This window comes from Podarcis erhardii (assembly GCF_964252035.2).
Source record: "Podarcis erhardii genome assembly, chromosome: 4".
NCBI lineage: Eukaryota > Metazoa > Chordata > Lepidosauria > Squamata > Lacertidae > Podarcis > Podarcis erhardii.
The window spans coordinates 49,413,546-49,557,724 of NC_138508.1; the positions used below are offsets into that span (position 1 = coordinate 49,413,546).

The following is a 144,179-nucleotide window of genomic DNA, read 5'->3' on the forward strand; positions in this document are numbered from 1 at the left end:
TCACATGTATTGCTCTCAAGCCAGGTGTCACCCATCTTGTATTTGTGCCTCTCATTTTTTTTTGCCCAAGTGCAATACTTTACATTTCTCCCTGTTAAAATTCATCTTGTTTGTTTTGGCCCAGTTCTCTAATCTGTCAAGGTCGTTTTGAAGTGTGATCCTGTCCTCTGGGGTGTTAGCCACCCCTCCCAGTTTGGTGTCATCTGCAAATTTGATCAGGATGCCCTTGAGTCCATCATCCAAGTCGTTGATAAAGATGTTGAATAAGACCGGGCCCAAGACAGAACCCTGTGGCACCCCACTAGTCACTCTTCTCCAGGATGAAGAGGAACCATTGATGAGCACCCTTTGGGTTCGGTCAGTCAGCCAGTTACAAATCCACTGAGTGGTAGCATAGTCAAGACCGCATTTTACCAGCTTCTTTACAAGAATATCATGGGGCACCTTGTCAAATGCCTTGCTGAAATCAAGGTAGGCTACATCCACTGCATTCCCTTCATCTACCAGGCTTGTAATTCTGTCAAAAAACGAGATCAGGTTAGTCTGACATGACTTATTTTTCAGAAATCCATGCTGACTATTGGTGATCACAGCATTCCTTTCTAGGTGCTCACAGACTGTTTGCTTAATGATCTGCTCCAGAATCTTCCCTGGTATTGATGTCAGACTGACTGGGCGGTAATTATTTGGGTCCTCTCTTTTCCCCTTTTTGAAAATAGGGACAACATTTGCCCTCCTCCAGTCTGCCGGGACTTCGCCTGTTCTCTAGGAATTCTCAAAGATGACTGCCAGTGGTTCTGAGATCACATCTGCCAGTTCTTTTAATACTCTTGGATGCAGTTCATCTGGCCCTGGAGACTTGAATACATCTAAACTAGCCAAGTATTCTTGTACTATCTCCTTAGTTATTCTGGGCTGTGTTTCCTCTGCTGAATCATTTGCTCCAAATTCTTCAGGTTGGGCATTGTTTTCTTTATCGGAGAAGACTGAGGCAAAGAAGGCATTGAGGAGTTCAGCCCTTTCTGTGTCCCCTGTTTGCATTTCACCATCTTCTCCTCTGAGTGACCCCACTGTTTCTTTGTTCTTCCTTTTGCTATGAACATACCCATAAAAGCCTTTTTTGTTGCTTTTAACCTCTCTAGCAAGCTTGAGTTCATTCTGTGCTTTAGCTTTTCTGACTTTGTGTCTACACGTGCTGGCTATTTGTTTGAATTCCTCTTTGGTGGTTTCCCCCCTTTTCCATTTTTTGTACACATCCTTTTTTAATCTTAACTCAGTTAAAAGTTCTTTAGATAGCCACCCTGGCTTCTTTAGGTACCTTCCATGTTTCCGTCTCATTGGTATTGCCTGAAGTTGTGCTTTTACTATCTCCCTCTTAACAAACTCCCAGCCATCATGAACTCCCTTTCCTTTTAGTATTACTGTCCATGGGATCTCACCCAGCACTTCCCTAAGTTTTATGACGTCGGCTTTCTTAAAGTCAAGAAATTGAGTCCTAGTATGCTTGGCTGCTCCTTTCCGCTGTATAGTAAACTTCAGAAGAGCATGATCACTCGCGCCTAATGATCCTTCCACTTCTACCCCACTAACCAGGTCATCAACATTAGTTAGGACCAGATCTAAAATGGCTGTTCCTTGCTCAGCCTTGCTCCCTTGCCTCAGAAAATTTGGGTGGAAGTTGCTGCCTTGTATGACATTAGGGAACAGCAAGGATGAGGTCTGGAAATGCCACAAGTTCCATATGGGCACCATGCAATTTTTGTTCCTGTGCTAGATCTGAGTGGAATTTTATGTTAAGAATCTTCTGTAAGCTGCTTTGAAAGTCTCTAGAGGCTGTAAAACAGGCTATACATATTTTAAATCAATAAATATTCATTCATTTCCATCCAGCTTATTCAGAACCAAGAATTTTCTGAGTTAAACAATTAGTCAAATGTTAAAATCTAGCTATTCGTTTTTAGTATAGAATATCTTGTACTGTGGACACAGGCCCATGTTTAGGAAACTATACCAAATCACAAGAGATTAGAAAGCATGTAAGTTATATTTGGGCATGTCACTCATTTGTAAAGACTACCAATGATTGGGGCTGAATGTGCTAAGGTTCTGCATACTATGCCTGTGCTCTGCATGACTTGAAGAGCCAAATCTGAAGCTCAACCACTTGTGAAGTATCCCTATGTGATATAGAATCCCATTTTTTCAGGCAGTTCCTCACTTCAGACTTCACTCAGCCACTTGTGGAGAGCACCAAGTACAGCAACATAGCAGGGTGCAGAACTTAGAGCACTTGTCCCCACTTGGTCTGTTTGTGTGTAAACAGCCTTTACCCACAAGTAACATACCCAAATAGGGCTATATCTGGGGCTTAATATGAGGGCTGTGTTGAGGTGAGGCCTGTGTGCCCCATTTTATGCATGGACCTCCTTCACATGAGTAATATGTGAAGGGAGCTTTCCATTTTTATAAGTGTTACACCAACAAATAGTCTCAAAATCTTATTGCTGACAATGAGTGATCCCTAGAAATAGCCCCACGCTTACAATATTTGACACCCTGATTTGCCCAGCATATACTGGCATTCAGGGAACAAGAGCACGTTGTAAGGAAACCCTTCTAGTTGCTTCCCATCAGTTAGGGTCCCAAATAGCTCAGTTGGTTAGAGCATGGTGTTGATAATGCAAAGGTTGCAAGTTCGATCCCCCTAAGGGCCAGCTGCATATTCTTGCATTTCAGGGAATTGGATTAGATGATCCTCGGGGTGCCTTCCAACTCTATGATTCTATGAAATGTCTGCTTACCAACTGAAGATGTTAGATCCAAAAAATGCTTTTGCTGGCACAGGCAGAACACGGGTAGGTTCACCAGTTTAATGCAGGACCCCTGTGGATCTGACATCCACTCTTTTCATATGGATCATATCTTAGCCGAGAGACCTAGCCAGCCACTGCCTGACACTTCTAGCATCCCAGTTAAATGAAGGGGTGGTGGAAGTCGTTCAGTAATTATAGTAATGCAGGAATGACCAAGTTGTGACTCATAAGAAGTATTTCTCTCAAAATGGAATCAGCACCCTATTAATCAAGAATGCATTTGGGTGTATTTAAATGTTGCAAAAAACCCATTAATTAGAACGTTACTGCAAATATGTAGAGGAATTAATTGGTCTTTTCTCCTCAAATATACGGACAATGTTTCTCATTCGCGTTTCAAGGAAATGAAATCATTAGTCTCCTATGCACAGAATTATATATGTGGTTTACTTATTACAATGGTTCCCAAACATTTCCAGCCGGCAGCAGGCCTTGAAATATGGCATGGAAGATTCCTGAGCCACTTGGCTCCTAAGCAATTCGTCTTGATGTCTGCTCAGATCTCTGCAAATTCCAAGTGGGAGTTTATGGCTGGAGTAGGGAATACATATATAATACGTTTATAAGGCAAACTATGCAGCAATCTTCCTTCTCATCCCCCTTTGTGACACCTCAGAGGCTACAACAAATTGCTGATTGATTATGGCAGAGGAAGGAAATATTTGTTTTGAGGGAAGAGAGCACGGCCTGTGGGGACATCTGTCTACCCTATTCTCAATAAGTTTAACACACATTAGGGTTGTCTTTAAGGGACTTGTCATGACACACAATATCTGAACTTCTTTCAGTCTCTGATCTGTCACATTTTCATCTTGCTCTTTCTCCATTTATTTTATCTCATTACAGCCTTTTGAGGTTGCTTAAGATACATTCCTTAAGCCACTAGGAAGACCTATATATGAGCATAGAATTAAAGCCAGATTTTCCTAGCTGACAGGCCCCACCACACCTTTTTGTGGGTGTATTCTGCACTATGTCATTGACACAAGAACACTACATGGCTACTGGGCTGTTAACACCCTATTCCACTCTATTAATTGTTTTGTGATGTTTCTCCAGTGTGGCGAAGAGCCAGTGTGGTGTAGTGGTTAAGGGCGGTAGTCACGTAATCTGGGGAACCGGGTTCGCGTCTCTACTCCTCCACATGCAGCTGCTGGGTGACCTTGGGCCACTCACACTTCTTTGAAGTCTCTCAGCCCCACTCACCTCACAGAGTGTTGTGGGGGAGGAAGGGAAAGGAGAATGTTAGCCACTTTGAGACTCCTTAAAGGGAGTGAAAGGCGGGATATCAAATCCAAACTCCTCCTCCTCCTCCTCCTCTTCTTCTTCTTCTTCTTCTTCCTGCATTATTGTCATCTGGAGGGGCACTCCAGGAAAGATTCGAGATTTCAACAGGAAGCTAAAGGACATGCACCAATCGGAAATGAAGCAGTATGACCACCCAAAACTATTGTAGGTGCAAACATTATTTATAACTGGATTACATATAATTGCCCCAATATCATTGTGAGAACAAATCATTACAAATGCATTTTGTGGCTACCCAAGCTAAGCTCTCCATCTTCTATACTTATCAAGTAATTTCATGAACTGACACAGACAGACAGACAGATAGACATACTATTTTTAGGTCAAATATTTCTTTTCAAGCCGGCAGCGAGATTTAGCCAAAATGTAAATGCTTACTGGTCACACATTAAAGTGTGTTCAGAGGAATGGGCATTAAATCTCTTTCATTTGAGCCACAGCTATTCCTTTGTTGGTAATATTTAGTTATTGAGAAACATGATTCAGTTTAATATTAGAAATCAGCTTCTCTCCTGCCTCTAATTATTTACATGAGATTGATATTTTGTTTCTCTAAACTGAAGTTATAAAAATGCAATCTCAATACAAGTTGGAGCTAGAGTTGGATTAAAGTCATGACTATAAATCCTAATACCTATGTTTAAGCAGACTTCAACTCTCAGGATGAACTCACGTCATGCAATTGTCAAAAGAAAATGCTGAACAAACACCTGTGTCTAACATTGTTATATTTATTGCCTGAAAACAGATGGTCGATATTAGCCTGCACATTAACTAATAGCACCAATGATGCCCCTGCCCATACAATATCATAGTTAATAGTAATCATAATGTCTTGCTACCACAATAATTGGCTTCCTCAGAAATCGATGGACTCCATTTCTGACGCAGACAGAACAGTTGAAAAAAACATTTTGCATTTAGAAAGGGTTGTTTATTCAGGTAACATGGAATTTAGAAAAAAATAAGATGAGATGGATTTATTGGGCCGTGTGTGTGTGTGTGTGTGTGTATGTATGTGTATGTGTGTTTGTGTAAATTGCTACAACATTGATGCATGAAAGCCAGTAGCAGTGCAGAAGAGTCTGCTAGGTTGGAAGTCCTGAAATACACTGAAATCCAGGCATACTTGGTTGCCCCATCTATTAAAAAATCATTGTTTTAATAATATACTGTTTGTTTTAGACTGTACAACCACTTAGAGATTCTTGAAATATTTTAATATTTTTGAAATATTAAGTGGTATATAAGTGCTGTGCAACAAAAAATAAACTAGAATTGATACTTCTTGGGATCTAAGGTCTGAATTGACACAATTTGTTCTCATTCAGGTTTTGCCTACTTTCCCTCTTTCCTTTTGGACTCATGGCAGCTGAAGAAAACACAGAGATACTTAAGTCTCAAGAAAGGGCTTTCTGTCTCTCAACTCTGCCTGTTCATCTAAACAAAAATTCCTAACTTCTCATATACATTAAGAAGGTATGAAATGATGATAACTAACCAGGAATGAAATCTTGGGGTTGGGTGATTAGCCCAATGAAAATGTTCACCTAGTGAGTGACATCTGTGAAAATGGTGAATTATGTGTTCCATAAAACTACCAATATCATTATACCATTAAAGAAATCTATTGTGTGACCACACCTGGAAAATTGTGTACAGTTCTGGAAGAGCTGGAATGGTGCAGAAAAGGTACTGAAACAACTCCCTAGTGAAGATACCTTACAACATTTTGGACTTCTTAGATTAGAAAAAAACAACAGGGAACACGATGGAGGTGTGTATGCATGATATAGAGAAAATTGATAAGAGATATGTCCCCCACACACCCTCACAACACTAGAAGCTGGTCCTGGGGTCATCCAGTGAAGATGAATATTGGAAGATTTTTAATGAAAAAAGGAAGTACTTTTTCAGGCAGCACAAACTGGACTTCTATACCACAAGATTTAGTGATAGCTACCAACTTGAGCAGCTTAGAAGATTCATGGATGGTTAATCCCCTTGCTTAATAGCCATGAAAGCTGTGTACTGGAAGTGTTATGCCTCTGAACACTAGCTGCTGGGGAACATAAGAAAGAAGAGTGTTATTGCCCTCATTTCCTACTGGTGAACTTCTCATTAGCATTTGGTTCCTCACTGTGAGAACAAGATTTTGGACTAAGTAGGTCTCTAGTCTGATCAAGCAGGGCTCTTTTGATGTTATAACAAATTTGATGCAAGCTAACTTATCCATACAAATTTAGAAATAATACACATAATTTAAATGGGGAATGCTGAGTGATTGCTTGGTGTGTTGTTTAGGTGCTAACTGTTGATGGGCAATTTCCAGGCCTATGTTCTCCCTTCTTATGGATCTTTATCTGGAAACTGGGCTTGGACCACACACCCCTTCAAACTGGGGACTATCCTTTACAGATGGCCACCCTCTAATCTTCTTGAAAAGGAAGTAGGACTCACAACATGTGGTGGGGAGGAGAGATTTAACATAAGCGAGTGGGCATCATCATCAAGCTAAATGATTTTTTTAAAAAATTAGACCTTAAAATGTTTAACCTATCTGATATAGGAGCATGATTTTTAAAGGATGCTTGAAAAGATCATTACATTCAAATTAAACCATGCAGTCTTCTGCAAACCTTAATGGACAGGCTTCAAAACAGATGATGGATCTGAAAGACATGAAAGACTTCCATCACTATCTCAGCAGCTCTTTGCAGATGATGATAATAATTTGCTAACTGACCACATTTTAAAGTTCCGATCATCTTCTCTTATCCATGTTTCCACACTATTTATTGAGATCTTAATTAATTAAATGCTTTAAGTGCTGAAGTAAATCGACATTGATTTTTAAACTGGAATAGTAATTCCAAAAATAGGGGAAAGGGGATATTTATGAAAAGCCATAGCTTGATTCATTTATAGGTACTTTCTGGCACCAGCTCGTATGCAAGTTGTTAACCAGCAGTGCTTTGATTATTGATAGTATTGGAAAAAGAAAGCTTGCAGCTTTTTAAAGAATATGTAAATGAGTTTCTCTGGCATAAATACTAGCAGATTTTTTTTTTTAAAAAGTCATAGGGCTTGTCTATATATACATTTTAGCCAAGATGATCACTCAGCATTTTACCACCAGCTGGTAATTATCCAAATGCAGCAGTCCCCCTCCCCACTTACTTGTATTTCTGAGGCCCAGTCCTGGTGGACTTTTTTCTTTCACCAAAAGATAGGTGCAGAAAAATATACGTAGACAAAATATGTACAAATTTTAAATGAAACATTTATTCAACAGAGCTTCCCTCCTGTCCTTAATATCCCCTCCCCATATTCTCTGGCTTGCACAGAGGTGCACTGTTGCACAGTGGTGGAAGCTGCTTGTCTGTGGTGCAGATTTCAGCCAGACAACAGCAACAGGCCAGCCAGATGCCTGCCTGCCCCCTAGAAGTCATCTTAAAGTGAGAAGTTATTGTCAAATGGGGTGGCAGCTGTCTAGCTAGGAGCTATTCTTCCTGTTGACCCAGCTCTCCACCTAACCCCGATATGGTAATAATTGTTGGGTATTTGCAGTATGTTAGCGCTGCAGAGAGCTTGCTGGGGAGACCATGCATTAAAAAGAAAGGGACTCAAAAGTAACTTAAACAAGGTTTTAATTACAAAAAAACAAAAACTCCTTATACACTAAATACATTAACAACAAACCAGACCCAACCACCAACCCAACCCCCAGGGAAAAGGGAGAGCTAGGTGCTGCTCCTTATATACTACATGCAAATGCTGACACACCTTTAATCAATGCAACTCAGCAGCACCTGCTATGTTTCACAGCTGTAAAGCTGGGTCTCGTTATCTTGCTCTGGCCCTTGCTCTGGCCCCTTAAAGACATACACATTAGGTGGAACAATGATGAACCTTTACATTTAAAGAAACCATTCAACATTTCCCCTGCGGTTCATCATTGTGGAACAAAAACATAAAGCATACTTTGTACATGTTTTTCATGTGTAACCTTTGGAAGTGCTTTTGTAAAAATGTCCGCAATTTGATTATCACCTGGGACATATTCAAATACAATCATTTCGTCAGCAATTAATTTCTTTACAAACTCCAAACGTAATCTTAAGACTCTGGTGCGCTGCGTATTGGTTTCTGAACATAGGATAGCAAGTCCACTCTGGGAATCAAGGTAAACTTTTACTGGTAGTGTTACTTGCATCTGTAGGTCTGCGAATACTTGCAGATACCATTCTACATCACGAGTGGCCTGAACGCATGCACATAATTCACTCTCTGTTGTGGAGAGACAAATAATGGTTTGTGTCTGGGACTTCCATTCAAATGGACAACCGTTATAACAAAACACCATACCAGACACACCCCTGCAATTATTTTGTTCCACTGCATGAGATGCATCGCAGAAAATTTCAAAACCTTTGTCAATACTTGATGTAAACTGCAACCTATAATGTTTGGTATGTTTAAGGTACATTACCACTCTCTTAAGAGCAGAGAAACATTGTGTCGTGGGCTTTTCCACAAATTTTGCCAGAAAGTGAAAAGCATAAGTTATATCTGGTCTTGAGATTCTTTGAATGAAATTTAGCTTGCCTATAGCAGAACGATACAAAGTTTTGTTAGGAAATGGCTTATCTTCACCTGTAAAGGTGAAACCACACACCATAGGCGTTTCCTTCCCATTTGCATTTTCTAAACGTAGCATTTCAACAAGGTCATCAATTTTTGCAGTTTGATGAACCAGAAAAGATCCATTTTTGCCTTTCTCAATTTGCATGGATAAGTAATTTTTAGCTATGCCTAATTCCACCACATCAAATTTCTTCTGTAACTGTGAAACTACCTCTTCATATTCCTGTTTAGTTTTTGTAGAAATTAACACATCATCTACATACACACATATTTTTGTCACAGAGTTTGCCCTTTCCTTTATAAATACACAATTGTCTGCCTTTCCTTGTGAAAAACCAATAGCCAGCAATTCTTTTGCTAAAGTTTGGTGCCAATTCCTTCCACTTTGGTGCAGACCATAAAGGGATTTATTTAATTTGCATACCAAACCTTCAGCAGCATCTATGCCTTCAGGAACACGCATAAAAATTTGTTCTTTTAAATCGGCAAACAAATATGCAGTTTTTATATCTAGGTGATAAACAGAATGTCCACGTTGTGATGCATCTTTTAACAAAAGTTTAACTGTTTCATATTTTACACTTGGTGAATAACACAAATCATAATCTTCGCCTGGAATTTGTTGAAAACCCCTAGCAACTAATCTTGCTTTGTACCTTACAACTTCATTTTTGTCATTCATTTTAACTCTATAAACCCATTTTGAATCAATAAGTCTCATATCTGGGGTTTGTGGTACAAGAGACCAAGTGTTATGCTCTTTTAAAGAAGCTATCTCAGAGTTCATAGCTTTATACCAATTTGCAGCTTGGTGCTTAGGTAAATTCTGAACGTCACTGTAGCTTTTTGGCTCAAAAACCACCTTATTGGCATACACAGTATTAAAATGTTCATCTGCAAATCGTTGTGGCTTCTGCCTCTTTCTATCTGAACGTCTTAGTCCAGAAGGGGAGTCAGACTCCTCAGACTTAATGGGACTAAGTGAACTACCAGTTTCAGGTTGTAAATCATCATTGTCGGACTGAAGAGGTCCCTGTAGGCTAAGCTCACGATCAGAAAACTCAAGAGAATCTAACCTCCCCTCGGGTGCCTGTGACTTTAAATCATCAAACAAATTATCAGATTCAACAGGCTTTTTGTCTTTTTCCATTAATTCAGAAGCACCATTTCCTGCTGCTGCTGCTGCTTCCTCTTCTTCCTCAGTACTATCTATACCATCAGTATCTTGGAAAACAGCAACTCCATTCCAATTTACAGTTTGTATCATGCTTCTGGTAATATGAAATTTGCCAGTTGCTGGTATGTAAATTCTGTACGCCCCCTGCTGGTAGCCCATTAATTTTCCCTGAACACTACGCTGACCCAATTTTTGCTTAGCGGGATAATGCATAATTACATCTGAACCCCAAATGCGTAGGTATTTCAGATTAGGGCGTTTTTTAAACAGCTTCTCATAGGGGGTGACATCTAAACCAGAATGATAACTGCGATTTCTAACATAACAAAATGCATTAAGCGCTTCAGCCCAAAAGTCTTTGGGCAGATTAGCATCGTGCAGATACGTTTTAACCCCTGCCTGCAGGTCACGCTGCACAACTTCAACAAGCCCATTTTGCCAGGGACTTCGGGGGCAAGATAACTCATGAGTAGTCCCCTGCGCTTCCAGGAATTTCTCAAAATCCTCAGAAACAAATTCCCCGCCCCGGTCAGAGAACAGGTTCTTAATTGGTTTGTTAAAGTGCGTTTTTACCCAGTTGCAAAAAACTTTGTACTTCTCAAATGCTTGGGACTTGTCAGCTATTGCATAAGTCCAACAATATCTACTATACTGGTCTATGAGGGTAAGCCAGTACTTAGAACCTCCTAATGATGGTGGGAGTGGCCCAACTAAATCACAATGTACACGCTCAAATGGCTCAGTTACTTTCCTATCTGAGCACCTACCCTTGCGTGCAACCTTAATCTTATTCTTGCAACAGGATAAACATTGCATAAAGAATTTACATGGCTTTAAGTTGAGGCCATTAACAATATTCTTCGTCCTAATTACATCAGCAAAATTCAAGTGTCCCAGAATTCTGTGCGCCTCGTGGAGACACCCGGAATGAGGCCTTGCATTCCTCAACCCCTGGCTTGACTGTGCTGCTCTGCAATTTATAGGCAATTGGGAGTAGGTGCGAAAATACAGTCTATATAAACCATCAGAGTCCCGGGCATACAATAGACGTTTGTTCCCTTCAAAAAACTCACACATTGAATTTAAGAAACGCACACTTATGCCTTGACGAGCAAAACACCTTACTGATAATAAGTTGTCCACTGATGGGCAGTAACTGCAGTTCGCTATTGTAATGTTTAAAGAGTCAAGTTTAACAGTACCTCTGCCAAGTGACTGCAAGACTTGTGAATTGGCTAAATGTACATTACCAATTTCCTCTTCGAAAGAAATAAACAAGCTTCGATTGTTGCAAACGTGGTGAGAAGCTCCTGAGTCCACAATAAAAGAATTCCACTTGGCACCTTTAATTCTTTTATGATCTGCAGTCCGGGCATGAAAAGCTCGCGGCTCGTTTCTGTCTTTACGGTGCGATGTTGGCTGCTGAGATGACACCCGTGACTGACGAGCAGAAACAGGCTTGGGAGTACTTTGCTTTCTTTTGGCTCTGCAGTCCTTTGCAAAATGTCCTTGCTTATTGCAGAACCAACAACGCTTTGCAGCTTTAAATGCAGTCGCATCACCACAAGTTGGCATATGGCGTTCCTCATTACTTCTGGAAATAGGAGTGCTTATGGCACAAGCCTCCCTTCTATCCAACTCGCCCATTAATCTTGCCGTTACCCCTTCCACAGTTAATTGTGCTGGTGGGACGGCAGATATCTGGCTAGCTACACCATCAAAGTCCTCGTTAAGGGAACAAAGAATGATAAAAACATACTGAATATCAGGTATGTCCATGTCCCTTCGAATTAATTCGCCGCGTATTGCCTCCAGACGTCTCAAGTGTGCTGCCAAATCACCACCAGGCTGCAACTTCGTCTGGTACAGCTGCTTGAAAAACGTCAATGCAGACCCTGACTCTTTTCTAACATGCACTGCTGCAAGACTGTCCCACATTTCTTTGGCAGTTTTCTTATTCCTTATATAGACTACTTGCTGGTCGCTGACTGCCAAATTAATTATCGCCCTGGCTTTTGCATCTCCTTTGGACCAAGCATTAGTTACAGGGTCAGGAGGGTCTTCAGTTACATAGGTCCATACTTCCCTAGAGGTCAAAAGCGCCTCCACCCGAAAGGACCATAAACTATAGTTCTCATCTGTTAGCTGTGGGAAGACCAGAGACTTCTCAGCTTCAGGAACCCGGTCAACCATTCTGGAAATCTTCCAGACCCACAAAAACTACACTAACAGGAGAAGGAGTTTTCAAACCTTTCTCAGAGTCCAAAAATATGCAGTCATCCACTCAGCAGCTGGGCCCATAACCAAAGATGTTGGGTATTTGCAGTATGTTAGCGCTGCAGAGAGCTTGCTGGGGAGACCATGCATTAAAAAGAAAGGGACTCAAAAGTAACTTAAACAAGGTTTTAATTACAAAAAAACAAAAACTCCTTATACACTAAATACATTAACAACAAACCAGACCCAACCACCAACCCAACCCCCAGGGAAAAGGGAGAGCTAGGTGCTGCTCCTTATATACTACATGCAAATGCTGACACACCTTTAATCAATGCAACTCAGCAGCACCTGCTATGTTTCACAGCTGTAAAGCTGGGTCTCGTTATCTTGCTCTGGCCCTTGCTCTGGCCCCTTAAAGACATACACATTAGGTGGAACAATGATGAACCTTTACATTTAAAGAAACCATTCAACAATAATGAGGAACAGCTTCCCCAAATAAGCACTCCTTCCCTGATTCAGGTATTCAAAATCTGATGGGACAAACTGTTCTGTTGAGCTTTGCAATCTTTGGCCATGATGCCTCTCCATAACGAAATGTTCTGTGAACCACCCTGAGACCTCTGGATATAGGGAGGTACAGTGGTACCTTGGGTTAAGAACTTAATTCGTTCCGGAGGTCCGTTCTTAACCTGAAACTGTTCTTAACCTGAGGTACCACTTTAGCCTCCCACTGCCGCCGTGCGATTTCTGTTCTCATCCTGAGGTAAAGTTCTTCACCCGAGGTACTATTTCTGGGTTAGCGGAGTCTGTAACCTGAAGTGTCTGTAACCTGAGGTGTCTGTAACCCAAAGTACCACTGTATATAAATTCAATAAATAATAATAATGATAACTTACTACAGAAGATGCTAAGGGATGGTAGGGTGAAAATGAGGAATGCCTATTTAATTAATTAAATATTTTGATTGACTAAGACTGCATCTCAACTAATCAGGCAGCAACTTCTTTTTAAAATGATAATAGACAAGTAGTTATAAAAACTGCAGGTAGCGAATACCATTTTAATCAATGCATTTCCACTTTTCTCTCACAATGGAAGAGATGCCTTTTCTAAAATGATGCCTGGTGTGACTCATATGGGTCTCACTTAAAAATAAACATGTATCTGTAATCAGAACTAATGTTTTTGCACACATGATTGATAGATTAAACAGTTCCATTGCAATCCCATGCACATTAAGAAGCAAGCCCCAATGTGTTCAGGTTTACTCCTAGGTAAGTTTGCATAGGATTGCAACTTTCATCAGCTAAAACATATATGAATGATCAACTGATATGTCATTAATCGGGTGACAGCACTAGAATAAAGCCATTTAGTCACATGAGCAGTGGGAAAAGGTGACCATTTTTTGTAAATAGAAAATACATAAATTGTCATCTTTTCGTGGCAGAGAAGGAGTGATTTTGCATTGAGTTTGTGCATCACACATCACACTGTTTATATGAACAGACCTCTCTTGTGAACGCAGCCCCACAGCCATCATCATCCTTGGCATTTGAGCAGAACCAAACTCTCAGTAACCCTGTCTTGAAGGATGGAAAGAAATACTGACGTGTGCACTTTCTTCGTGCAATCAAGTACTGACCCTTGTGGAGAACAAGCTTCTGGGAGGCAAGATAAATCTGAAAACATCTGTATATAGTATTCATCCCATTTTCTCCAGGTATATCAAAAGGTCTCCCATGGTGTATGCAAACATCCCATGTGCTGAGAAACACTTTCCAATTCCACATGTCCCATTGCAAATATTATGCACTGCAAGAGTAGCATCCTCTTTGCTACCATTTAGGCAACTGCAAATGGAATGTGCAATTTACTTCGCCAAAGCCTGGCATAAATCACCAAATGGAAAAGACAGAAAATTATATTTATTGAAATCAGGATTAAGCTGCACAAGTGCCAGATTTCTGGAAGCCTACAGAAACTGGCCAGCAGCCATAGACATTGAATTTCTGCTGAATACAGTTTTATGTGACCACTGCTGTAGAAGTAAGCTTGCCCACAGTTACTGTATATCATCCATAAGACTGTCAGATCTGTTTCTTTGCACACTCTTCACAAAAGCATCCATTTCTCCCATCTTATACTTCTTTCTTTTAAAATAGCTGATGTCAGATTAAGCCATCAAATCTGGTTCATTTTTCCCCCTAAGAGGGCAACAAAGATCACTTCTTTGCTTGTCAGCAACGAGACTCCATAGCAAAGTTTGAGGCACCTGTAGATCAATGAATGTAGCACATCTAAATATGAATGACTTGTTATCATAGCAAGAGAAGTACATCTTTCCTTTCTTTTATTACAGTTGTACACTTCATCCATTTTTGGAGTAATCTGCTGAGAAAAAAATTTCCATAAAGAGAAGCAGTCTTGATAAGCATGTCTGATGCTCATAATTACAGTGATTTTTCAGGATCATTCATGTCTTCTCTCACTTGCACTCATGTTTATTTTGCCATATTCTCTTTCAGCTGTAGTGGCAGATAGTAAAGCTCCTTAGCTGAAGGTAATCTTATAATCAAAGTATGTGTTGTATGACAGTAGAAATAATGCACAGTTGCTACTTGAATGTTCTCTTTCCTTCCACTAGAATAAAAAGCCAAAGCTGCAGAAATAGGCCAGGGGTGTGGATTGAAGATTAGGCTTTGTATCTCTCTGATATAGTCTCTGAGATTCCTGCATCCCAGGGGTTTGGACTAGATGACCCTTGGGGTCCTTTCTAACACTACAACAGCTGCCCTAAAGAATTTACACCTAACATGTTTAGGCTCCAACAACTCATTCAACAAACTTTTTTTAAAAGCACCTCTTATGGTCTTTTCCTTTCTAATTTTTTTAAAGCCATCACTGCACATCAGGGAATGACTTGTACATCTGCTAAAATGTACAGACTAGCCCTCAAATATTTGTATAATAAAGCCCATGAGCAAACACATAAGGAAGGCAGAGTGATGCATGAGAAGTGGATGAATGACTGAGAACAGCCCTCCCACCAGGCAATCCACAATGATTTGTCCTTGTTGTGTTTGGAGTCAGAACATCATGATGTGAGTATATTTGCTATTGCAGCAACATATGGAACCGCCCAATCAATACAATCGACTCTTCATAAGCTATTTGTTAGATTTAAAATTTCCTTTGGGGATTTGATTTCCCTTCACTACAAAATTTGGGGCTCCATGAATATGCTTCTGTCAGACAAAAGGTAAGTGATCTTGACATAAATTAACTGCTGCCTGTCACTGCAATCCTATGGATCAGCTTAACAACACAGTGCTACAAATAGTGAAATGCGAACCATTCCTATGTTTCGCCAGGCCAGCATCAGCATCTGGTATCCTCAAGCGGAGGTTGAGGCTTCTACACTCTCATGCCCCATTATTGATGGGTGCCCTGGGCTTCCCATTTCCAGTGCTCTGATGAGTGCTGGGATGCCTCAGAGTCACAATGTAAACATCCCACAATGCCCTGGATTGCCCCCATTGCTCCACCCATTTCAAGGGAAACCTGCCAAGGCTCATGGAGGGCACTGAAATAAAAGAGGCCTACCAGAGGACATGGCTCAGAGAGTTTTCTTCAAACTTCAGATCAACTTGCTGCCAAAGAATCAGGGTACTGTTGACTGGCAAACAGGGATGGGCGAGGAATTCATGGGGTCTGAATTCACCGGGGAACTCTCCTTCCACACTAGTGTGCTGATTTGGATGTTCACCTGAGGAATCTGTACCACAATAAATAGTTTGAGGTGGTCTAAGGCTGCCTTTCAAACCTTTCCATCTTTTTTCCAATCAGGGATGCGGATGGCACTGTGGTGTAAACCACTGAGCCTTGGGCTTGCTGATCGGAAGGTCAGCGGTTCGAATCCCCATGATGGGGTAAGCTCCCGTTGTTCGGTTCCAGCTCCTGCCCACTTAGCCGTCAAAGTGCAAGTAGATAAATAGGTACCACCCTGGCGGGAAGGTAAACGGCATTTCCGTGCGCTGCTCTGGTTTTGTCAGAAGCGGCTTAGTCATGCTGGCCACATGACCTGGAAAAACTGTCCATGGACAAACATCGGCTCCCTCGGCCAGTAAAGCAAGATGAGCACCACAACCCCAGAGTCATTTGCGACTGGACTTAACTGTCAGGGGTCCTTTACCTTAATAACTGCATGGAGCAGTGAGCATTGGGATCTTGGGTGGCAGCTGCCTTTCCCTCTGTGTGATGCTACAATTCATCATATCTTCCCATCATGGACCAGGGACATGTTGAGGCCCCATTTTCAGGATATGGCAAGAGCAGTGCTTGCTAGTTCCTCCAAGTAGCTGTTAACTGCTTTAAAAAGATGAGAAAGAAGATGTAGAAAATAGACCACTATGTAAAAGTGAGTGGTTCATTTTGTTTTGGGAGTGAGAGGGGCAAAATATGGTGTTGTTTTTGTTTTTTAAAAATCCAACAACTGTAGAAATACAGTACACCGCTTGATCGTAAAAAACCTCAAAGTGGTTTACAAAATCAAGAAAAATTCACAACCATACTTTAAAACATACTAAAACATATTAAAATTACCTCAACTTTCTAAGCATCAGGGTAGGCTTGTCTAAAGAAGAATGTTTTTAGCAGGCACTGAAAAGATTAGTGCAGTGGAACTTCTTTGTGGCTACACCAAAGCCATGTTCACGTCCAGACAATGATGTGCAGGGATCAACTGTAATGGTCAAAGAGTCATGGTTCAGTCCTCAAATGACGAACTTCAGAACAGCCACACTCCAGCTAGAGCAAAGCAAAGCACAGCACTTTAGCTGCTATCGTTTTCCTACACCAAAGAGACTGAATTAAACATGCAGCTTGCCAAACGTGTGACAGCTCTGAACACATCTTGGCAATCTTCCTAAAACATCACTTGCACGTTTCTTCTTTTTATGCTCTGATTTATTTATTTATTTTAAATAAAATCTAGGCGTTAACTGCATAGCTGTAGAGACCGAAAATAAAGAACAAAAGGCAATGAATTGAAGCATTTTCACCAAAGGGATTTACCATAAAATGGATCTGATAATTGCTAAGGAATATATAAGGAACGTGGGAATCATATTAAATAAGCAATAAAGAGTCCCCATATGGTCTTAATCTCCTGTCCCAGTAACCTACTGCAGAACTGAGAACTCAAATATCTTGTCTTTGGTGTGGATCCAACTAAGGCCTCAGCTACACCATACATTTAAAGCTGAGTCATAGCTTCTCTCAAAGAAGAGTGCTGAGAGATGTTAGGTGACCCCATTCCCCTCACAAACTACAATTCTCAGAGCAGTTTAACATTCAATCCCTTCTCTCAGGAAACAAAATTTCTGTCTCTGATTCCCACTTTGAGCCTCTTATCTGAGAAAAGTCTGATTAGTTCTTCCAGAAAGCAGCCTAGTAACATGATACATCATAGGTAGCAAGTTTAGCAGACAGAGAGCAAAAAACTCAGAATGACCCATGCAGATAAAAATTAGGTACCAGTGAAGCTCTCCAAGTTTGGGCTCAGAAATTAACTTGGGAGGCTTATTCCAAACTCCTATTCCAGCTCTGATTAAAATTGCAGAAGCCCTGGGAATACTATATCATATAGCATGTTCTTAGCCAGTATGTTAGGGTGATAGAAAGTAGAATGTCTCTTCTCTATGTGTGCATTCACTGTTACACCTGCTACTATTGATTCAAGGTAAGGAAATATAGGTTTGGAGTGTTTTGGAGGAGTAAGGAATAATGAGGGTTGTGGAGAGAGGCAGCGTTTGTCCAAGACCCTGAGACTGGAGTAGAAAAGTTATCTGAGAACTTCGTCTCCGCCTGCCCCTCTCTCTAATCTTCGATAATTGCTGAGTTAACCTGAAGCAAGTTTGAACTGCTTGTCTGATTCTAGCAAAGAAATGCTCTTGAGAAACCTATATTTATTTCAGTGGACCTTGTGTGGGAGATGGCCAAGTGGCCTGACCCTGAGTGAAACCCTTTGACAATCTGTCAGTTTGTTAAATTATTCCTAGACTATGAAAAATAGATTATAGTGATTTCACCACTACATACCAGCTTTATGGCTCATAAGTGCTTGATACAATGTCAGCTGCTTCTGACTTACTCTAGAGGCTTTCAGTTCCTTAGTGACATGGTAGGAACATATAATTGGTGGCTGCTTAAATGTTGAAGAATGTCAATGAAATGGAAACTGCTTTACCATATTGATTTGCTTAACAAGAGGGTGGCACAACATTAATAGTACCCCATTACATGTGACAAGATGTTCAGAGACCAGATGTTATTGTAAGGCTCTGTCACTTCGGCTGTAATAAGATAGGGGCTTTGAGCATTCTAGCTGTAGAAACTGACATGGTAACTATTATATTATCCTTCATGGAGAAGACCTCGTCACCATTTCCCTTCTTGAATATGTCTGGCAGGGCAGATGGATTATAAAGTGGCTGGCTAGGAAGGAATAGGACTTTCAGACAATTGGTTTTCAATTGGACAAAGCCTGGACCCAAGAGTGGGCAAAGCCTGCCAAATTACAGGCAGCTAAGCCCATGGGCTGCCATGCTAGCTAGGCATCTTGAAAAATTGCCTGGGTGGTGTTCAACTAAGTTTTACTCAGAGTAGGCTCATTGAAATTAATGGATGTGATTAAGTCAGGTCCATTCTTACCAGTGTGTCTACTCTGAGTAAAACCTGAATTTGAACCATCCATATTGTCAAATCCACAATATTTTACAGAGGGTGCATTTGGTTTGGAAAGCTTTTTAATTCTAGTGGCTTGAAACTGAACAATTCTTCAGAGAAAATGTCAAGAAAATAAAGATTTTTTAAAAGCCTATTACTTAAAGTCCATAAAAGTGTAGAATAGAACGGAAGCTTTCAGAACCATTGAGAGTGGACAGCATGTCTCCTTACATTGCTGATTTAGAAAATAGTGCAAGAGTTATTGGTATTTTACAATCCGTTAACCACTTTATTGTAGTAATAGCAGGGGTTGTACAATCCTCTGTGTCTTATAGCAGTAATTAACTGAAGCCTATTTTAAAGCCCCTGTTACTAACTGCTCGTACAGGCAGCTCTAAGTGTGATTTTCTATATGAATGCGTGATTCTTTATATTTCACTGGAGCTATTAATAAGATTTGGACAAGAGGTACTCTAGAAAATCATTTGAGGCATGCATATTCAAACATTTTTACTCACAGTTAATGCCAACATGTGTGTAGCAAGCAGGGCCATGCTGAATGTCTGTTCTTCAATGTATAATACAAACATCAGAAAATGACTCTGGGTGTCTACTTGATCTGGAACCCTAATCAATTGCTCATGGTTCAAATACGTCCATGGAAGGGCCTGTTCAGTAAGTCTCCACTTCCCATTCATATTGGTTTTAGCCATGTGTAGACCATGTGTCCAGGGCTTCCACTTGAGGTATAACCCTCAGTCATGCAAACTGGGTGGAACAGCAAAAAGGGACCAGGCATGATCAATGCAGACAAAGTAAATCATGCTAAGGGGAAACAAGCTAAAAGCCCCAAGAGCTGATCAGATCTGAATTTGCTTTGACTGCTGAGGAAAGAGATATCTGAGTCATGATAGTTCACTGAAAGTGTACAGTGTTCAGTGGTAGTGAAAAAATGTAAATGTGGAGTAAAACCTATGTGCATATGAAAGTAATTGCAGCAACACTCAGTGGGACTTACACCCAATTAAGTGTAGACATGACCACCACCTTAATGGAATTATTAGAGAAGAGACTGAAATTAATACAAGGATTATTTAGATTAATTAAAAGATGTAGCCAAAAGGTGGTATACTGTGTGCAGTTCTAAGGGCCCCATTTCAAAAGGGACATTATAAAGACTTTATATGATCAAGTAGTTCCTTCCTTTTGCTTGTAGAGGCAAAGTATTTACTGCAAAAGAGCAACCTGCCATGATCTCTTCCATTAGACTAGTCAGTGTGCAAGGCAATATGGAACTTCAGTATGTCAGATTTAGGAGCAGCAAATACATGAGCTGTCACATCAGGAATCCAAGGAAATGCAGCCAGAAACAAATATGACCAAAGTTGGATTCAACATGTCCTTAAGATATTAAATATATCGAATTTTAGATGTCTGCTCATTAAAAAGATTTCATCAAAAACTTTCAAATACAAATTTGTCTCATCTCCCACATTTCAGGGGATCTAGATGGATGCCTACAACTAACCAAAGTTGAACGCTAAGTTGAAAGCTATGGGTATAAAAATAGACATTTTGTCAAGGCCACTGAACAACAGTCCCATAGATCCTTCTTTAGTGTGTATGAAGGCAGTGCTGTAAAGGGCACCTTAGTTCTTTAGTTCAGCAGCTTAAATCCTAATATTCTCTCCCCTTTTCTTTCCCACATTGCTTAGGGAGCTCCCCTGACCCTGTGGAGAGGTGGGTGGCTCGGGTGCAGACTGAGGTTTGGGTGGCTTGGGCTTATAATAATAATAATTCCCCAGCTCAGGCTGGCAGTGGCTCGAGGTGCCTCCTTTTTTTGCTCTTCAAGATATGGCAACCCTAATATATGTAAGATTTTCTGTTTTTTCTCATAATTCACAGATTTTAATAAAAAATTTAAGAATGAACAATGAGTGGGAGCTATTATCACAATCTGCTCCTCACTCTGACTGCTGAGTTCACACCAATAATGGCACAGGAAAATGGCACCTGTTTTAAATAACATTTATTCGGGTTAGTTACAAATGTTAGTATCTGTTTCAACAGCCACAATATCTTACTGAAAAGAGCAAAGCAAAAATCACACATGTTCCAGGCTGTCTTAAGAATCACTTAAGGCTGAGTGCTGCTTGAGGATTGAAGAATGCTGAATTTGAAAGAGGGTAATGGATGAGTGCTTTATCTAAACACCTGAGGGGAGAAAAAAAAGGTGTGTACGCTACCTAAAATGCCCTTTCAGGTGCAGTGGATAGTTTCCTTCACTTCAGCTTCTCAGTTGAAGTGTTCAGTGCAGTGCAGTGCAGTCTCAGGTTCAGTGTAAGACTATGTGTATTGTTAGAGTTAAGAATTCATCTTCTAGATAAAACAACTTTCAGAAGAGAAGAGTGGAGATTAGGGAAGTTAATTCCATAGTCAATATAGTATGTTCCGTGCAGTATATATCCCTACTGGACAGATGTCTATAACCCAATTGGAGAGTTGTCCATAAAGCAGGAACTGAGCCTTTAGGGCTGTGACACCTTCCCCACTGGAATTCCTTCCCCTTGACTATTAGACAGGCACCATCTCTGTTGTCTTTTCAGCACCTACTGAATATCTTCCTCTTCCAGAAAGCAGAGGTCTTTCCCTCTCTGCAACTGTGTTGGAATGGTTGTCTGTTAACAGGTGCGCCAACTCTAGGGAGCCGAGGCACCTTCAGCCCCCTCAATATTTTTTTAAGGGGGCCTGCCCCCCTCAGTGTTGATGGGGCCCAGTTTGACATCACAGAAGGCTGCACTGGCCTGCTCAGCATCGGGAGAGGTGTGTGACTTCCCATGTGCAATGCACACTGGGGGCCCCCAATCTTGGGGGCAACCTGGCCCCTCTGCCTGTTAAGGTGGCTGTATTGTTTTAGCACTTGTTTACTGCCCTGGGCTTCTTTGGGAAGACGTAAGAGATATAAATTTAATAAATAATAAAACAAGCAATAATTGCTGTTTTTGCTTTACTTAAGAGTATTCTTATATGTTTCCATAAGCATACCGAGATCCAATTCTCACATCCAGAAGACTCCACAGAAGACTTTTGTAGTTGACTCGTACTTTCAAACAGTGCCTTTAAACCCCAATTCTGCAATTCCCTCAGAGGCAAGAGAAAAATAGGAAATGGGTGAACGCAAGCAGAAAGAACAAACTTAAGATGTGTAGACAGAAGATTTGCTGAATCCAAAAGCTCCCCCTCATATAACATGGCTGTTATCTCTACAATTTATCCTCTGAACCTTCAATGCTGTTCTTCATTGTTGGAATCATGGCACTATTCAGCTTAATAATTGAGGGGCTAGGAGGGCTGCAATGTAGGACACATCCCTCAGTTACTGGGACAGGAGTCAGAGGGACAGGCTGTGTAGTTAGCACTGAGTCCGGGGCCTCCACAGTTTTTGCTTCAACATCATGGCCAGTATCCTCATTGCCCAGTGAACAACTGTCCTTTGTTTGCAGTGGCTTAGACTTTTCAAATCTCAGGGCAGGGCCAGAATAATCGTATTCTATTGTATCATCCAGGTTATCCTCCCCAAGACGATAATGTCTCTCTTTCTTTGTAGAAATCTGAAAACAAGTAAGAAGTTAGGTAAGTTCCATTTACCCCAGTTCCAAGAGCTAGAGAGCATAGATACCAGCACATACTCCATGAGAAGTGGAGACCTACATAGTCATTCCTCTCCTCCCAAGCACCAGGCGAGACATTTTAGGACCCAAAATAAAAAGGAGCTGTTGCCCATCCCCTCCAGGTCAAAGTGCATAGTACCCAAAGGTGGGAAAGTTTGGTATCCAAAGTGGAAAATCCAGAAGAATACCTCCCTGGGAGTAAAAACACCATAATGAACTAAACAACTAAACAAAAAACACCATAATGACTAAACAATGTCATGGTGCCAAAAATCAGCTGCTCTTTCATGACACCGAATATCAGTTCTCAGAAGTGGTAAGGTCAGCCCTGCAGGGCAGTAGATGGCATAACATGGGAATAGAAGAACTTCACAATAAGCCTCGACTACAAATAGCTGTATTTGCACATTATCCTGGCTTTCATTGAAGAAGTAGATTAATTTTAATAAATCTAAAATAAAATAGGATGGGAGTCCAGTTGATCTCCACAGGAAGGGCATTTAAGAGAAGTCTCTGTCTCTTGTACCTGCACATCTGATCTCATGTCAAGACAGCACAAAGAGCAGGGCATCATACACTGATCTCAATGTTTGGGAAGGTTTGAATGGGAGAAGGTGGTCCTTGAGGTAACATGCTGCATGAGCACTCATGGCTTTAAATGAAAAGGATACTGCTTTAAACTGATTTGAGAAATTAGCCAGCAAAAGCAGAAGAAAAGTGCTCCTGGTCACAGCTGCTGCCAGGCCCAGGTGCCTCTTCAAAATGCATACCTGCTTCTTCAGGGGAACATAACCCTATCCAAAACACGTTGTAAGTCTTCTCCCACATCACAAGAACCCTGCAATGCCTCTAATTTGTCCTTATTAACTTTTAACACCAACCATCAAATTATCACTCAAAACAGAAGCAACCTGGTGGAGTGGCCCTGCTTCCCTTCTCTCCCTCTGCTTCAGTTCCATGGAATGGCTACTACTGTGCAACAGATGAGGGAAAGAGGAGCTGGTATCATATTATATGTTTTCTGGAAAATGTATGCCATTTTTTGTCTTATCCTACGGATGGTAAAAAAAGATGACCTAGAGCACAATTTTATCCCAAGTGAATGATTACACTTCCTTTTACAACTGCTAATGTTGGATAATTTTTTTCCTGGATAGGATCCTGCATATGGCAGGCAGAAGTTAAAGCTTTTGCTACTGCTGCAAATTTTAATAGCTGAATGTCTGTTTTTGCCTTATGAGGATATACTAATAGCAGATCCTCTATCCCAGTCCACTAGCCAGATACCCCTTCTATCCTAGTCCTTAAAGAGACCCTTAATCCTTGGTTCAAAAGGGAGGAAGGAAGGGGAGAAAGGATCCTTACTTCTTCATCTGATGAAATATAGTCTGAATCCTCCATTTCTGTCCAAGTGGAAGCAAATTCTGAGAAAGAAGAATGAGGATAATTAGGAGGATTAGAACCAGGGCTTGGTTTCAGCTGGAACTCACCAGAACTCAGTTTCTGCACCTCTCAGGTGAGTACCATTGCCATTATAAGAGAACAAGGGAGGCATTCATGGTTTCTAGAAAAATAGCCCTGCCTAGAACAGAAATATTAAAACTCAAACTCTCAAAGCATAACTTTCAAATTCAGTACTCAACTATTTAATATAAAAGTCCTAATAGGATCTAAGGCTCCATAAGAAAGCTTTGTTATAACACAATGGAGGGTGGGGCAGGAGAAAAAAAGCAGGACTGAAATAACAAGGATAACAGGTAGCATAAAAAGCCATCACAGAAATGTGAGTAACAGTGCCTGCAGAACACCCCACTTTTAACCTAGGCCATTGCTTTTTAGTGTAAGTAGAATAATAATTTCACCCATACAAACAACTAAGTATAAATGCCACAGGGGGGCTAATACCTTTACTGAGAGTTGCTGTCCCTTCCTATTGGCTTGTAGCTGTTCCACAAGGTTAATTATTTCAGTTGTGTGAAGTAATAACTGATCGTTTCCTTTCACAAGAGGAACCTACTGCCCACAGATCTTACAAATACTTATACACTGAAGCACCATTTAAGTTAAATGCTTCCACCTGATATGTGCTCCCAGCTCTAATGACTTTCACATTCCAAACATCCCACAGAGTTCTCTGTACCAAGGAATCAGGCATGTTCAAACTAGCACGTACACCTCAAGACATCAAGGCAGGAAGAGGTTGCAGCCACCAACCCTAGCCTACCACACCTCCTAGCAGTCACACATGTGTGAAAAAGCCAAACATGGGTGGACTGATGGACAAGGGTGAGTCTCCATATTGGAGAGGATCCTGCAGCTATTCAGATTTCCCCCTCCCTTATGTAAAGGTACACACATAGGTCCCTACTCATGCGTGCTGGCTATACAGCCAGAGTGTTTCACATCTGGTGGACATGTCAGCAACAAGGGGCAGGGCTCACATGATATTTTAATGCATTATGGGGTTCATCTTAATCCTCCTCCTCAGACAACTAGCTTCCATGGAGAGATATTCACTGAATACATTTGAGACACTTATGAGCAGTTTGCCTGCAAAAAAAAAAAAAAAGGATATGGTCAACAACTATAACACACCTGTGTGCTGTCAGGCTTAGAATCTTTTGAGTATTTAGCTCATCCCAAGTTTTCAGCCTTTTCTTTGCCTGCATAAAGTAAAATGGAATGTCACGGATTCCTTTCACCTCCATATTGACTGCAAACCACATGATGTGCAATGAGAAGGAGATGTTGTGAGGTTACGGGATTATTTCCATTCTGTTCCAGAGATTCTTATCCAGCCTTGACTTTCAATACTATTAAAAGGAAACATCAGATAAGGTTAAGATTCATAGGACGCAAGCTAGAGCTGAAATTAAATAATCTTAAAATTTCCAGTTTGACAACTTTACACAAATCAATTTTTTTATCTCAAAATATTACCATTTTTTTTTATCTCTTTAAGGTTGCAGTCCTGTAGACATAACTTACACTCAATGAGACTTATTTCTGATTTGACATGTATTTGATTGTTCTGTAAAGGAATGTTTCCCAAATAGCTAAATTGGCTCTAATGTTGCAATCCCAACTCTAAGTACTTGGAAGTACTCTCTATTGAATTCAATAGAATTTACGTCTGAGTAGACAAGGCTAAGTTTGTGCTGTAAGGCTGCAGTCATAACCCTGCTTGCCTGAGAGTAAGGCCCACTGAATTGAATAGGGCTTACCTCTGAGTAGACATGGCTAGGACTGTGTTGCAAAATTAGCACTAAAGACCACATTCACAAAAGGCTATTGCATGTCAGGTGTCAGATACTAAATAAACCTCAAGTGAGCTATTTAAAATGTTAACTACAAAGTATTGATGATTATTGGGTATAAAACATTGACATGAAATATAAAATATCCTTAGATGTCACAACAGCCAGAAATAGAATTTGAATGAACAGAACTTATCAGACACCAGCATGTATAGAGTTAATGCCTCGCCATCTACAAATGTGTGAAGTGATGTGCAATAAATACAAGCAAGCAATGGGGACTTTTCAAAATGTTGTATGCCCTGTGGATAGATGAAGGAGGCTGTTCAGTGACTTTGAGAATCCATCTGTTTGGCTATTAACTATTAAACTGTTAAGGATTAAAATCTCTGTGCTGGATCTTGAAAACTACAATTTGCATTTGATATTAAAGCTAGGTCTAGACATAGATATAGATATGCTATTATATAGATTATTTAAGAATCAAATTCCATAACTCATGAGATCTATTATAAATTAGAGCATTCCCAATAGAAGTGCAGTATTTTAAAGTGTTAGCAAAGATGCCAGGTATTTGTGAGTACTGTTTTCATATATGGTGCATAACGTATTAATGCAGAAGGGAGGACAGCCATTTTAAGATTGAAAATGGACATTCTGTTCAATGTGCCACTTCATTTAATTCACAAGCAAGGCGAATGGGGATACAGATTTTGTTGTTGTGTGTCAAAAGGCACTGGAATTGGCTCAGCCACATAATTTAGCTTGTGTGAAATTTTTTGAATAATGTTATAATGCTGAAACAGGTTAAAATTACCTCAACATGCTAAGGATCTGAGTAGGCTTGTCTAAAGAGGAATGTTTTTAGCAGGCACTGAAAAGACTAAATGGAAGGCACTTGCTTGCTGTCAAGAGGCAGGGAGTTCCGAAGTTTAGGCACTGCCACACTAAATGTGGAGCAGGTATTATGAGGCACCTGCAGTAGTGCCAGTTCCTTCATGGTAGAGGCCGGTTGCCTTTCTCTCCTGCTTGTGGGCTTCTGTAGGGGATTTTGGACCAGAGATGGATCCAGCAGTACTCTTACCTTCTGCAGGCAGCATAAAGATGGTTTGTGGTTACATTCCTAAGGAAGGTTCACTAGAGCAGGCATAGGCAAACCCGGCTCTCCAGATGTTTTGGGACTACAACTCCCACCATCCCTGACCACTGGTCCTGTTAGCTAGGGATGATGGGATTTGTAGTCCCAAAACATCTGGAGGGCCGAGTTTGCCTATGCCTGCACTAGAGAGTCAATAATGCCCACTGAACACCATAACAATTACTTGTAGGTAAGCAGGCATAAGATACAGGCTGTTTACACTGCTCTTCCCAGTTGCCATCAGGAAAAGGTCTTTTCTGGGGCCTGCACTGGGGAAAATAAAGTCTAAACCAGTGCATTGTTTCTTGATTGTTAATCATGCAATGAGTGCCAACCAGGGACCTTTAGTAGCTTCTTTTTAATTACTTGGTTGGCTTCTTGGTTTATCTTGAAAGCACCATCCTGTGCATCAGTGAGAACTTCAGATATGGCAATGAGCTTAATAAAGATTTTGGTCCCCAAACTATTAGATTAGTCCTGTTGGTTCTCTGTGGCTGTTCATAAAAAAGGCAGCTGTTTCATTATCTCAATCTACCCATGGAACCATAAAGAGCAAGCTAGCATTTAATCCATTTTTTTAAAGTCTTGTAGTAGGAGGCTATGTTAATATGCATTTGAGATGGAAAAGCATCTGAAGTTTAAATGAGTCAGAACTGCAGATTTCCCAGGATTGTGGGAAATTGGGGTGGGGGGGCAGTCATTATCCACAGTCCCATTAACAAATGAGGTTTTTTTCTATGTATTTCTTCTACAGCTGAGGGAGCACCATGATAACACTGAGCTCCAGTCTTTCTTCTGGTTGGTAGTAGGTAAGTTCCACTTACCAATATCTTTCCACTATATGGGTCCAAACCCAGTGATCACCCTCTGCCCGCAAGTACAAAAGTGACTCTGCACACAAGTGACTTGATTCCATTTCTAAATTATTATAGCATTGCTTGGAAGTAAATCCCAGAAATAAGCACTTAGAACTGCATTACAGAGGCACCTCTTGTGAGACATTTTGTGCTTTTGTGCAGAGATCCCTGAATACAAAAAGCTCCCAAATGCATTGCCTCAGGATAAAGGGCATACACCAAGATGCTCAGAAAGTTGCTGTGAATCATAACCTCTTTTAGTATTTTAACTTTTTATATGTTTAAAATCATTATTGTATTCCCCCCTTGATTTTGTTTCATCTTTTTGTAAACTGCTTTGAGGGTTTTTTTAAAATAAAAAAAATGATTAAGCGGTGTATAAACTTTATGAAATGAAATAAATAAATAAAATATTTAAACAGATGCATTTCCCCTTCAAATACACACAAGTGGTGACTGGGCAATAGTAGTTTGATAGGGAAAGCTTGGGTTTCTCCTTGTGTGTTCTTTGCACATGACTTTGGTCTACATATATTTTGAAGTGTGCTTTGAGTATTTGTGCCAGTCTCAGTACAAAGCACTGCATAATAAATGGCCCTTAGCTTTGGTCCTTCCTTGTCCTACCATTAGGCTGACTGAGGCAGGCGCTTGAGGTGACAGGTGCTGGGAATGGGGGAGTGGCAATGTGCTGTTGGAGAAAATCAGGAACCTCCACCTTGTGGGCCAGACTTGGTCCACCAGTCCTCCGCATTTGGCAAACAAAGCTAATGTCATCCATGATGCCAGGTGTGGGGGGGTTAAGGGTGGGGCTTGAAAGGAACAATCCAGAGCCTGAAGTGGGATTCCAGTGGCTCATCTGCTGGAACTAGGCATGCTTCCAACTGCCCATCAACTCATGGGTGAATGAAAGCAGGAATGCCTGGGGTGATAGGAGGGGTTTTTGGGGGGGAAGGTGCCCCATGCCAACCCTCCAATGTCTCACTTTCTTGGGTCTCCCACAGCAGCAGTAGGTGTTTGAGAACTGTGCCATGGATTTTGACAGGTGGGTGCATGGGCGTAGCTAGGCTTTATGTTGGGGGAGGCAGAACCTCAATTAGTTCTGTATTTTTATTTAATGATTTAGGGGGCAGCTTCCCTGCTGCTGACCCTTTGGGCTATGCTCATGGGTAGGTGGGTGGGCCAACCTATCCGTTAGTCATGTGAAGTCATAATGGCACCATGTGCTTGACAGGCAAACATGCCCATCCACCTGTTGAATTTGGCCTACAAAGCTGATCCTGATAGAGCCGCAAGGATTCTTCACCACTGAAGAAAATAGTTGCATAACCCAGCATTGCTGCCCCGCTCCCCCCCCCCCCAACCATGGGGCAGAACTTGATGCGTCTGGCTCCTGGCTTCCAGGGAGATTTATGCTGGAACCTGGAAGTCACTGCTGCTGCCCCTTTTCCTCACTTCTCTGGCGTGGGCGGGTGGAGGGGTAGGACATGCCTGTGCTTCTCTGGTGCCACCGCAGGCACTTCCCACCCCCTGTCACCAGATAAGTTAGGAAAAGCGACCTCGCCAGAACCCAAAAGCTGAGTGACCCCGACTTTGGAGCAGGGTGCGGGTGAAGCAGCATTTTCCCATTTTGCCTTAGGCAGCAAAACGACGGGTAGGGTCGATCCTGGTCTTGAGCCTTTAGACTGCTTAGGGTTCATTTATAGACGCCTTTCAGTTGGCCCAGCAAAGAGCCTTCTTGGATTCATGTACGTAATCCACAAATGGCAAAACCGCAGCCTAAAGGCAAGGCGATGCCAAAACTCCGTCTCCCCTCTGATCTTATAGAGATGAGTGCTGCTACTTATGCCTACACCTCCAGTAATATGGGGAAGGCGCTCTGTATATGCCCAGAAATATTCTCCCTCGCCACCACCACCCAATCTTGCCTGGCTGCAGCGCGGATTGCAGAAGTGGCGCCTCGACTGTGCGCTAAAGCGACAAGGAAGCCCAAAGAGACGGCAGAATAAAGCCAGAAAGTCACGCTGTTTTCCCAGAGAGGGGTTGAAGGGGGGCCACCCGTTACCATCTTCTGCGCGGTGGCAGAAAGACAGGGAGGCCACCCGCTCCTTTCGCGGTTTGGCACCGTCGCCCTCTTTTAATTGCCTCTGCGGCTCTGGAAAGCCCTCTGCCTTGAGGAGGGGACTGCTGAATCCGCGGCTTTCAGGACCCCCGCCCCCCAGCCCAGCCCCCTGCCTCGCGCTCGGCCCCCTCCCAAGCTGCAGCGCTGCATTTCGCACCAGAAATCGATAGTCGCGGGGCTGGCCCTGCCCAACGCGGAGGCTCCGGGAGGCTGGCCGGAGCCGCTATATAACCAGGAGCCAGCAGCTTGCGCCTTCTTTCTCCCTGCGCGTCCAGCGTCTCCAGGCGCAGGCAGGCCAAGGCGAGGAGAAGGGAGACCTTGCAGTGCTTCCTGCTCCTGCTGCTTCTCCTCCTCCTCCTCCTCCCTTGGACAAGACGCTTCTCCTTCTCGCCCAAAGGGGTCCTGCAAAAACGCGCGCGCTTCCTTGGCGCACGGAGATGCGCGCAGCGGCAGCGGGCAGGGCAACAGCTGGCTCTCAGGGATCTCCTCAAGGCGGCTGCTGCTCCGGCAGTTGCTTGGCGCTTTGAAGGGACCCGCTTTGGAGCATCTTCCCCGCGGAGGACCGGCCGTTGCGCAGGCGCTGAGGGTGCCTGCCTGCCTAACCTGCTGCTGCTGTCACTTCGGGGACTTTGTTCAGAAGCCCAGCGCCTCTTCCCTCGGCCGCTGCGATGTTCCCTTTTCCGTGCGGAAGGCGTCCCCAGCTGCTGCTGCTGGGCTACTGTTGGCTGTGGGCTCAGAGTTGCCTCTCGCTGCGAGTCCTGAGTGGTGAGTAGAAGGGAGGGATGAGGAACCTGGTTTCTTATTTGGGGGAGAGCAGCGAGAGAGCTGGGACCCCCTCCAGATGTTTCTGGACTCCACACTCCCATCAGTCCTGACCATTGACCATGCGACCTGGGACTGTTGGGAATTGGAGCGCGACAACCTCTGCAGGGCCCTTTGCCTGCTGTATAAAGACCCCCGAAGTGCTCCGAGTATTCGGGTACAATCCTTCCCCCTCTCCCAGGCGTTCCTTCTTTCATTGCTTTTCAACTTGATCATTGAACAGTGGTTAGAGATTCCCAAACAGAAAGGTGGCTCTTTCTGGCGGGGATCCTCTTACTTTCAAAGGGGGGCGCTCTATTGATTCAGTGAGGCAAAGGGAACTCAGGGAACGCAGTCTTGGCATTGTGTCACTGGCACTAGGGACGAGCTGTTTTCTGGCGAGTAAAAAAAGGCTCGATTTTGTCCCAAGTTGATGATTTGACTTTGCAGAAAGATCACATCCTTAATCCTGGAAACTCCAAAGATGAGATCCCCAATTCATATCTTTAAATATGGGGATTGAAAGTTTGATGTCCCTTATATTGTGTCTCCTAAGTCAAAAGGTTTTGTTCTGACTTGTCCTCCATTTATAGAGAGTCTATTTGTCCCTCATTTTTAAAAAGTTCAGAGACTGAAAAGTAGGATAGAGGATCAAATACAGAGAAGCAGGATGGGGGCTCAAATACCAGATAAAGAGTGGTGTGAAAGAGATGCCCATCACACCTGACAACTTTCTCAGTTCCTGCTTGTCTGCAGTAACCACCAAAATCCACATTCATGTTTGTGGATAAGGATTTGTGTGGCATGGTCTGTGGTGGGAAATATATCAGTGCAAGAATACCTCTGAAGAACCATGTGTGCTACCAGATGTAGACTTCCACCCTGAGTAGTTGGTGGTAGGGGTATATGGGTGGTATCCTAAACTTCTGAGCTCGTACTTCTACTGAACTTTGACGTGAATCAGTATTGGAAAATCCTACAGCTTCCTCAGATGATCCCAATCTCCAGAGGGTTGGACTAGATGACCATTGGGTTCCCATTCTATGATACGATTGTCTTGCCTTGAATATTTCTTTCCAAGGAAAGAACTTCACAGGGAATTTGCTGAACTGCTCAATTCTTTATAATTAGGAAGCCATCTTCATATATTGAAAAGCTCCTTAAGGAAATTTTTAAGAAAATATTGATTAACGTACAAAGTTTTTCAACTGCGGTGCAAAGTTCCTTCCTTCCTTCCTTCCTTCCTTCCTTCCTTCCTTCCTTCTTTATATATTTGCCATAAATATGTGAAATATGTCATAAATATGAGAAATATACTGTGCCTATCCATTCATTGCATGCAAGTGGTGGAGGAGCTGGAACCTGCCGTGTGTGTCCTGCACATAAAGATACAGTGTACATAAGCAATAAAGAATCTAGTTGTATCTTTAAGGTCAACAAACTTACTATGCAAGGAGCTTTGATAGGTTAGAGCTAACTTTCCCTGGTGCAGATTCAGTGTGTGCCTATTTTCTAGATGGACTTGTACATATTATTACCTGAGTGTGTTCTATAGGGTACATTTCAGTCCAATTCTAATGGTTTCCTGAAAGGTCAGGCAGGAAGCAAGGGACTAGAAACTGGATAAGGTGATAGTTATGCTCCTGTTTTCCATAATTAGAATAGATTCATGAAACATGAACACAAGAAGCAGGAACCTTTAGACCCCTTGTCATTGGACACACCACTTGTAAAATGAAATGAAAAGAAAAACATTCCAGGGAACCTCTTAGGAATGGCTTAAATAGTTCACGTAACCTAGAACCAGTTCTGATCCTTTTCAGCTCCTGATCACATGCAGCAGCAATCTTAAGGTGCTATGTAGGCACCAGGGGGTGTCAGTGTCAGGAGCTTGTCAAGGCTGCCACTACAGTTATGGGGACCACTGCAGATCCCCCCCCCATCCCCTGTCTCTGCTTATCTGGTTGTTGTTTCTTGTTCATTCAGTGGCAACAACAAGAAGAAACATTGCCCTTTTGGGCAATGGTGAAGATGGTCTCAGGGAGAGGAAGTCAGTGACAGCAGTCACAGGGAAGCAAGTCCATGCAGGAATGGGGAAGTGTTGAAGGCATCTTATCCACGGGCCCCTCAAAATCTGGATTGTGATAATAGCTGAGGGGAGAGAGTTGCATGTAGCAAACAGGAGATTAATCCATGCCATCCCTTCTGAGCTTTGTGCCTGGAAGCCACTATACAAATGGAACATTAATCAAATCATAGGAGATAACACTGTCCATTCAGATGCCAGGCAGAACTGTTAAAAGTTCTGTACCATCTCCAGGTTGCAAAGTCTTTACCTTAAGACAGTGGCCATCCCTTTAAAAGTTCTAAAGTATTAGGCAACGTCTTCAAAGTACTGCACTAGTCTCTTTGTCCACCCACCTCTTTTCCACCAGAACACAAGGGGAAGAAAAGTGGAGTGGACTTTAGTGAATTAACTGTACAGGAGGTGCAACAACTGTAGCCTTGGTGTAGAGCATTTCAGGAGTGAAGTGCAACCTATGGATGAAGACCTTGAGATACTTTTGGGTGCTGAATCCTTCGGTGTCTTCAGATAACCTGTTTATGAAGTACCCAACTTGATTTGTTTGCAGAAAGCTTGTGCTGCAGTTAGACTATGTCTTGTCTTTGTTGAGCATTTGTTTGTGGTGATGTTATATGGCCATGAGCATTCTTTCAAAATTCATCCTGATTTGCTTGCATGATGTTTATACATCGTCCCATGAATTGTTTGTTCATCCTACACTTTTCAGTGTAGATTTGTTGTGCCAGGGTAACAGAGTGCTTTGATCCACTTTAATTGCACACACCTAAATTTCTGGTAAGGTTTAACTCCTTTCCACAAAACGCTGACACTCAGGAGGTGTCCATTGCCTGTAACAACCCAGGACAAATGCGAGAGTGAGAGTATTTGATGGAGAGAAATGATCATGGGATTTGGAGAGAGGGGCATTCAATACATTGGTAACATGGAGCTCTACTTCGTGTTCCTATCTTATTCAAGCAAAGCTTTAGAAGTGCAAAATATTGATGTCTGGGAATTGGGATGGCATGGATGAGGGCGAGGGAAATAAGCTCAGTCTAGATATGATGGAGCTGATGTTGCTGGGTAGTTTGTCTGGCTTGGGTTCAACTCATTCTGGGAGAATCGAACCCTACAAGAGGATCATATTTGCAGTTTGGTGGGTGTTGATTGACCCAGCTTTGTCACCAGAGGCCTACTTGGCTTAAGAAGCACAAAACATTTCCCATTAGCTAAGGCTGGTATACCAGCTGTGGTCCCTTTTAAGCAGAGATAAGCCATAGTCATCCTTACTTTGGTGATTGCCTGAATAGGTTATGGCGATATGTTGTGTACTGAGCTGCCTTTGAAACTTTCTGAAAATTTATGAATGCTGTTGTTAGACTAACTGAGATGAGCTATAGGTAACACATATTGCTAGTTCTGAAACAGCTTTGTTGTCGATCAGCCCCAAATTCTAAGAGCAATTTAAAGCCTGATAAGCAGTTTTTGAAATCCCCCAGGCACCAGGGGCATTTTGAGACTGGCATGGGTCCAACTGTGACTATGTGGATGCCAGGTTGGTGACTGACATCTCCATCTGGCTGGTCCCTCCAGCTCTCTTAAGCAGGTATGCAGAAGAGCTTTTTTACTGTATTTATATCCCACCGTTTTCTCCAAGGAGTACGGTACATGGTTCAGCACCCTCCTCAGTTAATCCTGAGAATGACCCTGTGAGGTAGGTTAAGAGGCTGTGACTGGCCCAAGGTCACCCAGTGAGCTTCATGACTGAGTGGGGATTTGAACCCTGATCTCCCAGGTCCTAGTCCGACACTCTAACCACTACACCACACTGGCTTCCTATAGTATTTCTGCTATGGGGCAGCAACCTAAATTAAGTGCCGGTAGGTAAATAAGTATGGGAAAAGCAAATATGTCACCCAGAGAAGGATCTGAAATATTTTCCTTGAAGCTTGAATTTGCTTTATTCTGGATTGTTTCATTTGATGTTTTAATGTGTTGCAAACCACTTTCAGGTTTTTTTCTTTAAAATATAAAGCGCTATAGTAATGAAATGAATAATAATAATAAATTTCACTGGGAAAACCATAGCTATGTTTTCCCAGTAGTGATGTATGGAAGTGAAAGCTGGACCATAAAGAAGGCTGATTGACAAAGAATTGATGCTTTTGAATTATGATGCTGGGGGAGACTCTTGAGAGTCCCATGGACTGCAAGAAGATCAAACCTATCCATTCTGAAGGCAATCAGCCCTGAGTGCTCACTGGAAGGACAGATCGTGAAGCTGAGGCTCCAATACTTTGGCCACCTCATGAGAAGAGAAGACTCCCTGGAAAAGACCCTGATGTTGGGAAAGATTGAGGGCACAAGAAGAAGGGGACGACAGAGGACGAGATGGTTGGACAGTGTTCTCGAAGCTACCAGCATGAGTCTGACCAAACTGTGGGAGGCAGTGGAAGACAGGAGTGCCTGGCGTGCTCTGGTCCATGGGGTCACGAAGAGTCTGACACGACTAAATGACTAAACAACAAATACATTTCACTGCAAAAAAGAAAAGATGCCTAGACATGCCATTGTAGTGACCGTGACCCAGGTTTAAGGTGCCATTTGGTGATTAGCTGATATATTTGAGTTAATAATAATAATAATAATAATAATAATAATAATAATAATAATAATAAATATACCCTGCCCATCTGGCTGGGTTTCCCCAGCCACTCTGGGTGGCTTCCAACAGAACACTAAAATACAATAACCTATTAAACATTAAAAGCTTCCCTAAACAGGGCTGCCTTCAGATGTCTTCTAAAAGTTTGGTAGTTATTTTTCTCTTTGATATCTGGTGGGAGGGCGTTCCACAGGGCGGGTGCCACTACTGAGAAGGCCCTCTGCCTGGTTCCCTGTAACTTGGCTTCTCGTAGCGAGGGAACCGCCAGAAGGCCCTCGGCACTGGACCTCAGTGTTCGGGCAGAACGATGGAGGTGGAGATGCTCCTCCAAGTTTCTCACACTGCTGATAAGCCTTGGGACATCAGGGTCCTCTTCCTCTCATATTTCCTGTGTTAACATCAGAGTAAATCAACCTTTTCAGGATGCTGCTGCTATTAGAGGTTAGATAGGTGTCTCTCAGGGAAAAAAGCCTTTTCAGCTGTGATGCCTCACTTATGGAACACTCTCCTCTGCAAAGGTTACCTGGTGCCAATTCTTATGCCTTTTCAGCAGCAGACTCTTTCTCTCTCTCTCTGTATATATACAGTAACGTTCTCCAGATCTTTTTAAACATTAAGATAAAATTGATTTCTGCTTTTGGGGCCTCTCTCTGGGATAAACTTAGCAGCACAATGTACAAAATCATAGTCTATAACAAGAATGTACACAATAGAAAGAAGTTGTGTTCTCAAAACTACACCATGCAACCAAATTCCAAACAAAGTCAAGCACCTTAAGGTTGTTAATTTTAATGGGATTAGACCTGCCTATTTAATGGACTTATTTGCTATATGTGTGCAGGAAGACCAAATGAGGAGGTGCCAATCACGGAAGGAGACTTCCAGGTGCACAAGAAAAGGTTGATTAGGCCCAATTTGTTTTGGAATAAATCCTCCTTTGGAAGACTCTTGAATTATTGCTGTCAACCTGTCTATAAACCACTGTTGTAGCTTTTCCCACATATACACCAGTATTCCTAATGGTGTAGTCTTAAGCCTGTTTACTCAGATGTAAGCATCTCTATGTTGAATGAGACTGGCTCTTTGCTGTGGAGGACTGGGGATTTCCAAGCCATATTGAAAGCAGAGCTACTTGAAGTTTTGTCTGAGGGTTTATGTGCAGTCAAAGGATTTTTATTTTTATTTTGAACAGTTGACTCCCTCCTCATTGCTGCATCACAGACTAATTTTGAGATGCCTCTGAAAAAACAACAACAGTGTATTATGAAACATGATGGGAGAGGTGACTGCTGTTGGGGTGTGTGTGTAAAGCCCCCTTGGATTCCGGGAACTAGTTCCATGGACTTACGAATACTAGTCAGGGTTGAACTGTAGGCCACAGTAGGGGTGGGGGAGAATTTCGACTCAGTTGCCATTTAAGGGCAAACCCACCTCTTCTGTATTTGCTGAAGAAGTATGTGAACCAAAATAGAGCCATCCTTTAGAATTTGCTCTTTCCCAAACTGTGGAGGGCAGTTCTCCAAACCAAGTAACATGTATACAGATGCATATACAGTGGTACCTCGGGTTAAGTACTTAATTCGTTCCGGAGGTCCGTTTTTAACCTGAAACTGTTCTTAACCTTAACCACTTTAGCTAATGGGGCCTGCTGCCACCGCCGCGCCACTGGAGCACGATTTCTGTTCTCATCCTGAAGCAAAGTTCTTAACCCGAGGTACTATTTCTGGGTTAATGGAGTCTGTAACCTGAAGCGTATGTAACCTGAAGCATATGTAACCCGAGGTACCACTGTACTAGGGTGCATAAACTGCATGTACCAGTATATATTTGTGAAAGTAACACAGAATAATACATTATATTAGGGGAAATTGGATTGCAAAAAATGTTTATAACAGGCAAAATGGCATATTAGGAGAAATTCACACTAAAACACTCAATAATTTTCAATAGTACTTTTTTTTTTTTTTTGCTTTTAAAGGAAAAAGTTTAAAAATGAGAAACAGAGAGAAAATGAAATGGATATATTTCCCCATCCCTGGTCACAGTGAACATAATCTTTGTTGGGTTATAAATGAACGCTCCATAAAATCACTGGAAAGGTGTCTAATTGAGTTCAACAGGTGTGACTCCAGGACTAACAAGGTAACTGCAATCAAATGCCATCTCTGCAAGTTAAGCCAAGATCACATAAAATGCACATTGGAGCCAATTGTATTTGTAGTAGCCCCTGATTCAAGTTTTCAGTGCACTTCTGATGTGTAATAGTGCCATTATTTTCTTTTCTCACCATGAAATTAGCTCCCCCAATTCACCTTTTGTCATAGGCGCTGACTCCATGGGGCCTGAGGGGGCCCGAGCCCCCTCAAAAATTCATTTGGGGGGGCTCCGCCCCCCCAATAATTTTAAAAAATTATTAGTTATATTATGCTTTGTAAAATCACAAAATTATGTTGGTATTTTTTATTTTCCTTGTTTGACGATAGTTACCTTTTAAAATACATTCAGTAATGAGTTAAAACAAAGCCACTCCCGATCTAGAGAGGGGGTGGGGTTGCGGGCTCTCGACCCATCAACAATCTCGCGGGGCTGGCGTCAGCTCCGCGAGAAGCGGGGATTCCCCCTAGCTCATTAATATTCACCGCCCACGGCGGCAGCCAATCGGCTGCCGCAAAGGGCGGGCCCTCACAGGTTCACTTAAGGTCGGGGCAGCCTGGGGCTCGCCCCTTTCGTTCCCCCAGCAGCAGCGGTTTGGAGGTCTTGGGCCCCCCCAATATTTTTTATAAGTCGGTATGGGCCCCCGCCCCCCCAATATTTTTTATAAGTCGGCGCCCCTGCCTTTTGTCAATAGGATTGAAAAGAGATGGGCAGCTTGGTTGTTATCAGCGAATATGATGGACATTTCTCCCACTATTTATTCAAAACTCTCTCTGCAACTGCAAGGGCTATAAGTATTTCTCAAAAAAGAAAAAAAAGAAAAAAAAAAGAACACTGGTAATAATGTCAAAATGATAGAATGGTAGAGATGAAAAGGATTTGATCTGTGGGCTTCATAAATGAGCTCCTGAGAACTGCATGCTCCTTATCCCTCAGCAGAGCAAAATTATTCTATTCTGTTCTCTTATCTCTGCTAACTCATGATACTTCATGGTAGCTTGCAGCATTTTTACATTCTACCATGCCTTATCTCATATCCTCGTAATTGACCCTGTAGCAATTTTTCTCATGGTGGTAGTGCTATAAGAAATGATAGGGAAACACATTATGCTTTTGTGTTCATATTGAATTATTGGCAACAATAGCTGTTTGCAATGCAGTAGTTCAGAATGCCTGGAGTTGGCTGAAGACCAGTCCTTAAAAAAGAAAAGAAAAGTGAGAAGACAGGGTTAGGAAAAACTGCTGAGTGTTACATAACCCGCATTGCTGTACCTATGACATCATAAAGCACATAAAGTGATGATAATGCAGTTTGCAAAAATGCAATTACTTTAAGTATCTGTTGGGCAGGAAATACGCGAGCTAATCTTTTTACTAGCCACTTAACAACCAATGTATTAATCAAAGCCATTATGCCTTAATGACTGCTGTTTGCTGTCAGTTTATTTTTGCCCTTTTATTTGTGATATTTTCTTGATTTTGTCAAGTGCACATTCCAATATTTATGTGACAGTACTCAAAATAAGATCTCTGAAGATCAAAAATAATTCACGGTGTGTGTGTGTAAAGTTGCCATTTACTAAAATGGAAATATCAGCAACAGAAGTGTGGCACAATTCCAGAGATAGTTGTTGTGTTAATAATGGGCAGACAATAACTACAGTAGCCCAAAGAGTAGATGGAGATGCATATGTCAATCTGTTTCACAGTCCATATGGAATGGTAGATCCCTCTGAACACTGTGGCATGAGCATCTGATCTGTGTCGACACTTTTTGCTTTTCTATGAGCAGTTACTCTGTAGCTGATCACATGAGAAACAGGCACCTCATGGAAACCAATGAAACAGGCACCTCATGGAATCATAGCTCTCAAACCACTGCGGTAACATTCAAAAATGCCTTTATGTCTGCACATGCTCAGGCACACTCTTGCTTTTACTTTTACTTCACACATTCCAGAAGAGAGCTCTGGAAATTATACAGCTTCTGGAGCCAGCCCCTGGCTCACATTAGAGCTAGTTAAAGGCTTTGCAATATTGATCCAAGACATTTGAATTCACATCACCACTTCACGCTGAATAGGAGGTTGTGACTTATGCTTCTCTACAAAGAATTACAACTGGCTGAAGCATGAAAGCATTTACAACTTTGCAATAAGCAATACCTCTGATTAGGGCAGCACTTTGTCAAAATTAGACTACCTAATTTTAAGGATGGTTTCCCATTGTCAAGCTTGTATCACCCTTATGTTCAAGATGTTGGCAGCAAAATAGATGGGACTAAAGTAAAGGTAAAGGTAAAGGTAAAGGACCCCTGGACAGTTAAGTCCAGTCAAAGGTGACTATGGGGTTGCGGTGCTCATCTCGCTTTCAGGCCGAGGGAGCAGGCGTTTGTCCACAGACAGCTTTCCGGTTCACATGGCCAGCATAACTAAACAACTGCTGGCACAATGGAACACCATGATGGAAACCAGAGTGCACGGAAATGCCGTTTACCCTCCTGCCACAGCGGTACCTATTTATCTGCTTGCACTGGTGTGCTTTTGAACTGCTAGGCAGGCAGGAGCTGGGACAGAGCAACGGGAGCTCACCCCGTTGTGCGGATTCAAACCGTCAACCTTCTGATCAGCAAGCCCAAGAGGCTCAGTGGTTTAGATCACACTGCCACTTCCATCCCAGGCTATCTCACAACGGAGCTATGAGGAGCATTAGGCAGAAAGACAGGCATTTGCCCAAGGCCTTGAATCCAGGAGTATTTCGAAACTGCTATATCTGACTTCCCTACAAACAAATAAAAATGAGTGTTCAGTAAATAGTAATGTTTAGTCACCCAGCAAACAAATTAGGATGAATGCTCAATTGGTGGCTTGGAAAGTGACCCTCTGTCTCCCCAGTTCAATACTATAACCATGAGGCCACACTGACTCACTTTGGGTGTGATTGGCCATTTTCAAATATGCTTTTGATCTATTCACTTACTTTAGAAGATAGAGCAAACTAATGGATGAATATATGTTTTTAGATTCTTAATAACATTCTTGGAAGAAGCTTAGCACGATTTATCAAATCATGTTGCAAAACATAGTTGGCAAAACAAAACAAACCTTGTTTCAAGACTTGAGATTTTCTGCATATTCATCAAGAGCTTTGAAAAACCAAGGATCCTTGATGAAAGCAGTCGTCCTCCTAAGATGTTATCTCCTCCGCAAGCAAGAAAAGCAACATGGAAGTGTGATACTTCACAATGATTTCAGCTTAGAAAAATGACCCTTGATCACTGTGGCCACAGAAAATAAGTGCAGCTGCTGTAGAGGATCTGCTGTTTCTGTTACTTGAAGTGAAATGAGCATGTTCCACTAGGTACCGTAAATGTGGGTTGCACTTGTGGAATGTGATACATAAGTAGCAGTCAAGTACAACATTCCTTGTTTTCCTAGAGTAGACATGCGGGGGAATGTTTGGTCCAGCCAGTTGAAAACTTACTGTTTACTCCTGGCTGGGACATACTTCCTTTGCATGTGACTAGAGGTGGGCGTGACCTTACCTGTCCAGGTAACAAAAGAACAAGGCATGCTGCCACTCTCTCTCTCTTTGACTTCCTATGTCGTTGGAGCAGCTTTTTAGCTAGAAATGCTCTGTTGGCTTTTAGCCAACAGAGGACACTGGGATTATCCCCATATGGGATAGATTCACATGCATATACTTTGTAACTAAGTCTGCCTTCAGGAATCCAATTGTGAACTGATGATGTGAGTAAAGTTCTTTTATATACTTTAAACAAGATTGTGGTGTTTTTATTCTTTTAAGAAAGATATAAGGAACTCACCAGGAACCTCATATTGAGAGGCTTAAACAAGCCTGCAGCCAGCTATCCGCTGTGCGTTTAAAAGGAGGATGTAAAACTCTGTTAAGTAAAAGAACTTGCTAGCGCAAGTTAGTAAGGATATTAATAAACAATATAGCCTCTTCTGCCTCCTTGAACATTCCCACAGCACTTGCCAGGCATCTTTATATTGCCCCTGGTACAAGCAAATCTGCAGCAGGAAGGTAAAGAGGAAAGAGGCAGGTTATGCTGAGAAAAGCAGGTGAGCTGAACAGGTGAATTGGGTCCAGAGCCAGCTTCAGAGTCTAGCTTCAAAAACTATTGAAAACAAGGTCTCCCACTGATCAGAACATCCTCTACTAAAAAAAAAGAGGGTTAAAAACATCACAGCAGAAAGAGAAGCAACTTCATGTGAATTTAGTAATACCATATTATTCAAATACAAACACTTTAATTAATTAATTAATTAAATTATTATTATTATTATTATTATTATTATTATTGTTGTTGTTGTTGTTGTTGTTGTTATTTATACCCCACCCATCTGGTTATTATTAGTACAATTATCATGAGTTTCATCTGAGTGACCATAGAGAAAATAAATAAATGCGTGTACACATACATATATGCCTTAAAGTTATTCTCTGTTCTGTTGAACCAGAGCGCAGCTAGGGTATGTTAAGTAGAAAACCCCAAGGCTGAGAAGAGCTTGTGTGCCACTTTTGACTAGACCAACAGAAGCCTGCACAGGAAATCCACTGGTTAACCTTTAGCTTCATGTTTAGAGAGAGTGTGTCCCATCCTAGGTTTCAAGTTATGCTTCAAGATCTCTGTGAAGCCACAGATACCACCAGTTTGAGACTGCTGGAACATTCTTAAGAGACTTCTGCTTAGACAGAATTCTGGCTGTCTGCCAGTACTGATCCTATAATTTACAGCTGCAGGGTCCATGAGATCAAATGGGGGTGGGGGAAAGCATCTATTACAGAAACAACTAAATGGGTCTCAGCCTCACATTTTATAGCATATTAAATATATGGAGTGGAACTAATGCCAAAAAATAGACATTTTCTACTTAGAACGGTAAAGCTGTCAGAATTTTAATAGTTTGGCTCACAATTGCCTTCAGGAAATACTGTAATATGTAGGGCTTTTTCCTTGATAAAGGCATACCACTTAAACCAGCAAGTAAAACAGTGTTTCATTTGCTCCTTCAGCATAATACCAATTTGCTGGTTGAAAAACCATTTATCGTGTATTGATCCAGGTAATTAGACTTCTGCGTTTCTTCTGGAAATCTGTGAAAACTAAAATGCTGAGTCTGTTTTAGTCAGATGTGCAAATAAACTTTGATACAGTACTAATGTATGCTCAGGTCTGAAGAGCTCTGTTCTTTGTGGATTCTTTCAGAGCTCACTTTTTCTGTGATTGCGTTAAATTGGAAGTGTGACACTTTAGGTTATAGGTGATAGATGCATACCGCTCAGAACAGGTGCACACATCCATGTACATTATTTGATTTATCTGTATTTATATACCACCCAACTTTATCAACCCCTAACTAGGATGCACGTCTTCTGAGATGTGTTCCTGGGTGAGTTACGTGACCCACACCTTGCTTTGGCCTGGGTTAATGTGAATTTTGCTGAGGAAAGGCACTGTGTGTATGAGACTGTGGGACCTGCACAATAACAAGGGAAGGGATTGTTACAGTATTTGATAAGAGGCTGAGAAGATGATCATGAGGTGAAGCCATAAGACATTTGGTAGAGATAACTGAGAATATTCTGAGTCAAAATTTGTTTATGAGATAGTGGGACAAATCACAATGACAGTTCTTAAACTTTCCCTCTGATTTTTATTTTTTATTTTGCAAACAAGGAGAGTGGAATAGTTCCCACCTCTTAGCAACACAGAAAGGTCTGGCCTCACCTCTGATTGATGAATATTGATTAATTATATACCACTTAATGCCAAGATAGGCTTCCATCCATTTACAAAAATCATGTGTAAAATCCTTAAAACATTCAACTCTGAACATCCATAGCTTAAAACATGCAGCAAAACAATAATCTTGCAGCAGAGTAACTAGAACAGGGTACTTGGATCAAGAGAAGTCAATATAAGAAGTTCAGGATTAGTGAGTTGGAGTATACACTCTCTGCCTCTCTTCTCAGGGGAGTGATGGATAGAAAAAGTTCACCAGGCCCTTTGTAGTGGTTGATATGAAGTACTTTGGAACTCAGAAGGGGCTAGACTGATTTAACTTTTAAGTAGGTGGACTAGAAGGGAGCTTTGGATAAGAGGAAAGCTTGGCTTCATTTGTTTCTTATCTTTTTAATTCTACATGGCTGTACTGTTTTTTTATTTCTACAAAGCTCTTTATTATTCTTATTGTTTTATCATTTCTTTATCACCCATTCTTCTTTGCATTTATAGTATTTCTCCTATTTTATTAAGCAGATATATAATTATTTCTCTACTACCCCCCGTGTTTTAAGTTTAGTTCACATGAGTTACCGTTTTAAGTGTATGGTCTTTTATTAGTGACTCAGCTGTGCCCATGGGGAATAGTTTTGAACCCAGATTCATTTGCTGGAAAAGATGGCCAGTGGGAGATCTCCTACCATAAAACTTGTGTCTCATGCGCTTAAGGGAATCTTAAATTCTGCATGCTCAGGCAAGATGTTCTTAAGTTCTGATTCTCTGGATGTAGTTAGGTAGGACATTTGTGTACTTAGAAAAAATATATTGGCAATATATCTCCCCAGGGGATCTTGCACTGACTCAAATAGTCACTCCCTGACTCACCAAGTCATGTATGGTAGCTTACAAAGAATTTGATCAACCTCCTTGTTTTGCTTCCTACCTGAGACCACCAAAAGTGTGTGTTCTCAGGCACCAGGCAGGTTACTATACTTGGTTGGTCATCAGAATTCAGCTTTATGGGTCACATATTGTGCAGGCTTGGCAAAAGATAACCAGCTAGAGGGATGAAAGACCAGCATAAATGTTGAAGCAGAAAGATGTTTCTTAGCGGAAAAGAAGCTATTAGTTTCCATATATTTATCTTACTAATGAATACAGAGTACAATTATGAAATTATGCTGCGGCAGTAGTTTTTGAAGAGACATAATGTAATGTGATTTATCCTAAAATGCAGATTAGATCCCATCGATGGAACAAAAAAGAAAAAAAAAAGGGTATGGTGCAGTGAAACATCAATAGTACTTAATGCAATTCATCACAAGATTGGCTTCTGAATTGGATCAAAGTTCTGACAACATAATAGGAAAGGATGATTGCTAATCATATGATACATCATGGATGGGTCAAAATGCTACCCTAGAGATCTGTTCTTTCTATTTATCAGCTCACATCTTGCATTTTCTGTGGCATGTAAGCTCTCAAGCTGAAATTGTGTGGGACGTTTAGGTAGTCAGGACCACTTGTAGGATGAATAAAATAACTTTGGTACATTAACAGAGATATCAATGAATTTGTTATCATCATTTTCAGCAACTGTGACAAGGTAGCATTTGAAGGTATTGCTGTTAATTAAAAAAATGTCAACTTGGTCTTTACTCGTTTTATTCCCTTCAGGTTTTTTCCCTATTGGTCTCTTTATTTCCTGATCTTCCAGGATCCCTCTTCTTTAAAACTCATGGGCATTTATCAACATCACTCTTTGCCTCTCCAGAAAAACTCTCCGGTTCTTATCCTTCATGGTTCTCTTTAATTCCCTTTTGAAGCAGTCCAGATTGGTGGCAAAAATCACACTCCCTCTGGTAGAGAATTCCTTGGTTTAACTAAGTGCTGTGTGAAGTAGTCCTTCCTCCTATTTGTCCACATCTTCATTGGAAAAATGGGTTCTACGTATTATATGAGAAAGAGAGAAAGACTTCTATCTACAGTGGTACCTCAGGTTAAGAACTTAATTTGTTCTGGAGGTCCGTTCTTAACCTGAAACTGTTCTTAACCTGAGGCACCACTTTAGCTAATGGGGCCTCCCACTGCTGCCACGCCGCCGCCGCGCAATTTCTGTTCTCATTCTGAAGCAAAGTTCTTAACCTGAGGTGCTTTTTCTGGGTTAGCTGAGTCTGTAACCAGAAGTGTCTGTAACCTGAGGTACCACTGTAATTTATACACTATGCATAATTCTGTCATGTTCCCACAGTTTACTTACATTTTAAAAATAAGTTTAAAAGTCTCAGTGATTGTAGCCTTTTCTCACTGAGAGGTTGCTGCAGCCGCTTGATAATGTTTACTGCTCTATTCCAGCTCTGTAGCATTTTTTAAAAAAATAATCAGACTTATAGGCAGTCCTTCAAATGTGGTCACACTAGATTTGTATAAAGGCATTTTGATAACGGTATTTTTAGTTACACAACAGTCAGACAATGGTTTGATGTTTTCATCAAGTTGTCCACCATCACCTCAGATTCCATTGTCATTTATGTGGTTAGGATTCTTTTTGCTCTAATGTAAATCACTTTCTACTTGGACTTACATAGTGGTACCTCAGTTTATGAACTTAATCCGTTCTGGAAGTCCGTTCTGAAACCAAAACTGTTCTGAAACTGAGGCACGCTTTCCCTAATGAGGCCTCCCACTGCCGGTGCCTTTCCACTGTTTAGATTCCGTTCTTAGACCGAGGTAAAGTTCGCAACCTGGGATACTACTTCTGGTTTTCTGGAGTTCATAAACTGAATAGTTCGTAAACAGGGCTGTTCTTAAACCGAGGTACCACTGTACTTCTTTTAAGAACATTGAACAATTTGGGGATCATGAACAAATATGGATATCATTTTGTTCCCCCAGAACTACTGATAATTTATGAATGTTTAAAAAGCACTGGTCCTATACAGATCCTTGGGGGACCCCACTGTTCACATCTCTCCTTGATGCAGTCTGTCCATATATTTTTATTCCTGTTATTTAACTACCATATTTTTTGCTCCATAGGACGCACCTTTTCCGCTCCAAAAATGAAGGGGAAATGTGTGTGCATCTTATGGGGCAAATGCAGGCTTTCGCTGAAGCCTGGAGAGCGAGAGGCATCGGTGCGCACCGACCCCTCTCGCTCTCCGGGCTTCAGGAAGCTATCTGTAAGCCTTGCAAGCCCGGCGGGAGTTCCCACGAGCTCACAAGGCTTGCAGGCAGCAGCCTGCAGCCCCGGCGGGAGGTGGCTGGGGGGGGGGGGAAATAATTTTTTTTTATTCATCCCCCCCCCTCCCCAATGAGGTGCGTCCTATGGGCCAGTGCGCCCTATAGGAAGAAAAATACGGTAGTTTCTGGTCCATAAGAGGACCTCTCCTCTTATCCCATTCCTCTTGGCCTTATCTGGTACCAGATATGCTTTCTCTTTGTGGAGTTGGAAAGTATTTTTATTCAATTCATTCATGAAAGCCAGCAAGGAATAAATGCATGCCTACCTTCATTCAATATTGCATGCTTTTGATATGGTATTTGTTGGCTATTTCACAGACGATGTGATAGGTATAAAGCTTTCTGGTCTAAATTATATTTTCATGGGAAAATACAAAAATAAATAAAACAAGGATGATGCTGTGATTCTTTCAGTAGGCTGAGTCCACATCTGAGTTTGCAATTTGTTTCTTGTTTTCCTTAAACTATTCGGATCACCTTGTTTCTGTGTCTTAACTTTATACTATATTGTTAAACAGGGTGTTTATTATATTAATATAGATATAATATTTATTATAGATATATTTATCATATTAAACATCATATATATATATATATGTGTTAGATAAATGTGAATTTGGTTACTAACAAATGTACATTTGGTTCCTTTGTCTGGATGCCATAACTCATGACCACAGCCTAGAGTTGCATATGATTTTCTGTTGCAGAATTGGGACCACACATGTGGCACTGAAAAGTTGACAAGTTCTGCCATATATGGTAGGGCTAATCATGTGTTTGGGCATGAGGGACAAGCAGTGGTGTGCACATATCTCTGAATCAGAATATGCAACCCATGAATTAGATTTCTATCACACTGTCCACTTAATCCAGTAAAGTCAGGTTAAAATGATGCAACAATTTAGAACTATATGACAATCAAAACCCAAACCTGGCAATTAAAATGCAGCTAGAGGTGGCAGATAACCGAACCCAAAACAAAACAAAAAATAATGGTTAAGTGATCAAGTTATAGTGCTATTCTATGTATGTACCGGTATTCTTGGAAGTAAACCCCATTAAGTTCAGCAGGCTTGGGCTTCATTCAGACAGCACTTTATTGTTTCCCTGACATTTCCATACCCGATAATTTCTAATCTTTTACGTGGTATTTCACATGACATAAAAGCCACTTTGGGAAATCTGGTGGAGGTTTAGCACTTATTTCCATACTAATTGTTGTTGTTTTTTAATCTGTTTGCAACCCCATTAACTCGCAAGCCTGATAACTTGAAAAGCTGAGTTTTGCATTGTAGTTCCATGTGATGAAAAATGGGGCAATATCCCAGCAAGAGTTCTTCCCCACTGTTCAAAATTCAGCTTGACATGGCAGTATGTCAATCTAAAAGCCACAGTTCCATAATGCAGCTGGTACTGCAGTGCAAAAGGAACATTAGAAATTGGGATAGAAACTCTAGCCTTATAATCAGTAAAACTAACACAGCAAACCTCACATTTGAATGCAGCCTTGCTTCCAGCCCATAACCATGTGTATTAGCCTAGCAAAGAAGTTTTGAGAAAGGCACTGAAAATGTTGTAAGGTGGGTGATGACATATCTACCTAGGCAAGGAGTTACATAAGCTGGGAGCCATCACAGAGCAGGTCCCCTTCCACATTCTTACTGGATGTACTGCAGACAAAGGGAAGATATACAGCATAACCTTATCAGATGTGCTCAGAGATAGAGCAGCCTAAAATGGAAGAAGGAAGACCTTTAAGTATTCTGGCCTCAAGCCTGGTAGACTTCAGTAGTGCCAGCAAGCACTTTGATTGGCGTCCAAAAACTTACTGGTATCCAGCAAAGGTGTCACATGACCCAAGGACCAGCCCACTTATTGCTTTTGCTGCTAGCTGAGGTTTCTCAAAGCTTCTCTAAAGCAGCCTCACATAGAGCACATTGCAGTAGCAGTTCATTCTTGAAGTAACTATGGAGCAATGTAGTGTAGATAGATATTCTTTTCAGAGTCCTTAAAGGTAAAGGTAAAGGGACCCCTGACCATTAGGTCCAGTCGTGACCGACTCTGGGGTTGCGGCGCTCATCTTGCTTTACTGGCCGTACAGCTTCAGGGTCATGTGGCCAGCATAACTAAGCCGCTTCTGGCAAACCAGAGCAGTGCACGGAAACGCCGTTTACCTTCCCGCCGGAGTGGTACCTATTTATCTACTTGCACATTGACGTGCTTTCGAACTGCTAGGTTGGCAGGAGCAGGGACCGAGCAACGGGAGCTCACCTCATTGTGGGGATTCGAACCGCCGACCTTCTGATTGGCAAGTCCTAGGCTCTGTGGTTTAACCCACAGCGCCACCTGCATCCCTTCAGAGTCCTTAGCAGGGCTTTTTTTTTCTATCTGGAACTCGCCAGAGTTCAGTTCCAGCACCTCTCAGGTGGGTGCCATTCCCATTATAAGAGAACAAGAGAGATGTTCATGGTGAGTTCTGGCACTTCTTTTTCTAGAAAAATAGCACTGGTCATTTGGAAACCATAGTTTCATGCTATCTCTGCTATGAACCTGTGTGAGCATTGGGTTCATGCGCTTCGCCCTCTCATAATTTTTCACAGTCACAAAGGAGAGGATTAGAAACATTCATTTCTGCTTTTGAACAAATCACAGTTTCTGGTTACTGGTGCTGGTTTTAGCCTTTAAAGCTCTAAACAGTTTGGGCCAAGGATACCTGAAAGACCACCTTCATCCATATGAGCCTCACCAGATGCTCAGTTCAGCATCTGAGGTCCTGCTTTCTAGCCAATCAATAAACCAAATACTTATATGTTCATATTCTTACATTTGTAGCCTACTTTCCTTCCATTATGTAATTCAAGCATTCATGTGCTTCCCAAAGACAGTCTTTCATCTATTCACTGACCAGAGCCAGAACTGCTTAGCTTCAGCAATGTGGTGGCCTCATGATTCTTCAGATCAGACCTTGGGCAGGCACCTTACACAGGGCATTCTCAATGGTGTCCCCATACCCTTGAACCCTCTCCCCATTTTATTTTATTTTTTGTAACTTAAAAGGTTTTGCAAGAACAAACCATGCTTTACATCCTGAAGGGTGTATTAGAAAAGTATTTAAAACATGAATACTGGGCAAACTGGTTTGTTCTAGTTAAACCATAGTTTGTGCAAATCACAGCTCTCTGAATTCATAATGGAGGACTGTAGTTTGTTTAAAAGCTGAAAGGATGCTTCCATTGAAACTCATTCCATTTAAGCTTCTGATGAGGTCCTTTCCAGTTCCATTTTAACAGGACCAGTATCAGCATTTTGATGAGTGTTCAAATTACACATGTCTCAGGACCTATCATGTGACATTTGCTCAGGAGACAGCTCTTGCTCATCAATCTCTGTAGTTGGATAGGAGCAGAGCAGTTAGGGTAGAGAGGATCAATGGAGGAAAGATGCTATTTTCATGTCATTCCAGTTCTTTCATTTTCCACAAAAAAATGTTCATGGCTCCCACAAAAAATAATAATGAAAATGTATACATGATTCATTGTCCCCCCCCCCTTTAGTCTGCTGTTGTGGGTTGTAAACTTCACAGTTATTGTACCCATTGCGTCTCAAAAGTTATCTTATCAGATTCTTACATTTTTAAGGCACATAACATTTTTGAGTTGTTTATTAATTTTTCAATCATTAGCATGGAATTCTGGGAAAAGTTAAATAAAAAATGGTGCGAGAGTAGGGGAATGTACCCTGATGTCATTTATATGCTGTTTTACTATGAAATAAGTCTCCATTAACCTATAACTGCATGTCTCTATATTGGTGTGTGGTTGTTTTTTTAGGGCAAAAAATATGTTATGGTGATTCAACACACCCTTGCTACAAGATAGCCTATTTCCAAGACTTGTCCAGACGTCTGGGATTCCAGGAGGCTCGCCTGGCCTGTGAAATAGATGGCGGAGTACTCCTCAGCCTTGAAAGTGAAACAGAGCAAAAGTTAATAGAAAACATGCTGCAGAACCTCACAAAATCAGGCCTCGGCATTTCTGACGGGGACTTTTGGATCGGGCTATGGAGAAGTGGTGAGGGACAAACCACATCAAGTGCCTGCCCTGATCTTTACAAGTGGACAGATGGAAGCAATTCACTCTTCAGGTAAATATTTTGTGTCATTTGCTGTTGCTGCTGCTGCAAACAGAGACCAAAAGGGGATTTGGGGCTGCTAGGCAGACTTGATATTGCCCTGGGGCCCCATAATCCCTGAAGAGAAAATGGATCCTGTGAAATAAGAATAATGAATTATGTATTAGTAATTTATAAAGAAAGGTTTACTAGTGAAATACCCACCAAATGCTGGCAGCATGTATGGAAATATGACTAAGTGGGTAGATAAATGCTAATCTCTGTTTTTGTCTCACTTTTCCCATTTCTCTGCTCCATCACTGAATCTAGCATAGTATTACTTATATCCAGGGCAGTCAACATGCTGTCCTTCAGATGATGTCAAGCTGCAGCTCCCAGCTTCCTTAGCCCTTGGCTATGTAGGCTGAAGATGATGGGAATTGTAGTCCAACAACATTTGAATGCACCATGTTGGCTACCTCTGGTCTTCATAGGCATACAGTGGTTTTCCAAAGCTTCAGAATGAAGTATTTCTCAGTCCTTGCTGGGAATTGAACCTTGGATGTTTTGCCTGCAGAGAATGTGCTTTACCACTGAGCTACTCCTGGTCCCTTTTTTAGATCTAGCAAAGCAAAAACGGACTCACAGGCAATAATAGTTTTCTAACTAATTTTTACTCTAATTTGTGTATTGTTATAGAAATTGGTATACAGATGAGCCTTCCTGTGGGAGCGAAGCTTGTGTTGTGATGTATCATCAACCAACTGCAAATCCTGGCTTGGGAGGGCCTTACCTTTACCAATGGAATGATGACAGATGCAACATGAAGCACAATTTTATCTGCAAATATGGTCCAGGTAGGAAATGCTGAAGATGAGCTTCAGATGTTATGTGTGATTTCTGGTTGACTTTTCAAACCCTTGAAGTCCTGGTGACTTTACCCTAGTGCAGGCCATGTATCTCATTAAGACAGGTGAAATTCAAAGTTTAGTTGGATTAGTGTATAGAAGCAAGATAAAATGTAAACAAGGGGGGTACTATGTTATTCTGTTACTAAGAGGCAACATCACCCCGCTTCAAATTTTAACAGAAGGCCTAGATTTTAGCAGAAGTTAAACTAATCATTACACACTATTTTATTTTCTGCCTCAAGCATAGGCTCTTGCATTAACTATCCATACAGTAGTATACATATCTCCTTATAAATAAATTTCATTGAGTTCAATGGGACTTATTCCAAGGGAAGTAGGTATAGAATTGCAACTCTAATTAAGTACTTCTTAAGATGCTACAGGATGTATTGTGTCCTTAAGTACAAAAATGTATCCCACTGAACACAATTGTCAACATATGGTTTTAAGTATCTGAAAAGCTGCTTATTTAAATTTAGGATTGCCTGAAAAAAGTAAACAACCTATTCCTCCCTGCCTTGTTTATATATTATTTTAACAGATGACATCCTAGAAAAAGAATTAGGAGACAGAGCAGATCCAGATTATGGTAAGAAACGTTTGGACTGAGTTGCAGTGGTAAAGCAATAGAATCTCATCCATCATTTCCAAAAGCAAAACAATCCATAGATTGGAAAAGCAGAGTAGCCATGGAACAGCTGAACAATGAATCCTGTAGAGAATAATAGTTACCATGTATGTTTTTATAAGTGAATGGATACATTTTGGAATATTTCAGTTTGTAACTCTTATTCCAGATGTTATCCCTATGTTACAGTAAAGTCCTTAGGCAAGTTTATCACCTACACGTATTCATGTTCAAAACTGATTAATCCTGTTGCCTTTGGAGCTTTTGCAAAGTGCAGTAATATGTGCAGATGTCCCAACACAGGAATTCGATTTTGTTTTCTTAAAATATGTAATTACTTTCACAGAAGCCCAGCCAACGGTGCCAGCAGGGAAGCCTCACGATTCAAGCAAGCCAGAAGATCATTTTCCGGTGGTTGTTACTGAAACTGGTAATTGATGCATATGATTCTGATATCTGAGTAATATTTAAATATAAAGCATAGACTGCAGACATGCAAACCCCACTTATTCATCATATGAATAAACTGGCTGTACTCCCAGAAACTAAAATGAACCTGAGCTCTGGGATTTTAAAAAGAAGAAGAATTCAAGATGTCGTTGCTGCAGGGCAAATAACTCTACTTGGGTTTTTAAGGGGAAATGCTTTTTGTCAAGGATAGACATCACATCGCAAACAGCCAGAGTCAATATGCCAAGTTTTTTCTCCCACAGTTTCCTCTCATTCTTACTCCAGAGCCACACACAGTGAATGAATTGCAGGGGGTTCTGCATGTTCAAGTCTTAATCTAGTCCATTAAGCTTAATGGACCGCAGAATAACTAATTTAAAAAATGATCTAACAAAACATTTGGTTAATGAACAAGTTTTGGAAAGTCAGCTTTTTGCTAAAGTTCTGCACCTTCCCAATCAGGTTCTTGTTTTGTTTGTTTGGCTTTTATAAATGGTGGCTGGTGAGGTTGTTTGCTGAGTACAACTGCCTACAGCTATGATGCTGAAGTAGGGGGCATGCATTTTCCCCTACATTGTTAGGTAGTGCTGGAGGTGGGGTACAATTGAAGCAACCTGTCCCCGTGCTGGGTTGACCATCCGGTTACCAATCATACATGGGACTGGGTTCAGCACTCCCTGCTTCCACTGCCATCACTCAACACAGAAAGGAAATGGTGAGAACCAAAAGCCCTAGCCAGGATTGAAGATAAACCCTGGAACACTCTCAAAACTTTTACAGTTGTACTTTATGTGGAAAAGTCTTTAGAGGCAGGCAAGTTGTATTTCATGTCTTTGCCATGACCAGTTTTTTCATTGAGGCCTTGAAAGAGCCTCAGGGTAGTGTTCTGCAGCCTACAGTTTGAAAATTGGAAGAGTAGAGTCCTTAAGATTGGATACCTCTTGGGTTGTAAGATTTCATGGACTAGATCATGCTAGTTCATATGTGTGAGCCATTGGCTTAAGAGATCTCTGATTGTTGTGATTGACTGGTGCAGTACAAGAGAATTTGTGCAAGCAGAGCCTATGATTTCAAGCAAAATACAATAATGAAACCCTTTTTCTTGTAGGTTTAATTCCCAATTTAATTTATGTTGTTATACCTACTATACCACTGCTGTTGTTGATATTAGTGGCATTCGGGACTTGCTGTTTCCAGATGCTGCATAAAAGGTAACTATTATGACTGGACAGAAAGAGTGTCTTGGAACTTAAGTTCATGTATTATAAAATTAATCCTTCCAACTGACTCATATTCAAGGCCATTCCACACACAAAGCAAGGCCATTCTCATTTGCACTTGAAAATGAATATTATCCCAGTGTTATGCCTTGACTAAAATGGCAGGAAGTCCACATTTAATAATGTAGCCACATCATCATGTTCAATGTTCAACATTAATAGCAGGTATATTGAGTTTGCAAAACCTTTTGTTCTAAGTAAGTTAATGCTGTTCTCATGCTAGTGTAAACAACTCGTTGCTTTTGTAGATTAGTCATGGGGAGCCTTGGCCTTCCAAATGTTATTGGACTACATTTTGCATTTTTGTTGCTCCTTGGCCATGCTGCCTGGGGCCGATAAAAGTCTAACAACATCTGGATGGCTGTTGCTTCCACACACCTGTTGTATAGTATAGAAACTAGAAAACTAACATTTAAACCCAATGCCTAAGCAAACGGCCCTTAGATAGGAGAAAAGGTCCTTGTTGTGTACTTGATTACAATGCAAAACTGAACTTACTACTTTTTCTACCCTGCTCTGATACCTCCCTAGCTTTTCCTTTCAAAAGTCTGTTTAAGAAGAAATCAAGGTCAATTATACTCAGTGAGTTTCCCAGCTTTGAATATTTGGTTATTTTCTGTTATCAAAAGGATCACAAGAACAGGCTGTTTTTTAGGGCTGAATCAGCTGAAACACTTTCTCTGACACAGGCTGTGTACCCACCAAACATTTAAAGTACATGACACCACCTGAAGAATCCTGGGAACTGTAGTTTAACCCATCACAGAGCTACAATTCCAGTACCCTCAGCAAACCAAAGTCCCCAGGGTTCTGTGGGGGAAGTAATGTGCTTTAAATGTATGATGTGCACACAACCACAGTATGTAGTCTTGGAATATTGTGGGTACTGTTCTCTCTTCACTGCAAGCGAGGGCGTAGCCACTGCTGCTACTGCTACCTATGCAGAAGAAAGAGCAATGGCAGGAACACAAGGATTTGATCCCATGCTGAGCTTTGTCCTCATCCCCATAAAGTTTAGTCAGACTTACATCATCCACATTTCTTTAACCAATTGGCTGCAGTCAATGATGTGGAGCTGAAGCGGGTTGGGAAAACAACACAGGCATATCTGACTGAAAGTTGCAAGGAGAGGTAGGAGTTGACGCACAAATGCCATTTCAGCAGCAAACTTATGTCAAGAACACACCAAGTTCTGTTCCAACAGGATGCTATATTGCACTTGCTCTCAAAGGAAGAAAAAGTTATGATGGTCCCACTGGTAGTGCTAAAACCAAAGTAAGGCACGAGAAGCATCCACACTGAGCATTTCTCCTGTGCTTTATGGCAAACCAGCAACTCATTCATGCTTAGTGGCTTTCCCTTTCCTTTCTTCTAGGGAAGCAAGGAGAAACTGCTTCAATGACTCATCTCCATTATCATCTGAATGCCTTGCAGAAAGTTTAGATTCTAACTTGGTATATTTCTCAGTTTCTATGATTGTATTTTTAAGGTAGAGCTAGGGTTCCTGGCAACTCCTGTGATCTACAGAACACTCTTCCAAGAAACTTTGCACAGGGACAGAATCTCCTCACCAGGGCTCAGTTGGCTTCATTTAGTTTGGTGGCCTTGAAATTATGTTGATCTATATCTATGGATATAGTTCAACCTATGCACTTGGTTCAGAACATATTTTTGCTACCTTTGTTCAGATGACATCCCACTCAAAGTGTCCTTTAAAAGCAGCAGTACTGGATTGGGAGTAACTTTTCCTTGCTTCATTCCATGGCACTGTGGCAAATTCTAAAGGTTTGGCACAATGTGGTTGGGATCAATTGTGCTTTTATTATCAGATTGTTCCAACCCATGCATCTCAGACGACTAATAGTTGTATGGGAAGGACTCAAATGTATTGCTAGGCTTTTAGCTGCAGTGCCTTTGAATGGAGCCATAGAAAAGAAGCTTTCACATTATGGATGTAGTGCCCTTAGGTTAGCTGAGAAATAAATGCATACTGCAAAACTGGTTTCAAAGTATAACACTGCTAATGGTGGATTGAAGAAGGAAAGCCACTGGGCTGCTTCAACAGCTATGGCTATTAACTACCATTGGGAATTTTTGACTCAATACAAAGAAGCTATAGATCAGGTAATGAATAAATGTACTGTAAGATAAATATATAAAGTACCACATAAAGCTTACTGGGTCTAAGCTTTAGACTTTAAGGTTTGCCTGAGGGTGGGCATAGATTTTGAGGATCATACAGGTGATAGATCTGTGAGAAAGCACAGCATTGATAGGCTCATCTTGTATACTTCCTTACCAAGAAAAACATCCTGTCAAGTGTGAGGTCACTTTCCAGCTGCTAAGTGCATAATCTTTTTACAGGAGGCCAACCAAGCAACATTAGTAGCAGAGACCATTTGGAAAGCCTTTACTTTTGTTTATTGTGCACCATCACCCATCTTTCATTGCATACTTACATGAACATATGAAAGGAATAGATGCATAATAAATGCATGTATATACAATTCTGTTTCTAATTTTCCAGTAAAGGAAGAACAAAAACCAGTCCGGACCAGTCTACGCTATGGATTTCTAAGAATACACGGAAAGACAGCAGCATGGAGGTATAGAGATATGACTGAAAAGAAAGCAGGAATAACACTTTTCCATTCAGGATCTATTATAATGTCATGTCAGATTTTAGCTTGGAATGGCTTGGAATTGCAATGGATCAGCAAAATGAACTGGAAGCTCCCCCTTGAGGCAATTGTTCAGATCATTTTTATATGCAATGTTTGATTTTGAATTCAGTAGCAAAACATGGCACTCCAAAAGAAAAAAAGAATGCATTTATTTTGCTATGGAAAATGACTCTGCTACAGATAGTAATGAGATGGAAAGAGCATTTGGAATATATATGGGAAAATGTCTACTGTATATGTCACTTCTAAACAGTCATTTCTAGTTTAAATTTTAACTCCCTCCTTGTTAGTTTCTCATACGTTTTATTGTCTCTTATTAATGGGTGTACTGTAAATTCAGTTAATATAAATTTACAGTGTAACAAAATAATTTATCTTTGCATAAAAATTTGATAAAAATATTGACTGTAGGATTATTTATTTGAAAAAGGAGGTGATTTTACTGTTGTTCTTTGACTTACATTACTAAAGACAATTGGCAACACTGTGCTATTCTGCAAGGATAAACTTCAAAACCATGGGGAAACAAACTGATGAACTGTAATGAGTACACTTTGGTAGCAGAAAGGGTATTTTGATATTATGCTTGTCCAGGGGCAACTTGAGTCATTCTGCCCATGGCAAATTATTCATTCAATCCTTGGATTGAGGGGGGGGGGGTGTGGGTGGGAAGGCAAAGATCGCTAGTTATTGCTGTGCCAAGTAACTAGATTTTAAGAACAATTGTTGACGACCTAAATAAACAAACTGTCCCCACCTGTGTTCTGCTATGTCAGGAAAGGCAGAAATGTCCAGGGTCTAGTATAAAGAAGCCAGCCACTGGCACAGGGGGGACATTTTGTCTCCTTGTTTTGGTGTTTTTACTCTTTCCTGCACTGGGAGAGAGAAGACATTGTCCCAGTGCATCATAGTTTCTAGGTCACTGATCCTTTCAAGACCCTGGGCACAACTGCTATTCAAAGGCAGTGGCAGTTGAGGGAGGGATATATGTGGCAATTAAGAAGAAGCTTATATGAACAGCTTCTTACAGTGCAGTATCAGAAAAGCACAACTACAGTCATTCTAATGATCCAACACCAATGGAGGTTGTGTAGGTATATCCTTGCAGTAAGGAAGTGAAGCTGTGTTGCATTTTGACCTTCAGAAATGAATGGCTCTGCCAAAGTTGCCTGTTCCAGGAACACTTTTTTGACAGCAGAAATCTCTGCTTCTACCTCAGCATCTTAAATAATACTTCAGGATTGAGATTTCCAGTAAACAAAATCAACAGAAGGAAGGCTTACTTGCAGCATCTTCAGTACTTTATTTGTGACGAGAAAGGCACAACGAAAGTTAAGCAGAGAGAGCAGGCATGAACAATATTCAGTACTACAAAAATACATTTTAAAGACTATGATTCCTTCATTGCAGGGGGTTAGTTGAGATGTCCCTTGGGGTACCTTCCAACTCTACAATTCTATGATGGTATACATGTCACAGTTGATGTTTCAGGGTAAAGAGGTGCATTTATAGCATACAGTGATCAATGAAGATGCAAGACACTTCTCTCTCGGGAGAGAGTTCTACCATTTAGGGGCTGCCATGGAGAACACTATCTGCACTTCTGAATGTGGTGCCCTTCTCTACTGATCTTGTAGTCCTAACGGGACACTGTTGTCCTGTTAAGTTTCCCCAGAACATACTTATTGTGGAGGGTGGAAACACAGGGGGAGAAGAAGCAGTGGAAGTTCTTCTGAACAAGTGGAAATCCTTGTAGTAATGGAGTGGCTTTGTTGAACATAACCCTCTAGTTATATATATATATAAAAATGGTGCTAATGGATAGTCTTTTTTATCCAGTCGACAAATTTCGAAACTTTCACATAAACGCCGGGACGATTTGGCAGAGCACACTGACGGCCAAAGGATATCACACCAGCCAGTAACCACCTTTCATTCTCCTGACACATCAGTGGCCCACCAGAATCTCCCTGGAATGACAAATATTGTTACATACATTTGTTTTTAATTGGAGACAAAACGCTATGTAAAGCTAAAATGGGATTTGCTATGGCCTTCAGCATTCACTGAGATGCCTGTCAGTTATACGCAGTATTAACAGAACCCTCTGCATGAGCTTCTACTTTAAGCTAAATTCTTTGAGCCAGCATGAAAGTTGTGTCAGAAGGGTTTTTGTAAGCATTGGAGAAATAGACATTGCCTTTCTTAGATGGCAGAATATCTTTAGAAACAATCTGAGGATGACAGCAGCCCATGGCCTGCAATGCTATCAGTAGTTGCTCTGTATTCCCTTGGAGGTGACAGAGCCTAGAGGTTGTTGTTTCTCTAAATAAATTCAAGTATGCTAAGGTCATAAATGGGAAGAATTGAAAGCAGTAAGATAATGATGATGTTGATAATGATGCTGTCCTTAAAGAAAGCTCCCAAGTAATGCTTTTTCCATATATCAGTTATCAAATTATGATATAGAACATTTAGCACCATAAGTAATGATCAGAGAATCAAAAGATGTGCCTAATAATAATAATAATAATAATAATAATTTATTATTTATACCCCACCATCTGGCTGGGTTTCCCCAGCTGTATTGTAGCAGAGAAGACATATGTTATCAATTTTACCTGACAGGAATCAGTTCCTCCTTCATCATATCCTGCACATATCATATTTTCAGTAATATTGTACTCTGGCATCAATTGCTGGCATTTCTCATGTGTTATAAGAGGGACTTCTGCTTCCTGCAATATGCTTGCCACAGAACCTGTTTAAACATATGCATTGAATGAGACTGATGCATAATGTAAAACAAGTTCTTCAAGCAATATTTTCATTCATTCTAACATTGCTCGTTTCCAACTGACAGTTTATAGATGCCTTATACTGCCTGTGTTACCGTGCTAATAAATCCAGTGAAGTCTAAGAACAGCTAGCTTTTCATAATGAGTAGGGAACTTCATAACTGCTGCAGGAAACAATCAGGTATTTTCTGCTGCAAACACATGAAGTGTGAAAGAAAAATATGCATGCATATGCATGCATATTTTTCTTTCACACACACACACACACACACACACACACACACACACCTATTTTAAATACCCACATTTGGGAAACGTACATTTGGGGTTGCAGCAAAACTCTTAGAATGTCAACAAGATGAGCTTGTAGCAGATGTGTACATGAGCATAGCCATGATAATGCACAGACTGGCTTAAAGTTTGGACTAACATAGCCAGGTGGTCTTCTTATTCAGTCATCTCCTTTTAGTTGTTAAAAACAAAGATTGTCACAACTATTGACATTCACACAACTTGGGTGGTGTTCAGCTATGCTGTGATTCCTGCCTTACAGGGGATTGTACTAAATGACCTCGAGATCCACCCCAACTCTTCAATTCTCTGATTCACATAGAATCTTAGACCCACTGAAATTAATTAACATGTTAGGACTGAATGGGGTGTCAAAAGAAATGCATTCATTGTTGGTTTACAGTTTAGCTTCCATTTTACCTTCCATGGAAATGAGGTTGCTGGCTGGTCCCAGCTGCATCTCTGAGCCTTGGTAAAGGGTACCCCCCCGCCAAATATTTGGGTCCTTACATGATTGCTCAACCTAAGTAGGTTTTGGTGCAGTCAGTACCTAGATGGGAGAGTGCCTGAGAACCTATGCCTCTTTGAGTTCCATGATCGAATACAAATGTATTAGATTAAATACTAATGTTCTATTAAACTACGAATAAGTAAGATATTTAAAGCCATAAAATTGTAAGAATGAAACGCTAAGACTAAATCTAGCTGAATCCTAAGATCAGTTCTCCACAAGAATCTATGAAATTTGAAAGGGGGGGTGAGTGAGTGAGAAATCACATTTACATTTGTAGGCTGTTAACTGAAACTAAACTATTTTAAAACTGGCAAATTTATGTTGTTTGCACTACCAAAAGCATTCCATTTAATACTGCACAAAAAATTAGCCAAAATATTTCTCTATAGAACAATGAAAATCATCTTTAACTTCTTGCAAGTCACAAATAATTCCTAAAGGGTAACTGAATATCTGTTTGAAAACGTGTGACACATTCAAAACAGATTTATTGTGGCATGAGCTTTTGTAGACTGCCCTCGATTTACAGTTTTTATTGTTTGTAAACATCTATGTGTTTGCCAAATGAGGAGGATACTTGATGCATCGAATGAAATAGGCTCAGGTCCATAAAAGCTAATGCGACAACAACTCAGCTAGTATTTTTAAAGTGCCAGAAAACTCTTTGCTGTTTCTGATTTATTGGTATCTTTAAATATAGCCCCTTGTTTATACATATAATTGAGAGCATAGTCTAGAGCAGAGGGCCTGTGGGCACATTTGCAAACCAGAGAAACTGTTGTGGGCACCCCTCCTGCAACCAAGCACACAGCACAACCTCTTCCATTGTCTACAATAAAATGCTACTTTCAGGATAAACCTCAGTGGAGAGAGATACCTTGTGAATGACAGGGAGGGTCTTTGTAGGTACATGTGCATCTGCCGGTGCCATACTGGTGAACCATGGTCTAGAAGCAGAGGCCAACATGCAAACTAACATATCAGAATGGAAAAAATAACTTGATGGGATTGGTAGGCATTCGTGAGAAATGAGGCATTATGTATTTGCATCATGTATTGGTGTTTCCTGATTTCCTTAACCCTGGCCTTGACTGCATTCTGTCCTTTTTAACTGGTGCAAATCTATGCATATTGGTTGCAATGTGCATTACTTATTCAGGGCTAAACTACACGCCATGCATTATTGAAAAGCAGCCACCTTGATCTGCTAATTTGAGTGGAGCAGGTGGCTAAATTACTAATTCCTTGCACAACATTTTCCAGATAAAAATCTCCACACCCAATCTGTTGTTTGCCCCACAGAGGAAAAAAAGGGCTTATCTTTTCTTCTTATGGCCCACACTTTGGTCCAACAGCTCTCCTGGGTGGGGGGTATAATTTGTTCCATTGCAGCTAGTGCTATGACAGTTATAAGGAGAATATTTTTCTGCATAGCAACATATATTTACTTCAAGTAACTTGTATTGATTGCATCATGAAAATACCAAAACACAGAGACAGAAAAAGTTCTGCTCCAGATTTTAATAGGGCCTTTTAACAGTGTGATGACGTACCTTGATTTGTAGTTCTTCCCCAGCCAGCAATGGAGCAATTAGTTCCTGGCAAAAATTGTTTTGTATTTTCTGGGAAGCAAATGGGCTGAATGTAATCTGTGAAAAATAAATGATCAATCAGTTTCAATTCCAGTGTCCATTATGTCCATTTTGTGATGTCATTATACAAGCAGCTCCTCCACAGCAGTGAATCCAGAATGCGTCCATTACTCAGGTCTATTTTATTATTTTATTGGAAACATGTAGTATCTTAACTTTCCAAAGTTCTTCCAGATTTGACTCTAAATCACTTCACCATATGAAAGAAACCAGGAAAAGAAAATGTTCCCACCTGTGTAATTCACTCGGATTTGAAGATGCATCAAAGCAATGTCACTATCTTTCGTTCGCTTATTGTAATGGGGATTTATGATGATTTGATCGATCTCTTGAATGACTATTTGAGGATATGACAAATTCAGATTGTTATGCGCACCAAGTACAGCTTTCCACTGAGATGGTTTTAAATTCCTCCTGAGGAATTACAAAGAATATTCTGAGTCAGAATCAACTGTGATCAAATAACAAATCTGAGCAATTTGTGACATGTAATTTCTGTTACTTTCTACTTTTACACCACTTTGCACAATGTCTCAATCATTTGAATGCAGCTGGACCATGCAATGGGCTCTTACTGTGTCATTTGAAATTGGTATGGAGGTCTGATAGTATTGTTGATATAAACCAGAGCATGCCAAATTTTTACAAGATTCCCACATATTAAAATTGGAAAGACATATTATCTTAACACAAAATTTACACACAGCCTGAAAACTGAATAAGCAATCTGTTTGCTACTGTGAGAAAGGTAATCTAATATTGTGTCCTGCATACCACCCAAAACTTTGTGGGATGTAACATAAGCAGTCAAGTACAACATTTCCTGTTTGCTCAGAGTGGACACATGGGGATGGTATGCCAGTCAGGAGGACTTCCTGTCACACCTGGTCTGGAGCATCCTCCCCCTGCCTGTGACCAGGTAGATGGGTGTGATCCTGTGAGACCCTTTAAAAGGGCCAGTCATGCAGCCATCTTCCTCTTCGACTCTTTTGCTGCTCTCTTCTGATACTGATGCTTTTGCTGTCTGCTGGCTCTCACATGAGCCCAATCCTCATATGGGATGAACTCAATCTCTGTAACTACAAGCCTTCAGGGAACCAACTGTGAACTGAATGTGAGAAAATGTCTTATTACAGTGGTACCTCGGGTTACATACGCTTCAGGTTACAGACTCCGTTAACCCAGAAATATTGCTTCAGGTTAAGAACTTTGCTTCAGGATGAGAACAGAAATTGTGCTCCGGCAGCGCGACAGCAGCAGGTGGCCCCATTAGCTAAAGTGGTGCATCAGGTTAAGAACAGTTTCAGGTTAAGTATGGACCTCCAGAATGAATTAAATACTTAACCTGAGGTACCACTGTACTTTTAAAAGAAGACTGTTGTACTTTTAAAAGAAGACTGTTGTGCCTTTATTCTTTTTAAGAGGGATAAAGGGGGAAATTACCAGGAATAACCCAATCTGGACAAAGCCAGATTGGATTGCTTAAGTAAAGAGATTCAAATGAATATACCAACTAGCTGCCTGCAATACACTGGGGAATGTACTCTGCTACTGACTCACTAGCGTGAGTGAGGAAGGATAATATTTAATCAATATAACCTCTCCTACTATCCACAACATTCCCACAAACCTTTCCTCGGTCAGTTGATATTGGGACTATACTTTCCTTAATTGCCCAATAACTACAGTATGAACTGGACCAGTATATGACAGTGTAGTTGTACACCTTCCTGGGGATACCTCTGCCGATATTTGGTACCCATATCTCTACCAGATGTCAGGGACTGGCAGGGTTCTGCTGAATGTGTGATGGAGGAAGGGAGCATAGAGGCTGACCCAGGAGAGAGGGCAGTGATTTATGCATTTTGGTGCCACCCATGAGGCAGGAGCCAGGATTGAAGCAGTAAGAATTGGAGGAGGGAGACAGGGCATGTCAGAAATGGAGGTAGAGGCAGTTTGGGTAAGGGACCTGCTCTCTCCTGCCCCACTGCCCCCAATCAGAGTTTGTGGAAAAAAGCACAGTGACAACTTTCATGTCTTAGGTTGTGTCTGCTCACTCTGTCAGACAAGGCTACACAAACTGGGGTGGTGGTGGTCAGAGTGGTTTGGTCCCACAGTTGCTTCAACTGCTTCACCCAGCACAAACCTGGGAAAGTTAATGCTAGCTACGTAGACGCTAGAAGCACGTGTGCGTTTCTATCTGGTGCGCTGTAATTGTGTGCTTTTGTCAGTAAAGAATTTACTATTGGCTGCTTGTCTCCCTTGGCTGGGTGTGCACAGGACACCATGTCTGGTTTTACCACAAAGCGAGAGATGATCCAAGAGGGTGGCTTAATTTTTCAAGTCATACTTCAGCTTCTGCCAAGGAACTATGGTGCCTGGGGACACCATTATGGAATACATCAAAATGTTTGTACATTGCTTTCATATTTAAGCAGCATTTCAGATGAATTTAGATTATTTGTGAATAAAGAAAAATATGTGTGATAGTTACAGACTTTAATTTAACCTGACTTACCACTGCCTGTATTTTGTGTCTCATAGCACTGGGAAGTGGGGTATCATCAAAGAGCTAAGGATAACTGATGCATTTATTCCACTGCAGAGACATGATCACCTTCTAGCCCAGTACTATCTATTATGCAGCTTTGAGAAAAGAGGGGTCTTTTTATAGCAGCCAAAGGAAGAGGGCTCAGGAGTATATTATTGTGCTTTTATGACAAAGGCTAAATGACAGCTTGGTCAGTGACAAATGGGGTGCTTGCTAATACCACTTACACTGCAGAGTGTAATTCATTGCTCTACTGGTCAAACACGAATACCTTGGCTTATTTTGCCTTATATGGATGGGTTGTATACTGGGCTGTGAAGCTGAATCTACCTTTAGAAGATATGAGGTCATTTCTTAATGACACCACTGGCAACATGTTGGATGAGTAATGCAGATACTCAAGTGATTCTAAATAACGTGGGAACACTTAGCCTGGTATAGCATATTTCATGTAGATAACTTTACATTAATCACTCGTTACTTGCTTATATCCCCTATTGTAACTGATGAGATATAAGGTTGCAAGTAAATTGAAGAATCATCAAACTGGATTCCATTTTTAGAAGTGAAGAGCTTTGACTGTATTAGATACATTGCAATAAATATGTTCACATTCTGATATACCATAGAAGGTTTTAGTAATATGTAATCTGATAAAAAAAACTGAACTGAACTGAAAAATAATCAGCAAAATGTTAAATATATGTTAATAATTTATATATATTTACATATGCACACACTCAAATATATAAATACTAGAAGGAAATGCCTGGCACTGCCCAAGTATTTTTGCAAACCAAGATATATTGTGATTTTTAAATGAATAGTGTTGAGTTTCTGCTTGTCATGCCAAAAACTGGGTGAAGTCAATCCACTGATTATCTCCAAAGAACCAAATTTTGACTCCACACACACTTTCCCTTTACACCAAGATGACAATGCAGTTGCTTCTAATACTACCATAGCAGTCTTTTAGATCTCCTCCAAAACCATTAACATCTCATTAACACATCAGCTCATAGTGATTTCAGCCCCTGAGTGTAACTGTCAGTAAAACAGAGCTATTGCTTTGTGTCAGCTCTATTAAAGGCAGCATTTTGTTAAAGAAAATAAAAAGCAACAAAAACCTCGATAGAGGCAGCTAAAATATCTAAAAGATTGAGAGACCCACATGATGTTGTGGAAGTATGCTCTGTAAGTTTGCCTAGTTTTTGGTTTTTTAAAATATCATTCAATATGCCAGCATATCCTTAATTGCTAAAACAAAATTTAAAAAATCCTCCCAGTAGCACCTTAAAGACCAACTAAGTTAGTTCTAGGTATGTGCATGCTTCTTCAGATACACACAGATGTACACTTCAGATACTGTGTATCTGAAGAAGTGTGCATGCACATGAAAGCTCATACCTCGAACTAACTTAGTTGGTCTTTAAGGTGCTACTGGAAGGAATTTTTTTATTTTGTTTTGACTATGGCAGACCAACACGGCTATCTATCTGTAACTTAATTGCTAAGGCACTGGAAAATGGCATGCTTTAAATAGTGCTAAAGTTCTATGTTATTGTTAGAACAGTATGAATAAATACAGCTGAGTAAGAATTGCCAAGAAGATCTTCATAACATTAATAAATCTAGATGGAAAAAATGAAGAATTATAACTGATTATGGCTATTTTCAATTAACCTTTGGGAAATCTGCCAGAAGAATTTACACACTTCTTTTGTCTATATAGCAGAACAATCTTCATTCTCTCTATGTGCAACAGTGCTTTTTTGTATAGTTCTTAAATGAGCATTACACCAAGATGCCTGATAAAACCTGATTGAAAGAGGGGGGCTGAATGTATATGATTCATTTTCACTAGAAAGACATTTTGGCACCTGAGGCGAACTACCAAATGGCACCTTCCCACAAGGGATGAAGAGGTGAATGAATTTCTGCATTAGGAAAAGGGGGAGAATAAAGATCTACATTGGGAACAAGGTGGGGAATCCAATCAACCTTACACAAAGGCTGTTGTGGGTGTGGGGAAAGGGCCCACTGAATCACACCAGGCAGGTGAAGATTCCAGGAGGCCCCAGAGGGATATCTCCACCATTTCTTCCCTAGGGAAGGGAGGAAATCAGTAGTGTCTCCTATACACCAAGAGGCCGCTGGTAGCAAGGTGGAGGATCCAGCTGTAGCTATTGTTGCTGGAGCAGCAAGAGTGGGCCAGCCCTGACTAGAGCTAAGCTTCATCCCAGGAAACACAGCATGCAACAAGGATAATGAGCCCTTTGCAGCACCAGGATTAAATGTTGATGTAATGAAATGATATAACATGAAATTTCATATGATCCCTAACCCTGATCATTTATGTTGCTGAGTTTAAAATTTGTCAGTTTCAAGGTCTAGGGCACCCCCACCCCACCCCCAATGATCTAAGATCAGAGTGACATGGGCTAAAACAGGTAATGGGGTCCTACATTGCGTCATGGCCATTTCCCCCAAGCCACATCTACCTGCTCTATACCTGATGCCATATGACATCAAGTGTGGGACAAGTAAAGGCTGCAAAGAAATCTTTGGGAGCCTTAAAGTGCATTCTTGATATTACCCAGCAAGAAGGGCTGTTTTTGGTGTCAAAAACCTAGCCCAGCTGGATTTATGCAGGAGCTCTCAATCTGACCTTCTGCAGTTGATTTCTGCATAGAGTGGTGCTGAGTTTTGACAGGAATATTGCAGCCCCAGCTTGAATTCAAGCCATGGCTGCAAAGATCCATCCAGTTTAGCTCAGCTGGTAGAGCAGGAGACTCTTAATCTCAGGGTCATGGGTCTGAGCCCCACATCGGGCAAAAGAGTCATGCATTGCAGGGGGTTGGACTAGATGTCCCTTGTGGTTCGTTTCAGCTCTGTGTTTCTATGAAATTAAAGCTGGGGTTACAAAGAATGAAGAATCAGGCGTGTACTTGACAAAAGTGGCCCCTGAAAGATGGGTCAGATTCATGTATCCACTCAACCCTGATTTTATGTTAGCTTATGGCTCTCCCCGAAATGGCAAATCAAACACCATAGCTCAGTTGTAGAGCACTGACCTCTATGTGCAAAAGGTCCCAGGCTCATGCCCTGCTATGTCCCCATAGGGTTCGGAAAGACCCCTGTTTGAAACCTAGAGAACCACAGCCAGTCAGCGTTGACAATTTGTTTATCTATTTAAAGTATTTTTATACCTCCTTTTATTTGAAATCACAATGCAACATAAAACAACATGCTAAAATTACAATAAAACAACAACATAAACAGAATCTAAATTAAGAAACAGCATCATACAGAAGCCAAGGAATACTAAGTAAGATGCACCAATGGTCTGACTTGGCATAAAACAACTTCCTAAATTCCTAATTCCTGCTAAGCTATCAGAAGTAATAATATTACGACAGCAAAGAACCAGGTACATATTACAAATTAAGGATAGAATTAAGCTTACCCATAAACACAGTGTGCAGCAGAGACCAGCCATTCATTGCTGACAAGAGATGCTCCACAAACTGGCCTGGAGTTGAAACGTAACGAGACCATCCAAGGCCAAGCACCTTCTGGAGCATCAGAACCACCTATAATTTTCATTCCATGTTCCCGAGTAATCAGCCTTTCTCCACATGCTACCATTAAAAGAAAAGGTTAAAGTTAAATCCATGTCATTTGTGGGGCTCCAAATCTAGAAGGAAGTATAATGACTTTCCAAAGTGTTGGAATTTCATTTGAGATTGCCTTCTTTATGAACAGTTTATGATCTCCAGAATTACCCAGAGTTACATTATTTGAGTTTACTATACAGACAGATGTCAGAGACAGATACTTGGGGCAACTGCCCATAGTGGAAATACTTTCTCTTAGAGCCTTCACGTAGCATGAAGATATTTTCTGGAAACACTTAAAGATTATTTTATTTGTGCTGCCTTTTGGTGTCCTAACTTAAGCTAGGATTTACAATACTTTTTGTTCCTGTGAAATCTATTTTATACATGTTAAATATAAAAAACCCATATTGTTACATATAATATGGTAAGAGAAAATGTACGTGGTGCAGGCATTATGTGTTAAACTTTTGAATGTTCATACACTCACGTTTATTGTTGCATTGCAGGTGAATCACTGAATTATTGAGACAACTTGCCCTAGAATGAGAACACAGTAATTGTATTTAAGCTGTTTAGCGAAAACAGATTTTCATTACCTGTTGGAACACCATAAAGTTAGTGACATGGTGCTTCTCACCAGATAAATTTAATTTTTTTTGTTTAAAATATGCAAGTATCTTTAAGGATTATGTAAAGTCTACATGGCATAATCTACAAAAAAGCCACCCCAAACCCTGTACTTCCTTAATCATTAGTATTAGGAAGTATGCACATTTTACAATAGTCTATAGACTCTCAGTACTCTAGTAAGAAAACAGTATTGCTTTCTTATATGTTTACACAGTCATTTGCCACTAGAGATCAGTGTGACCAAAGATTTAAAAATGTTAGCTTGCTAGGAAGTAATACCTACATAGATATAACTCTGCTCTGTCAGGACTATCTTAGCTTTGCTCAGAAGACTGAGAAATATTTGGTCAAGAAAAAAAGAAGATAGATTCCAGAACAGTAAAAGACCACAGATCAAAACGACTCTAGTATTTCTGTGATCCAGGGGCTTGAAGAATATTTCATTAGCCTGCAATTCATCTGAGCCCCAGAAGCTGTGACTGTGCCATTAGTTAACACATCACAAATCAGTAAATATCAACAAGCATCATGGATAAAAATTTGCAGATAAATAGAAGACAACTGCACAAATGGAAAAAAAGAATACACACAGTGAGAGACTAGGGCAGGGGTAGGCAACCCAAGGCCCAGGGGCCGGATGCGGCCCAATCGCCTTCTCAATCCGGCCTGTGGATGGTCCGAGAATAAGCGTGTTTTTAGATGAGTAGAATGTGTCATTTTATTTAAAATGCATCTTTGGGTGATTTGTGGATCCTGCCTGGTGTTTTTACATGAGTAGAATGTGTCCTTTTATTTAAAATGCATCTCTGGGTTATTTGTGGGGCATAGGATTTTTTTCAAAATATAGTCCAGCCCACCACATGGTCTGAGGGATGGTGGACCAGCCCAGAGCTGAAAAAGGTTGCTGACCCCTGGACTAAGGGCTTCTGCCCCTGCTTGCATTGCTTGCCAAGGCTGCCTCCTCCAACCAACCCCTTACTCTATTGCCAACCCCCTGCTCACCCAGGTAATCCCCTAGAACTTTCCACCTGATGCAACTAGTACTATTGGCCCTGGGAACTCCCCTCTCACCCTATCCCCAACCATATGCCCTCAACCCAGGCCATAGCCCTCACTGGCCTTGCTTCACACACTGCTTGTGAGGAGAGTGGCATAAAAGGAAGATGAAAGGCAAAGTCAACAGGATCAAATCTCCAGAGGACTTGGAGGTTGTTCAAAATCACAATAAGCTCAGGTAGAATGTATACAGCAGTTCAAGAGGTACCACTAGAGCCAAGAAGATACCACAATAGTTAACAAGAAGTCCTGAACCACATGGGAAGAAAAAGGAAGACTAACTTTGACAGAAGAGATGCAAGCAAAAAAAAAAAAAAGGGGGGGGGGAAGGATGTAAACCCCACCTCCCACTATACCATTGGGACTGACCTGCAGATTCTGCATAAGCCCTCTCCTAATGCCACTAGCATGATCCCTTTTTATAAAAGATGACAAGCTGAATTTAAAGGGAAAAAAATAATGTGCCCTAAGCACAACTTCAATTGTTCATCATCATAAGTTTAGAATACTTACTTGGGTGTTAGTATTAAACTGTTGTTGACTGCTTTTGTAACTTCCACAAAAAGTCCTGCCCGATCAAATAAGACAGGATACGATCTATTCACACTTCTACAAAGGAAAACAATGCTTGGAATATATTCTTTAAAATAATAATAATAAACCTTCTAGAAACAATTATGCCAAATGCCTTATTAATATAGCAGTGGCTATAAGAAATGGTCTGATGGATTTCTTTCTTCCTCTTCCTCAAGGAATCTTCCCTTTATAGATACATGTCACACAACATCTGTGATGTATGGAGAAATGTGGCCAGTAAATTGAGCAGTCAGAATACGACGGCCAACAATTCCTGTGATCACAATGGTACTTTGGCCAGCCAAGGGCAAAAAGTGCTGTACCTATCACTGTGTTGTCCTGTTTCTGGAATGGGACTACATATGAGCTTGCTAGACACAATCCATTTGAGAGAAGGGAATCAATCCACTTACCTTCTTCCTTTCCCTCCCCAAAATGAGAGATTAGTGGCATCAAAACTGACAGTGCCAAATTGTACAGTTTTCATCAGTAACCAGTGATGATAGTAAAATTCACTATGTATTCTGAAAATGTTCAGTTAGGAAGGATGCTCTATATAGACCAATGCACTCCCTGGTTTCAGTCCAACCATATCAAATGACGTATTATTATTATTACTATTATTATTATTATTATTATTATTATTATTATTATTATTATTATTATTATTTTACTGTACTTGACTGTAGTAAACAGCTACAGGCACATAATCTGTGGGTGTAAGCATTACAAATGAAATCCTGAGCTTCTATACCTAAAGCAGGCTTTGGGGACTAGAGCAAGAAAGTACTGGAAATTTTCTCCATGAAAGCCTGAATATTTTTTCTTGAACTCCATTCCATTTTATAAATCCTAGCATGTTTTAATTTAGGTGAGCAGGAGAGAAGGTTAATGTCTAACCCTTAGGACTTTCATTTTACTTACAATTGACTAAAATAACATTTAATTTTAGAAGTTCTGTATGACGGTTCAAACGTGATTTGCTCTTGTGTATTGTGGTGGCAATACCCAGTAGGACTCTTCATGCCCATTGTGATAAAATATTGAAGAAATGAAAATATAGGCCAAATATCAGCAGAGCTCTAGAATGCAAGGCTAAACATGCAGAAGTCATTGGGCGATTGGCAGAATATCCTGGAAGCTGAAAACTAGGCTAGCTAACACTAGTGTGGAAATACAGCTGGAGAACAATCCCACACTTGGCAGGAAGATGGACTAAGTGACCTAGCAGGTCTTTTCTATCTGCAGTTTCTTTGATTTTATGATTGACTTTGCTCTTGCCATTTTACCAAAGTGCTTGGAAGCAGCAGGATATGCGCAGAGGTTTGTGGGTCTGGCGGAATACAATACATCCATTATAAAAAGAATACAACATAGTCATCTTCCCCCAAAATTTCAAGCAACGGGGATGCTGCTGGCAGTTAGCTGAAGCACACACACTGTGCTAAAGACGGCCCTAAACCACTCTTTCTGTTAAGCTGGTCAGTTTTACACACTGTTCCTCAAGTCATTATCAAGAAGGATGATGCTGAGCACATGCCCAGCCTCTCTGATTTACTTCTCCTTGTCACCATGGGAAGACCAGACATTTCCAATTTGATCAGCGGTTAGTCTTTTTCCTCAGGAAAAGGCTAGGTAAAAATTGAATTTCCTCATAAATCTCAATTGAAAAAAAATGAACTCCTTTAAAAGATCTGCCTACTCCACAAGCTGTTTTAGCTGCTCAATTCAGTGCTATCTCCAGTTCAGTGCAAGAGAGAAAAAAGCTAAAGCGCATTGCTTGCAAGTCTCATTAGCTACTGGACAATGTTCAGGAGGGCATCACTGGCATCAAATGGAAACTCCCTTTGCTCATGCCCATGCAGTTTTTCAAATATTAGGGTAGTATTCAGCTATATTTTATTCAGAGTAGAACCATTGAAATGAATGAGCATGGCTTAGGGAGCAAGCCAGATCCAAGATCTGCCAGGATGTGACTTACAATCCATCATACCATCCAGCTAGGGACCCAGGCTGAATCTTAACTCTACTCAATCACATTGCCTGACACCCTGGCAGAAGTGAGGCCAGCAAAAAGGATGGCGTAATTCAAACCACACAATAGAGAGGGCCCAATCCCCAGAAATCTGGTCCTAGCTTGCCCTAATGTCCCACACCACTCTGAAAGAGCACTTGGGTAGGGGTGCAGCAGGGGCCTTGTGAACACTCCAGGGAACATACTTCACATATGCTGGGCACTATGAACACTTTCCCAATGAAGTGCAAATGGGGAAGAAACAATATTGTCATGCTAACATCTCTTTCCCAAGCTTTTTCTCCCCACAGGAATGCACCAGCAGTAGCAGCTGCAATTTGGAGATCCAGTAACAGCAGCAACTGCCCACAAGGAGCAGCAGCTACAGAAAGCAAGTTCAGTTCAGGTAGGGGCATCTTCAACAGAAGACCAGGCAACACCCCCATTCCCAGTGAGGAGGGTTGCCTGCTAGTGTATCTCACCAAACAACCCATGGTTGCCATTGCTCCTCTTAGGGAAAGCCTCTCTGGCCACAGCAGCCCCACTGGTATCCTAAGAAGAGGTCCCTCCTCTCCTAACTGGTCACAGCTGATGCCAAGACAATGCTGTGTGCCTGACAGATGCTCCTGCCAAGCAATAGTGTTGCAAGTATCTTGCTGCTACTGCTGCTGTGAAAATCATTGTCCTTAGAAGCCTACCCTACTTGGCTTAATGGCAAAGACTGGAATGATACCTACAAGAACATTTGAGGCTGCCCACCCAGGTGGCCATGATGCAAAGCCTGTCTCAGAATGAGGTGATCCTCAGTCCAATCCTGTCAATGGAAACCATCTGTGGGGTGGATTTCCTAACAGGTGCATGTCCCTGCAGAGGAGATGGTGTATAGAGGGGGAGCTGGGCCTCTGAGTGCCTGGCAGCTACAGGATGGACGGGCAGCCTCCTTCATGCTGATAGCATCCTTAAGATTAAGATGATGGTGGTGATGATATTATTATCAATTGTATGTTTTAGCATTCTGTACTTTTTCTTTAAAATAGTGCTACTAATAGATGCTGGTAATACTCCATTTAAGAAGATGTCTTCTAAAACTAAAGAAAAAAGGCAGAGTGCATTTGCCAATGCAGGTTTTCTGAACGATGCAGCATTTGTTATGAAAGTTTCGTTTATTTGTAATAGACTTTGCGGAACTAAATCAGCTATACTCCACAACACATTCAAGAGGGTACCAGTCTTAGGGCCCTTCCTGCATCCCTGCTCTTTCTCAAAGCAGTGTCATAAGCTGCCCACTGCCCTTTCCGAGAAGTGCCTTAGTGGAAAAACAAAAATATAAATATATAACCTCATAGTATTGATCCACTAAAAGTGATGCTCTATATTAAGGATGGGAAAGCTATGGCCCTCCAGATATAACTGGACTTCAGCTATTGTCATCCCTGATGATTCAGCTAGAGCTGATGGGAACTGGAGCTGAACAACCTCTGGAGAGCCATAGGTTCCCTATTCTTCATCTACATTTTATTGGATAATCACACATGTATGTATACTGTCCTTTGCAAAGTTGGCCTATCTTCTACCAGATATAGCTATTATGAAGCATATACAGTCTGAAACAAAATGAATTAAACAGCCTTACTTACCCAAGTCCCAACCAGTGACAGACACTGCTTGACAATTGTTCAGCCCACTCATCTGCACAAGCTGTGTACCATTCATTCTCAACCTTGAACTGGACCAACCCATTGAAGCTGAGAGAACCATTGACCAAGCGCACTGTTGACAAAGTAAATAGACTCAGAAGTAAACTTCTAACAGTGCACTATAGATTGTAGGATATTTCCACTCATGAAGAGGAGGCATGGGCTCAACTTAAGGCATCCTAGCCAAGAATGGGAAAAGGGAACTAAAACTTGTGCTAAGACTTCTCCCTAATTTAGGTGTTTAGAAAGCTACTCTGAAGCCAGCCATAGTGTGTGTGTGTGTGTGTGTGTGTGTGTGTGTGTGTGTGCGTGTGCGTGTGTATGTGTAAGTTTGGGTCCTGAAGCAAACACCATTGCCATCATGAACCAATTACCTGTAACCCAAACAGGGTGGCTGACACTGTACCATGGTTAACTCCTGAATGGCCAGTGAAAAGCTTTCATCTATGAGTTTCTTGCAACTGTATATTGCTTAGCATCCCTTAGGTGCATCTGTGGATGGTATGATAAGTACACTGTTAGAGGAAACATATGGACAGAAGATTTTACGAATGCCTTGACCAATAAAAGAGGAACAAAAAAGGTCACTGCAGTAGCAAAGTACATGCAAATAAAGTATTTCATATTGCACTTTAGGGATAGGTGTTCAATTAACCATAACCACAGCCACAATTTTATGGGAGTAAAATTGAGCAAATAAATACTTGTATTATTCAGATTTTAAACCTTCTATAGAAATTACTGCCAACATTTGCAGGTTCATATTTGTTAAAAAAATAATAAAGTTTAGTTTTTTTAAAATAAGCTTCTGCTACAAAAAGTAGACTACCGATAAAAATGTCGTCTTCTTTAAATATAGCAAGATAAGATGTATTAGGAGCTGTATTTTGCCTTTGGACACATATACCACTAATGATATAGCCCAAGATACCTGCCAACAGATGTCTAAGAGTTTCACTACTAACAGTTATGATTTATCTAACATAAGCCAAGGAAATACGTGTCTCCAAATCTAAACATCCACCCACAGAAACGACTGTGTCAGACAGCTCTTTGTCTGTGAGAGCAATTTTGTCTTTTTAAAAAACCAGACCCTAGCATCATTTTAACATCAGTTCTGCATATAAATTGGTGCACAGAGACCATTATTTCTGTTTTATGAGAAACAGAGCTATGTATGGAACATTTAATTTTGGAAATAACTACCTCCACAGATGGTACTGTGACAACAGCTGTCATAGTTGTCAAAGTAACCCGCATATGTGTTGCAAAAGAGTTGAAATGGTGCTCCCCCGCAGCTGTTTTATGCTCCTGTCAAACACTTTTATCAGGCTTACACTTGATCCTAAACTCGTTTGCTTGAAAGTGAGCTTGAGAATTTAGTCCTAAGCATGCTTTTTAAACAAACATTGAAGTGAATAAATAGGACGTTGCAGAGGCAGTAAATCTACAGCTCCTATGAGTATATACATTCTGGTTCAAGATACTAGGCTGCAAGTCTCAGTCCTCAATAGTTTATTCTTTCAGTTCAGTGGAAACAGAGCTGCACAAGGAGTCTAAGGGATATCATGTACAGATCTCCCTTTACCACTAAAATGAACAGAGCTCCCAAAAGATCATGTGTATTCTCTGGCCCAGGGCATACTAATTCAGAGAGGGTATGTGCATAGATACTGAGCATACAGAGCTCAGAGTACATTTGGCTCTTCACTCTGTGGCCTCAGTCTGCTTTAAATATTGTATATGTATAGATACAGCAGTATGTAACATGGTTTACGTTTTGGTCGAGAATCTTGGCCTGTGTGAAAGTTTCAGTAGGGTCAGTGGAATGAAGCCTATTAAATATAAACCAGTGGGTAGATTGTTCCCATGGAGATAAAGCAGCTTGTACTGCTTCACAAAAAAAAAAAAAAGCCCTTCACCTACCAGAAAAGTAGATGTGGAAGCGGGGCATATCTACTATGAAACAGTACATCTTTCCAAATGTATGCTTGCCTACTTGTGCCTTCCAGTTTGGTTGTTCTTATAATTCCTTTGCTTGATCCTATAATCCACTCTACAGGTATATGAGCTCAGGAGTTATAGCACTTGTCCAGTGAAAGCAAAAATCCATAAAGAAGTGTTAGGATGACTTAGTTTTCTAACTAGTGATCTCTGTAAACAGAGTTCTTAGTTCCTCACATTTTTTGAGAGAGAGATTAGCACAGGAAAGGCGAGGTGATGTCACCGTCAAACAAGATAAAGTAACTGCTATAGAAGATCAAGGATAGGCATATTGTTCATTACACTTAGGTAAGAAAGGTTTGTGAACAAGCTGTGATAGTAAAGCAAAGTTTTTAACATCTACTTTCCTCCCTGAAGATATTCTATATATCATAATTTCTTATTGAGGTTTTTTTTTTTTTTTTTTTTACTTATTCAAGAATGTCACATGTATTAGAAGTGGGTAGCTTGTTTTTCGTTTTTGAAATAAAGATTTACCACAGTCTGATTCATCAGAATTATCTTTACAGTGCTGTGATTGATCACAAAGGTAAACCAGCGGGATGCATTCTCCACTTCCACACTGATAATAATTGGGACCACAGGGATCTGTAAAATAAAAATATGTATCATTGGCCATAAAAATGTAGCATTTTAATTATTGTACTGAACTCGAATTCTACATAATGTTAATAAACACAATCTGAATCCATTTTATCTTTAGAAACTTGAGGCAATTTTCTGGTCTCTCATGTGTAAGGGCATTCTTGCAACTCCTGCAAGAAGGACTTACAGTTCAAAAGGGCTTAGTTAACCTCTTCTTGTGAAGAGATACTAGGTTACCCTGATAACCAACATTAGTCCAACAGCCACTTCTTCGTTCCTCCATCTGTCATCAGAAGAAGGTGATTTGCAGTGGGGAAAGAGCAGGGAGGATGCTTAACCCTTTTCTTCATACTATTTCCTCTCTGAAAGCCCATGATTTCTTAGACCAATGTTTTTAAAGGCAAACACAGCCTGGCATCCCACAGGAAACAGAAGTGTATGGAGTTGACAAGGAATCTCAGGGGAAAGTGAGAAGAGGGCAATCCCCCCCCCCCCCCCGGTTCTCTGCAGCAAATCATCCCTGCTGACCTTCTTTGGAGTACAGAATTAACCATAACTGAATAACTGAAAGTTAGTGTGTAAGATGTAGATTAGTTCAACAGAGGTCCTGATAAATGTGAATTACATTTGAAGGCTTTAGCCTTATACACTGTAATAGAGGAAGCTCCATTAAACCCAATGAAACTAACTTCTGAGTAGACATGCATAGGATTGTTCACAGTTTCATGTGCCCTTTTAAAATTTTTGATTAAAAATGTGTAAGTGTGAATCTCACCTGGCATGCCTAAATGGTATCCTGTAGTGAAATTGGCTGCAAATCCTTTCTTAGTTACTGAATCGTCAGTAATAAAGAATACAGTCATCTGATGAGTCGTAGAGAATATATCTGGCACCGGGGACTTTCCTGTATATACAGCTACCCATAGAGAAAACAGAAATATGTATATTTTAGATACAGGTTAAATGCTTTCTGCTTAGAAATTGTGTGAAGTGTTGTTATACATAAAAATAAGAAGAAAAAACCCAACCCCATAACTTTATGAGTGAAAAAAATGCCATTGTCCTTCATCTATATCTAGGGGACACAGTTTTTTAAGACTAGTCTAGAAAAAGTATCCTGAATTCTTTCAATATGTTTCATCCACATATATTGGTGAATTCTGCCCAAACTGGAATTTGTGGGGAAATGTACCTGAAACAGGACCAACATCTGTAATCTATTAGCAGTTCTGGTTCAAGCAAGTTGTGGGTTCACTACTAGAATCTGCCACATATGCATGGAAGCCTCTCTACCACATTGTGGTACAACATGCTACAATGGTGCTACAACAATGCCTGACACACTGAAAGCCTTACTACACAGAAACCTATGGAGCATCATGGGATAAACGGCATTTCAGAGTCCAGAAAGACCTCTCTGTAATTCTTTTAAACTATACCAGCCAATTTGGAAGTTTCAGTGAAGTCTGTGTGAAAAGCCCACCAAATTGTTCCCAGAGTAGAACCTGCCCACTTCTAGTTTCATCTGCATTGTTGCAGCTAGTGTTATTGATGTTATATTTTTAACTCTAGCAAGGATAAACCATCAAAATATTATCTCATGCTCAGCTCAGTGAAATTGTCACAAATGTACTATAAGCAACTTGCATTGTGTATTTTTTTTTTAACTAACTAACTAACTAAGGTCGCCTGTGTTTTCCAGAAAATATGAAATACTGCTCAACCACACACAGTATTCTAATTCTGCATAAATTTGTGGGTTATACTTGCCTAAAAATAAAGAACCAGTTCCTGTGCCATCTCTGATTTCTACAACGTCATTAATATTTTCCAGATCAAGGTACTGGAAATGAAGTTGGATATTTTTTCCTTTCTCTGCATTTAAATACCATACACCTAGGAAATAAAAGACAAACAGTCCCTTTGTTTTATAGATATACTAGAGCTTTGATTTATCAACATCTCCACACAGAGAGATATGAGTAGCAGCTTAAGCAAAGAGGCAAACATAACAACGTTCTCTTCCAGTCTGAGAATGAATATAAAACCAATTCCTGCCTCATGTGAAGTCACTCTGGCATGTCACTTCTTCCATTTATGCTCTACCTTTCAGTATGAACATCTTTGAACATCAATACATCCTACAATCATTTACTTGGAATTATCTGACTGTGTTCTATGTAATACAGAGAGACACAATCAAAACTGCATTTTGATTTTTTTTGGAAATTGCACCTTTTACTGCAGGCTGTGGGCAAAGGGAACCATAAATAAAGAACCATGTTATTTCACACTAGGGACAGTGAAGAAATTTGATTTAGTTTGCATTCAGAGGCAATCATGCCTAATTCATACTTTCTGATACAATGAGAACCAAAACACAGGAATCCTTGAAATTCATACTTTTCTTAATTGTGCGATACAGTTCTCCAGTCAAGCAGTGTCTACAAAAATGCATATATCCTGTGTAAGTATACATAAAAATGAATATTTTGGTGAAAATAACAAACAAAATGCACTTTATTAGGGAAACTGCTTGCAAAAATATGTACATCAGTCAAAACTGCATACAAAAATGTGTTTGTTAGAAAAATAAATGCTCATTATTAGTTTTAAAATAGCAAATTACTGCAGAAATGTGGGGAGGAGTTTAAGACTGGAAGAATGAGAAACTGAGAGAACTGAAATTAACAGTTCAGTCCACCCCTATTCCACACCAAATAAAAGAGGGAATGCAACCATTTTTGTGCAGTATTTAAGCACAGTGTACCTTTCTAGGCTCCTAGTATAGTCACAAGATTTTTCTCATGTATAAGCACTGTTCATGACCACATACCATATTCCATCCAGTCTAATAACAGCTTATGATGTAAATTGCTTAACAGAATTTTGTTGATTAAGTGGTATATAAATGTTGTCAAACAAACAAACATTCATTAAGTTCTGAAGTTACAGTACTTACAAGAGGCTAGGTTGGGGTAATTATTTGGATAATTAATGGAGCTAAATGTAGTGTTTGGTTCCCACAGGTCAAATGGTCCACCGCAGTCAGCTGAAAGGGGGAAAATGATAAAGAAATGACAATCCATTTATTCATTGACTAGTGTATATCAATACAGTTGTTTACTTGGCTGAAAATTTAGAAACTGTGCTCCAACCTTGCTCCCTCTTCTTCCATGTAATGCTGTTTGGGCATATCCTTATCTCATCCTTAGAAAGAGTATTTGCACCATACATTGCTGTGCACTTGCTCCAAATGTGTGCATTCGCAAGGCACAGGATACATGCTTGCATTCATTCATTCAAATGACAAAAGCCCCATGCCTTTGTGAGCCTTTGGTTTCTAAAACTATAACTGGATTAAGATATTCCAAAGTGGTGGAATTTCAAGAGCAGTGTTGCTAACAGAGACACAGCCTCACTGGATTTTGGAACTCTTGGCTTGGCGTCCATTCTTGCACTTCTTAAACACTGAACACAAAGAGATTTTTGGAGAGTGACGTTGCTGACCTGGCTGATATCTGAATTCCAGGACATATCTTGCTGGGATAAGCTTAGTCTTATGACTTGTAAACTCCCACTTTGGTTTTCTGTGCTCCTCCTCATCTACTGATCCTTGATTGGCAAAGTCTTGACTGAGGAGAACTGCCTCCCTTTTGAACTTTCCCTGATGCACAGGAACCTTGCCGTTGTTAGCTTTCCACTGCGCCACTTCAATGTCCCTCCTTTCCCTTGACCTCTAAAGCATCACAGCCTTCTGGACATTGCAGTCATCTCAATTCTTATCCTCCCTCTACCTTTCTTTTCTCTGAGAAAGCCTTCAATGTATAATTTTCCAAGTACCTTACAAGGGCATCCCAGTATCTAGACTAATTCCTTAATTGACACTGACAGACCTGTGCATTTTTGTAAATGTCTCCAAACCCAGCTCTACCAAATGGATAGTGACCTCTCTTCCAGCTGAATAATGCCAGGCATGCAGTAGAAAAAGGACTGCACTAGACCTAACCTCCCTCTTGGGTTTGAGAAAGGCTTATTCCTGAACACAGGAAAGCATTTTTGGATTTACGTACCCCGAGTAAACAGGGCAAAATATTATTTTGGGCTCAATAAATCCTTTTGGCTAAGACAGTCTAATAAAAAATAAACAAACATTTCTCAAGGGGCTAAGAAACACAACATTATATTTATAATAAAATCAGCAATATCACAATCCTGTCTACTGATTTAAAATCAAAACTGGGGATTGCTAACGCCTGCCCTGGAAAATGGATTAGGTCTCCACACTAATTGTTCTGTCCTTGCTAGACACCACAGAGTTTGGGGGCAGCGGCAGCAAAAGGGAAATTAAAACACACAGAGAGCTGGTTGGGCAGAGAGGTTTAAATCTCTTCACTCAGCCGAGGGCCCTAGCAATGTTTAATTACACAGAAAGAACTTGGGAAGTTCAAAAAGTAGTCTGTTTATCTTAAGATGGTTTTTATGGTCCTACAGAAAAAATATGGAGAAGGAAAGAAATGTCATGGGCATTAATGAGCCTGGCAAAATTACTAAGCCTCTCTAATATCTATAATACATGCTAAGTAGAAGATGTATTCTTAAATAATGAAGACCCAAGTTTTAGAATAAAGTATAATTTTATGCTGAACACCTCACCAGGCAATGTATCTTTTATTCTTTGTCTAACAAGATATATTAACAGCTGTCTAGGTACAGATGGCTTGAAAGAAGCACTTACGGGATCAGCTATTATAACTATAATGATACCATTAAATCTAATGATAATTTGACTACTCTGTGTGGAACAGATCTTCCTCTATAATATTGCTTCATGCATCCTCTTATACTATGCTATTAGATATACTAATCATACAGCGGCAGAATAAGCATTCAATGGAGAAAGGTTGAGAGCTACATATTTAAAGAAAGAAGCCTCACTCTGGACTGTCTGCCCTAATAACCTTCAAATGTCAAGTCACAAGGTGGTGGGGCAAAGCTCAGTTTTTAGTACTTCAGGGGTTGCTGCTGAAGACCAGCAGGCTTAGCTGTACAACAGGCAGCTTGTGTATCTGTTTCAAAATAGTTTGTTTTCTCTAAGAGAAGTTGAGAAGTGTACCAGTGAATTAATATGTTTAAATATTCCATAATTGCAAAGGGTCCAAATAAGAAAACTTTTTTCTTTTTTTGGCATGGAAAAAGAGAGAAATAAACTTGGTTGACTATTTCATGTTACTGATTAGTGGACTTTAACATCAAAGAACATCCAGTCACCTGGGTTCTTAGGAAAACTACCACATAGAGAGAGCAACACAATGGATATGTATGGGTAGGAGGGGGACAATCTGTGAGTGGCAAAGCTGCCACTTCTTCCTATGTCCTGCTGGTTAGCTGTGGCCAGGGTGGGAGGAGATATTGTATCCCCCCCCTCTGGGTCTCTCCACTCCTAAATTGATTGCAATAGGAGGGGATTAATTATGCCTGCTCTGAGTTGGTATAATTAGGGGACCCGTCTTTGGCTATGGTGGGGGAATGAAGGGGCTTAGGATCCAGCAGATCCACTGTATCCCCACCTGGAGTGCCCTGTTTTCACCCCCCAATGGGACATGATCACCAGGTGGAGTTTTCTATTGCTGCATCAGGGGACCTCTGGTGATGGACCTCTGGGCACTGGAGAGATAGATCAGCAGCATCTTGCTGTGCCTCAGCCACCTTCCCTTGGAGCAAAGGATTGTTCTCACAGTTTATTAACTTAATTACTCCCACGCCCCCCCCCCCATTTTCTAGGACAGAGTAAGATATGTGTCAGGACAAGATCATACCCTTGTATGTGGCACTAAACAGAAAAACTGCAACTCCCGAGTGACATATTAATAACCATTTGCACAGCAGACTCATCATTCACCTACCAGTGTCATACTCTTGACATGAAGTAGATCTATCTATGGCTGCCAAATGTTTGTGAAGGGCAGTAAGCTAAAGTTCTAAAGATATTGTAGTTACCATTGTTACCAGCTACTGTTGCTACTGCTGTTTAATCGCTGCTGAGCATAACAAAGTAATAAGGGATATTCTAGGTATATACATTTGATTCTAATATATGGCATCCCAAAGAAAATACACCCTTATTTTTTTTAAAAAAATAATTATACAAATCCCACCATTTTTTCTATGCATTTGTGGCACATTGAGGGTGAAAGATGGCAGCACTATGGAATCAATCTTTGTTTTACATTGAGTTTAAACACTATTTGCATGTATCACATATTTCAATTTGGCGGAACAACTGGATATATAAGCCACATAGGAAACCCTCAAGAAACCTGACATCACGCATAATTTAAGCAGCTCTTGGTTAATGTCCTCCATGGCTAGGGCTATAGAGACCAAGGTTATTTGAACTGTTTACACATGGATTGGTCTCCCCATATTGAGACATATGGCGTTAAGTGAAGTGTACTCATACAAACAGCCCCAAACGTGTCTCAACAGAATGCTCTCTTACATCTACTGAAAGTTTAAAGAAATTTGGAGCGTGGTCCTGTGAAGACTGTGCCTTGATTGCCTGTCAATTTTTTTGTTCTATGAACTGCTGGGCGCTACAATAAAGAATAGACTTGTTTTCATTTTTCTGTTGGCCAATCTATATGGTTTTCTAGTTGACTGAATTGCCACGTCCAGAGATAGCAAAAGATGTGCAATAGAAAGAAGCTACACATCAAGTGACATAAATTTAATGAAGATATTGATAGAACTAGAGTCAGGGGAAAACCTCAAGTGAAGTCCATTCTCAACAGATATAAATCACTGGCATTTTGTTTTGGAGCAGGTTTTTAAGGCTGGATAACAAGATGAGGAAAATAGTGTCTCTCTGTGTGTGATCTGATGATTTAAACAGAATCATAGAAGCAAAGTCAAAACTTGAGCTTGGCCAAAATTTGATTGTGTATGATTCCTGTACACTAGATTTCCTATTCATGAATAGGAAACATAGTTCTATTGGCAAAAATAATGTAGAAAAATACTTCTGCTTTTATCTTGAAATGTACTTTCAAGATTGTTCATACTACCTTCCAAGCCATCAGACTGGAAGATACATCACTTTTCTATGTTTATTTTGAAATTGTGAGGTGATCCAAAATTAAATAAAGGAGTAAGAAAATGTCAGGTACCATTGTATGTGCATAGTAAATTACTTAGGGACAAAAATAAATTCCCAACCAGATGCATGCTGAATGGATATTCAGTGTCTGTGGCTACCCAGAAAAGCCATATTGGATCTATAGATTGAAGCTCACTGGAAATGTCATCTGACTTCAGTGTTAAGAATTATTATGAAAACAGAATCTCAAGAATGACAAGGCCACACAGTCAGATTTGGAACACTGTGTAAATGGAGCAGCTTCCTTTCAAGGGAAAGGCTAAGGCACTTAAGCGTTTAGTCTGGGGAAAAAGCTGAAGATGGAACATGTTAGAGGTTGGGCAAAGGATGGGGCATTTAAGAGCAGGGGTAGGAAGAGTAGGTCACAGTAGGTAGAGCAACCCCACCTTCTGTCTCTCACACACAAATTTACACAGAGTTTAAGCAATGGAAAGAGAAGGAAGAGCAAGGCAAAAGGCTGGGAAGGGTGTGGTGAAGAGTGCAAGCACGACCTGCCTTTATGTTCAGTAGGCGGACCAGAGTGAAGACCAGCACCTGAAGTCTTCACTCTGGTCCACCCAGTAGACCATACCCGTCTTTCTTAGAAAGGAACTGCAGCTGCAGCAATGTGAATGGTTGAAAGCATTTTGAATGAATTCTGACTGGTTCAGCGACACCCTCAAGAGTAACATTATGGGAAACATTTTGAAGCAGACTAGCTGTGGAAATTAGTTTGCAATGGACTCTTTTCTGCAAATAGCAGCAAATAACTATGGGTGGTGTCCAGCTATATAGTTTTGTTACTGCAAGGACATTTTGTATGCAATGCAACTTCCATCTCCTATCATGTCCCCATGTAGAACAGAATCTGAAAAAAGAGCGATAGATATTAGTGATATACTAAAAGATGGTAAGGGTATCCCCTTCCAATGATTTTAAACACCATGCCCTTTTTTAAAATTTCACTAATATCCATCCTTTTAAAAAAACCATATATTTCACATCTGGAAATGGGAATATTACAGCAACGTGTAAAAGACGGCCTATCCAATTCCTTTAAAATCACTGATGCTTTGCTATTGTCTCCATTGAGTGCTGCATTACAGTGAATGTTTATTGGAGTAGGCTGAGGTAGGCTCAGGTCCTTTTTGTCTGTTGTTTTTGGCAGAACAGATTTAATAATATCAGTAGCATTATAAAAATGTGACAAGTTGAAAGATTGAATTTGATGGTATTCAAGATTTCTGATAGCTCTAGAGGGAAAACAATTTTCAGCATGCTTTAGCAGAAGAAGGAATATAATAAAACTAGACGTATTAGCCATCTTTCCCTGGCCGGAGTTAGTATAGAATATGCTATTATTTCATTATGTGAAGCAATCTGATCCTGCCTCAGAAACTCATTAACTGTTTCATAAGCATGTATGGCTGACCCTTTATCCTTTCCACCCTTGTTATTATTTGTCAGTTCACTGAATGTTCATGAGATATAGGTTAGTGTTTCTCTCTGAAATGGACAGAAATTACTCATGTGCATAATCAACTCTGTGTCTTTCAGCATCTAACACAGCAACAGCAGCAAAATTGGAAAATATGTGAATTTAATTAAGACATCCTTATTTCCCCCCTGCGCATGAAAGTCATATCCTATCAATGCTTTTGCTGAGATTTTCAGTGAACATCAAGTTGTCACATAATGCAATAAATGGGATTTTACATTAGTGGTGATCTGCAAAGTGATGCCATGGATGAATTTGCATCAGTGTGTGACGTCAGTAGGAAGTCTGGATTTTAATAGGTTACAGTTAATTTGGGGATGCATTAGAAATATTACACTTTTGTCTTAAGGCCTACAGATATCTTCCAGTTCAGTACATTGGCACCACATAGTGAAATATCCCTCCTTGCTCAAAAACTGGCTTCTGTGTGGCATAAATCAAATAGCCCTACTATTTCCCCCATCATCTGCCATGCCAGAGGGTTGAGGGCTAGCATGGCACTAGCTAGTTGTTTGGAGTCAAGGGCTCAAATGTGCTAAATTAGCACAGCCAGTCCCCAAAGAAAGTCCAGGGCAGACATGCCATTCAAAATTTAAAATAGTGGAACAGCAGAGCATTATAACCCCTTGCACCACATAATTGTACAGTGCAGAGGAGAGCTATAGTGCAGCAATGCTGATAAGAGTCCAGCCCTGGCAGTGCTAAATCCTTAATTCCCACCTTGACTGGCTGCAGCAAGCAGAACAGCCAGTAGGAAAGAAAGAGATAACATAGGAATGGCAGGTGAAGGGATGTTATTCCTTCTTCAGATATTATGCCTCTAGCTTTGCTTTGTTTTTCTGTCATCAGCTGTTCCACTTACTATTGATAGCCCCCTCCAAGAATACAACATAGTAATCCAACCTATAATGAAATGCTTCTGTGATCACAGAAAACAATAATACTTACTGGGCAGCTGAGGGGTCGTAGGGACTGTGGGGACCAAAGTAGGCTCTGGATAAACAGTTTCATTGCAGCCTCCATTTGTCAGACCAATATCATCAAGGGCAATGCCATCCCATCCTGGTCTTTTAAAGGCATCAAAAGCAACCTGTTTTAAAAAAATCACATAAAATGTTATACATACCGTTTCATTTTAGATTTTACTTATTTATTTTACTTATTCTACTTATTTACACATAATTTATATATCGCTATTCATAAAAAGATATAAGAGCTATCATATATAAAACCACACAACGCAGACACATTTTTAAAATCAGACACACATGGGAGTAAGAACCATGGGATTCAGTGATGGGGCTTGCTTCCTAGACATGTATGGGATTCCACTATTATAAAAGGAATCTTTCTACATTTCTAATTTTAATAAGTAGAAATGTGAGCAGTCATCTATGTGAACCTTTTAATGGCTTTACAAGGAATTCTACCTCCCCTAAAAGGAATCACTACACATTCAGATTCTCAAAACATCTCTAGCCATTTTTGCTAGCGACAGTGTTAGTGGATGGAAAGATGACATATGAATACAGTAGAACTTATGGACTGAATCCATTTTTCAGTACAGGAAAGCTGAAGGAAGAATTCTTCAATAGAAAGGTTCTGTTGATTTATTGGACATGTTAGGCCAATAATTTAAAAACTAGATCTAAGCACGTTCTCTTTAGAAGCCAAGTTTGACAATGTAAGCATAACCAAGTCCTAGAATTGCTGTTTTGGAATCGAAAGGTCCCTGGTGTGAGTCCCAAAAGTAATTGGGGAGGGGGAGAGAGACTTCATATTGCGTTCCTATATGAAGTACTTCAAGTAAAGCAGGTAAATTTCAGTTGTAGATATATTTCATCACTCTAGCCAAGGGTTCTTAGCTGGTGACAAAGCTGGCTAGCCCAAGACAGAGAGAAGTTTCAGTGTTCCAACATAATCATAATAATTTCTTCTGTCAAAAACATACAGTCTGCTCATACTAACTAGTCTTGTGTGCTATAACCATTTTTTGGCAGACTGTAATGATAAAAGTATTCATTTTGCAGATATGAAGATTGGGATAGAAGATTGGGAATGGTAATAAAGGCCCACTGAACTCAGTGACCTGACTACATTCTTTACTGATGATAAATAGCTTGACATACTTTAAAATTAGATGTTTCATTTAGTGTTATTTGTCCATAGTTCCAGTTATTTCCATAATTTCCTTCTTTCTGGAAAACTGTCCTTTCAGTGTTCTGATCGTACGTGATGGTAATGCTCAAACGATACACATTAATACCATACATGTGATACCTGAATTGGAAAATGAGAGGTAATTATTCATTCTGGCATATTAAATTGAAATCCACCTGGTATCCACTAGCACAGCAGACTTCAGCTTGTGCGGTGAGCTTTTCCTCCCCTCTGCAGCCCCTCGTGGACCCTCAAAATCTGTTCCAGAGGGTTGGGGGATTCTCTGGAACAGATTTTGAGGAGGGAGGAGAGAGAACTGACTTTGCTATTACTACATATGGTATGTTCACAATACCAGAAACTTAGGCAGAACACATCTGAAGAGGGGACTAAGGATAAGCTTAAAAGTCGAACTCTCACAAGTCTGCCTCCAGACATCATTGGTGTTGAAATGTAATAGCCTGCAAGACAGATAATAATATATATTAGTTAATTATTAACTCCTTGTTCCACCAACTACCTAAGGAAGTATACTTGCTAATTTGCTGCCCTGAACTTCTACCCTGAACAATGGAATATACATTGAATAAATAATAATAAAATAATTTATACGATTGGCTTCAATGGGACACTTAGTTGCTGTAGCTTTATAAAAAGAGACACACATAGTCCACTGGCTCTCATACAGATGCCTAAGCATGATGGATCACTGGGCTGAGGGGAAAGGTCCAAGGAGCCCATGTTTTGTAGCCCCAGGCCTGACAAGCTAAAACTCTCAGTTTTTAGAGCAGACATTGTTTCCTTTGCTAAATACAAACAAATATTCTTTATTTTGCAGATATAACAAAAAAAGGGGGGGGGGACATTGTTAACTCACATGAACAATAAATATAATCCATCAGTTCTGACCTAAACATTGATATTAATATATGCATTCCATTGGTCCAAATAGGTATCCAAATGAGATCGATGATTATAAGATATATTGTCAAGTGTACAAAGAGTAGTGAGATCTTCAAGAGGGGAGATTATCCCTCCTGCCTTGCAAGACATTTCTATTTTATTTTGCAAAAATACATTGGTAAAAAAAGAAAATTCAAATCAATTCATGTTTTGCTCATATCTTAATTCTTACCTGATAAATTGCCAAATGTATGATCAAAGTTAGGGCCAGATGTAATAGGGAATGTGGGACCACTAATTCTTGCCCATTCATCATCGTCATCTAAATCTTGAATCCAGTAACAAAAGCCATCTTCAAAAGTGCAGCTAAGTTTCTGACTGTCTTGAAGCGAAATGTGAATAAATTAATGAAACGAAATTTAATAAATTAACTCAATGGACTGTGAACAATGACATTCCACCATGTACTGATTTATTATAATCCTTTTCATATTACAAGCAAAGTGACTGTGTTGAAAGTGCTTCCCATCCAACCTGAAAATACATCACCCAAATGTTAGCTTCTATGAGCCTTGGCATGGTTTTCTGTAGATAATCCACACACACTTATTTTCTGTACTAGTTTCATGGTAGGTTTAATGGTCTTTCCCCATTCTCAAAGCACTAAACATGAGTACTATTTCCCTCAACCGGCATTAGGGGATTGGTGTTCGACTGGATGACCCTTGGAGTCCATTCTCACTCTGCAGTTCTAGGATTCTCGATATACAGTAATCCTGTAATGCAGATGCAAATCTCCCTCCATTCTAATATTCATTCTAATATTCAACCATGGACTTATCAACACTTACATTTCCTCTGCTTGTTCTAGGCATGGTCCACGCTTTAAAGCTCTATGTCCGAGCACCCCACCCTTTTTTGCTCCAGCGCCTTTCCCCGCAAAACTCCACTCTTTAAAGCTCAGTTGGAACAAATGGCAATCAGTGGAAAAGCCAAATTAGTATTTGCTCTGATGAAGTGCTCAAAAAGCAGGCTTTTGTGGGGAAAGCTCAGGGGCAAAAATACCCCCATGCTCAGACACAGTGCTGGGTTGGGAAAGAGTGGGGGGAAAGGTAAGTGTGGCTAAGCCCTAGGCCCGTCTGAAAAGGAAGACAGAAATGCCTAGGCAACTGGAGAACTCTCCCTCTCTTCAAGATCAGTGCAGCAACTTGTATCTCGACATTATGACTGTAAGGTTTGTTAATAGCCACAGAAGAAATGAATATTAAAGATACAGGTCTTTGTTTTCAGGGCCAGAGGATATTTGCTTCAAAATAACACATGATATTACAACTCAGCAGTGGTTCTTATGCATGAATGCCTACATTTAGTTTGAACTGTGTGTGTTCCAACAGGGTATCTATTTATATGAAGAAAGAAGACTCAACTGAAAGCACTTAATGTCTTCTTAATGAATATAGAAGTTGTGTTTTTGCTTTTGTTTTGTACAACATGCTGGGCATAGTTGTTACCAGCTCTGACTTTTAAAGCCCTAAACAGGTTGTAACCCAGTTATCTTAGGGATCACTTGCACCCATACCAGACTACCCATTTCATGAAAGCTATGCCAGATGTCCTGATCTGATGCCTGCAGCGAAGCACAAGAATCAGGGCCTCCTGCCTATCATGCTTCTGCCTATCATGGTTTTCAATTTTGGAGGAATTTAAATTTAAAAGAATTTAAAAGACCTGTCAATGCGCATTTTAAAAAATGCCATTTGGAGAGTAGATCATGATGCTGGATGCTGGTTTGAAGTAACTGGATATTGTCCTAAAATGTGCTACAGAAATTTCTTAAACAAAGAAATATATTCTTGCATGCCACTAGTCAGACATTTCAATCAATTTAATTTATTTTTTCCCAAACCACGGGGTACTAACATCTAGGAAAAAAGTAACATAATATGGTAATTATCAAGGTGAAATGGGAATTAAATGGGAAATCATCTTCATTAATCTGTAAATCCTGTTAATTGTGTATGTTCCTGGGTAACATCTCTAGGTATGGATACATTTTCCCAATTTTGATTTTTTTTTTTAAAGAAAGTCTAAAGAGTTCAAAGCTGAAATACAAGTAAGCAGCCTTGATGATACAGCACTTCTGGTATCTATAAGCAGCAAAAAGGGTAATGATATAGAAAGGGCCTGACCAATATAGAAAGGGATGATTATTCATGGGGTGTTTGGACAAGTTAAGTGGATAACAACACATTGTTACATTAGCACTTCAAAATGGATTTGATAAAAGAGTACAGTGTCTGTAGCATAAGGCTATAGACACAATGTAAGACTAACATTTATGGGAGCTGATTTAATACATCCACTGCAAGTCCCATGTGAAATCAGGTGCATTTGTCTCCATATCAGAGCAATGTCACAGTTTTGCTAGCTGTGGCTAGATCTCCTCCCACCACATATACTAACAATGTGATATTTAAACAGAAGTTAGAAAGACTACTTACCTGTCAGTTCACTTGTGTTAAATGCAGTGTAGGTTGCATTAAAGCCATTATAATTTTCAGCGTAGTCTGTAACAAATTCTACAGTGGCTTTATTAGAAAATATGTAAATTGTACCAGGATCAGAACCTGAGAGGAAACCTACAAAGAAAGAGATGGCAAAGATATCTAAAGGGTATAATGCCTCATACATGCGAATAATCCAAATCAGTAGTCTTCATTTTACAGAAAAGTGAGCCCAAACACTTATGCTTTTTCTACTATTACCCATTTGTATACCTAAAAATGAATGGAGTTGCTCATATTTAAGCATCAAGCTGTGAGCAAGATTACAATTTGCCATTGGAATTGTTTCTGCCCTCATAAGAGTGTTATCCTAGAATATATCAGATTATCTTCTAGAATCTCATGATGGAAATAGACAGCAATTTATAATTAGAATTAGAAACACCATTGACTCGTAACTTCATGGAAAACAAACAAATCATTTATATGACATTGACACATGAAGAGTTCAGCATTATTGTGGGCACTGGTTCCCCATGGCTTTGGGCATATAGTAGTGGCTGACTTCTGCATAATCAGAACTTCAACTAACAGAGGCTTTGCATGTGGTTAGAAGTGCAACCTGGAATGCTTTTAAGCAGAGATACTGCAACAAGTGTTGTGCTTTCATCCGCAGGAAAAGTATAAGTTGGACATTGCATTTATTATAATAGCAATTCTTACTTCTCTTAGAACTTTTGGAAAATGCAAATGGGACACATAAAGGTGTGATCAACTAAAAGCCTATTGAACTGACTAGCACATTTGCGATTGCCACAATGAAAATGGTTAAAGGAATGTACACAAGGTGCTATCTCCTCCATTCAGCTGAATGGGGAAGCCTGCTCATGAAAAAAAATCCCTGTGTATCTTGCAACACAAAACTCTGGATGAAGAGCATCATTCTTACCACATGGGATTATAAAACATTGCATTGTAAAAAGAAAAGGATGCCTGGTTGCTGTAAGTATCACAGATTTAAAACAGTATTAAAAAGGTGTCTTACCTCTTAAAATCTTCCCTGGGCCTACACCTTCATAAATACTTAGAGTGTCTGCATACTGTTGTGTATCAAAAGCACTGAAATTCAGCTTAATAGACAGTTCTTGATTTACACTAAAGGGGGCAAAATATTCTGTTAATAGCTGCGTGGTTGCTGAATGCAGTAGACATAATACACAGAAATGTGAGGACATATCTTGAATCAAATCCCCTCCACCCACCCAGCAGCAATTTTGCTTTGCATTGCAAGCTAAGTGCTGGAAAAATGCTGCTCATGTAAAGAGCATTGGAGCTCCGTCCAGATGTTCAAATAGTTGATTGCACATTTTATTTACTTACTTTATTGCTTTCCACCCCACCTTTCCTCCCAAAGGAGCCTATAAAGGTGCTCCTTGAATTGTATCCAAGAGAAGCAATTCAGGGATAGTTATATTTTGAAAATTACACACTTCATTTATTTATATTTAGGAGAGTATTTATATACTGCCCAATCATAAAATACCAGAGTGTTGTACAGCAATAGGAGCACATTAAAAAAACATTTAAAACAGTGCAAAATGATGATTGAAATGACTGGCTAGTGGATACTCAAGAAAATGTTAAACAACCACATAGGCCTGGTGGGATAAAACAATATTCAACTTGTTTGAAAGTCAGTGTCTGCTGAATCCCTGTTGGAAGAGTGTTTCAAAACATGGGGCTGGAGACTGAATGCTCAACTTCTGATTGAGGCCAGTTGGGCCTCTGTAGCATGGCGGACAAGTGGTTGACATCCCATTCTAAACAGACTAATTTTGAAGCAAGTCCTAACGAATTCTATGAGCCACCTAATTTAGGATTTCAGTATGAATCTGAATCCTGTTTAACTAAACTTTCTCTGTCCCCCCCCCCCAAGTTTGTGCAAATCTAAGTATAAGTTGCTGATTTGTATAACAAATAAATATAAGCATTAATTGTGCACTATCTGCTCTGAAAGTTCATGGCAATTTTTAAATTATTTGTTGGAGAGTATTGTTTAGATTATATTTTGTCAACTTGGATTTTAAGGCAATGAATTTAAGAAATCTGGTAATACTATGGCCACTTCACACATTACCACGTTAGAAAGTGTGCTACATATGATGACAATGTATCCTGTAAAATGGGAGAAGATTGCAAATTTATTTGAGCAATGCATGCATCCTGGGTGGAGCTGGTCTATACAAAGTATATATGCAATGTACGCAGAGTTTTTAAAACAGGATACATTTTATCATTATACCTAGGAACTTGCACTACATCCATTATGTAACATGAAATGGAACTATACACACACACCCCTTTATTTTAGAGACATGCACGTTCAGAAAATGATATAAATCTGCTCCAGGATGTCATGTATCCCAGTCTTCTGGAGCAGATTTTGGGAGATAAGGGCTGTAGGGGAAAATTCAGTTATGGAAGTGGAACTCTGTAGCATGAACAGAACAACAGTGCTGGAAACAATGCATAGTAATTTTTTTTAAATAAACAGTAGCATCATCTCAGAAACAGTCGCCATTTACATTGTCATGTCCTCCTCCTTTTAGAAACTAGAAAATCTGGAATACTCAGGATGTGAATACAAACTTCAAACTGGCAAACTGTTTTGAATTTACTAAATTACCTTTTCCCCCCTGGTTGCAGTTCCCAAAAGGAACTGAAGTATTTGACCACAACCATTTCAACATGCTTGTCAGAATCAATTTGGAAAGTGCAGTAGAGCACATTTTTAATGCAATCTGTAATCCTTTCTATTTATTCTTTTGTTAGCACTTGCGTAGATAGAAGAAGCATAGAAAATTATATCTGACAATAAAAAAGCTCAAGGAAAATGCTGGGAAAAGTAACTCAGTAAGGCATATTTGGCTAATTTAATATGATAGGGTAATTTGACAACAATCAAGTTATTTTTCTACATTTATTAAAAAGAATAACAATATTATTTCTGTTCAGGAAAGAAGCACAAAATTGGATGAGGAAATGGAAAATCTTCATAAAAGCTTAAGTCAGAAGAAAGCAACAAAACAAAACAAAACAAAACCCTAACAGATCATCTTTGTCCTGCTTCTGATTTACTTTTGAATCACTGACAACAGCACGTGCAGGAGTTCAACATGTTTATATCATCATTCAAGGACAGGAAGTGTCTGAGTAATTTGTTGAATCCTTCCACAAATATCCCACATGCCATTCAGCTCCTTCAAAATATACCCCCCCCCCCAGTTTGGCTGGAGAAGAAGACTAGGGTGAAGGGGAAGAAAACACCTAGGATATTTCATCCTATATCCTGAGCTTGTGCTTGTTTTCCCCCACCCCTCAGGTATTTAGCTAGGAGATTGAGAGCTAAAGGGCTCTCATCCATCAGCCAATATTGGCCCTATATTGGAAAAAAACATATTCCTCCTCTGCAAACAAGACAAGCAACAGCTGTACTTTGGAGATCTATGTTCATCAGTAAGCCTCCCCACCCCTTGACCTATGAGGTGCTCCTAGAGTTGTGTCAGTAGTCTCTGATGGCAACAACAGTTGATAGTTAGGTTATTAAGGAAAGAAAAGGAAGTCATTTGTTGCATGAGACAATGTTAATTGACTGATGCATAGAAGCAGGCAAACTGGATGCAACCCACCCTGAGGTTATGTATCAAGACCAGGGCCAGCCCAAGACATTTTGACACCTGAGGTGAACCACAAGATGCCTTCCTGCCAGAGAAGAAGGTGTGAGTGAAGATCTACACCAGGAACTAGAGTGTGTGTGCGCGTACATGTGTGTTGTGATCTACATTGGGAACAAGGTTGGAAGGAGACCAGCAGTGCCTCCTATTCAGCTGCTGTTGAGGAAGCAGCAAATCTGGCCTCCAAGGAGTGCACTGCAGCTGTTGCTTGGAGGCCAGATATGTTGCCACTGTAGATTCTGCTGCACAAGGCAGTTGCCTCACCTTGTCTCAGAGATGGGCTGTCCCTGATCAAAACAAGGAGAGAAGCTGGGCACGTTGCAGACAGTGGGCTGCTCAGTGATGGCTCAGTGCCTGTGGGAATCACCTTGAGGAGAAGACAACACAGAAAATGGCCCCTCTGGGATTTCCCCTTCTGTGATGCCATTGGGGGCCAAGAATTGCACCCCCATGAAGTTTGCAGATAGGTGGTGGAATGATCCCGAGTGAAAGAGACCTCCAGTATAGGTTGGTATAAAAATTCAATAAATAATAATAAATAATAAAAGACAGGGAAGTGAAGATATTCCAGGGTGAGAGATGCAGAGGGAAGAAAGGCCCCCAGGTGAGAGCAGAGAGGGCATATTTCGTAATGTTTTATTTATTGTTTATGACTACTTTTATGTTGTAGTTATTTTTTTATGTTGCAAGTCGCCTTGAGCATGGTTTGTACTATGGAAAGTTGGCATCCAAATAAAATTATATAACATATGTATGTAAATAACTTATTGCTTCATATTATGCCCCGCATTAACTAGAGTGTATAAAAAACATTGTTGAGAAAAAAGTGTTTGCATTTTATCTGCAAATACAGTCTAGTTGATAGAATGTTGTCAAGTGACTTACTGTATAATCCATTGGCAAGCAAGGTTTGAAATATAAGGCTCTGGATAATGAATAGAGTGGAAAGATCCAGTGGAGCCAGTCAAAATAAATTTTCCATCACAGGATGTAGCTGTAAATAAATAATAATTATCTTTTCAAGAAATTCAGTCTCAGAAAGAGATTGCTCCAGTCCTTGATTATAAAGAACAATTGTACTTTGTTTTCCAACTATATTGTCTCAGTAACACATTATGGGAAGAGGAAAAGCTTCACAGTTTGAGATAAATTTGGTTATATTAGCAGACAGAATATAGATTTGGTATTCCTCATTTTATTTTTACTGTCTTGAAGGGGCTAGGTTTCTTGTTTCCAGGGCTCCCCCTTATACATTAAATTGATTTCTGGAGCAGGAAAAATTACCTCACAAATCAGCTGCAACCATTATTCTAAGACAGCGATAGTAATTCATCCACTGCTGCAGTTAGAGCCTCCTTTCTGGATATGCCTTAACTATCACTGGCACCATTGCAAGGTCTGGTTAGATAGAACTTGGTATACTAGAGACATGGAGCTCATTCTTATGAAGGGCCAGCCATACCATTAGTCACAGAATCACGTCAGACAGCAGATGGTGGGAAGTGGGGTGGTATTCGAGAGAGCTGTTTTTGTGCCACTTGCTCTGCTCTAGCTTTCTATCCTCAAATTCAGTAGGAGATGCTATTCCATCACTACTGTTGATGACCCCATCTGCACTATACATTTAAAGCCATATCATACCACTTTACACAGTCATAGCTTTCCTCAAAGAACCCTGGAAACTGTACATTGTTCAAGGTGCCACAATGCCCAGAGTTCCCTGGGAAGTGTAACTGGCTGGCAAAGCACTCTGAGTGAGGGGCATGGGGTCTCCTAAATAAAAGCTCTCAGTACCCTTAACAAATTACACTTCCCAGGCTTCCTTGGGGAAAGCCATGACTGTTTAAAGCATTTGATAATGCTTTGAATGTATTGTGCAGATGGCGCCTTAGATTCAACTAATCTAATAGAATGGGGGAGAGTGCCATCTTGTCTTTTGCCTCAGACAGCAAAAATCCTCGTGCTAGCCTTGTGCCCATGAGGTAAATCCTTGTGTTGTGAATGTGAAGAAATACAAATCTGGTCACTTTTCTCCCCCAAGGGAGACCAATCTCTGGCCAAATGAGTTCAAATGCTCAGAGCATATTTTGTTTTTGCTTCTTTGCTGACTCATTACAGCAATCCAAGCACATTTTCTTGAATTTGTCCTTAGGATAATGAGGAAGGGTGTCCATGTCTTCACAGCCAATCCATGCTAACCAAGATATTTTGTTGACAGGTAGTTTCAGATACAATATTAGCCCTCTTCAGGCATTAGTAAATGGTGATAGTAAACATGCAAGGGAAGGCATTGGGGATGAGTGTGCTAGCATTAGTCATTTTGCCCCTCACTGTTTTCATAGCCTTCATGGAAGATGACAATTTGAAGCTGACACTCTTTGGTATCCATGGGGGCTCCCCCCCCACATTTTACAACCCTGATTTTGTGTCTACGTTCACTGTTTAATAATGCCTGCAGAGGGTGATTGCTATAAACAGTATATAGCTGTTCAAATTTGTTGTGTTTAGACTTAGCTGACATCTCTGTCTTACAGTCATACAATCCACCACTTCTTTTAAATAAAGTAACAACTTAATAAAAAAACCAAAACACTTTAGATTTCCCATATATCTCTGTCCTCTTTTAACAAAAAAATCTTTTAGTACCATGACTACTTCTACTATGATTACTACCTGAATTTCAGTATAGGACATGGTTCTCACTTTCTAAAGCTGAATTAAGGAATGGGGACAATGGTGGAGTCACTTCATTTCATGGCGATTTTATCATTAAAACTAGGGGACAGAGGGTTGCAATGTCACCTGTTGTCTGCATTTCAGCTGAGAAGCTAATTGATTTCACTGAACTCTGACAGCATCAGGAAGAAACTGTTAGAATTACACCCTTCCTGTGCTGTGGCTTTATACCTCTAGCATATGCTGAACTCAGTAGCACTAAAGGGAATTTTAATGGGGACCGGATGGTGTTGGACATAGGTTCTTTTGTGGACAAGAGTAGTTATAAAATGACTATAAATCCTGTTGTAAATTTTTCCAAACTTCACAGGCAGCTATTATGGAAGAGGTAATGCCCCTTTGGTAATGGGAACCAAGTGAAAAATCACAGACCTGGAAAACTTGGCCTGCATTCTGACAGTGTAAGTGGCTTGGTTCACCTCTTGATGGTCTTTCTGCTAACTCTGCTAGAAGAACTAAAGCCTGGCAGAACTCTTCCTCACTTCCAGCTATAAAACCATAAAAATAATGGTCAAAATGTCACACTGTTATCCCAACAGAAACCTATTCTCCTAAATTTTGTGGAGGGCAGGTTTTATCTACTTTTATTATTATCATCACCACATTTATATACCACCTTTGCTCCATGTATCCAAAGGTAATATACCCACTTTTCTCTCTATTCATTTTGTCATCACAACAATCCTGCAAAGTAGTTTAGGTTGAGAGATAGTGTGTGGCACAAGGTCACCCACTGGACTTCACAGGTAAGTATGACTTTTAATTCTGCTCTCCCAGGTCCTAATTGAATACTCTAACTGCTGCACCATGCTGGTTTCTTTAGGGAAGCAATGAGCTGAAACAAACACTTTGGCCATGTAGTATGTTAGCATCTTATGCACATTTAACTTGTGCCATTTCAACCATCTGTGGCTGAAGGCAGGCTGGTTGAAATTCTCTTGGGGTTACCTGCTGCAGAATGACCTTAAAAGCTATTTTCACATCAGGTAACCCAGCTTAGGGGGCAAGGCCCACTCTGACTCCCAGTTCTAGGATGCTCTCGTGAGATCTTGAGGGGCAATCTGAGTTCCAGTATGTGAACGTTCTTAGGCTTCCAGAGCCAGAGTGCTGAGATGGCCTTGCCTGGCAAACAAGGCAGTGAGCTTTAAAAGCTCTTTTCATGCCAGTTAAACCAAGCAGATCAGACACAAAAATAGCTTTTAAGCTATTTGCCTGGTTTGCAGGGCACCCAAGCCCATTCAGCTTGCAAGATGTTCTTGAAAAATCTCGCTGGGTCATTTGAGCTCCCATGAGATCTTCTGAAAGCATCTCTTGCCTTCCAGATCCAGCATGCTGAATGGGCAGAGAGCTTAAATGCTCCTTATGCACCAGGTATCCCCAAGTGGACCAAATGCCCCCCAAGCTTTTAAACTTTCTGTCTTGCTTGCAGGGCAGGGCCCACTCAGCACACAGGATTTGGCAGTACTGAGGATTCTCTCTCCCCCCGCCCCCCTCACCCTCTAGCTGCAGGGTGGCTCCAAGTGTTTGATTATAGGTAATTTTCAAGTATAAGCAGAACCCTTTGAACCAAATCCCCACATAAGATGGGACCATACTGTATATGTATTGTGATGTGTCATTTCAACAAATAAAAAGAAGCCATCGAAAGCTTATGTACACTGAGTAATAGCAATAGTCCAATAACGTCTCTGACTGGCAGTAGCTCACTCAGAGCTATTGGGTTTATTGAACTAGAAAGCTCAGAGGTTTATCACTGAACTGCATACATGCTAAGCATACCACGGGGATATAGAGCTAAGCTTAATTTTTCAATTCTATGCATATGGATTTTTCACAGACTCCCACTAAGCTGAAAGCTGAATTCTATAGGTAGGAAATAGAAAGAAGAAAAAAATCCTTGTGTATTGGCTTAACATCTTTCAATGTTCCTACACTTGAGGCTGTGATATATTAATCTTGCATCTACATTGTTGACATACTAGGAAAGAGACTGTATTCATAGTTACTCCCTTGATGGTTTGTGAAGTTTTGTTTTAAATGTCAGGAAAAGAAATGGATTAAATGAGCAGCTTGTGAACATGCTAGCTTCTTAACATCTTAATATTAACACCAATGCTCTTGCTATATTGTCAACAGCAGAAACCTGAAATTTGAAAGAACAAAACAAATATAAATATTGAGCATAAGCACCCACAGAGAAACATGACATTGGAACTGGGGAATAATATTTGATCGCATGTAACTAGAATACTTCCTTAAGGCACTTCCTGTAAAGTTTCGCTCTCAGGGGCATCAATATGAGTTGTGGACATAAGTGAACAATCTCATAACCTTTGTTTGTGTAAGCAAACTATAGCTCTGGGTTATGTGAATATGCTCAGAGGAGTTGTAGTGGCAGAAGGTGAAGGTGTGCTTAACCAGCTGCGTTAGGTGCAAAGATTGAAAAATCAGATAGAAATACTGCTACAAATAGTAGTAATAGTAGCAGCAGTAATTCCCTGTCCAACTGGACCACTCTTGTTGGTTTGCTTGTTTAAAAAACCCTGATCTCAACTGCTTTTTTTCCAGAAGGGGAAAAGAGACCCTCTATCATTTTACAACAGAAAAGCAGTTGTGGGAGGAGGGATTTTGACTGAGAAAATCATCTGCAGTGAAACAGTCAAGCATCTTTCTACCACTCTCCCATTCAAATTTCTAGCCCTTCCCTGGTTGTATTCAAGTAATAACTAATAACCACCACCACTAGACTGTTTATGTGTCTCCCATGTCTTAACTAGTTTGGTGCTTAAAGTCCCAACTGCTGGAATGTAATTTATTTCCCCACCTTATCTGTTGTTGGCCTCCTGATATTGAAATCTCAACACAAACAGTCATCATACAATTTCAAGAAAACAACCCAACTATCCACCATAGACTGGGAACATAAGAAGCTGGCTAATACTGAGTAGGACAATCTAGTTCAGAACTGGCTACACTGACTGACAGTGGCTCTCCAGGATTTCTGGAAAAATGTTTTCCCAGCCTTACCTGGAGATGCCAGGGATTGAACTTGAGACCTTTTATATGCAAGGCAGATGCTCTACCATTGACCAATGGGCCTTTACCTTAAGAATGGTCTGGGAAAGAGGTGGTAGACTTATAAGGTAGAACAGACTACAGACAAGCAATTATATTTCTTAATGTTTCCCTAAAAAATCAACATGAAAGCAGAAAAACACACACAGTAGTGACTGAATTGGGCTTCACCTTTTGACTTGGTGTGTTAGGGTTTTGAGACAAGAAGTATGCCAGATCCAAACTTCCCTTTCATTCTGGAGAGGCACCAAGGGAACAGAAAGGTTGGGAGCTGCCAGATCCAAAACCATCCCCGATCTGCCACCCAAAACACCTCATCTGTGCCAATACTACAACTAGAATACCAATGGTGGGGTGGCAAGGGCAGCAGAGGCCTCCATGCTTGTAAAATGGAGGCATCAGCTGGACACCTCCTTTTCCTCCTGTGGATCCACACGCTATCATATAGCCTCCAAGATGCCTTCCATGGGAGACCATCTCATCTTACATACAAGGCTTGGCTTTTCACTTCTATTTCTTTCTATTGTAGCCTCTGTCTGAAAGGAACCAGACCAGACTGAGGATATGAATGCAATATGAATTTAGAGCAGTGAAAGCTGGATCTTTGTTTCAAAGCAACACTGTATCTCAGCCTTTTAGATAGCATAAAACAGCTATTCATGGTTAATTGCATAAATCTTTTTGTAGTCAGAATATTGCCTTTCTGTAGTATTTCACCTATAATTTCTTTATCATTATTCTTTTATTTAAAAAACTGGTAACTCAAGTTGCAAGAATTTCTTTCCCCTGGTGGGTTAAAGAAATAATATTGTATTACCTTCCACATATTGTATTACCTTCCACACAACACTGCATGATGTTGAGAGATTCTGTAAAGGGTCAGAGGTTAATTGAAGGAACTCAAATTCTTACCACATGTTTTTTCATTTTCATCAGAACCATCTGGACAGTTTGGTATTCCATCACAAAATGATTCTCTTCTTATGCAGCTTACACCATCAGCACAAAGCTCATCAAGAGGTAAGCATTTCACTAAAATAAGTTTTTAAAAGGAAGATGGCATTATTCAGAAAGTTGCTTTGATCATACACAGTTTGTTGTTTAGATTGTGCACCAATTAGAGATTTTTGAAATATTAAGTTACATATCAAGCTTTAAAATAAGTAAATAAATATAGCAAGGGTGGTCTGGGATGCCCAATCCAAAATACAGTATTGACAGTGTTCTCTATACTTCCAGTGCAAACTTTACAGTGTACAAACCTGGAGCAAAAGACAGACATGCATTCTTCTCCCAGATGTGCTACTCTAGTCTTTCCAATAAGATTGCTAACTGTCCCTTTAACAGCAGTTTGGTTCTGCAGCAATCAGGAGGTTAAAATGTTTAGCTGTGAAGGATTGAACCTGGAACTGCATCAGTTTTACCTCCGAGTTACAAGCCCTCCATCCACTTAAGAGAACTTTGTGTCTTCATACTATTCTGTGAGCCCAATATTACCAGTGTCAGAGACTGATTATAAGTTCTGAGATACTTCAAGTAAAGGCATAATAAATCCTGTGAAAATAATCAGTAGTAGTCTGCAAAAACTCAAAGAACTCAAAGAGTTTTATTGACGTTAGAAACTGTGCTTATAAAGGACAAGTTTAAGTCCTTTTGGAATTAAACTTCAGAAAACTAAACCACAATGCCATCTACTGGGGAAAGAAAATGTGCTTTCTTCCATTACTGATTCTCTTTCCAACTCAGAATAACAAGCATATCCAATCATCAACCTTTTTAAGCACAAATGTTCCTTACTTGTTCCTAATATCCACTAATTGGTACAGACACTGGTTACTGAAATAGATGTATATTAGTGTAATGTGGCAGAAAGTGCTGCTCATAATTTGAACACAACCTTTTAAAGCCTTATCTGCACAGTCTCAGTGTGGATCTTGTGGGTGGAAAAGCACATGATTTACTTGATTACAAAAATACCTGGAATCTTTGATACAAAAAACACTATATCTTGCCATTTTCTGTCTACTAACCTGATGTTGTCAAAGGACTTGTACCAAATGTTCTGAAGTCTTCAAAGCAAAAAACAAAGAAAATTGGGAGAGGGTACAGAAAATTATTTATAAAGCAAATGTTCCTTCCATTCATATTATAAGCTTGATAGTACAATCCTATGCAGTAATCCCCACTGAATTCAATGAGACTTACTCCCAAGTAAATGAGCACAGTATTGTAGCCTTATGCAACAATGAAGAAAATGATGTGAGCGGTATATTACTTTGGTTGTTGCACTTCATCAATGACTTTGTCTAGATTTCTTTTAATATTAGATTATATGCTTTGTATTTACTAACCTGATGTTGAACCAGGCAGAGGACCTTCTCAGTAGTGGAATTCACCCTGTGGAATGCCCTCCCATCAGATGTCAAGGAAATAAACAACTATTTAACTTTTAGAAGGCATCTGAATGCAGCCCTGTATATGGAAGTTTTTTAATGTTTTGTGCTTCGTTGTGTATTTAAGAATTTGTTGAGAGTTGCCCAGAGTGGCTGGAGAATAATAATAATAATAATAATAATAATAATAATAATAATAATAATACAACATGTCAGAATGATATTGGAAAGTGTGGGAGTATATTGTTTAGCCATTGGAGATCATCAATTATTTTTCACAGATTTTCCTTTTAATTAGGCTGATATAACCTTTAGAACATATTAACTAAATGAATTGAAATTATGTTTGTTTTCATTCACTTGCTTTTTGGTGTTAGCTTCTGTGTTGGACCCATCTCTGCTATTTATTCTTGTTAAAACTGAATGTTGTTGTTTTATAAACTAAATCCTCAGTGTCTCTCTATCCCTGCTTTATTCAAACCTCAGTCATTGTTTAAAATCTCCATTTCCCTCAGTGTCTCTTCGCCTTTGCTTTACTCAAAATTTCTTTCATTGTTTAAAACTACTATTTTTCCCCTCTCAGTGGAGAAACTTTCACACAGAGAGAAACTCTTCTCCCCTTCCTTGCCTCAGCAATACCTTCCCTTAACCACTCAAAGTCATTTATTACAGACATGAGCGTGCCTTTTCCTTCCTGCCCCTTCCTCCTTTCTATGTCCCGGCCTTTAGAGCCTTGGGAAACAGCCAATGAAAAGAGTCTGATGATGGACTAATGCAAATATAGTATATGAGAGAGAGAGAATTTTTTTTCCTAATCATCCATTAGGAAAAAATAACAAGTAGGAAATAAGAAAATCACTCCAACAATCTAATTCAGCCACTTACACACTGGTCTCACAGCTAAGACTGGAAGAGAATGGCCACTCTCATAAAGGACTATGTTTCTTTATTTCAATACCCCTACCCTAAAGTACTGTTACTAGAGCCGCTTTGAAAAATAATTTGCTGTGATTTCAGAATGAGAGATCCCCCACCTCTCTACCCAATTCCTTTTTTTCTACATCTTATCCCCTCTCAAGCTCTAGTTGTTTGTCCAATCAGCTTGGTTTCATTTCTCAGAAAATGCTATATGATTTCTACTTGTATTTACTAACCTGATGTTGTCAGTGGACTGTTTGTGCTAAACAATCCTGAATCTGCAAAGCCAAAACAAAACTGAATATTATTTCAGAAAAGGAAAGGAAAAACAAAAGAATAAAGTGCCATTATTTTTTTGGAAAAGAACAAGGAGAAAAGTTGGGTTGGAGACTCCCTGCTCCAATTTAACATGCCTTGTTAATTGCACGGCCCAACTTGGGAATGCGAGAATTTGCCCTGATTTTACCCTGAGTCACCCCTACCAATTAAACATAAGGTCTAGCCAGTAAGGCTGATGCTAATTAGATGACTGTGCAACGAACAGCTGCATTTTCAATTAGTGGTTTCCATAACAATTCCAGTTTGGACTTCAATTTCTGAATCTAAAACACACTAGGTATGAAATATTTACACAGAATATAACCTCTCAAGTGCAAGCTATTTTCAAATGATAGTTTTACTATGTGCCAAACTTAGAAGGAATGGCTGCTGAGGGGTGGGCAGCACTTGTGGCCTGTCTCGTGCTCTCCCCATGCCTGGGATGCAAAATTCCTTTTGGTGCGGCTAGCCACTGGGTCCTCCCCTGGTCAGCTGTTTTGGATGGCAGGATAAAGGCCTTCTGCACGTATTTCACTCATCTCAGTCATCCCAATGCAAAGCAGGTGTACTTTCAGGGCACTCCATTAGAGGGGGCTAAGTGCAAGTCTCTGCCCTAAGTGTGGGTAAATGGGCCATAGAGCTTCCAGCAGCAGTCAAGGATGGGCCCATCAGTGGACCTGCATCTTGTCGTGGTCCAAATCGCAGGCACGACCATGCTTAAGCTTCATCCCTCCCATCAGGTGGCTGATAATAGATATTCCACATTAAGTGGAATATTATAGTTTGTTTTGTATTTTGATTTATGTAAACCAATAAAAATTATGCATGAAAAAAAAAGATAATAGATATACACCCAATGCCTGAGTCAAAACCTAACCTATATCTGTGATCAATAAAGTTGTGGCCAATTTTTAATTCCAGACTGTTGTCTTGTCAAGTTTGCTCCATCATACCATTGCTATTCGCTTCACCCTTCAAAGTTGGGGGCTCTGCAAGTGGGTCCACAATTGATATTGTATAGTAATATCCTTTACTAATTTTTTTTTTTTTTACATTATTAGATGCAAACTATTAAATACTACTGAAGGCAGAATACCAGATGTTGAGTGCCAAATAACAAATGCCAAATACTGAACAGTTTTCTAGTCTTGTCACTATGGAGATGGATTTGGGGGTTGTTAATTTGGGGTGGGAAAGCAAATAAATTGGGACACCAAATGTCCCTATTATATTATATTGTGGATATTCACCCCATTTGGAAACTTTCCCATCCTCTCTCACATCTTCAATGTACACAGTGCCTGAATTCCACTTCTGACTCATCTTACTGCACCTCACAAATTCAGTCATTTCTTTGTTTTAAGTCAGCCTTGTTGTGGCTGTTGTAGGTAAATACTTTAGGATGAGGAGTGCTGCTGACTTTTATCGACACATAAAGACTTGTTGGCAGAAGCAGGGGTACTTTCGAGAAGATGCCACTGTTGAATCAGGCATGAATGGATGGTAGTTGAAATAATAGCACAATGCAATGTTTCAAAAGGAAATAATGATTACCTGTTATTTCTATGCTGTTCACATCAATGCTGAGAGTCTGCAGAAGATCACTTTTATTTCTTTCAATGCCCAATGCAAGTTCTTTCTTTATAGTTACACCAGGCACCCATTGTAGAAAGGAAAGGTTGAATAGTACCATAATGCTGCCATTTCTGCCAAAGAACAACAACAAAACAAAATTAAAGTCTGCGAAAAGCTTTTTTGTTTAGATAAATTCAAATGTAATACATATATTTTTTTAAATATATGAAAACTGTTTATTTCATTGATACTTTGATAATTTTATTGTCTACTGTTTTTCTCACTGCTTTGATGACCAAGGGGGATCATGGAAGTTTAGGCAGTGGGCCAGAAATGGTGCAGATTTCAAACTCCAGATCAGGAAATAGTAAAAAAAAGTCATCGTCCCCCCCCTTAAAATGTCACCACACCAAAACGACATATAATCCTTGTTTATATAGTGCTATAATGAAAATGCAAGATCTGAAATAAGGGAGAGGAGATCTTGAAAAATATCTTTTTGTAAGAGACTGCAAAATACATGGGTGTTGAACTCTGAAAGCAAAAGGGGGGGAGGGAAGGGTGAAAAGAGGCCTGTAAATGAATCTGGTGAATAAGTGTGTGTGCATTCAATCAGGCTAAACAAATTAAAAAGAATCTAGTGGCATATTTTAGAATATACCCTTCATAAGCGGGGAGAGTGAACATGACCTAAAATGCTTCCATCCTTTGCCGTTTAATCTGAGTATTGGGATTTTTGACATTAGTTTACCCAGTGGAAGTTTCTGCTTGGTTTCCTTCATTTTCTTTACTCTCAATATAGATGTCTCTACTTGTAGCAATATCTGGACTGGCGATGATGTGTGACTCTATAATAATGCTTACTGAAGTGAAGAAAGTTTTCTCGTGGTTAAAAATCAGCAGTGACCTTTCTTATTTCAAAGAATTCCTGCCAGCAGACTGTCACTGATACAGCTGTGCTTTGGGGTAAGAGGTGATTAATCCTATCATGGAGCAAAGAGAGGCTGTGGCAATGTAGTGAAAGATTCTTCCCTTTAATTTCTTAAATGATTCTAACAACCTCTAGGCCATGCTGAGTAAACAAAAGCTTTTGATGCTATCTTTGTGACTCATCTGATTTCCAGGGATGAAACAAGAAATCGGATTGCCCTGAAGGATAGGGCAAACACTTTTCTTAGGAAAGCTGCACAAGGATACACTCTTTGTATCAAAGTAACAATTGAAGTTGGTCAGCATGCAAACAATGCATGCTCTTGTGTTCTAGAAGTAAGGGCTATGCTGGTAAGTTTAGGCCTTGAATTTCTGAAGTTGTGCCTCATCCTTTATTGCACTGCCCAGGTGTAAGGTTGTGGGGTTGTGGAGGACCTATTCACAGAACCATCACTAAATGAAGCCTATAGGTAGCGCTTCTTGGCAGTAGCCTCTAAGTTGTGAAATGCATTTCTCCAGTTGCACCTTGCACCAGCTTTCATAAGCAGGTGAAGATACACTATTTTTGCTCAGGCTTTTGGAGCAGTGTGGTGAAGTGATGCTTTTAGTTCAGTGGTTCTCTGACTTTTTTCTCTGGGCCACACTTTCAGAATAATTTTTTTTCTTGTGCCACACAGCATTCTTTTATTGATAAGAAGCAACTGCTAACGGTGCTTGAGTTATAACACAGAACACAGCTGCTTTGTAATATGATTGTGGCACATCTAGAAAGTGTAAAACAATGCAGCTACATAAGAACATGAATCATTCTCAGAATATAAAACTGATTGTTCTTGAATCTTCCGACCACACTTGCCATCCTCTCCACCACACAATTTGAGAACCACTGTTTTAACCAATTCCACCTTCTCTGTGGTGTTGATGTGCTTGCTGCTTGTACCGTATATTTACTGTGATTCTAAGGCACAATCTTTTATGGCTTGTATCTAATACAGCACATAGTAGCTATCCTGTGAGTGCAAGGATTTTTGCCTGAACAATAGGACTTTCCCTTCTCTCCTCCTCCATCAGGTACCCTGCACCTTCTCCAAAGCTACTCTAGAGGGTTGGAGGAAATCCCAGAACAGATTTAGAGATGTGCGGTCAGGGGGAAGGGGGGGGGGAGTCCCATTGCAGAAGCAGAAACCCTTGTGCTATTGGGAAGGTTACTTGGTGCTTCATAGGATTCAAGCCAACATTTTTACATTTTATCCAGCATGTCCTGGTACCCTTGGCAGAGGGGCAGAGAAAAAGAAAACAGTGGGTGGGTAAACTGAACCCCACCTCCCAGAGAAAGCCAAGGCTTATAGGTCAAGTGGAGAGTGATTCATCAGCATTCAGGATGTGCTGATTAGGGATCCTTTTTCAGTGTTGAGTTGAGCAATCATTGCCTGTGTATGCTTGAGCATACATGTTGGCACTTTATCAAATGTAATCGATACGTGGAAGTGTTCATGCAGCCTAAAGCTTCATTGACAATCTGAATTACAATGGGGTTAAACATTCAAAAGATCTTAATTGATACTGCTTTGGTTACTAAAAACATTTATGTTGTATTTGGTTTCATTTTATTTCTCAGATTGCAAGCCAAAAGGTTCTGGTTTTACTTAATTTGAGTATAACTTGACAGCAAACGTTATTAAACTTGGGAATGGTGATTCTGTGCTTCATTAACATTGTCAAAGGCACCAGCCAGCTGCTGTATTTAGCAAAGGGAAAATGTGTCTTATTTCTTGACAGATCTGCTGGAGAACTGATTAGAATGGCAGTCAGATATGCTATGAGGAAATGCACAGAGTAACAAAAATCAAAGAAAAATCAAAGAAACTCTCAGAAGAAATAAGCAACAGACGTTCTATAGCAGCACAGTTCCCTAGGCCTTGCTAGAAGTGCTATTATACAAGTCATGAAAGAAACTAAATGAACAAATCCAGGTCTTAGGACCCATTGCTAAATTTGGAAGGTGTTGGGAGAGCTAGCATGCTCCTCCCCACATCACCATTCCTGTCACCCTCACCTTGTGGAAGGTATTTGTATGATATGGGCAGAATCCTGTATCTGTAAGGTTCCATGTGCCTTATGGAATCATGTGAAAACTCAGGATTGTAAACCACATTGTGATGTGTGGGTAGGGTTCCATGGATACAGGAGACTGCTTGCTTCACACAAGAACTTCCACAAGTTGAGATTTACAAAAATGAGGCAGGGTGGAGCTAGGATGCTTGTTTCTGCTACCCCATCTCAAATGTTTGATACCACATCGTCTTTAGTGGGCTAAAGAGAAGCATGAAGAGGAATATAATATGCTGTATTATTATCAAAATAATTTAGCCTCCATTCCTGCACACATTTGCATATATTTCAATCTGTATGATTTTAGCAGTATTTAATGTACATAAAACTGCAACCCCCCCCTCTTTTTTGGGGAAAAAAAATACACCTCACCTGAATTGCAATATTTTACAGTCCTTGTAGTCATTTTGAAGTTCACTTGACTGGAATATATCATCCACCTAGATAGAAAAGGATGACATAAAATGTTTCAGCTATCTAGAGGGGGAAGGATGACAGGCAATTATGACAAAATATTTCAGTCAGTGCCTATATGCAAATTTATGAACTTTCAAGTGAGGTATAGCTCTGTAAAAAAAACCCAAAAAAACCAACTCTGGAAGGTTCTGTGGGTGGAGATAGAGAGAGAGAGAGAAAGACTGAGAATAAGATCCACAAGTCCAACAAAGCTGTATAGGACCAGGTAAGAATATTGTTCTTGACTAGGCATCAAGCTTCAATTTTTTCCGAACTCCTGGTGCTCGACAATTGCACATGTGTAAGCATGGAGGCTTCTAGACACAGAGTTAATATTGTAATTGGATCAATCAGTTATCATAAATGGGTCATTGGGAACAGGGTTTTTATTTAAATCAAATTTTCCACAGAAAGGGTAAATCTGGATTAAATGAAGAAAAAGTGTAAAAACACTCAAGGAAGTTACAGCACCAGGGAGAGGTGTGGCATGGGGAGAATCCTATGGGATAGACAGGGAGACCCGGAGGGCTGCATTTGATTCCTGGGCATGAGATTTCCAGTGGACACACTGCTGAACATCACCACTATTTGGCATTGGAAGACATTCAGATATTGATGCCAATGGCAGTTTTCCTTCTGTGCTAAATAGCATCTTTCAGGGTATAGGGGTGTTTTTGTCCAGACCATAGCATCAGTTCCCTCCCTACAAGCCCATGGTGGCTACTTTAATGATAGAAAACAGCCACATAATACCATGTTCATGTACATCATTAGATAATAAACATCACATCAGTCGATTCCAATTAAGTTTCTTTTTCTCTCCTTCCTGCAAGCCTCAACCATGAATCTTCTCTGGAGGGTCCCAAACTCTCTGAAGCAGATCAGAGGTAGGCTGCAGGAGGGAGAGGATGAAGGGTAAATTTCATTTCCACAAATGGCTACCACAACTGGATGTCTCCCACTACTATCTGCATGTAAATGGCAGAGACCTTGGATAGATTTAAAACTGAAAGACAATATAGAGGAACCTGTGAAAGCTAATCAATTGCAATTTGGTAAAGAATGTATTGGTTGATACTTACCATTTGCTGAACATCAAAGGCAAGAGCTTTAAAGGCTGTTGATGATTTATCTTGCAAAGCCGGACTGAAAGATGCTCCTGACAGTATGGTGAATTTGCCCTGGGCTGTAGTTCTGCTCACATCTGATATAATTAAAGGAGATATATATCAGCAAGGATACACTTCTCATTTTATTTAGAGCTGTCCTTTGCACTTTCTGTGAATTCCAAAATGGAACCACAACATCAAGGAGGAATGAGTGACAAACCTTATGTTATGCTTATAAGTTTCCTCACAATTTTGAAGTATATCTCTGACAATGGGCTTGGTGTAAATACCCAACCTTGCAGTGGCAGACCTTGGGATCTCAAATTTCGGCAGCTTTTGGGCAATGCCAAAATTCTACACCCTTCACATGTCACATTCTGTTCGAAATAATAGTTGCAGTGTCCCCTGTGGCTCTGCTGAGGTTCAGCTACCACTGCAGTCAAACTCCCTTAAATCTACCTCTGCAACCGCAGCCTGGACATAATGCTTTCTTTTATATAGTTACACTTCTACTGCACAGGAATGTCGGAAATTTCCTGTAGCAACACACACACACACACACACACACACACACACACACGGTGGTTGGCATCAGATATGGAAGTTGTGTCACTTCTGTCTAAGGAAGGGACAATGGCTAAGCAGCCAATTTTATCCCATACAGGAAATCATGCTGAGGAAATTGAATACTTTCAGGGTATTATAAGAACTAAGGATTAATGCTATTTCCTCTGGGCATGAAATAGATACAATTCTCTGATGTACCACTTTGAAAGAGGCTGCTTTGATTTGACACAGATATGTCTGACCTTTTCTGTCAGAACTCATGTATTGCTTTGGTGAATGTAGAGAATACCTTCCTACAGTCATTTTGATCTTTCAGATTGGTAATCTTATAAAATAAAGTTCATTTCAGTCATTTGAGATCTAAAAATAGCACATTAAATATTTAAATTATTTAATCCAGCCTAAGATTTTTTATTTTTTTTCCAGTTCTGAAAAACAGCAAGGTTTGAAAAGCAATCTCTTAAATAAATCCAATGTTCCTTGTGTTGTCCCTTTAAATGCAGCTTAATTTGTTCATAGAGCAATGCCTCTGCTTCATGTTCCTGGTTGTCACTAGCAGATGCAAAGAGACTGACATCATGTGGTTGGGCATGACACCGTTAGTGAACTATGTTATCTTTTTGATGTTGTGAGTTGCCCTAAGCATGGTTTATTTTCAAAGGTGGCATACAAGTAAATGATGGTGATGATGATGACGACAGTGATCAATCTCCCATGAAAATATAACTTCTGGTGACAGTTCTGTGGCAAATTTAACATGATCTCCAAATGTAACATGAGACTGGGACTCAAAGTATTGAATTGATTTAAGCAAGTGCCCTATAGCTCATACAATCAATTCTCAAAATTGTAAATTAAAGGAATTCACACAAAAGGCTAAGTACAAAAGCAACTTTCATATCAACTTTAAAGTCACCCTGTTCTATTCTGTCATTAACTCAGTGAACATATGCTTTAGTATTTAAATTATGGTCTAAGGGTTCACTACTGTTATGTATAATGATTCTTTTTCAAAGCAGCAGTACATCTGCCTAGCATCAAACATGACAAATAATTAAAGTAACACGAGCAGTTGACTTCAGAACTCAAGGTTGAATCCTACCTCCTTACCTTGTTCAGCTGGTTTACTTTCGAACCACAAAAGTGTTAATAATCCAATGCAAATGCATAATGATACTGTAAACAGAGCAGCAAACAAAATTTCATAGCTGGTAAGAGGAATGCAGTTTTTCTTTGATCTTTTTATCAGGTTCATTTCAGGATGGAAAATGGTGACAAATTAAGGATTGCCACCCGATGCATGTAAGAATAACAAGAACAATGATCTGCTTGAGCAGATATTTATATACCGATGGTGATTAGAAACTAATTGCAACTTTAATCTTCATTTACACTCAGTCATTTCAGCCCAGGTTTCTCTGTCATCCAGTGTAATGATATGTCCTCAAGAACATATACATAGTATGAAAGTGTAACTCCTGTTTAGAAAGATAATATTTTTGAACATAACGTATGTAAACAAAACACCCAAGGTTATAAATGTTAATTGTCAACTTTACATTATTATTATTCCACCATTTATCTGTCACCAGTGAAATTAATGTGACATTCTATATTGCTACTAGGCTAGAGGTATTGGAAGCCTTGTGTCAACTTACCTTTGCACCAACAAGATATGAAATCAAAGTTCTAAACTGCTAGAAACAGTGGCAGTCAGCTTGGAAAGGTCCATTCACATTCAAACCACTTATCTTCAAACCACACACACAGTTGCCCAGGGTTTGCTGAAGAGATACCGTCACCTAACACGAGTTTTTTAAATGATCCTCCATTCCTGTATAAAGATAGGGATAAGTAAAACCATCATTCCCCCCCCCCCCGATTATGCTATTTTTGTATGAGTTCACCCATTAGTCTATCCCATCCCATTTCTACATGTGACGTTGACATGGGCAGAGAAATCTGAATGGGGAGGGAATGCAGGCAGCTTTTCCACTTCTCCTTCATTCTGGGAGCTTTAAAACAATTTCCTTTCCATTTAGTTCATCAGAGTGAGCCTGAGGCCACTGGGGCTGGGGTGTGGGAAGCATAAAAAATGACAACAGTCACACCTCGAGTTACGAATGCTGCGGGTTGCGTGTTTTCAGGTTGTAGACCACGCCGAACCCGGAAGTACTAGAACGGGTTACTTCCGGGTTTCGGCACTCGTACATGAGCAGAAACACAAAATGACTTCACATGCATGCGCAGAAGTGCCGAATCGCATCACGGGCATGCTCAGACGCGGTCCTTCAGACTGTGAACGCTGTGGGTTGCGAACGAGCCTCCAACACGGATCACATCTGCAACCCAAGGTATGACTGTATTGGGATTGAAATGGCCACATCTTTATTGATTACAGATGTAAGTAGGCTTTGGCAGAGGTGTTGGGCATGCACCCCGAATCAATGAGCCCAACTGCTGGCTGATTACTTCGCCAGGGTTGATTTTTACTTCATCAGAGTTTAGAATCCCCCCATGACACACATCAAATACAGAGATCCCTCCATGGTCATGTGGGAAGTTCTATGGCACTTGCTGCAGCTTCTGGACCAGATACAAGGGCAGACCCACATAAAGCTTGTTACGGTAATCAAGTCATGAGGTTTCCACTGTGGTCAGACTGCTGTGGTGCAGGTACTGTTGCAGCTGGAGTACCAGTCAGAATTACTAAAAAGCACTTCTGGCCACAGAGGTCACTTGGGCCTTTAGTGACAGAGATTGGTTAAGGAATAAACCCAGAACAAGTAATTGACCCATCTCTTGGACACAGGAACCACCCACCCTCCAGACCTCCATTTTTCTGGGATTCAAGCTCAGTTTATTAACCCGCAGTATTAACACTACTGTATCCAGACCAAAACTCCCATCAACACCAGGTTGGAGAGAAATAGCTTTTAAAGGGAAAGCTCACATTTTATAATGCTATAATTCCTAATCCAAACCCTAGTGCATGTTCTTTCTTCCACTAAAGAAAGTGTGATGGCCTACTCCATCTTTTTTTCTTTTCCAAAACTCTTGAGCTCCTGCAATCAAAGAAAGAGCCATATTAGAAATCAGAGGGAATTGTGCCAGGTACATAAATTACCGTATTTTTCGCCCTATAGGACACACTTTTCCCCCTCCAAAAATGAAGGGGAAATGTGTGTGCGTCCTATGGGGCGAATGCAGGCTTTCACTGAAGCCTGGAGAGCGAGAGGGGTCGATGCACACCGACCCCTCTCGCTCTCCAGGCTTCGTGCAGCTCTCCGCAAGCCACGGGAGCCTGGCGCTGGGCTCCCACCTGCTTGCGGAGAGTTGCCTGCATGCTGAAGCCTGCGCGTGCTGAGCTCAGCACCTCCAGGCTTCGCGGACCTCTCAGCAAGCAGCGGGAGCTGGCGCTGGGCTCCCACGGCTTGCAGAGAGCTCCCTGTTCTAGGGGCTGGGGTGAGGGGAAGCTCGGGCTTCCCCTGCCCCAACCCCGCACCTGGGGAAAAAATAATTCCCCCCTTTATTTCCCCCCCAAAAAACTAGGTGCACCTTATGGGACGGTGCATCCTATAGGGCGAAAAATACAGTAATATTTTAAGGGGAGATTGGAGGCCAAAATTTTCTTGCTTTAGAAAACTGCCCAAATGGCAAGATTTTGTATGCAAAAGAATGCTGCCCTCTGTAGAATTACATTAGCAGGGGTTGCTGTTATTTTTTATTACGGAATTCAGCAGTAAGATGTTGTTCAATAAGACTGTCAGAACCATTACACAATGAAAAGTTGGGAGCTGCAAAGAATATGCAGGAGGGGGTGAGACATGTGAGGGTGAATTAGGCCTTGAGGAAAGGTGTCCTCTGAGTAAAAAACCCTATCAGAGGTCTTATACGTTGTGAAAATACACCCTCCAAGCTTCTATCACCCACATTATTTTAAATGGCAAAGCAGAAAGTTCCTCACACTGGAAAAAAATACTTTTACTGTAAATCTTTATTTTCATATTGATCATTGATATTGCTCCATCCAGCAATACTACTACTACACTACTACTTCCAATAATTTATTTATACCCCACCCATCTGGGTGGGTTTCCCCAGCCACTCTGGGCTGCTCCCAACAGAATTAATGGTGATGGTGATAATAATAATAATAATAATAATAATAATAATAATAATAATAATAATGCGACAAAACATCAGTCATTAAAAACTTCCCTAAACAAGGCTGCCTTCTAAAAGTCAGATAGTTGTTTATTTCCTTGACATCTGATGGGAGGGCATTCCACAGGGCGGGCGCAACTACTGAGAAGGCCCTCTGCCTAATAGATATTCACACAACACAGTATATATTTTTTCCTTTGCTTCCCAGCATTGAAAGAAAATCATTTCCAATGTTCCATTCTAAGTCAAGGGAACCTCCATCCTGCAGTAACTTCAAAAATAATGACAGTTATGGTAGAAACATGTTCCAGGGAATCCATCCTAATTCAGTTAAGACAAGCATACAGGTCCTGTTAGCTAGGGATGATGGGAACTGTAGTCCCAAACATCTGGAGGGCCGGAGTTTGCCTATGCCTGAGTTAAGAAACAAAAATAGTGGTAAAATAGTGGCTTTTATCGGTGTTGAAATAATTTATATAAATAATTTATATAAATATTCCATCAGGTATCCACAACAGGAGCAGGCTTTGATTAAGGCAATCCACAAAACTATGGGAAATTTCCCAGCATTACCACCCTCTTTAATTCAGTAGTTCATACAACAGGCTGACATAGAGCACATTTCAAGGGGGCCACTAGGGGGCACATTGGAAGATGGCCGACAATACCATCTCTCCAACCCACATGGGGTAATTAAGAGGCTGTTATGGGAGTAGGCAGCCTCCCTTGTTGCCCCAAGGAAATGGGGAACACTGCCCTTGCCTGCTGTGCCCATAAATCACCCCCTAATTCGAAAGAAGGGGGTGAGGGCCCTAGGCAGAATGCCCCCATGTGGACCTCGGCTCTCCTGGACGCTGTCTCTGATCGCGCACTAGCTGCAGCAATTTGGAATAATTAATTACAAAAGAAGCAAATGCACATATTTCAAGTGAAGAAGGGGAGTGAAGTCTGCTAATTTAAGTGACCTCTGCGAAAGAAGATGATGGGTTGGAGAAACAGGAATATTTTACGATGAAGATACACCAAAGGCTGGGTATGTTGACAATGGGACTGAATGGGGGGGGACGGACCTTTTTTTACTTTCCTTCTATGTGATTTACAAGAACCCCTCCTCATTAGAATCGTCGGTTGAACTGACCCAAGCAGGATGATTAAGGTCTGTGTGGAGATAAACTTTAACCAAAAGTATGCTTTATGGAGATCGAGAAGCAATAAGAGCTTTTGGAATGGCGCAGCAATTAATTTGGAGTCGCCATCTTGCCAAAGGATTTATAGCCGAGAGAAGGAATGGACTTGTTTTCAGACTGCATTCCTGGTGAATCTCCTCAGAGGTTTTGAGAAAGGAGGCAGATTGGTGAAGATTAATGACGCTAAGACTGTTTTGATGTATGGAAGTGATGTTACATGGAAAACGTCTGGATATGGCTACTGGATAAAAAATAATAATATCCACGCAGGATTACAAACTGTCTAACCAGCTTGTGGAGACTATCAGAGGTCACAAAGAGAAAGGAAAAATATATGAAAATAACAACAAGAGATGTGGAAAAACAAGAAGAAAGGACTGGATAGTACTGTGAACATCATAAGGTTAGATTTGTGGACATTAAAACAGCAGTAAGAAGCAAGAAGTTGATTGGATCCCCTTCAGAATTTGAAATATGGGTACCCCCAACAAAAATTTAAAATTCGGCTGTGTAATTTGGAATTTATGTAATTTGGTTTGATTTGATGTGATTGGTCGGTTAATAAAAAAAATTCTTAAAAAAATTAAAAAGACATAGAGCACATTTCAGGGCCTAAGAAGGAAATATAGTCTACCAGAAAAAACCCCAGTCATTATAACTTTGAAAAGGTTACTTCCATCAGTTCATGCAGGTTACAGGTTAGACATATTAAACCTCTCCCTTCCTTGGAATGAATAAATTTTAGAATACAACTTTGAGTGCAATCTGCAGTCTCCTGTGCTGTGCAGATCACAAACAGGAAGTTCAGGAATGGGCAGCACTTTATTTTGGCGATGTTTGTCCATCATTACTCTTCCTAAGAAGCTTCCAGTTTCTGATTTGAAATATTGTGATATTGTTAACTGTTTAGAGCAACCTCAACTTAATAAATAGCGCAAAACATGGTACCTGACACCATTAAGATTTTTGTATATGTTCAAAACATCCACAGCTCAATGCTGAGCAGTCTGTGGTGAGGTGGGTTCATTTTCTCGCATGTGGTGGGACTGCAAAAAAGTTAAACATTTTTGGGATTCTATTTTTGTAGAAATAAATAATAATAATAACAAGAACAGCAATAACTGCAATACCAGAATTGGCATTATTAAATGTGTATATGGGAACAAACTGAGTGTTGCTTGCTAACAAGAAACCAATTGGTTTTCTTCTCATGGTAGCTAGGATATTAACAGCCCAACACTGAAAAGCTCAAAAGTTCTTACTCTGGATTGTTGGTACAATAAAGTATGGGACATATCCTTGATAGAAAAGCTATCTAAGCAACTATACCTGGTGAAGGGACAGAATAAATACCTGAACTTACCTTTCATGTGAATGGACTCCTCTCCAATGATATCTGTTTTCTTCCATGTTGCCACCTACAAAATAAATGGTTATATTAATTTATCTTCCAGGTTATGTGCATGTTTATGTTCTTGTTTTCTCACACTATCTGTTTCGTCAGGAATTAATTGAAAACCTCAATAAACATTGTTTTTATTTTGTAATTTCTTTTTAGCGTTTCATAGGAGACAACCAGCATCTGTGTCAACTACCGTTAAATGTCTGTTACATGCAGAAGGGCTGCCATCCTCTCAAGCACTGTTTTGTTAAGTGCTTTTCATAAACCTTGTCAGTGTCAAACTGGCCAGAAGTCTTGCTGGTTTCTTTTCTGAGAAATGTTTTACATATCTGAATCCCCACAGATTCATGTTTCGATGAAGTGTATGTTGGCTCAGCAGTATCTGCAGTTTCTTTGAGATTTACAGTCTCATTGTGCTGTTTTTATTTTCTCCTTTTAATCATGACTACACAAGCAAAAGAAGTTGCTGACACAGAATGGGAAAGCATAGTGTGTTTTGTTTTGTTTTTTTAAGAAGAAGAATCCCTTTAATTCCAGATCTCTGTGAAAAGAAGCTAGTGCCTGACATATTGTTAATCCATCTGTGGGGAAATGATTTGGTTACATGCACAGGATTGCCCTCCATTAGCAAGATGAAGTCAGACTCAGCTTTCCTGTGGCAGGTGTGTTAAATGATTCGATCCATTCTGCAGTGCTAGGTGCTGTGAAAAAAGGTGAATAAACTGCATCGACGGATCTGCGATGAAAACCTGGGAAAAAGTCCAGTTGCTTATTTTTGCTGACACTTAGAACCTATGCTTATGAAAAGAACTCTTAGATGGATATCCTTGCCTGCTGGGGGAATGTAAGAATTTTGAAATATAAGCAGGTTGGCCATTTGACACACATCCAAATTAGCACACTGTCTTGTTAAAAGTCATATTTTAAAAGAGTATTAGCAAAACACGAATTCTGCAATATGTTATTTTTATGTCACACACTTCTGTTAAACATTTAAGCACATCTGCTTTCCCTGCATAACTCTCATTGTGACTATGTTACCAAAAAAAAATATGCATTTTGTGCCTCTGAATCAGCCTCCTGCTTATGAAAGTTAATACGATTATGACAACAACCACTAAAATTAGCTGGTTCTTAAGGTGCCTTTCTTACTTTGTTAACTTTATGGGAAAGTCACTGTATGGGAAAGACAAGCTCCTATGATGAAATCTAATAAATAACATAACAACAACAACAATACACAGAAGATATCTTGCAACCACAAGAAAAGTGTGGCATTTCATCAGATTATCTCTCAGACCTTATATAAGGCCTCTATATTAACCCAAAACTATTTGGCTAATTATAGACACTTTTGGGGCTGACTTAAAGGAGTTAATGGTGTGCAGGAATGTATAATGTCATGAGAAAGGACTGTGGTCTTTTGGTAAAACTACAGCATGAGAAATGGGACGCGGGTGGCGCTGTGGGTAAAACCTCAGTGCCAGTGTGGTGTAGTGGTTAAGAGTGGTAGTCTCGTAATCTGGGGAACCGGGTTCGCGTCTCCGCTCCTCCACATGCAGCTGCTGGGTGACCTTGGGCCAGTCACACTTCTTTGAAGTCTCTCAGCCCCACTCACCTCACAGAGTGTTTGTTGTGGGGGAGGAAGGGAAAGGAGATTGTTAGCCGCTTTGAGACTCCTGAAGGGGAGTGAAAGGTGGGATATCAAATCCAAACTCTTCTTCTTCTTCTTCTAGGGCTTGCTGATCGCATAGTCGGCGGTTCGAATCCCCGCAGCGGGGTGAGCTCCCGTCTTTCGGTCCCAGCTCCTGCCCACCTAGCAGTTCGAAAGCACCCCTAAGTGCAAGTAGATAAATATGTACCGCTTTATAGTGGGAAGGTAAACGGCGTTTCCGTGTGCTGCGCTGGCTCGCCAGAGCAGCTTCGTCACGCTGGCCACGTGACCCGGAAGTGTCTCCGGACAGCGCTGGCCCCCGGGCGCACAACCCTAGAGTCGGACACGACTGGCCCGTACGGGCAGGGGTACCTTTACCTTTACCCTTTTTACAGCATGAGAAAGTACAATCGCAAGGGTGGTGGGCTTTGCTTATTAGCCATGATCCTTGGCCACTGGCCAGTCTTTTTTTTTTTTTTTTTAAGAGAAATATATAGAAACTTAATTTTCACTTTGGTTACATTTCTTAATCTTCGTTTTCAAAACTTCCTTTAGCTTTCCCGAAAATCATTCGAAGTAACACTTTAAATTACACATTTCTTAGTATATATTGTCATTGTACCTTTTTATATACATTTCTTAATGTATATTAACCTTACATATTATTTGGTCTCCTATTCTCTTTAAACAATAACTCACAGTCTTTCACAGTGCGTCTCTAAATCCCTTTAGCGTTATTTTCCCTTGACTAATGAATTCCAAGTAATCTACATATTTTCCCCAATCCTCAGTGAACTTTTGGTCTCTTATGTATCTTACTTTGCCTGTAAGTCTGTCCAATTCCATATAATCCAACAGCTTAAATCTCCATTCCTCCACCGTTGGTGTCTCCTGTTTTTTCCACATCTGGGCCAGCATTACTCTTGCTGCTGTAACCGCATAATATACTAATTTACGATCCTCTTTTCTTATCACATAACCCAATATACCTAGTAGGAAAAATTCTGCTTTCTTTGGAAACGTGTATTTTAAAATCTTCTTCAGTTCTATATAGATTTTTTCCCAAAACTGTTTAACTTTTCCACACTCCCACCACATGTGATAGAAGGAACCCTCACTAACCCTACATTTCCAGCACTTATTATCCAGGCCACTGGCCAGTCTTTGAAGCCACCAGTCAGGAGAATGGAAAAGTTTGGTGACCTCATTTTAAGACATTACAAATTCTATATAAAGCCAGTATTGCCCTTGCTTAATTGAAGATTGCAATGGATGCTTTAGGCTGCATTCACATGGCTCTTTATTCCATTTCTTTGACATTTCCCTAATGGTTAATTTCTGCATTTTATTTGAGCTCTCACACAACAGAAAAGCAACATAAAATACTGCAACAGAGGAATTAGAAAATGGGAAGTAATATGATACACTTAAAAAAATGTTTCTCTCGGGAAATAATAATAAGCATAGAAGTATTTCCTTTATTTCTTTTAAGAACTTAGGTGCACCCAGGAATTGTTTACATTTTGTGGGGCAAGTCAGAAAACTGCTTATAAAGTATAGATTGAAGTGCAACACCACGCATAGCTCATTTTTAGTCTTTATTCTCCCTTTGTATTGTTAAATTTGCTGGAATTGTTTGTTGTGGATGTTTAGCTTGTATTTTATGATTTGTGCAACAATATGTGTTGCACTACCGATAAACACACCCATTTCTCCACTTCTCTTTTATATGGGGTTATCTACCGATTCAATTGAGATCATATTTGCAATAAACCATGACTTTTCTGCTTCAGTAAGCTGTACTACTTCAGTAAGTGTTCCCAATCTTTATCCTAATTCAGAGTGTCAGACACATGAGAGCTGTGGCCTTAACCATACAGTACATGTAAATTAACAGGAAGCACGCATATCTGAGAAAAGGCCAAAAGATTACTTCGGACATTGCATGAGAAATTGTGTGCATAACAGCTCATCACACACTGCAGTATACTGAGCCCAGGACTGTAAGAATCTTGTGGTTGTGCCACCAGAAGCAGGTTATGAGTGATAAGAATGAAGGATGCCACAGAAGATGTAACTATGGACTAAGGGGGTCCATTCACATAGTAACATATAGGGCTCTGCACTGAATTCAGCTGAGTCCTGACCCAAATCAGTAAAATTTGGAGGTCAGTCATGGATCAGTGCAATTGGGGTGGATGACCCAGAGTAAACCATCCAAAGCGTGGGGCACCATCACCAGGCAGAAAGAAGAGATACACAGGACAGGAAATTGCAGACCTACCTGACTGGAAGCTACCCTGGAAGCTTCCCTGGAGATGGTAGACCCATTGCTGTGACTCTCCTTCCTGCCTGAGGCATGTGGGATCAATGCTTTCACCCAATAGCCATCATGTGGAGGCATCAGTCCCATTGAGTACAGGTGCTACTTCACAACTAGCTTCCCTGCAAAGCAGTTTTCCCCAATTTAAAATATTTTTGTCTGTTATTTTTACCAATAAGAGCATTTTAACATGTAAAGTAAAGGTAAAGGTACCGTACGGGCCAGTCGTGTCCGACTCTAGGGTTGTGCGCCCGGGGGCCAGCACTGTCCGGAGACACTTCTGGGTTACGTGGCCAGCGTGATGAAGCTGCCCTGGTGAGCCAGCGCAGCACACGGAAACGCCATTTACCTTCCCGCTATAAAGCGGTACCTATTTATCTACTTGCACTTAGGGGTGCTTTCGAACTGCTAGGTGGGCAGAAGCTGGGACCGAAAGATGGGAGCTCACTCTGCCACGGGGATTCGAACCGCCGACCATACGATCAGCAAGTCCTAGACACTGAGGTTTTACCCACAGTGCCACCCGCGTCCCTTTTAACATGTAGTTTACTGTAATATGTGCATTCCCCCCCCCCCACATTACTTGGCTAGAGACCTGCATTTCAAAAGTCAGAGAAGCATGCATTTTGAATTATGTCTGCCTTTCAGTCTGCATATTCTTTCAGAAAGCGTGATATTTTGTAGGTTTGCCTTTAAAATCAAACTTAATTGCATTTCTCCACATCCCTTGCTGCAACCTTCTCTCTGGAAGTTCAAAGGCCTGTGCAGTCATATTTTGGCTTACTGTGCCATGTGCCAGTAAAAGGCTTATTTCGTTTTCATGTGGGTTGTGGGCAATCAATTGTTTAAAAGCATTACACAAAGCAGAAGGAAGCTGTGGGCTCATTAGGGCGTTTCTGTGTCAGGTTCACCTAGGATGTGAAACAGTTCATTGCTAGGAAAATATATGACTCAGTCCATGCACTAGGCACAGAACTCCAGGTCACAGAGTACTTAGTACCACTCTAAAAAAGGAAAGCACTGAAATGATGAGGGGGAGAGGTATACAAGAACTGCATTTATAAGATAAGAGGCATCATGGACTATATAAATAAACATTCAGATGAGTCAAAGTCCTCTCTGCCAAAGGTAAGGGCACCAGTCACTGTGCTATAACTAAGAAAGAAACAGTTTCTTATCTCCACTGATAATGCTAATAGCATAAGAGACAGGCACAGCAGGAAGAACAAAAAGAAGCCACAGCAGCACTGGCGCCAAAGTGTTTTTTTGTCAGTGAAAAGCGGAATGAGTTAATAATAACTTGGTAATGGGCAAAGTTCTAGCTCAGCTTTCAACAGGTGATTTTAACATACAGTATATTACATTTTGCATCCATAGCTGAGGCAGCAACCAAGGTTAAGTTCTCATCACAGATGATGCGAGCCCATTCCCCAAACTTAGGAATCTGAACAAATAAAAGTTTGGAGCTTTGGAAGGGAATTCTGCTCCACTTGCAATATACTTAGGGGTTAATGGTTTGGGGCCAAGGTACTTAAAAGACCTATGAACCTGCTTGCATGCATGCCAGGAAGGGAGCTGAGGCTTGCAGGCTAGAGAAGCAGGGCCTTCTCAGCTGTAGAGCTATCTCCCCTGAGATTTACAATCAGCTCTTTTCTTGGTACTTTCATTGTTCGCACATCTGGCAGACTCCAACTGAAGGCTGATATAGCCCAGGCCACAGCCAACACCAGCTGCAAGTGCCTGAGTCTGTTCTAAAAACCTCATCTCTTGAGCATTAACATTACTCTCAAGGAGCTCTTTACTTGTGCAGTGAACATTGGGCTCTCAGGCACACACCATTGTTGGGTGGTTTGGATCTTCTGGAACAAATGTTCTGAAGGATACGGTGTTTGTGTGTGACTCAAACTTCCCCTCTGACTTGGCCAAAGCCTCTTGTGTCAGAGGTGGATTGGAACCCTCACCCCAAGGGTCCTCCTAGAGTCCCCTTTGGTAATAGACCTGGGGCTTCAGTCAAGGGGCTCTCTTTGCTCAGCTGGGCTTTTGATCATCAGGGGGTCCAGGTCCTTAGCAGAGGATTTTTCCATCAGAGCTTGGCATAAAAGTTTAATTGTTAGCCACCTGGGTGGGTGGAAGGTGTTGATCTTTGTGCTTGGTAATAAATGATAATGGATTGGATCTAGACTGGGTTGGTTGCACTTACTTTGCATTCAAAATCAATGGGATCTAAGGCAAGCTATGACTAACTTGTCCCATTGATTTCAGTGAGACTGAAGTTCAATTTACTTAATCTGGATCCAACCCAATATGTCCAGAAGAAGGATCTGCCTCACTTTTAGTTTTAGTGCATGTTTTGCATAACCATATGAACCTTTGATTATGAAATTTTATGGTGCAAATCAGCAGTTATTACTGAAACCAAACCTTGTTTGTGTGCTTCCTGAGATACATAATCCTCACATAATTTAATATTGGCAGTACGCTAACTAACTGTGTTAGAATGAGTCTCATAAATTCCTAAGTCATAAGACAGCATTGCTATCATTTGAGTAAACAAAGAAGCACAATGATTTTATGTTTTGACATAACCAACATGAAAGAAAAACCCACAAATCAAGCCATCTTACAATGTTCTTGAATATTTTGTGCCTTTTGTGTTTAACCTTCCTCTATCTTCATTTTATCACTGGAAGATTGATGAGGATAGGAATGCCTGAGGGATCTATCTGCCACCCCTTGTTAATTGTGGTAATAAGATTACAGAGGTACATTTCTGGATCATCAGGCTTGCTCAATCACACTTACTTTCTCTTCCTTGCAGGATCCACAATCAACAGGGGAGCTGAATGCTGAACAAGAGATAATTTATGCACTTTTAAGCACCTCATGAGGAAAGACATTCAGGTTAGACCTCTGTGGTAATCCAATTAACTCCTTGCTCCTAATTAGCACTTCACAGTGGACACTTGACAAGATGATTGAGAAATAAAATGATGACAGAACTAATGTGGTGGGCTTTCTGGTTTTCTTTTTGTCAGATTATGTGAAAAATGCATGGGAATTCTTAAAACAGGGGTCGCTTATTATATATTTACCTACGGTTTTGCAAAATGTTTTTTTATCCATTTTTTTAAAGATGGAATGCCTTGGGATGAAATGAAAATCCTGCAGGAAACACAAAGCTGGCGCTGATTATAGCAGGCTCCCTGTTCTTGCTTAGGAATACCTAGTGAAACATGCCATACCACACCACTATTTGATTAAATAATAAGAATGCAAACATGAGAAACAATTTCTAGAAGAAATAACAAAATACATACAACATTTAAGACTAAGCACAAAATTAAGCTCCAAGCAATATAGAATCGGAATGTACAATCTGTCGCTCCCTAGTACATCTCAGTTCTGTGCTTATACAGCAACATACACAGAATCCGCTGAGTAGATGCATCTGTTTGGTGCTCTTATTATTAATCTTAGTTGTACTGGCTAAGGAAATCTAAAAGGAATACCAATGATGCATAGTATAAAACCAAGTTCCAGTTAGAATAACCCACAAAGAGGCACTCTTCAGGCACTTCTCAGCACAGGTAGCACTGTGGTCTAAACCACTGAGCCTCTTGGGCTTGCCGATCATAAGGTTGGTGCTTTAAATCTCTGTGACAGAGTGAGCTCCTGTTGCTTTGTCTTAGCTCCTGCCAACCCAGCAGTTCAAAAGCATGCCAGTGCAAGTAGATAAACAGGTACCACTGCGACAGGAAGGTAAACAGCGTTTCTGTGTGCTCTGGCTTCTGTCAAGGGGTTCTGTTGTGCCAGAAGTGTTTTAGTCATGCTGGCCACATGACCTTGAAAGATGTCTGCAGACAGACATTGGCTCCCTTGGCCTGAAAGTGAGATGAGCACCGCAACCCCATAGTTGCCTTTGACTGGACTTAACCATCCAGGGGTCCTTTACCTTTTTACCTAATTGAATTCAGCAGTTGTTCAAGGGAAGGGAGGAATTCCTGTTCTTGATTCCTCTGTAAGGGCATCGAACTGCTTAAAACCTTAGTAGAGAAAGGTAGGTTCTAATTAGTTTACATTTTTCATTTAAATGAGGTTATACTATGATCACTGAAAATGCGGCCTCCTGAGTCTACTGCAAATTTTTCTTAAAAGGTACATTATTTATTCATTTTAATAACCTCTCAGGATTACTAAATTTGGCAGAGTGCTCCTACAGTGTATGTCTGACTGATATTAAAAGAAGTAGGGACTGAGTAGCTCTTGATTTTGGAAGGATCCCCTCCCCTCAAATCATGTCTGTATTGAATGATGGACAGATCCTAAACTGAAGGGACTGAACTGCCAGCATGATGGATGATTTTAGATTTTCCAGATTGTATGTGGGCACATTAGTAAAAATTCTGACAAGTGTTTCTACCGACTGACTGTGCTGCAGTGCTTCAGTAAACAACATTGGCTGTGATATGCAATATTCCCTAATATCCATGGGGTCTCTCTGGAATCTAATATTTACTAGTTTCTCAAAGTAGTGTTGGTTAAGGGTTTTAAAAGAAAAGACTACAGCGCAAAGAGAAGCAGAATGAAAAACCGGCTTTCATATTTACATACTAAAATCTCTGTTTGATATGCAGCTTCTACTATGTAATAAATAGTGCTTGCATTTCTTTGTTTTTTATTTGGCGAGGAAGGGGGGCTGCATCACGACTCCACCTGAAAAAAGAGGTGGTTGTAATATATATATATTAAAATGGAAGTTTTATAGCTTTATTAAAAAGCATCTGGAAGCCCCAAAAAGTTTAGCAAGTGCCTCTAAGGGACTGGCCAAATGGGAAGACAACAGCAGACTATTCAAGATTCAGGAAGAATGGTGTCCAGAAGTTGTGCTGATGTTATAGTAGCATTTCAAGTCTTCAATCTCACTTTGCAGACCATCTGTTGTATACGTTGTAAACAAAACTCTAAGGGGAAAAAAGGAAGTCAACACTATAAAAAAATCTAAAGCTATTTCCATGTGCGATAAAAGCCCCTTTAATGCATTCAAAAAGGCTGAACAAACATATGTGGGGATCAGGGAAGTGGCATCGCCATGGCAGGTTCTGTCCCAGACCAACACATATTCATTAAAACCTGTATTCAGAGTCCAAAGCATATTGTTATATGCTCTCTACATAGGGGGCTTCAGATGATATCCCTCAAGTGTTAAAAGCATGCTGGGTCACCCGTCTGCCATACCTGCTAGCCATACCCTCGCCACTAGCTGTGTGTTCTGCAATGATGAAAAAGGATTATATGCATGTAAAAAAAATGTAAAGGCTAAGCCCAGTCAAAGGCGACTATGGGGTTGCAGCGCTCATCTCGCTTTCAGGCCAAAGGAGCCGGCATTTTTCCACAGACAGCTTTCCGGGTCATGTGCCCAGCATGACTAAAATGCTTCTTGTGCAATGGAACCCCGTGATGGAAACCAGAGTGCACAGAAATGCCATTTACTTTCCCGCTGCAGCGGTACCTATTTATCTACTTGCACTGGCATGCTTTTGAACTGCTAGGTTGGCAGGAGCTGGGACAGAGCAACGGGAGCTGTTGTGGGGATTTGAACTGCCAACCCTCTGATCGGCAAGCCCAAGAGGTTCAGTGGTTTAGACCACAGCACCACCCGCTGTACCAGAATAGGTACATACAGACCCTCATGATCCCCACTAGGAGTTAGTACATTCATAAGAGCCCCTTCTCCCAGCTGTAGAGCATGGGGCTGGTGGATGCGTTGGCAGCAGAGACAGGACTGGTGCTATTATTTATGTATTTAAAATAATGCTGTCAATTACAGTTTCTCTCATTTTTGCAAGCTTAGATTTAGTTTGCCACGTTTCTGCATCAGAACTGTTGGAACAGTTACAACAATATTATTTGCACATCTTAATCACAAGCCTACAAGATGTCAATATAAAACAGTATATGGTATTAGCTTAACTACTCGCTTACAGGTTCCTTTGATAAAATGTGGATCTTTTAAAGCAGGTACACAGAGGTCAGGTAATATTTACGTATGTAACATATTTCCCCCAAAAAAGATATTGTTTTTTTCATTATAATAAATTATGGTCAATAATTCTGACTATACTATATTTGTTCAGCAGAAAATGTAAGTCAAGTGCTCTTGTTTCATTTTAGCACACAGAAAATTGCTGCTGTTGCACTGGGAAATATCCTAGAAAAGAAAAACCTACAACCCACAGAGTTCTATAAATATTTTACTGGCCATTTCACTTCTATACCCCTGGGCACCTTCAAAGTCTCAGATCAAACAATCCTTTTCAGTCGGTAAGTACTTGCCGTTTGGATAGTTGGGAAAGTTTGACTTTTTGCTTTGCATTTAAAATCCTGGTAAAGCCTGAAGATTCATGCTGGAACCAATGCAACATATATTTGACATAACTAATACTATTTCCAGAATTGTGAACAGTCTAAAAACTCTTTCAAATATAGCAAACAATATTACCTTAAACAGCATTGTACACACACACATACACATACACCCCTTCAATCCATCCATAAGTGGAGTTGCTGTTGATGTGTGGCTAGATTATCATCAGTTATGTAGCTGGAAAGTGGATCTACCCTATCTATTTATGTAGCAGGTTTTCAAACTTTACTTACTTCCACTTGTGACTTGTTTGTAGCAGCGCACTACATATTTGCCACACAAAGCTCCCGTGGGCTGCAGATTATTCTGCATTCGAAAGCATACTCATATTTAACATAGACACAAGACAGGCTTGATAGATGTCATATCCTAGCCATGCTTGAGTTTGGGACCAAGAACATTCCCAACACATGTCTGGGTATTCCAGAAGACCAATAACATTGAACAATCTTTTTTTTAAAAAAGGGATGTTTGTCTGCCATTATTAATCTATAGGATTCAGTAATAAGCTTCCGAGAAACCCTAAGGTCCCACAGAATAGAGTGTGAAAATGACTGCCATAGGTAATTTGACTAGATAAAACTGAAACACGGCTGCAAATGGAATGGCTCTTAGCACACCGTGGGCTACAAATAAGCATGGCGGCAGCAATCATACTAGAACAATGAAGTTTCCCTTTAGAGAGAAAGTTTTCATTTTCAGTTTTGATTTCCAGCATTGTTTCATTGTGGCTGCCCTACTTTTATGGCTCATTTTCAAATATAATGGGGGAGGGGAGAGCAGTTGCATTATAAACTCTCAATTTAGGGTTATATTCTCCTTTGAATGCATAATTCCCATTAGTGCTAATGAGAATTATGCGCATGCACCTAGGGAAGAATCATGTCCCTAAGCTCATTTAATAAAAAAAAGCAAAAGATAAAAGCAATTGCTGCTGCTGTGCTGTTTGAAAGTCTTTGCTCTTGTGGCCTGCTCTTTTTTACTGAAATTCCTGGGTGGCGAAGCTCTATTGCATACAAATGAATATACTTTATTCCACTTCAGTGTCCTTTGGGGGAAGCAGGGAGCAATCATTTCAATTTATTTAGAGGAAAAAGAAATGTGCAGATGTTTTGAATGGCACAAAACTCAATTTTTTCTCTATTTTCCTTTAATGTTTCTGGAGTTGTTGGGATCTTGATCTGCCTCTGTAAACAGCAAAGCTGGTTTGTTGAAAGGTCAAATTTCCATGTTGTATATCTTCTCCTTTAATTATGCTACCTTTTAAAGAATGTGCCTTTCTTTCACAATCAGAGAGTTTGTCTAATATGGCCCTGATCGTGAGATTTTCTGCAGAGTAAACCTCTCCGCAACCTACCTGAACCCAGCACCCCCTCATACACACTGCTGGTGACCCATATTTGCTAGACTCACCTCTGTGCACGATGAGCTGTGGCTTCACCAGGCTAACTCTTCTAGTCATCTCTCATCCTGAAGATGCAGCATGCATAGCTAAAGTCTCACAAACAAAAGGCAAAACCTAAGACTCATTCACATGGCAATATGAGCAGTTGTCAGCAACAGTGTTTTGTCTGGTTTATGCTGGATTTTAACCCTTATTGCCAAATGGTAAGTTGGTCAAATAAAAGTCACTGGCTACCACCTGATATGTGCTGAGCAGTTAATGTGCTTTTACTATGTACTCCAAAGCTACAGGTATGATGATATGCATGCAAAAGACTTATTAGCACTTAACTCATGGTAGGTGGTTTTCAATTTCACAAAATTATCTCAGTTTAGAGCAAGCTGGGTGAAATAATTGATCTACTTGCTAAAGAAAATCCATAGTCTCAAAAGAAAAATAAATGAAATGGCCCTTGGGCTTGAACAATTTATACTGGTCACCTCTAGGTCCATATGCAGAATATAGGCAAAGGTAAAGGGACCCCTGACCATTTGGTCCAGTCGTGACCGACTCTGGGGTTGTGGCGCTCTTCTTGCTTTATTGGCCAAGGGAGCCAGCATACAGTTTCCAGGTCATGTGGCCAGCATGACTAAGCTGCTTCTGGCAAACCCGAGCAGCGCACGGAAACGGTACCTATTTATCTACTTGCACTTTGATGTGCTTTTGAACTGCTAGGTTGGCAGGAGGTGGGACCGAGCAATGGGAGCTCACCCCATTGTGGGGATTCGAACCGCTGACCTTCAGATTGGCAAGTCCTAGGCTCTGTGGTTTAACCCACAGCGCCACCCTTCCCATATGCAGAATAATTAACATTAAATGGTGTGCATGGGCATCCTTCACAAGGTTACTGAAAATCTCATGATTATGCACGAAAGGACACTTAGGGAAATGTGAAGTGATCAATAGTGGAGTATGATTTGTTGAAATGTCTGCCACAAATTGCAATTTTGTTATCAATTTTGTTATCAATTTTGTTATCAAGTCAATTCTGCTTCATCTGAATTCCCATTCTTTCTATCATATGCCTAACAATTTTAAAATGACACAAAACATTGCTAAAACTGAGAGGCATTTTTTAAAAAATTAATGTGCAGCACCATATTATGCACGTTTACTCAGAAGGAAGATCTCAATGAATTTAATGGCACTTACTCCAAGGTAATGTAGAGGATTTCATCCTTTGTGTAGAAGATTTCACCCTTTATCTTGAATCTACAGTATATACAAGCTGTGTCAGACATTAATGAACGCTGCTCACCCCCTCAAATCTGAAATGGCGCTCCTGAAGCTAGACATAATGATTCAAATATTTCCATGCATCTCTATCATACAGCTAATATGGATGTTTCTTTAGAATTGTTTCAACTAACCACCTCATTGGCAAAAGGTCAGTTTTTGAGGGAATTTCTTCCAACAACCAAAAAAAAAAAAAAAAAATTGTCATGGATTTTCTGATGCAATACAAATTCCATATATATGTGTGCCTGCGTACAGTATTATGTTCTTATGGCTACTAATACTTATTGCATTATGAATAGAGAGTTTGAGCAGCCAAATTAGAAAATATGTGGTTCAAATGAAACATGATCTATGAACTTTACATACTTTCCAATTTGCACGAAATTGAACATGGATTCCTAGGGGATGGAACTGTTCAGAAGCTTAAAATGAAATGCTTATTATTGGGTCCCTATTGAGGCATTCCCAGCTTGGGTCTGACATGACATCCTTTTTTACTTCTAAATCATAGAATCATAGAATTGCGGAGTTGGAAGGGACCATGAGTCCAACACCTTGCAAAGCAGGAATCCTGCCCACAGCTGTCCCTGGGTGGGCTCGAACCACCAACCTTCTGGTTAATAGATTGATGCACTAGCCCACTGTGTTACTGGCTTACTATGATATCAGATGCCCAAACAAAACCACCAGTAAGAAGATAGAGGATTCACAGTCACCCCTATGGACCAATCCAATATTTCTAATTATAAAATATCAGGGTCCCATCATATGTCAGAATCAGCTAAACGTGAATTGGGAGCATCCTATGTACATGCTAACATGTAGTGTCCAATGGTGCCACTCCAGCATTCGGAAAGAATGACAGAAAAGCAATGTTCCCTTTCCCAGAGCTCCAGTGTGATTCCACTCTTGAACTCCAGCCCAGAACCTCACTGCTCTGGACTGACTTGACTTGACCTGGCTATAAACATTTCTGGATCAGGTCTTGGTCCCAGTTAGTCTTCTTAGTGTGGCTCGACATTTTTTGTCTATACTCTTCTTCCTACTTGCCTGCCTGCCTGCCTGTCCCTTGATCTCTTTGCACATAAGGTCAGGTCTCTGTGATACAGATACTCTGGTAGTGGGACAGAATACAGACAAGCTACAAAGAAAGAGCTTGAGGTGGACTTCACTCAGTTTTGATTATCATGGGGGCAGACCTTAGCAGTCTTTGATGGTTCCCAAGTGGAGCCATGGAACACAAGTTATCTGTTTAACCAAGGTATATGTCTACCCACCCCCAAAGAAAAACAGGTGAAGAGGGGAAACTGCATTGGCACTCTCATTGTTTTAGCCCAGACGCTGAGGTCCAGCTCTGAGGACCTTCCGGCAGTTCCCTCACTAAGAGATTGAGACTATAGGGATCCAGAAGGCCCTTTCAGTAGTCACATTGGCTCTGTGGAATGCCCTCCCAGCAAATGTCAAAGAGTTAAACAACTATTAATTTTTTTGTAGGTGTCTGAAGACACCCTATTGGGAAGCTCTCAAAGACTGTTGTTGTTTTTCCTGTATTTTTGTTGGAATCCACCCAGAGTTGCTGAGGCATCCCAGTCAGATCTGCAGGATATAAGAAATATGATGATGATGATGATGATGATGATGATGATGATTACAGCTGGCCTGAAGGGGGGGACATTTACAGGCAATGAGCAATTTGCAATCCTACATGCACACTAACCAGTCCTTCTGCCTTTCTGTCGGCCTGGCTACATATCTGCCCAACGTTTTCCCACATTACTGAATCTCCACTCCAACCCTTTCTGGACAGACTTCTTGATTTATAAATCAATCAATTAAGTAAATTAGGCTGCAACACTTGTCTGGAAGAAATTCCCACTAAACTCAATGGGATGTGTGTCTGAGAAAACATACATAGGCTCACACCACTTGTCATATTCAATGCTTTTATGTCTATTTTTCTCCACTTTAATACAACAGTAGCCATAACTGAGAATACTGAAATGTGGGGAAACTTCAGATTGATTTTAGATTATGTGGGACTGTGGATTGATGCTGATATGACCCTTTAAACAAACCTTCCTTTGCCAGCATTAACTAATAGGTACACGTTATATAACAGACCTCCTTAAACGTCCTGGGAGGTTAGATAAGAAATTGGTACTGCCTATGTTGATAGGTATCTCTTTTTGCATCTAACTGTGGCCAATGCACAAAATATTTTCTATTTTGAATTACAGGTGTTATGGCTACTTCTCATTTATTTTAAATAGTATGCTTGCAGAAGACTAACATATTAATTAGATAAAATTCATATATCATAAAATTAGATAAAAGCAATTATGTTTCCTTCTGTTTGCTTTTTAAGGAAGATATTTGTGGACTTTGTCCAGAATTGATTTCCTCCTATATGAAACCACAGCTCTTATCTATCTCACTACACTGTAATCTGTAATTATATTGGCAAGCAGCAGGGATTGCAAACATACCCTATTTCTCACAGTGCCCAGTATGATTTAGGATCAGCAAATAGGAGAATAGATCCATCTGAGTGCATTGCACATCTTTAACCAACAGCAGACTTGCTGACAATGAAAAATATTCCCCATAATTGTACATAAATGTAGAATCACTGCCCCTCTGAATGCTCTGGCAGTTACTTCTGAGTAAGTTCGCACAGAAGTGGAACATACTGTAAGAATGTCTACTCAGATGGCTGCATCAAATTTAATTGGGTTTACTCCCAGGTACATGGGTATAGGAGGAAATCTTATGATTCTCTGAAACTCTCAGTCTAGGGAACTTTGGGAGTGGCCTTCAATTAACTGCAAGTACCGTAGTAGTTGGGATGACAAAGAAGCACACACACACAAAAAAAAACAACAACAGATAAAGATGCAGAAGCACTGGCATGTGTCAAAAGTGTTCTTGTTGTCAGTTTTGATACTGTTTTCTGACCCCTGAGCCATCTGAAGGCAATCCTGTATAGGGAAGGGGTTTTTTATGTTTAAAGTTTTATTGTGTTTTTATATATGTTGGAAGCTGTCCAGGGTGGCTGGGGCAACCCAGTAAGATGTATAAATAGTAAAATTATCATTATGGAATGGGACATCCCTATTTTCATTGGAGAAATGTTGGGAGGATATAAAAGTGATATGGCTGTATCCAAAGTTAGTGATATTCAGAGTAGACCTGTTGAAATTAATGGACATGACTAGCAAAGGTACATCAATTCCAATGAGACTACTCTAGTTAGACAGGGGTCAGCAATTTTTTTCAGCAGGGGGCTGGTCCACTGTCCCTCAGACCTTGTGGGGGGCCAGACTAGTTTTTTTTTGGGGGGGGCGGGATGAACAAATTCCTATGCCCCACAAATAACCCGGAGATGCTTTTTAAATAAAAGGACACATTCTACTCATGTAAAAAAACACTGATTCCCAGACCGCCCATGGGCCAGATTTAGAAGGCGACTGGGCCAGATCCAGGCCCCAGGCCTTAGTTTGCCTACCCATGGATTAGAATTTAGTTGGATACATCTCATTGTTTCATTAGGATAGTCAGAAAGAATGTCATTTTTATGCCACTAGTATGGCAAAATCTTGAACCTATGTAGAAGAAAAGTTTCAGATGATTGTACTGTATATTAAATTATTAAATTACATGCCTCTAAACAAAAGCAAAAATAAACAATAGCCATTAAAAAAATAAAGGAAAGGAAATTCAAAATCCCCTTAACAAAGAATGCATATTACCACCAGGGGGCATGGGTGCTCTTTCTCAACATCTTTAGCTATCTTGTTATGAAGAAGCTGCTTAAAATTCTCTGAGCTGGGATTTCAGGTTTCTGTTTCTTCATGAAGAAAGATAATATACAGTGCTAGTAATATTATTTCTCAGACAATTCACAGTGTAGAAAAGCTTAGACCAGCATTTGTGCTTAACAACTAGCATATGTTGCAATGTATATGGAGAAATATTGCTAGCAAGAACTGGATAAAGGGACTATACTGTCCAATTTTCTGATGAGCTCATTATTTCTGAGTGTCCAGGTTAAGATAAATTGTGCCCAAGCTTCAGAATTGCTGAGGATTAAGAGCTTTGATTAAAACCAATGACTGCTAAAATAGGAGTCATAGCTGGGCACTCATATGTTTCAAAGAAAGCTATTTTCAAACCAACATCCTTTTTTAGGAATCAGAATTATCTTTCGAATATATTTACCAAAGAACATTCTGCACCCAATTTTTGAAACTTTACCACTGACGAAGGTGACAGAATTCAAAAGGCCTTTTTAAAAAAAGTCCTGGTATTAAGCCTAGAAATATAAATATATGAGGTTCTGGAAAATGGAATGATCAGCTGGATATTCAAGAAATACTTCACATAAGGGGTTAAAGGTTGTACTTTGCTTTGGAGGCCAATTCAAGGCACCCATATTGGTGTTTAAAGCTCTAAATGACTTAGACCCCAAGCATTGAAAAACCACCTCCAAACCTACAGACTCTTGGTAGTTGAGAGGGTGTTCTCTTGGTAGTTCTGTCACTCTCAGAAGTGCGAGGAAAGGCTAACCAGGAGATAGCTTTCATGCTGGCCACATGACCCGGAAGCTGTCTGCGGGCAAACGCCAGCTCCCTCAGCCTATAGAGCAAGATGAGCGCCGCAACCCCAGAGTCGTCTGCTACTGGACCTAATGGCCAGGGGTACCTTTACATTTAATTTTTGGAACGTTCTCTTTATAGAGGTGCACCTAGCATCTTCATTAGACAGCTTCCATTGTATGCTGAAGACGTACCTCTTATTTTGGCCTTTGTCAGTAAGGTATTTTTGTGGGACCTTCTGCTTTGTTGAATCTATACTCTGCTGAAATTTATTTGGAATTGTTTAAGTTGCTTTTAATAATTATATATAAATTGTTTTATTTCTTTTGTCCGTATGATTATAACTCTGTAAACCAGTTGGTGACTTTATGGGGTAAGAAATAATGTAACCGAATAAATATAATTGGATATGACTTCAGACACACATATACACAGACACCCCCAAGACTTAAGTGAGAAGAGAGCACCTTCTGTTTCCTTTCATCATTATCCCATCCTTTTCTTGCTTTCCATTTCAATCATATTGGCAGGCAATGTAATGCCATAAGAAGACAGCATAAGACCAAGGTGTAAGGTCAAACTGGTGTTAAACCATGCCTGGAACAGAACTCTTGATGGGCACTTCTGCATGGGAATTAAGAATATTGTGCCGGATGGAGGTACCAGGGTTTCCAGAAACCAGGTGAAGATGTTTAACTGAAATTATTTATCAGGAAGATTGTCTTCTGTGAAGGCTCTTTCAACCCAAAATAGTTCCCATGCTTCTTCTTAGAAAAGAATGGGGGATATGGTATGAAACAAAAGCATACTCCTCTGTTAGGGTTGCTGGTAAGGATTGTTTAATCCAGTGTTTCCCAACCTTTGGCCTCTAGCTGTTTTTGGACTACAACTCCCATCATCCCTAGCTAGCAAGACCCAGTGGTCAGGGATGATGGGAATTGTAGTCCATAAACAGCTGGAGACCAAAGGTTGGGAAACACTGGTTTAATCCACTCACAGAATCACATAGGCAGTCAGATTTTTAATAACTGATTTTATTTCTGCTTTAGTACATCCTGCAATTCTGAAATATTCCACAGTGAGAAATATGGAGAAAGAAATGAGTGTAACAATTACTTTGACTTCTGCTTTCTTGCACTGAAATTTAGATCGGGGAGGAAGAGGGGAAGAACAGTTCTTTGGGAAAATAAATTAGTTTTAATAAGAAGAATGAAAACCTACTTCTATTTTCATCCCAAAGCATTCACAATTCAACACATTAACCCCTCAGTGCCGTGAACTCTAAATCCACAAATTTAATGTTCTGTCTTTTACTGTATAACACAGTGCACACTGTCTCTTTAGCATTAAGTATTGATTAAATACTACAACAGGAACAGTGGCCTCCCTATAACCCACACTTTTCACACCTTGTTGGGGACCTGGGTTCAAAGAGTTGTGTGACAGATGAAGTGGAAGAATGGCAAAATAGCCTGTCGTGCCTCTGACCCAACAATTCCCACATTTCTTGCAGGGATTTAGGGGGTTGGGAACAGTGGGCAACTTAACAGAACAGGTAAACAACTAGGGTTGATTTAACAAGGGGAGGAGAGCAAGTTGAGTAACACAGATTTAAAAAATACTGTTGTGATAAATCTCTATACAAAAAAATAGAAGAGAATTGAGGCTGATAAAAATAATTATCCGCAGGAGAGCAATTAGAGTCTCTCAGACCTGTCTATGTCTGACTATACAGCCCTGGGCTGGGATGTAGTTGTAGCCGCAGTCTCTGTTATTCCCTGGTGCTAGAGCTGCTGCTGGGTGATGGAAGACGGCAGCCCTTTTCTCCCTCACCCACTTGTCAGGATGGTTCCTTTCATTCACAATCACAGCGGTCTCCTCAGTTTCCTTTCTCCCCCCCCCCCGAATTTCTCTCATTAGCTTTCCCTTTCTGAATCTTTTCAACGAATGCTGCTCAGAATATCTCTGAACTCTTCCTCAATTTCTTCCGAAAGAACCATTCCATCCTCTATAATAGCTCCTAAGACCTTGTATGAATAGAAGCACATTCCTCTAACAGTGTGTGTGTGGGGGGGGGGGGTGTTGCAGCAGTTAAAACCGGGAATTTTCATCTGAGGTAGCCTAGGGTTGCCATATTTCAAGAAGTGAAAATCCGAACACAAACAAATTGTTGACCTTTCTTTAGAAAATTCCCAAAGTTGTTGAATTATTTTGGGTAAATAGCTCATTTGTTGAGGTTTTTTTAAAGAAAAAAAAAACCCCTAACCCCCTCCCCAATGATTTTTCATTTATGTTGCCGCTTTTCGGAAATCCCCCCTGGACGTCACTTCTACCATAGAAGTAGTCACTAAGGTGGAAATTGAAGCAGGGACAGTCTTTTTCCAGATTAATTAACCCAGAACATATTTTCCCCTCTGGCTCCATCCATTATTGACTCTGGCTTCTCTCATGGTCGGTATGTTATCTAGGGCAGATAACTCTTGAGGGAGTGCAGTCCTTGGCTTCAAAAAATATTGCCTACTTCTGCTGTAGGGCTGAAACATAGGGGACACCTGAGTTGATTATGTGATGCTAAGAATTGATCTCAATGGGAGATTTTAGGAAAGGCTATTGAAATTATGAGATAGACAGACTTGGACATTCAGTCCATATAAAATTGACTGTGCATGCCTAATAGATTCTTGATGTGGTTATTCTTGATGTTGATTAATCCTATCGATGGCAATACGGTTCAGTGGTTTTCCAAGAAAGATCCCCCCTTTTTTAGTCTTCTGTTTCCCAGAATGGGTCAATAGCCTTGACAAGAGCAGCTAGCATAAATTAAAATATCTCTTCCACAAACTTTGATTAAAAATACAGACACATCTTATACATAACATGATGTGGGCTCCAACTTTCAGTATCCTATATCCTTTTCCACTAGAAATTTCTGTATTTAGGTGAGAGTGCATGCCAAGTCAGAAGGTCACCAGTCTTTAATATAAAATGTAATGTGAATGTAGGGCAGCAAGTTATAAATTCAAATCCATACTCCTCACAGAGGCAGCAAAGGGGAAATAATAATGGCTAGGTTAACTATGAAACAAATTAGCTTTTCAAGCCCTGATACTGGCTACCAGACTATAACATTTTTATCATGGTTGTAACAATAAATTAATGCATTGTTTGCAATCCTGTCTTATGACCATACGGTGCTGATGGGAATTGTAGTTCAAGAGATCTGGAAGACACCAAGTTGGTTGCACGAGGCCTTCTTAAATCCACCTAGCTGATGCCTAAAACATCTTGTATGAGGCAGACAACAGATTGTACCTTCAAGACTAGAGAGAACTCAGACTGTTTTATTTGCTGGTGGTTAGTCATGCAGTTCTAAACAGGGCATATTACAAATAGCGCTGAACGTAGATGTTTTTTCCTACTGGTGTGCAGTTTACTAATGGGATTTCGCAAAAGAGCATGACCTCTCATCATATTAATATTTAATCAGGCAATAAACATGTCTTGCTCAGAAGCTCAAGGCTGACAGAATCCTCAATGGCTATGTTCTCTCCGTTAAATTGACAGTAATTATTGTGGCACATTTTGGCGGTTTGGTATGGAGAGCCTGTATAGTCATAAACACGCGGACACAGAGGACGTGCACTACTTTTAATGTATACCATGAATATATTTATATTTGATTCAGATCCACACGGCACATATAATTACCCTTTCTTAAATTCTCAGTATTCCTAGATAACGTTGCCTGCTTCCAAATAGAGCTTCCAAGGGAGAACATCATTGCTGCCCTTCTGATCTGTGAATTCTCCAGGGAACTGGCTGTGGGGAGCAGGGCAGGACAGGGGATGAAAGCATACTAGATACAAATGTACCTGAAAAGGTTTTAGCAGGCACTGCTTAGAGGATCATAGATTTCACGACGTTATAAATTGGTAGTTACAAGAAAACAAAGCTGCGAATGCATAACTGGCTGGGCTCCAGATCAGGGCAAGTTCACATGTTCATTCTTCAGTGGTGGCAACATCAAGTGATGACTTGAGTAAAGCAGGTATCACAATTCAAGCATCACAGCCTGAGGTGCTAGATTACCTGACATCACCTCAAACATAATGTTTTCCAGTGAAGGCTATTCACACATTTAGCTGCTAGTCTCCCAACTGTTATAATATTCTGCTCACGGACATGATATCCTGAGAAGTTTTCCAACATGCCATCCTAACGATTAAGCATCCTATCTTAGTAGTTACCCTGCATTCCCCTAAATCCAAAACCTGTGTTTGTGTGTGTTTGTGTGTGTTTGCGCGCGCGGGCTATACTGTAGTATAAACAATTTGCTAGAAAAAAGAAGAGAGACAAAAAAAATTGGCATTTAAGACTGTTTAATCGGCTGCAGATTGACAAGGTTATTGGAATGCATGGCTCAAACCGCACTGATGATGAATATGCATACAAAACCCTAAAAATGGCTAAATCAACATTGAAGTTAGGTAAATTTAGACTCTGGATTTAATAGTCTTGACAGGGAATATGGCTTTTTACATGGGATTATTCCCCCACCTGACTTACTTCAAAATATGGCAAGCAAGTGGATGGCTTTCTGTTTATTCTGTCAATTGGACCCTGGACCTCTGCCACAAAATTCTGCTCCACTGGCTAAACGTAGCGGCACATAAATTAAAGCAGAGTTCATGTTGTGTAACTATAAAATGTTGTTTTATTCTACCTGGACCTGATTTTTTAAAAGCACCAACACCATTATGTTCCACAAACATCAGTGGGAATAAAGGGGAAGGGAAGACAAATCAGAAGAAGAATCAGTAGTAAAGGGAAGCAAAAATTTAGAGTTTCAAAACTGCTTTAATATCACTGTTGCCTAAGGCAAGACAGTCTCCCAAATGTGATGGATTGACTTAATAATGAATTTGTGCTGGTACAGCTAAAGCGCAAAGCCTGCTCTACACAAACAACAGATGAGGTGGTGAAATTGTTCCTGGACTGTACCACATCAGAGTGCAAATGTGGTTCACATGACTGAATGCTTTCTCTTATAGGAAACTTCACATATAGTAAACATTAAATACTGGGAAAGTGTTTAGCCCAGCCTGCATGGCATACTATGTGCAGATATTTGTTTTTGGTAGTCCCTCCCTTTTCCACTGTCACCTGCAATCTGAATCGCAGCTTCCAGGAGCAGTTTCATTATTCCCACCAATTTATCATTTCTCGTGTTGTCCTGGGCGAGTTCTGCACCCAGGGTGCACCTGACTATCTGGATGAGGTTTTTTTAAAAAAAACAAAAAACATTTTTGTTCCCCTTTACTTTCAGATCCATTGGTGCATCTTTGTTTAGTTCCTATAGGGCAGGCATGGCCAAACCTGGCCCTCCAGCTGTTTTGGGACTACAGTTCCCATCATCCCTCACCACTGGTTCTGTTAGCTAGGGATGATGGGAGTTGTAGTCCCAAGACAGCTGGAGGGCCAAGTTTGGCCATGCCTGCTATAGGGCAACAAGGCCTGCAGAATGTGGCATAACAGGACCAAGGTATAATGGCCCTCAACCAGTACAACTCTTCCATCCTGCCAGTCCTAAGATGCTTGCTGGAAATGGTGAGCTGCTCCATCCTGCTAAGTGGGAATCATAACATTAACAGACGTTAATGTTATATGTGTCACAGGGAAACCTTTTTTCAGTGCGATATAGGGAAAAAGTCATTGACAGGGATGATCAACATGAAGCTTTTAAGTAATAATACAGTAATGATATTTCTCTTTCTCTCCCTCTGGTATTTTAGAATCATAGAATCATAGAATCATAGAGTTGGAAGAGACCACAAGGGCCATTGAGTCCAACCCCCTGCCAAGCAGGAAACACCATCAGAGCACTCCTGACATATGGTTGTCAAGCCTCTGCTTAAAGACCTCCAAAGAAGGAGACTCCACCACACTCCTTGGCAGCAAATTCCACTGTCGAACAGCTCTTACTGTCAGGAAGTTCTTCCTAATGTTTAGGTGGAATCTTCTTTCTTGTAGTTTGGAACCATTGCTCCGTGTCTGCTTCTCTGGAGCAGCAGAAAACAACCTTTCTCCCTCCTCTATGTGACATCCTTTTATATATTTGAACATGGCTATCATATCACCCCTTAACCTCCTCTTCTCCAGGCTAAGCATGCCCAGCTCCCTTAGCCGTTCCTCATAAGGCATTGTTTCCAGGCCTTTGACCATTTTGGTTGCCCTCCTCTGGACACGTTCCAGTTTGTCAGTGTCCTTCTTGAACTGTGGTGCCCAGAACTGGACACAGTACTCCAGGTGAGGTCTGACCAGAGCAGAATACAGTGGCACTATTACTTCCCTTGATCTAGATGCTATACTCCTATTGATGCAGCCCAGAATTGCATTGGCTTTTTTAGCTGCCACGTCACACTGTTGGCTCGTGTCAAGTTTGTGGTCAACCAAGACTCCTAGATCCTTTTCACATGTACTGCTCTCAAGCCAGGTGTCACCCATCTTGTATTTGTGCCTCTCATTTTTTTTGCCCAAGTGCAATACTTTACATTTCTCCCTGTTAAAATTCATCTTGTTTGTTTTGGCCGTTCTCTAATCTGTCAAGGTCGTTTTGAAGTGTGATCCTGTCCTCTGAGGTGTTAGCCACTCCTCCCAGTTTGGTGTCATCTGCAAATTTGATCAGGATGCCCTTGAGTCCATCATCCAAGTCGTTGATAAAGATGTTGAATAAGACCGGGCCCAAGACAGAACCCTGTGGCACCCCACTAGTCACTCTTCTCCAGGATGAAGAGGAACCATTGATGAGCACCCTTTGGGTTCGGTCAGTCAGCCAGTTACAAATCCACTGAGTGGTAGCATAGTCAAGACCGCATTTTACCAGCTTCTTTACAAGAATATCATGGGGCACCTTGTCAAATGCCTTGCTGAAATCAAGGTAGGCTACATCCACTGCGTTCCCTTCATCTACCAGGCTTGTAATTCTGTCAAAAAACGAGATCAGGTTAGTCTGACATGACTTATTTTTCAGAAATCCATGCTGACTATTGGTGATCACAGCATTCCTTTCTAGGTGCTCACAGACTGTTTGCTTAATGATCTGCTCCAGAATCTTCCCTGGTATTGATGTCAGACTGATTGGGCGGTAATTATTTGGGTCCTCTCTTTTCCCCTTTTTGAAAATAGGGACAACATTTGCCCTCCTCCAGTCTGCCGGGACTTCGCCTGTTCTCCAGGAATTCTCAAAGATGACTGCCAGTGGTTCTGAGATCACATCTGCCAGTTCTTTTAATACTCTTGGATGCAGTTCATCTGGCCCTGGAAACTTGAATACATCTAAACTAGCCAAGTATTCTTGTACTATCTCCTTAGTTATTCTGGGCTGTGTTTCCTCTGCTGAATCATTTGCTCCAAATTCTTCAGGTCGGGCATTGTTTTCTTTATCGGAGAAGACTGAGGCAAAGAAGGCATTGAGGAGTTCAGCCCTTTCTGTGTCCCCTGTTTGCATTTCACCATCTTCTCCTCTGAGTGACCCCACTGTTTCTTTGTTCTTCCTTTTGCTACGAACATACCCATAAAAGCCTTTTTTGTTGCTTTTAACCTGTCTAGCAAGCCTGAGTTCATTCTGTGCTTTAGCTTTTCTGACTTTGTGTCTACACGTGCTGGCTATTTGTTTGTGTCTACACGTGCTGGCTATTTTGTTACAACTGACTACATTCTTATGTTTTTTATTATTATTTAGTAACAATTTTAGTAGGAAATGTTTAGCTAAACATTTTAGGGGGAAATAATGTGCACTGATTCAGGGACTGTTTAATGCCTTTATAAATATGACGGATGAGTGATTAAGATAAAAGCATCCCTGAATTGACTGAGATGCTCTAAGAGATTAAAGTAATGAAACAAAATAACATCACAATGTTTAAAAGTCAAAGACTGCCAAAGGTGACTGACTGTACTAGTGGGGCTTTTTTATGGTGGCTTACTCCTTGGGCAGATGTAACTAGGGCATACCTATTATTATCTACTTGTGCTCATCTACCATGTACTGAGGGGAAGAGCAAGATTTATAACTGCAAAGAGGTAGAGATTACTGTTAAATCTCTTATGTGAGTGTCATTGGTTTGTTGTTTCAGAGTGCTAAAGGAACAGACCATTTCTGTATATGAAAATGAGTGCAGCTTGATCTTCCCTTTGTGGCTTTTGAAGGGAGTTCATAAGCTACTCACAGTGCTGTATTGTGATGAAAGAAGCTGTACCTCTGTGTTGATGCAACACATCTATGAAAGCAAGGCTTTCAACAATTGGGCTGCCAGACATTGTTGAGCTCCAACTCTCACCATTTGTGACAATGGGCCATGCTAACTGTGCAGTCCAACAGCATACGCCTTTATTAAAGACCAGGAACAGTCTGTGGCTCCTGTCAGTAAGATCACCGCCATTTACTAGCAAGGAAAGAGAGAGGTAGCAGAGAGACCAGCAATGTGCAGACACATTGGCGGGAGTGCCATATTGGATCCATCCATGCAACCACAGAGTGCCAACCTCCCTGTCATCTTGTCCCTGATTTCCCAGTGATCCGCTGCTCCTGTTAAAGACATGGCTGATCTAGGGACAGGTGGTCTCTTTCTCAGCTCCCATATGCTGGGCTGTAGAAATTTGGGAACGGCATGAATGTCTTCCATTTCCCACTTAAAACTACAACACTATGAAGCTACAAGCTGACTCATTTTGCTGAAACACCACAGATCTACAGGGCATCATTTCAAGAATCTGATTGATTCTCTGTACATCAAAAGAAAGGGAGACAGTAGCTTAAAAAAAGAGACATTTGTGCCATTTATGAAAAGATTTATAGTGTCTAGGTGTCTCTTTACTTTGAGAAAAACGAA

The 144,179-nt window shown here is 40.4% G+C and overlaps 2 protein-coding genes across 5 annotated transcripts; one reads left to right on the forward strand and one right to left on the reverse strand.

Annotated features, from left to right (window-relative positions):
* Positions 1 to 30,160: 30,160 nt before the first annotated feature.
* CHODL (chondrolectin) lies at positions 30,161 to 57,384 on the forward strand. 2 transcript variants are annotated; one of them, XM_081858943.1, is made up of 8 exons: positions 30,161 to 30,764; positions 50,507 to 50,819; positions 51,486 to 51,643; positions 52,239 to 52,286; positions 52,672 to 52,755; positions 53,884 to 53,986; positions 55,431 to 55,509; positions 56,583 to 57,384. In XM_081858943.1, exons 1-8 carry the CDS (start codon positions 30,668 to 30,670, stop codon positions 56,583 to 56,585), a joined length of 885 nt encoding a protein of 294 aa, XP_081715069.1. In that variant the 5' UTR covers positions 30,161 to 30,667; the 3' UTR covers positions 56,586 to 57,384. The 2 variants fall into 2 exon arrangements, with proteins under 2 accessions (XP_081715069.1, XP_081715068.1); XM_081858942.1 differs by lacking the exon at positions 55,431 to 55,509 and having other exon boundaries at positions 30,162 to 30,764.
* A 945-nt stretch (positions 57,385 to 58,329) lies between these two features.
* TMPRSS15 (transmembrane serine protease 15) lies at positions 58,330 to 112,292 on the reverse strand. 3 transcript variants are annotated; one of them, XM_081858939.1, is made up of 26 exons: positions 111,964 to 112,292; positions 110,260 to 110,381; positions 109,094 to 109,161; positions 105,659 to 105,810; positions 104,023 to 104,064; positions 102,506 to 102,544; positions 101,388 to 101,507; positions 95,550 to 95,658; positions 91,976 to 92,085; positions 90,928 to 91,065; positions 88,659 to 88,808; positions 87,879 to 87,984; positions 87,493 to 87,643; positions 86,312 to 86,453; positions 79,690 to 79,779; positions 78,498 to 78,623; positions 77,503 to 77,643; positions 76,620 to 76,730; positions 74,079 to 74,211; positions 70,365 to 70,460; positions 68,653 to 68,702; positions 68,012 to 68,186; positions 62,227 to 62,408; positions 61,896 to 61,991; positions 59,361 to 59,500; positions 58,330 to 58,709 (listed from the first exon to the last, which is right to left on the reverse strand). In XM_081858939.1, exons 1-26 carry the CDS (start codon positions 112,106 to 112,108, stop codon positions 58,554 to 58,556), a joined length of 3,090 nt encoding a protein of 1,029 aa, XP_081715065.1. In that variant the 5' UTR covers positions 112,109 to 112,292; the 3' UTR covers positions 58,330 to 58,553. The 3 variants fall into 3 exon arrangements, with proteins under 3 accessions (XP_081715065.1, XP_081715067.1, XP_081715066.1); XM_081858941.1 differs by lacking the exons at positions 109,094 to 109,161; positions 111,964 to 112,292 and having other exon boundaries at positions 110,260 to 110,340; XM_081858940.1 differs by lacking the exons at positions 68,012 to 68,186; positions 68,653 to 68,702; positions 70,365 to 70,460.
* Positions 112,293 to 144,179: the final 31,887 nt, after the last annotated feature.

Excerpts from the sequence above, each read along its gene's own strand:
- CHODL (XM_081858942.1), top strand. The coding sequence starts at position 30,668 with ATGTTCCCTTTTCCGTGCGGAAGGCGTCCCCAGCTGCTGCTGCTGGGC. Across the intron at positions 50,820-51,485 it reads GGAAGCAATTCACTCTTCAG|AAATTGGTATACAGATGAGC; the intron begins GTAAATATTTTG and ends GTATTGTTATAG. Across the intron at positions 51,644-52,238 it reads TATCTGCAAATATGGTCCAG|ATGACATCCTAGAAAAAGAA; the intron begins GTAGGAAATGCT and ends TTATTTTAACAG.
- TMPRSS15 (XM_081858939.1), bottom strand. The coding sequence starts at position 112,108 with ATGAACCTGATAAAAAGATCAAAGAAAAACTGCATTCCTCTTACCAGC. Across the intron at positions 109,162-110,259 it reads CCTTTGATGTTCAGCAAATG|GTGGATGATATATTCCAGTC; the intron begins GTAAGTATCAAC and ends TTTTCTATCTAG. Across the intron at positions 92,086-95,549 it reads GCTTGCCAATGGATTATACA|TGTAAATCAAGAACTGTCTA; the intron begins GTAAGTCACTTG and ends TGCCCCCTTTAG.